Source organism: Salmo salar, chromosome 20, assembly GCF_965601325.2.
Source record: "Salmo salar chromosome 20, fSalSal1, whole genome shotgun sequence".
NCBI classification, from domain to species: domain Eukaryota; kingdom Metazoa; phylum Chordata; class Actinopteri; order Salmoniformes; family Salmonidae; genus Salmo; species Salmo salar.
The window spans coordinates 2982127-3117500 of NC_138310.1; the positions used below are offsets into that span (position 1 = coordinate 2982127).

The window sequence follows — 135374 nt, forward strand, 5'->3', positions numbered from 1 at the left end:
CACACACACTCTGTCTTCTGTTTCTACACACCAATTTTGTTTCTATTCGTTTAAGAATAACGTAAATTTTTCTGGACACACACAGAGTGGTAGTGGTACATGGTTGTATTGGACCACAATGCCTGTGTTCTACTCCCCCATACCCCAGAACCTACGGATGGGCCTGGCCTCTGTCGGTGGGTCCGTGTTCACTAACAACAGGACAGGGGACTTTAGCAGTGACTACAACAAGGACCAGGATGATAAAACAGGTAGGCCTGTTGCCTGCTATAATATAGGGAGTACTGTATGCTGTATAATGCCTGTGTCAAATATTTTTGGGGGTTTTGTTTTAGGAAAGTATTTGATATATTTTTGGAGAGTTTGTATATTCAGGAAAGCATTCGTATAATTAAAATTGCTAAGCTTCAAATATAAATTGTTTTATGTTTTTATATTCCAGTCAATGAGTTGGTGTCTCACCTACCCCTTCAGATGATCCTGTACTTCAACATATTCTATTTCCCATGCTGGTGGGTCTCTGCTGTTCTCATGCTGGATCTAAAGGTGGCTTTTTCCCTACTGACTTCACAGAGGTTTCCCCAAGGTTTCCCAACGCTCAATGTATTATGTATGGAGTACCTAGATCAATAATACAATATGTCTTTCTTGTCATAGTTGTATTACCTGCCTGGGTACTACCAGGCTCTACTTGTGACTGGAGTGGTTCTGCTTACCATCTGTGAAATCACCAGGCTCTATCTGGGCTATATCGGAAACCTCAAAGAGAAGGTAACTGAATCTAGCTTCCTCTCTGGAAACGCATCTCCTCTCCCCCTCTCTCCTTCACTGTCTTCCCCCTCTCCCACAAACTCAATGAATATCTGATCTGATACAGTGCCTGTTTAAGTACCCCGTGTGAGTAGATGTGTAAACATTCCCACTGCGCGCACTCTTGGCTAGGTCGCCCCACTGAGTCTCTGACTGTGTGTGTGTCTGTGTGTGTCGTCATACATCCGTGTGTATGTCTCTTTCTCTCTATGTCTCTCCCACTCTGTCGCGTCAGTCTCTTTCTCTGTGTTCCTCCCTCTCTGATCAGGTGCCAGAGCTGGCTGGGTTCTGGCTCATCTCCTTCCTGTTCCAGCTGCCCATTTTACTCTTCTTCCTGACTGACGAGGACATCATCATCCTCCCTCTGGAGAGGGCCGTCCACTCCATCTACCTCCTCTTCATCCTCTCAGAACTCCTGGCTTCCTTCTTCGCCCTCAGGTAGTATGATGTACTGTATAGTACTGTATGCCATTTATCAGACGCTTTTACCCACAACCTTGGCGTTTCTAGTGCCATGCTCTATCACCTGAGCCATATAGGAGCCATCACAGAGGAGTGTCTATGTAAAGCTGATGTAGACCTATACTGTCAGTGGTAAAATATTGTCAAAATCAATCAATCTCATGCAGAGCGTGGACAGCAGAAAAAAAGTATATGTTTACCTTTCAATGGTCATGGCATCTGTTCAGGGACAGTCATGATATGTAATATATTCCTATTCTCTCTCTCCCTTCTGCTTCTGCTGCTGCTTCTTCCTCCTCTTCTTCTTCTCCCTCAGGGCCATGACCAGGAAGTTAACCCTGCTGTTCCACCTCAGGCAGTTTGTGGAGGTGGAAAACCTTCATCACCTCCACCATCACCACCTCCACCTAGCGGGAAAGAGCCCAGCCTTCGGCATGCCATATTATGGGAGGACTGTTCTGCCCATGCCACCACATAGCAATAACGTTCACAGTCACTGACAGAGCACATAGAGACAAGCAGGAACGCTGTGACTGGGATGGATGGGACTGGGAGATAGGGTATGATCTGGAGTTAAAGGAGTAGGGGTCAATAGTTTAATGTTCTTGTGAATACAGCATTGAAATGATTTTCCAAAGAGGGAGGAAGCTTTTGAAGTGTTCCATGATGTGCAAAATATAATGCTGGATTTTGTGATCTTTATGAAATGATGAGTTGATGCACTGTTTTATAATTGTTGTGTTTTCATTTCTAGATATAAAACACGTGTAAAAAAATATTGGACACTGGTAGTAGTGATAGCCATAACATATTAGAACCACATGGTGGCACTGAATGGCCATAAGAGGGGTTAGTAATAAACTGAAAAGTGTCGCAAAGTCCCAATTTGTAAGGCAGAATAATCACAAACTGTCATGCTGCACAGATACTGGTTAGAGAGCCTTTCTGATTGTCTATACAAATGTAGCTTGTCAGGAGCTGTCAGAAGCTGTCAGAAGCTGTCAGGAGCTGGTCAGAAGCTGTCAGAAGCTTGTCAGAAGCTGGTCAGAAGCTGTCAGAAGCTGGTCAGAAGCTGTCAGGAGATGTCAGGAGCTGGTCAGAAGCTTCAGAAGCTGTCAGAAGCTGTCAGAAGCTTGTTAGAAGCTGTCAGGAGCTGTCAGAAGCTGTAAGGAGACAGGAACAATGGCAGCACAGTTTAATAGAGCACTTTAGAAAATATACTGGATAACACATCTCAAATTAATATGAATTAAATGACCATCCTATACACCAGACAACAAGTTATTTGTTTGAGAAGGAAGAAAGTGGTTCTCTTCCAAGATTTAAAAGTTTTCTTTCAATAACACATTTCAACTAAAAACTTCTAATAACCAGCATACAAGCAACCTTGTACCCGACCACCAATCCTAAAGGTTATCTACAAAGAACAAAATGATTATATATCACTAAATAGAAATCACAGCCTCAATGTGTTTCGAGTCAAGCTTATCTCTCTCTAGCCGATCAAGACGATATGATCACTATCTGATCGAGATTTGTTGCGTCTACACATGGTAATAAAATGTGTCTTATCTTCGTTCATATTGTGACCAGATTCAATGGCCCCTCCCTGTATGCAAATGATTCCAACCTGCCTTGGACCCCTATTATGGCATGAGCTGTATCAATTGAGAGAAAATCGCACACTTTTAAAGTCAATACTTTTATAGTCCCGTCATTACAGCCTACTTTTGTTATGCAACGATGTAAGGCTGGGCGTAATAGACTACTGTCCCTATGACCTCGACCTGTCCACAGCCATACAAATAAGTTTTAAGGAGAATCTCTCCCATCCCTAAAAAAAGTCATCACACAAATTAGCTGAGTATCTGGATGTGTTTACAAAATACAATTATTGTACAGTATAAATAAAAATGACTCTTAGCTCCTAATGTACCCTAAAATCAGAAACAGGTTCCGTTACAGAGTAGGCTACAAAGTGCATCTCTGAATGGCGCAACGCATTATCCAAATATGTCTGGACAGGGTTGTTCTTTACGCATGGATGTTTATATACGTTCTCTTTAGGGCTAAACAGTACCAAAGGGAAAAAAGTGACATGCTGGCAGAACGACCCTGGTTTAATTTCCGCCAAATAATTGACCAGTAATAATTCGCTGACGGAACATCAATATGATAACCTATTGCGAGACGCGTAGTCAAATTATAAATATGCACGGGGAAAAAAACGATAAAAAGTGCAATCGATAAAAAGGGCAAAGGAGCACACATCTAAAGCAAATGGCTTTATAAAGGAAGAAAGTGTACATCTAGAAGTAGCCTAAAGAGTCCTTCGTTTTGAAGCCTACATTATATTGGACAGTGGCCTCGCTCATGCTTCCAGAAAGCTATGCGCCGTTATGCATCAGTTTGGACATCTTCTGCACTTTATTGAACGCTGGAAAATGCTAAAAGACTATTCACCACCCGTCCACTGTTCATTCTGACTATTTAATTAAAAAAAAACATCATTTCACCTCTATTTAACCAGGTAGGCCAGTTGAGAACAAGTTCTCATTTACAACTGCGACCTGGCCAAGATAAAGCAACGCAGTGCGACAAAAACAACAACACAGAGTTACACATAAACAAACATAGTCAATAACACAATAGAAAAACTAGATCTAAAGATAGGCTACAGGTGGAACATTAGGCATTCATATTATACCTGACCATACACTTGTCATGCACTGCGCTCTTCTGCAGTGACTCCATCATAGTCCGTCCCATGGCTCACTAATACAGTTTTAGATCAGTTGAAGTTCTGCTATTGCAGCCATTGGCCTTACTGTAGCCTACGATGTTTTTAAATATTTGATTTTGCGTTGGCATTGGACGTGGGAACATGAGAACCATTTTTCTCTCATTCTGGATGATGTCTCTTTACGCATATCTTTATTTCTATATAATATAATATGCCTATTTTATTCAGAGCTGGACGTGGTATTGGACTGTGGCATCTGACAACAGTCCAGTAGGCGCATAGTTTCTAATGAAGACCATGGTCGTAATTCAACTGTCCAGTGCGTTTTTTTTGTTGTTGAGAGGGCGGGACAACCGTGACTTTAGCCACATTTATAAGCTTTCTTTGTCCGTATTCGTTTACACTTCAAGGATAAGATGCATCTTCGACTAGCTAAGGAGGTGGTCAGGAAGATCTAATCATGATCAGATCACAATGCGTCTTTTGATTTTCTAAACCTCTTGACAAATCAAATCAAATTTATTTATAAAGCCCTTCTTACATCAGCTGATATCTCAAAGTGCTGTACAGAAACCCAGCCTAAAACCCCAAACAGCAAGCAATGCAGGTGTAGAAGCACGGTGGCTAGGAAAAACTCCCTAGAAAGGCCAGAATCTAGGAAGAAACCTAGAGAGGAACCAGGCTAGAGTATCTCTACCGCTCTGCTGTCTCTAGAGAGTTGAAAACAGCAGATCTGGGACAGGTAGCACGTCTGGTGGACAGGTCAGGGTTCCATAGCCGCAGGCAGAACAGTTGAAACTGGAGCAGCAGCACGACCAGGTGGACTGGGGACAGCAAGGAGTCATCAGGCCAGGTAGACCTGAGGCATAGTCCTAGGGCTCAGGTCCTCCAAGAGAGAGAAAGAAAATGGTGAGAGAAAGAGAGAGAGAGAGCGAGTGGGAGAGAGAAAAAAGAGCGAGAGAAAGAGAGAGAGAGAGAAAGCAAGAGAGAGAGACTCAATCAGAATATGGACAAAATCAGGACAACGGACACATGTTAGAACCAGATATGAACAGAACTTTTGACTGATATAGCCTATTGAACAATCCAACCCCTGCTTATGAAATGTAGTCCTGTGTAATAGCATTTTCCTCATGTTCTCCCTATTCCAGAGAAACTGCTCACCAGATGACCCTGCCCTCCTGAATCATGTTTACTAAGTTTGAACACCATTTGACATTGAAAAGGAATATGGAATAGAAACCGTGGTGAGAAAAAAAGTTTACAAAATTCCCTAAGGAGTTCCAGGATTTATCTTAGTCACAGGCCACTCCGGCTTCTCAGGATTCTCATCAAATTGTGTGGTGAATAAAAGCCTGCTCACTACCTCATCAAATATATTGTTTCTCCTTGTGCTTTCACTTCCCTTTTGAAATGGACCTGCGAGTGTCTGAGTGTCTCTCTCTCTGTCTGGAACCCAGCATAGTTCTTATTGTATTTTTTCTAGATTTTATTCATCTCCCTGCAGAGAGTACGGTCAAATCTCTCTCTCTCTCTCTCTCTCTTGCTTTCTCTCTCTCTCTCACTCTTTTTTCTCTCTCCCACTCGCTCTCTCGCTTTCTCTTGCCATTTCTTTCTCTCTCTCGCGCTCTTTCTTTCTCTCTCTCTCTCTCTCTCGCTCTTTCTCTCTCTTGCTCTCGCTCTCTCTCTTCTGAGGCAGCAGGCCCGTCTTCTCCTTAATTATAATTGGGTGCAGCTTGAAGGTAATCACAAATGTGATCCCGGTGACATGTGGTGGCGGTGCTGTGAGAGCTGTGTGAAACCTGATGAGAAACAACAGCCTCCTGGATCTGAGTGTGTGTGTGTTTTTTGAGAGGGTGGGACAACCGTGACTTTGGCCAAATTTAAAAGCTTTCTTTGTCCGTATCAGTTTACACTTCAAGGATATCCATATAAGATGCATCTTCGACTAGCTCCGGAGGTGGTCAGGAATATCTAATCACGATCAGATCACAATGCGTCTTTTGATTTTCTAAACGTGTTGACAAACGTTGGCAGAATCAGAATGTGGACAAAATCAGGACAACTGATGCATGTTAGAAGGGGCTTTTGACAGATATAGCCCATTGAACAATCCAACCCCTTCTTATGAAATGTAGTCCTGTGTAATAGCATTTTCCTCATGGTCTCCCTGTGAATGAATGCACCCCTGATCACCCGCACACATTGTTCATTTTCATAGCACCACTTTGCTCGTATAATTCCTTTTTGCATCTATTTGCTCTCCTCATCTCACCTTGTGCTTTTGCTTGTGGACTTCAGTTCACAACACAACAGCTGTCTGTGACCAGGATTAAAATCCAATCCAAATCTTTATACCATAAGCACTAACTGCTACACAGCCTACATTGTTGTCACCATATTAACATTATAGTCAACAAACTAGAACTAACGCGCTAGTAAACCCACAATCCAATCCATGGCTGGCCCCTGTGGCAATAAATGTATAAACACGAAAGCTTACCTTGACTTGGAAGACTTGCAGTGTTGGCTAACCTTAGCCAGCTTAGCTAACATAAATAGCATTCCTCCCTGTTTGTCAGGATGTTGAGTAGACTAAATTAGCTGTAATAGCTAGCTAAGTAAGTGGAAAGTATATGAAATATAGCTAGCTCTCTTTCTCTCTCTCTCTGCTACTTTCACTTCAGTTTTGAAGAAATTAATTTGTATTTTACTCTCTTTGACTCACTACTCACCACATTTTATACACTGCAGTGCTAGCTAGCTGTAGCTTATGCTTTCAGTACTAGATTCATTCTCTGATCCTTTGAATGGATGCACAAGATGTTAGTTCATACAGACAGCACTGATAGGTTGGAGGACGTCCTCCGGAAGTTGTCATGATTACTGTGTAAGTCTATGGAATGGGGTGAGAACCACAAGCCTCCTAGGTTTTGTATTGACGTCAATGTACCCAGAGGAGGAAGGAAGCTAGCTCTCCTCCAGCTACACCATTGTGTTACCCTACAGAGTGCTGTTGAGGCTACTGTAGAACTTTGTTGCAAAACAGTGTGATTTAATCAGTTATTTGGTGACGTGAATATATTTTGTAGAGTTTATTACAAAAGGATAACTTTTTTAATGTTCCGCTATTTAGATTTTTATGAAATTCATTGAGTAGGATGGTTCTCCCCTTCCACCTTTGAGGAGCCTCCACTGATGTATTCCACTATTGTTACAACTTGTAGGGTGCATATGTCACAGGCACAATCTCAGTATAGACAATACCAAACATGGACACCTTTCTCAGTCAACTCTTTGTTTCTATCCCATCTCTAATGCTCTACCACTGAGCTCAGAGATAATAGATCGTTTTTGACACCATCCTATTATGTATTGGGATGCAGGTGAAGATTGGCAGCGGGAGATTGCCTGTGTTAGGGGAATGCCAGGGCCCAGACTAATTCACTTCCTTTAGTCAGTGGTTTAAATGGCCACTCAAGGTTCTGCATTATGAATATGACAGCAGAATGGGGCAGCTGTGCTAGCTGATATTGCCATGCATGAGCTAACTGAGCGTCAGACATTTTTTATCTATTTCGTGTATAGTATTTCGATTTTTGCAAAGATTTTTTGTGTTTTTTTTTATGCTTGTATTTAAGTTAGTGTATTACGTCCATTTAAGTTAACCATTTACTTCAGTGCCACTGCTACTTTCTGGACAACTGTCCCAACTAATGCAGCTCACCAATCAATGAGCATATGATTACTGCTCTTATCTTGGATTGATCTCCATCTCAGCTGATAGTCCTACCAACTACAGTACACTAGCAGGTTCCAAAGACTGCCCAGGATGGGGCGCGAAGACATATTCCAGCATAAAAACAAGTAAATAATTGACCTCATCTGAGTTTCACCAGGATGGAAACACCTCTCTGCAATTAAATGTAAACATCAGACACCTTGAGAGTGAGTGACATTTCTGACTGTTGTGTTGTTTTCTTTTTAAAAGAGGGAGCAGAAGGAGCTTGATGTTTTGATGAGTGTGTGGTTTGAGGGCGAAACCAGTAGAGGATTCCTCACGATGAGACAACACATCTGGTCTAATAGATCTCCTATGGATTCATCCACAGCTTGATTCACACACTCAGACACACACGCACATACGATCGCAGACACACACATACACACACAGGCACATGCGCACACACGGACACACACACACACACACACACACACACACACACACACACACACACACACACAATAATTTCAGAAAGAAACATGCAAACGTGATTGTTCTGAAATCCTTTCAACCCTTCCCTTCTATGTACTGCAGGCCCCCAAAGCATCAAAGATGAAAAACAAACGGTATTACTCGTAGTAAAATAACTTAAAAATGGAAATTCTGTGTACATCAGAACATTTCTTAGGGTTATGGCTAGGGTTAGGGTTAGAGTTAGGGGTAGGGTTGGGATTGCGTCAGGGTGTGAACATGAAATTGGGGTTAGGGTTAGCATTGAACTGGGATGTGGACATGAAGCTTGGGTTAGGACTAGGGCTAGGGTTAGCATTGAACTGGGGTGTGGACATGAAGCTTGGGTTAGGACTAGGGCTAGTGTTAGGGTTAGCATTGAAACGGGATGTGGACATGAAGCTTGGGTTAGGACTAGGGCTAGGGTTAGAGTTAGCATTGAAACGGGATGTGGAAATGAAGCTTGGGTTAGGACTAGGGCTAGGGTTAGGGTTAGCATTGAACCGGGATGTGGACATGAAGTGTTGGTTTAGGACTAGGGCTAGGGTTAGGGTTAGCAATAAACTGGGATGTGGACTAGAAGCTTGGGTTAGGGCTAGGGCTAGGGTTACTGTGCAGTGCAAGTAAAATAAAGTGTTACCGGATTTAAACACACACATTTCACTCAGTGGCACTGCTAATATCAGAGAATATAAGATGTCATCCAACCTGATTTGGATGGCTGATGAGCTGGCTACACATTTGTGTGGCATATTACATGACCAACCTCTGTAGCTACAGCCAAAGACCACTTGCCATGCATATATCCTACTTAGCGTGAAATGATTCAGCACACCTATCCATATGATTGAAGGGGAGGTGCTGGTGTTGCTGCCGTACTTTAAATGCAGTTGGAAAATGCTATATCATAAGCCAAAAATATGTATTTTCTTGCTATGCTAGAATAAATAGCAGTAATTTATCAAGTTGTACAAGGCGAACTGGTAGTTGCATAGTTGTGAAGGGCCAAAATGTGTATGCAAAGGTCAATGACAGTGTCTTATGACATATGCTCACTTACAGTATACAGTACCTTCGGAAAGTATTCAGACCCCTTGACTTTATCCACATTTTGTTATGTTTCAGCCTTATATTAAATGGATTAAATAAAACAATTTGCTCAGCAATCTACACATAATACCCCATAATGACTAAACAAAAGCAGGTTTTTCCAAAAAATTCTGCAGCATTGAAGATTCCCAAGACCACAGTGGCTTCCATCATTCTTAAAAGGTAGAAGTTTGGAACCACCAAGACTCTTCCTAGAGGTGGCTGCCCGGCCAAACTGAACAATCAGGGGAGAAGGGCCTTGGTCAGGGAGATGACCAATAACCCGATGGTCACTCTGACAGAGCTCCAGAGTTCCTCTGGGGAGATGGGAGAACATTGCAGAAGGACAACCATCTCTGCAGCACTCCAGCAATCAGGTCTTTATTGTAGAGTGGCCAGATGGAAGCCACTCCTCAGTAAAAGGCACATGACAGCCCGCTTGGTGTTTGCCAAAATGCACCTAAAGAACTCTCAGACCATGAGAAACAAGATTCTCTGGTCTGATGAAAATTGAACTCTTTGCTCTTCGCCCCCTACCACGTCGGTAAGAAACCTGATACCACCCCTACGGTGAAGCATGGTGGTGGCAGCATCATGCTGTGGGGATGTTCTCAGCGGCAGGGACTGGGAGACTAGTCAAGATCGAGGGAAAGATGAACGGAGCAAAGTACAGAGAGATCCTTGATGAAAACCTGCTCCAGTGCGCTCAGGACCACATACTGGGGCAAAGATTCACCTTCCAACTGGACAATGACCCTAAGCACACAGCTAAGACAGCGCAGGAGCAGCTTCGGGACATGTTACTGAATGTCCTTGAATGGACCAGCCAGGGCCCGGCCTTGAACTGATCGAACATCTCCGGAGAGACCTGAAAATAGCTGTGCAGCGATGCTCCCAATCCAACCTGACAGAGCTTGAGAGGATCTGCAGAGAAGAATGGGACAAAATCCCCAAATATAGGTGTGCCAAGATTTGTGCGTCATAGCCAAGAATACTCACGGCTGTAATCGCTGCCAAAGGTGCTTCAACAAAGTACTGAGCAAAAATTGATGAAGGAAGAAAACAATTTAATCCATTTTAGAATAAGGCTGTGATTTAACAAAATGTGGAAAAAGTCAAGGGGACTGAATTCTTTCCGAATGCAGTGTAACTGTAGCCTCCTCACATATTACAGTGATGCAGTATGGACGTGACATTTTCTTTATTTGACGAAGCGTAACAGACGGGATACACGTGTAGTTCAACATCAGTGTTTATAAAGTATAGAACGAAGAAAAATCTAAGTAAATATGTAAAACACTCGTTTTCTAAACCTTGTCCAATGTGGGTTGTTTCAACCCATCCCGCTGTTTTATACAGATACAGAGGTATAGCTCTGGCTCTAGAAATAATATTACAATGTCTTCTTCTAATGTTATTGGGAAGCAGAGGAGGCTGATCGGCAGAGATTTAGGAGGACGGGCTCATCGTAATGGCTGGAACTAAATAAATGGAATTGTATCAAACACATCAAACCATTCCATTTATTCCATTCCAGCCATTACATTGAGCCGGTCCTCATATCATCCCCTGCTGCCTTTTTCAAATGATTTTTTTTCTTCTCACACAAAGATCACCTCCCAAATATAACTAGCTAATATCTATTAAAATCACTATCTGTCAACTGCATACAGTGCCATGAATAATTATTTGCCCCCTTAATTATTTTCTACATTTTTGCATTTTTTTATACTGAATGAAATCAGATCTTCAATCAAAACTTAATATTAGATAAAGGGAACCTGAATTTACAAATACCCCCCAACAAATTGATACTTATTTGATTTATTTAATTAACAAAGTTATGCAATACCCAATTCCCCTGTGTGAAAAAGTAACTGCCCCCTTACACAATAACTCGTTGTGCCACCTTTAGCTGCAGTGACAGCAGCCAAATGCTAACTGTAGTTTTTGATCAGTCTCTCAAGTCGCTATGTAGGAATTTTAGCCCACTCTTCCATACAAAACTGCTGTAACTCAGCAACATTTGTGGGTGTTCAAGCATGAACTGCTCGTTTCAAGTCCTGCCACAACATCTCAATTGGGATAATGGGACTCACGTCGTCCAAAAGTTATACTTTTGAATCATCTGTCCATACAACATTCTTCCAAGAGTCTTGATGATCATCCAGGTGCTTCCAGGTGTTTTTAGACAAATGTCAGTCAACTTCTTTTGTTGGTGGCCGCCCACAGGAAGTTATGTGGTCTGGATGCATAGCGGACCCTTTTAGAAGAGTATGTGATGGCATAGTCTGGTGAGAGCACATGGCTAAAATAGAGTTAGTATGATAAACTAGAATGTATGAAGAGATGGTTCCTTGCCTGCTGGACTATGTCGCTTTTTGTTTGGTTTGTCATGTTGTAAATAGCATAGTTTGTAAAGCTTAAAGTATAATACAATTATACAAAGTGTCGGAATGATTTACGGAACTGAAATAAGAATGTGAACTGAGAACATGCTTCAACTTTGATTGCAACTTGTAGAGACATTTTTTTTATGTTAACTGTCCTTATGTCTGCCTCTGCTTCACTCTGCCTGCTCAATCCAGACTTAGAACCTGTCACTTTCCACTTTGACACTTGCATTAAAATCAAAGGAACCTGTTACTGTATACTCCCAAAGAACTTCTGAATTGACTGAATGGTTTTTCTACCAAAAGAATACTGATTCTTAAGAGGAAAAATTATTTGGAAAATTATTTTCAAAACATTTTCCATTTTGTGTCCTGAACATGAGCCGGGTCTATTGAGCTCAGCTTGTACACCTGTGAGTGAGAAACAGGTGCAGCAGGTCATTACACCAATGGAAATGATTGTTTGGCAGGACAAATGGAGATTTACAGTCTATGATTGATGATCTTCTGTAAGTGACAGCAGCTAGGGAGAGGAGATTTCCTAACCACTTGACTGGGCAGTTAAAAAAAAATCATGCAATGGAACTATATCCAAAAAATAGGGTTATTGCCAGGTGTGTTAATTGGGCATGGCAGGGCATAGCAGGGTATGGCCGGGTATGGCAGTCGCCATGACCATGCTCAACACCAACAATTGTAAATAGGCTACTAAAATCATTCAAATCCCAATTTAAAATGCAATTTAGCAGTAAAAGGGGCCGACTTTAGGAGTGAAGGCTGTTTGTATGGCTGTCTGGCTTTATGGATAGCAGAGATCTGTATATAATGACGAGATGTGTATGCCTGCACCCAAACAATGGGAGTCGTTGTCCCAAAGGCGGGAAGGCAGGCGACAAGTTTAGGCGACATTGGTGTTATTTTGGATAGATTTTGGCGTTTCTGCTCTCTACAGAGAGGTTTCACTTAGACGCAGCTGCAGGGAACAGCGGGACTTTTTCTCAACACATTGCAGAGGTAAAAATGGCTGTAGTACATGGCATTGGCTGGGTAACTGCTGTTTGACATGACATGAAACTAGAGTTTAATCCCGGTGCTGAGCTAGTGGGTAGCAGGCAGCTGATTATTTATTGTATGATGTGTTTGTAGAATGTTGAAATCCCTATTGACTGAGGTGAATGAAGCTACAGCAACAAGGTGATAATGGCTGGAGTAAATTTAGCTAATTATTGGTAGGCATGATATTTTAATTATTTCGCCCAGTAGGCTAGTGCGATTTTGGTTTCATGTATTGACAATAAACACAACTAATAAACACAACTGAACAACTTGTAATTTAGAGCATTTCCCCAAAATGCATGTGTTGTTTTTAGCTTCAAAGGCAATAACAAGCGTAGGCTGTATAACAAATAATGATTACTTAGTCGGGCAAAACATTTTTTTGCTGTAGGCCTACTTCATCCTCCTCTGTCCGCATTCCTGATTGCTACCTGTAGCCTACCTGCCTCGGCTATAATGCATTTCCACTTCTCACTCTATAAATCTTGCTTATCCATCTTTCTGAATTAAAATGAGATGTTCTAACAGATCAATCTTGCTGGCAAAACTGAACAGTTTGCAACTGCTGCATGTGTAGGCAACACAATAACATCAGCCAGACAAAAGCTGCCCTGGGGAAAAATGTGCATCCCCAATTTTCTCTTTTTGATTCCCTTAAGTACCCTAGTAGTATTCTTAATGTATATTTGTCAGATAAGCATCATTTGCAATTAATACCACCATTTCTAAAGATCTGCGTGTCAGTTATGATTTTAATATATGCCTACGCATTGTAGGCTACCTAACTGTGCCCTCAAAAATATATTTACTGTGCACAAGCACAAATGGAAGAATTCTTTAGGCTGTTGCCGTCCATTCAGCAGGGCTGAATCACAGGCGTGTAGATTTTCCTTTTGTATTTCGTGATTTCTGTCATTCTTTGGTCAAGTTTGTTTATCTTCATGCGTCCTTGTAGATTGTAGGCCTAAGTAAGTCCTTTGATGTAAGTATTTTCTTTAAATACATGTGTAGGATGCATGTTTGCATTTGTGGTCAGCTGTTTTCTGCACAGTTTTATTTACTTTCACACTGATTTCACCATCTGAAGTCGGCCTTGTTATGACTTGATAGCATGTCGGCCTTGTTGTTACTTGATAGCATGTCGGCCTTGTTGTTACTTGATAGCATGTCGGCCTTGTTGTTACTTGATAGAATGTCGGCCTTGTTGTGAGCTAATAACGTGTATTATGCATCCATTTCATGTATTCCCTATTCCACAAGTAAATTAGTCAGTTCATGAAGAGGTTGAGTGGTGGTTCACATTGTAGGCGTACACTCCATTCCACAGACCTTTAAACTAATGCAGTAAAATATCCCCCCCCCCCCCCCTCCAGAACTGATGCCACTGGTTATGGCTACTGGCCAGTGTTAGAGTTGTGGCTACTGGCCAGTGTTAGAGTTGTGGCTACTGGCCAGTGTTAGAGTTGTGGCTACTGGCCAGTGTTAGAGTTGTGGCTACTGGCCAGTGTTAGAGTTGTGGCTACTGGCCAGTGTTAGAGTTGTGGCTACTGGCCAGTGTTAGAGTTGTGACGGGTATTACAGACATTACATTTCTTCACATTCTTTTGTTAGCTTCACAGAAAAGAAACATTTCAATGCTCAATTATAAACCCATGAATATCAAATTCTCCAATTAGTATTTCTAACCCAAAGGCTACATCGTCCTGGGGAAAGAGAGAGTAGCATTGATTCAATCACAGCAGGAAGTTAGGTGACTTTTGATTGAATTCCCATCTTGGCTGTGGTCCATGACTGTGCCATGCATGAGAATGTACTCACTTCTCCATCAACGACAGACAGACAGAACGTCAGACATCGGCAACATGACACAGAGTCTGTCAGCGTTCATGAAAATTCATGACGCTGCAAATAAATGTAAGATGGATGAGACAAAACATATGTCGATAGCCCACAGCAGCTTGTAGCCCAGCTGTCATGTGTTTACGATGACAACGTGATAGGAATTCAAAAGGGATGTGATAGGCAAAGAAAAATATATCTGTATAGTGCATCCTTGTATGTTGCCATACTAGTAACAATACTATAATTTATAGCATCCAAAAGTATTATTATGTCCTGCTAATATTGTTAATTCCTTTGAAATAATACAAAGTTGATTTCCATTTTTTGGTCATAGAAGACTTGAACCATTTGGCAAACATAAAATACTATAGCAAACCATAAAAATTCTGGCTACACAACCATAAACAATTTCCAGCCCACGACACCGGCTAGGGGGCAGTATTTACACGGCCGGATAAAAAACGTACCCGATTTAATCTGGTTATTACTACTGCCCAGAAACTAGAATATGCATATAATTATTGGCTTTGGATAGAAAACACCCTAAAGTTTCTAAAACTGTTTGAATGGTGTCTGTGAGTATAACAGAACTCATATGGCAGGCAAAAACCTGAGAAGATTCTGTACAGGAAGTGCCCTCTCTGACCATTCCTTGGGCTTCTTGACTCTCTTTATTGAAAATTTAGGATCTTTGCTGTAACGTGACACTTCCTACGGCTCCCATAGGCTCTCAGAACCCGGGAAAAAGCTGAATGATGTCGAGGCAGCCCCTGGCTGAAAAACATTAGCGCCTTTGGTAAGTGGTCTATCAGAGGACAATGAGACTGAGGCACGTGCACGAGGCGACCCCATGTTTTTATTTTCTCTCTCTTTGAACTAAAAAAACGGTTTCCCGGTCGGAATATTATCGCTTTTTTACGAGAAAAATTGCATAAAAATAGATTTTAAACAGCGGTTGACATGCTTTGAAGTACGGTAATGGAATATTTCGAATTTTTTTGTCACGAAACGCGTCGGGCGCGTCACCCTTCTTTACCCTTTCGGATAGTGTCTTGAACGCACGAACAAAACAGAGGATATTTGAACATAACTATGGATTATTTTGAACCAAACCAACATTTGTTATTGAAGTAGAAGTCCTGGGAGTGCATTCTGACGAAGAACAGCAAAGGTAATAACATTTTTCTTATAGTAAATCTGACTTTGGTGAGGGCTAAACTTGGTGGGTGTCTAAATAGCTAGCCCTGTGATGCCGGGCTATCTACTCAGAATATTGCAAAATGTGCTTTCACCGAAAGCTATTTTAAAATCGGACATAGCGAGTGCATAAAGGAGTTCTGTATCTATAATTCTTAAAATAATTGTTATGTTTTTTGTGAACGTTTATCGTGAGTTATTTAGTAAATTCACCGGAAGTTTACGGGGTATGCTAGTTCTGAACATCACATGCTAACATTGTTTGGTTTCCTTATAGTCGGTTGATTACACCACAGTCACTGACCTGTGAAATTAATGGGTGAGGGGACAGGGGAGAGTTAAAGGTTGAGTTAAAGACTTAATATTTCAGATTTGGTGGTAGCCTATCTATGTGGAACGAGGTAGCCTGGTGCACCAGAACAAGTGATACAATAGTGAGAAATATCACTAATGTAAATAGTGTGGCTTGTTAACCTGGCAAGGAGCTGGGTGAAGGTAAGATGGATCACTGTGTGACTGTATCGCTGTGTGGCGGCCCATTGAAGATGGCTGTGTGTCAGATGGTATGCTGGGGAACTGGACTGAGGTAAGGTGTAGAGAACTTCACTATGATCATTTACAGAACATTTTGGAAAAAATCCAATCACATGGTGTGGACAGGACAAAGGCCTTGTGTAGCTCAACGATGAATAAAGTTCAAACGGAGGGGTCAGGCAAAATAAAACAGTCCCATCTTTATCAGAGAGATGAAACATTTCCATTTATCTGCTTGGTGTGAACAGGATCGTCAGGGCTTTTAACCACTGTGGACTCTGTGAGGTTATAAGGACTGGACTGGACTACTAGTGTTCTCATCCATACACACCATCCATGTGTACGCACACACACACACTCACGCACGCACGCATGCACGCATGCACGGACGCACGCACACACACACAAACACCTCACACACACACACACACACACACACACACACACACACACACACACACACACACACACACACACACACACACACACACACACACACACACACACACACACACACACACACACACACACAAACACACAGACTCACACACACAATAAAGGGCTATCCGACCACTGTAGTGTTCAGTGAGACAGAAGGCTAGCTTGTGTAATTGGTAATAAACTACTGCTTTATGCCATCTTGGATTGGGGAATACGCATGATGATCTGTATAGAAACTTGAGAGGTCAGAATTGATTGTGGTTTACAACAGGTAAATTGTTGCGCATGTATGAGAGTTAAAATGGTTTAATTTATTTATTTGAATTTTGATTTATTTCACCTTTATTTAACCAGGTAGGCAAATTGAGAACAAGTCCTCATTTACAACTGCGACCTGGCCAAGATAAGGCAAAGCAGTGCGACAAAAACAACAACACAGAGTTACACATAAACAAACGTACAGTCAATAACACAATAGAAAAGAAAAATAGAAAAATCTATGTACAGTGTGAGCAAATGTAGCAGAGTAGGGAGGTAGGCAATAAGTAGGCCATAGAGGCGAAATAATTACAATTTAGCATTAATACTGGAATGATAGATGTGCAGAGTATGATGTGCAAGTAGAGATACTGGGGTGCAAAAGAGCAAGAGGATAAGTAATATGGGGATGAGGTAGTTGGGTGTGATATTTACAGATTGGCTGTGTACAGGTACAGTGATCGGTAAGCTGCTCTGACAGATGATGCTTAAAGTTAGAGAGGGAGGAGAGAACTGGAAGGAAAGGTGGCCAAAGCAAGTGTTGGGTTTGGGGATGACCAGTGCAATATACCTGCTGCAGCGCGTGCTATGGGTGGGTGTTGCTATGGTGACCAGTGAGCTGAGATAAGGCGGGGATTTACCTAGCAAAGACTTATAAATAACCTGGAGCCAGTGGGTTTGGCGACGGATGTGTAGTGAGGGCCAACCAACGAGATCATACAGGTTGCAGTGGTGGGTAGTATATGGGGCTTTGGTGACAAAACGGATGGCACTGTGATAGACTACATCCAGTTTGCTGAGTAGAGTGTTGGGGGCTATTTTGTAAATGACATCGCCAAAGTCAAGGATCGGCAGGATAGTCAGTTTTTTAATTGTATTTTTAGCAGCATGAGTTAAGGAGGCTTTGTTGCAAAATAGAAAGCTGATTCTAGATTTAATTTTGGATTGGAGATGCGAGTCTGGTGAGTCTAGATTTAATTTTGGATTGGAGATGCGAGTCTGGAAAGGAGGTTTACAGTCTAACCAGACACCTAGGTATTTGTAGTTGTCCACATATTCTATGTCAGAACCGTCCAGAATAGTGATGCTAGTCGGGCGGGAGGGTGTGGGCAGCAAACGGTTGAAGAGCATGCACTTTGTTTTACTAGCATTTAAAAGCCGTTGCAGGCCACGGAAGGAGTGTTGTATGGTGTTGAAGCTTGTTTGGAGGTTTGTTAGCACAGTGTCCAAAGAAGGGCCAGATGTACATAGAATGGTGTCTCCTGCATAGAGATAGATCTGAGAATCACCAGCAGCAAGAGCGGCCTCATTGATTATATACAGAGAAAAGAGTCGGCCCGAGAATTGAACCCTGTGGCACCCCCATAGAGACTGCCAGAGGTCCAAACAACAGGCCCCCCGATTTGACACACTGAACTCTATCTGAGAAGTAGTTGGTGAACCAGGCGAGGCAATCATTTGAGAAGCCAAGGCTATTGAGTCTGCCGAAAATAATGCAGAGATTGACAGAGTCAAAAGCCTTGGCCATGTCAATGAAGACGGCTGCACAGTACTGTCTTTTTTGATGGTGGTTATGATATCATTTAGAATCTTGAGCATGGCTGAGGTGCACCCATGACCAGCTCGGAAACCAAATTGCATAGTGGAGAAGGTACGGTGGGATTCGAAATGTTCCGTAATCTGTTTGTTAACTTGGCTTTTGAAGATTTTAGAAAGGCAGGGCAGGATGGATATAGGTCTATAACAGTTTGGGTCTAGAGTGTCTCCCCTTTTGAAGAGGGGGATGACCGCAACAGCTTTCCAATCTTTGGGGATCTCAGCCGATATGAAGCAAGGTTGAATAGGGGTTGCACTAGGGGTTGCACCAATTTTGGTGGATCATTTTAGAAAGAGAGGGTCCAGATTGTCTAGCCCAGCTTATTTGTAGGGATCCAGCTTTTGCAGCTCTTTCAGAACATCAGCTGTCTGGATTTGGATGAAGAACAGGCGGGGGGGGGGGGGGGGGGGGGGTCAAGTTGATGCAGGGGTTGCTGAGATGTTGGCCGGGGTAGGGGTAGCCAGGTGGAAAGCATGGCCAGCCGTAGAAAAATGCTTATTGAAATGATCGATTATCGTAGATTTATCGGTGGTGACAGTGTTTCCTATCCTCAGCAAATTTCTGTTTGAAAAAGCTAGCCTTAGCTTTCCTAACTGACTAATTATATTGGTTCCTGACTTCCCTGAAAAGTTGCATGTCGCAGGGGCTATTCGATGCTAATGCAGAACGCCACAGGATTTTTGTTCTGGTCAACAGCAGTCATGTCTGGGGTGAACCAAGGGCTATATTTGCTCTTAGTTCTGCATTTTTTGAATGGGGCATGCTTATTTAAGATGGAGAAGAAGTCACTTTTGAAGAGCAAAAGTTTGATGGTTGTTCCATCTAACTTCAAATTACTAGAATAGTACACAACGCCAAACAGAAAATCCAGTAGAACATCCAGGTTAAGGGTTAGTGGCCCAGAGTAGAACATCCAGGTTAAGGGTTAGTGGCCCAGAGTAGAACATCCAGGTTAAGGGTCAGTGGCCCAGAGTAGAACATCCAGATTAAGGGTCAGTGGCCCAGAGTAGAACATTCAGGTTAAGGGTCAGTGGCCCAGAGTTAAACATCCAGGATAAGGGTCAGTAGCCCAGAACAGAACGTCCAGGAACTTTACTTATGATTTATGTTTTCATTTGTTGAGCTACTAGTACTGCTTGTTGATTTTTAGGAGGCAGCTATAGTAGCTGGAAGATATGTGTAACAGTATAGCTTCCGTCCCTCTCCTCGCCCCAACCTGGGCTTGAACCAGGGACCCTCTGCGCACATGAACAACTGACACCCACGAAGCATCGTTACCCATCGCGCCACAAAAGCAGCGGCCCTTGCAGCGCAAGGGGAACAACTACTTAAGGTCGCAGAGCGAGTGACGTCACCGATTGAAACGCTACTAGCGCGCACCACCGCTAACTAGCTAGCCATTTCACATCGGTTACATATGAATATCTTTGTTTTTATTTCATTGAATGTATTTTATTATATCTGGGTGCTTACATCACCTGCTAGCACCCTGGTACTACCGGCAGCTTCTGTTCTCCTCAGTCCATGGAAACACATAGAGAAAGAACAAGTTGTCAGATTGTGCGTTGAAGACTGTGTTTCTGTCCTGTACAGATCTATATGAAAGCCCTAAAAGACAGCCGGGTGTAGCTCTTCATTTCTTTGTGTATTTAGCTTACACAAATAGCATAAATGTGCTCAACACCAATTGGTAGGTGATAATGATTTGTGGTGTGATCTAAAGCTCAAGGGACTGAAGGCAATTTGCAGGACTAGACAGGGCAAAGATTTTTGCACACCCATACCAAATTACCCATACCAAATGATCCATACCAAACGACCCATACCAAACGACCCATACCAAATGACTCATACCAAACGACCCATACCAAACGACCCATACCAAATGACCCATACCAAATGACCAAATGCTCTAGATACATTAGAAGAGATAGATGTTCAACTTATGTCATCTAATCTAATGTTATCTAATGTTTGGTTATACTGTACAATCAAATAGAAAGTGTTATAAAATGGGAGGGTAAGGTGTGTAATGGAAACTCACTACTTTTGCTACGGCTATCTTATAGACCTATTCTTTTATATAATGATGGTTATACAACAAGACTCTGGAGAGCTACCCTCCTGTTTGTTTTCGGTCCAACCCTGTTTCTGGAGAGCTACCGACCTGTAGGTTTTCGCTCCAACACTAATCTAGTTAGCTGGTTGATAAACTGAATCAGATTAGTGACAACTGGGGTTGGAGAAAAAAAATGCTTCCTGATCTTTCTTATGTCTCAGAGAGGATAGACACTTCAGAACAAACTTCCTTTAGTTTTTTGGGAAGGGACTATCTGTTGTTCCATGTAGTAAATCTGCCGTTCAATGCATTTGTATGGGATAATAGCAGTAAGTCTTTCTTATACACTATATATATAAAATTATGTGGACACCCTTCAACACCACTTTTTTATTCTCCTCAATTAGGTTGGAAAAGTATGCTCGTCGGAAGACTTCCAGTTTGGTGGAGAGCCATTTCAATTCCAATATTCTGGAAGCTTGCTTCAGGGCTTTGGTATCTTCTGTATACCAGGAAGCCAATGTTTTATGACAAATGTTTCAGGTTTTTAGAGGTGCAACTGTATTTAGGGTATTACGCAAGGTGAAGTTTAGATCCTCGGTTAGGTGGTGAACTGATTTTTGTACTCCGACATTCTTGGGTAGGTGGAGGGAGTCTGGAAGGGCATCTAGGAGGCTTTGGGTTGTCCAAAAATGTATAGTGTGGCTTTTTCCAATCTGTGATTGGGGTCTGAGCAGATTATTTGTTGCGTTTTATTTCTTTACTTACCTATTGTTCACCTAACACCTTTTTTGCACTATTGGTTAGAGCCTGTTAGTAAGCATTTCACTGTAAGGTCTACACCTGTTGTATTCGGCGCACATGACAAATAAACTTTGATTTGATTGCAAACATTATAAAATAGTGATCCGATAGTCCAGGATTATGAGGGAAATCATTCAGATCCACAATATGAATATATCTACAAAACTAGATCCAGAGTTTGACTGTGGCAATGCGTAGGTCCGGAGACATGTTAGACAAAACCCACTGAGTCGATGATGGCTCCAAAAGCCTTTTGGAGTGGGTCGGGTGACTTTTCCATGTGAATATTGAAGTCACCAAAAATGAGAATATTATCTGTCATGACTACGAGGTCTGATAGGAATTCAGGGAACTCAGTGAGGAACGCTGTATACGGCCCAGGAGGCCATGTAAACAGTAGGTATAAAAAGTGATTGAGTAGGCTGCATAGATTTCATTACTAGAAGCTCAAAAGACGAAAACAAAGGGGGGGAATATGGTCACTAGTGTAACCAGGATAAGAGGCCTCATTTAACATAGTAAATTCATCAGGCTTGAGCCATGGTTCAGTCAGGCCGATCACATCAAGGTTATGATCAGTGATTAGTTCATTGACTATTACTGCCTTGGAAGTGAGGGCTCTAACATTAAGTAGTCCTATTTTGAGATGTGAGATATTACCACAATCTCTTTCAATAATGGTAAGAATAGAGGAGGTCTTTATTGCAGTGAGATTGCTAAGGCGAACATGTTTAGTTTTGCCAACCTAGATTGAGGCACAGACACGGTCTCAATGAGGAAAGCTGAGCTGACTACACTGACTATGCTAGTGGCAGACTCCACTAAGCTGGCAGGCTGGCTAACAGCCTGCCGCCTGGCCTGCACCCTATCTCATTGTGGAGCTAGAGGAGTTAGAGCCCTGTCTATGTTGATAGATAAGATGAGAGCACCCTTCCAGCTTGGATGGAGTCCGTCACTCCTCAGCAGGCCAGGCTTGGTCCTATTTGTAGGGGAGTCCCAGAAAGACGGCCAGTTATCTACAAATTCTATCTTTTGGGAGGGGCAGAAAACAGTATTCATCCAGCGATTGAGTTGTGAGACACTGCTGTATAGCTTATCACTCCCCCTAACTGGGGGCGACACAATTACTTATGCCAACACATCTTTCTAGCTAAGTTACACGCTGAAGTTATGTTGCGCTTGGTGACCTCTGTCTCTGTCATCCTAACATTGTTGGTGCCAACGTGGATGACAATATCCCTATACTCTATACACTCGCCAGTTTTAGCCTCAGCCAGCACCATCTTCAGATTAGCCTTTACGCTGGTAGCCCTGCCCCCTGGTAAACAATGTATGATCGCTGGATGATAATTTTTTTGTCTAATATTGCAGGTAATGAATTCGCCAATGATTAGGGTTTTCAATTTATCAGAGCTAATGGTGCGAGGCTTCGACAGCTCAGATTCCGGAACGGGTGGAGGGGAGACCTGAGACAGGTCGGGCTCTGACTCCAAGTTGTGATTTTGTCACCTGTGTGTGTGTGCGTGTGTGTGTGTGTGTGTGCGTGTGTGTGTGTGTGTGTGTGTGTGTGTGTGTGTGTGTGTGTGTGTGTGTGTGTGTGTGTGTGTGTGTGTGTGTGTGTGTGTGTGTGTGTGTGTGTGTGTGTGTGTGTGTGTGTGTGTGTGTGTGTGTGTGTGTGTGTGTGTGTGAGTGAGTGTGTGTGTGTGTGCGTGCGTGCGTGTGTGTGTGTGCATGAGTGTGTTTGCGAATGGTGTGTTTGGATGAGAACGCTAGTAGTCCAGTCCAGTCCTTATAACCTCACAGAGTCCACAGTGGTTAAAAGCCCTGACGATCCTGTTCACACCAAGCAGATAAATGGAAATATTTCATCTCTCTGATAATGATGGGAATGTTTTATTTTGTGTGCGTGCGCGTCTCAACTCTAGCAAAGTTGTAATTTTTACATTGTCATCCATTTTTGTCTCCACAATGGCAATTTAATTAATTTGTTTTTCACTGTTGTCACAGCCCTTTGAGTATTTTCATTGTCACCTGACTACATCTGTTATGGGCTGGGACTCCAAATAATATTTTAAAAAAAACATTTACTCAGCCAGTTTCTCACCTCCCAGTGGGGATAGGTATAGGTGTGTGTGTGTGTGTGTGTGTGTGTGTGTGTGTGTGTGTGTGTGTGTGTGTGTGTGTGTGTGTGTGTGTGTGTGTGTGTGTGTGTGTGTGTGTGTGTGTGTGTGTGTGTGTGTGTGTGTGTGTGTGTGTGTGTGTCCAACTCTAGAGAATTTGCATTGATTACGTTGTCGTCAAGTTTTGTAGAAGAGAACAATTCTCCACCATGGCATTTTAAGTAATTTGTGTTTTGATATGCATCGCTGATGTGGTGCACAGCTTCAGATGCATGTACTTTTCCAAGTATTCTCCTCTTTTTTCAGGGACTTTAATATAATTTGAGCAAGGCAGTGCTGCTGCACAAAACCTTTGAAATGCTACAGACCACCATCGAGTAGTGGCGCCTTGAGACCAAAAATCATCCCTGGCGTATACAGTGCATTCGGAAAGTATTCAGACCCTTCATTTTTTCCACATTTTATTACGTTACAGCCTTGCTCAACTGAAGTTAATTTTATTTGAATCATGAAGAGGTCACAGTCAAACTTAAATGATTCATGGAGAAGTCACAGTCAAACTTAAATAAATCATGGAGAGGTCACAGTCAAACTTAAATGAATCATGCAGAGGTCACAGACAAACTTAAATGAATCATGGAGAGATCACAGTCAAACTTAAATGCATAAGGTAGCATTCTGAAGTGAGCTCCACCGGGGCAGTCCTGTTAGTTCTCTTATATACTGCTTACACAGACAAGTTATATTTGCATGATTTAGCTTATTCCTCATTCATAATGAATTCTTCAGTAATGTTTGGTTTATGCATGTGACAGACCAATTCCTCACGAGGCATCTTCTCTCCTTTTGTTCTCAAAACAAGGTTCTGGGCGTACTGTCAAATTGCAGATACTGATAGTGAGGATTCCGCCTAGGCACGTTCAATCAGTCACTTGCATGAACAAATAAATTGGCTATTAGAAAAGCACAAAATAAAATGTTCCATCACAAGATGTTTCTACAACTTGATTGGAGTCCACCTGTGGTAAATTCAATTGATAGGACATAATCTGGAAAGTCACACACCTGTCTATATAAGGTCTCACAGTTGACAGTACATGTCAGAGCAAAAACCCAGCCATGAGGTCGTAGGAACTATCCGTAGATCTCCAAAGAGGATTGTGTCAAGGCACAGATCTGGGGAAGGATACCAAAACATTTCTGCAGCATTGAAGGTCCCCAAGAACACAGTGGCCTCCATCATTCTAAAATTGTAGAAGTTTGGAACCTCTAAGACACTTCCTAGAGCTGGCTGGCCGGCCAAACTGAGCAATCGGGGTAGAAGGACCATGGTCAAGGAGATGACCAAGAACCCGATGGACACTCTGACAGAGCTCCAGAGTTCCTCTATGGAGATGGGAGAACCTTCCAGAAGGACAATCATCTCTGCAGCATTCCACCAATCAGGCCTTTATGGTAGAGTGGCCAGATGGAAGCCACTCCTCAGTAAAAGGCACATGACAGACCGCTTAGAGTTTGGCAAAAGGCACCTAAAGGACTCTCAGACCATGAGAAACAAGATTCTCAGGTCTGATGAAATCAAGATTGAACTCTTTGGCCTGAATGCCAAACGTCACATCTGGAGGAAACCAGGCATTGCTTATCACCTGGCCAATACCATCCCTACGGTGAAGTATGGTGGTGGCCGCTCTTGTGTGTAGATTGATGAGCGGAAAAAAACAATTGAATCAATTTTAAAATAAGGCTGCAACGTAACAAAATGTGGAAAAGGTGAAGAGGTCTGAATACTTCACGAATGCACTGTATAACACACCGGCCCATTTTTTTTCTTGAGGCCCTAATACTGGCCCATTATTTTCCTTGAGGCCCCTCTACTGGCCCATTATTTTCCTTGAGGCCCCTCTACTGGCCCATTATTTTCCTTGAGGCTCCAATACTGGCCCATTATTTTCGTAGAGGCCCCCATTATTAGCAAGATTATTATCATTTTGCGCAAAAACACAAGTTAGACATGCCCACTGTGCAAATAATGGACCAGCCCATCTGGCATTTGTTAAAAATGTCAGATGGCCCGTCCGCCCCTGCCACTGAGGCTGGGGTACAAGTAAAGAAATCACATATCCCTAAAGTAACTGTATGAGTCAAACTTGAGTTTTTTTGTTGTTGATTAAATAAAGACTTTTCGGCATCCCCAAAAAGTTTTTAGTCTCTCATATCTCTGGATGTAAATTGTTCCCATGGATTCACGGTAGACCTCTTTGATATGTTGAACTTCAGTAAGCCCTCTGCTGATTGGTGCAATACGGGTTCTGAATCCAGAGGCTGAAAAAAAATCTACCGTGAGTAACTTAGCCTTCAAACGATCCAGGAGTGACAGTATATTTGGCTTCTGAACAACACAGATATCACATCACCTATCCAGCTTTGTTGCTAGCTTTACAAGGCAATATGAAATATCCATTTTCATTTCTCTAAATATTTTGTGCATCAAAGCTGTGACCTTGCAATTTGAAGAATGTGATAGTTGCACAAACATCAAAAATGTATGTTCAAAATCTGGTCACCTTAGGCTACACAACCACAAACCATGTTTAACCTGTTAGGGCTAGGGGGCAGTATTTACACGGCCGGATAAAAAACGTACCCGATTTAATCTGGTTACTACTCCTACCCAGTAACTAGAATATGCATATACTTATTAGATATGGATAGAAAACACCCTAACGTTTCTAAAACTGTTTGAATGGTGTCTGTGAGTATAACAGAACTCATATGACAGGCAAAAACCTGAGAGATTCCTTTACAGGAAGTGGCCTGTCTGACCATCTCTTTCCAAAACAAAGGATCTCTGCGGTAACGTGACACTTCCCACGGCTCCCATAGGCTCTCAGAGCCCGGGAAAAAGCTGAATGTCGTCATTCCAGCCCCAGGCTGAAACACATTATCGCCTTTGTCAAGTGGCCGATCAGGGGACAGTGGGCTTAGGCGTGTGCACTGGTCGCCCCCGTCTTTCTTTTTTTTCCTCTATTTACCGAAACGCAGATTCCCGGTCGGAATATTATCGCTTTTTTACGAGATAAATTGCATAAAAATTGATTTTAAACAGCGGTTGACATGCTTCGAAGTACGGTAATGGAATATTTAGAATTTTTTTGTCACGAAATACGCCATGCTCGTAACCCTGATTTACCATTTCGGATAGTTTCTTGAACGCATGAATAAAAACGCCGCTGTTTGGATATAACGATGGATTATTTGGGACCAAACCAACATTTGTTATTGAAGTAGCAGTCCTGGGAGTGCATTCTGACGAAGACAACAAAGGTAATAACATTTTTGTAATAGTAAATCTGATTTTGGTGAAGGCTAAACTTGCCGGGTGTCTAAATAGCTAGCCCGTGATGGCTGGGCTATGTACTTAGAATATTGCAAAATGTGCTATTTTAAAATCGGACATATCGAGTGCATAGAGGAGTTCTGTATCTATAATTCTTAAAATAATTGTTATGCTTTTTGTGAACGTTTATCGTGAGTAATTTAGTAAATTGTTAGTAAATTCCCCGGAAGTTTGCGGGGGGTATGCTAGTTCTGAACGTCACATGCTAATGTAAAAAGCTGGTTTTTGATATAAATATGAACTTGATTGAACAAAACGTGCATGTATTGTATAACATAATGTCCTAGGGTTGTCATCTGATGAAGATCATCAAAGGTTAGTGCTACATTTAGCTGTAGTTTGGGTTTATGTGACATTATATGCTAGCTTGAAAAATGGGTGTCTGATTATTTCTGGCTGGGTACTCTGCTGACATAATCTAATGTTTTGCTTTCGTTGTAAAGCCTTTTTGAAATTGGACAGTGTGGTTAGATAAAGGAGTCTTGTCTTTAAAATGGTGTAAAATAGTCATATGTTTGAGAAATTGAAGTAATAGCATTTCTAAGGTATTTGAATATCGCGCCACGGGATTAGACTGGCTGTTGCGTAGGTGGGACGATTTGGTGCCACCTACCCTAGAGAGGTTAACTATATAACCAACTTTCAGCCCATGGCACCTTTAAGAACGCAGGAGGCTGGTGGCACCATCATTGGGGAGAACTGGCTTGTGGTAATGACTGGAGCGGAATCAGTAGAATGGTATCAAATACAAAAACACATGGTTTCCAGGTGTTTGATGCCATTCCATTTGCTCCGTTCCGGCCATTATTATGAGCCGTTCCCCTCAGCCGCCTCCACTGTCTGACACACACTGATACAGGCAAACCTTTTTCTCCAAACACCTTTTTCACCCCAATGATGAAATAAAATATAATCCCCATCAACACAAACAATCCAGTACTGATTCCCGTGTCAAATTGAGTGACATTTCCCCCTGGCTGGAAAGGTAACAATGTTTGGTTTCCTTGCAGTCGGTTGATTACTCCACAGTCCCTGACCTTTGAAATGGACGGCTGAGGGGACAGGGGAGAGTTAGAGATTTAATACTTCAGATTTGGTGGTAGCCTATATATGTGGAACGAGGTAGCCTGGTGCACCAGAACATGTGGTACAACAGTGAGAAATATCACTAATGTAAATAGTGTGGCTTGTTAACCTGGCAAGGAGCTGGGTGAAGGTAAGATGGATCGCTGTATGGCTGTATGGCTCTATCGCTGTGTGGCAGCCCTTTGAAGATGGCTGTGTGTAAATTGGTATGCAGGGATTTCCCCCCTAAAATTCAGGCATTGGGGAACATCACCCCCCCCCCCTCCCTGCGCGTACACTCACGCGCCACGTCTATTTCTATGGGCACAAGCAATGTTCATGACGCCAACTGTTCACACCCCTCTTGTTGGTGGAAAGAATTTTGCAGGTTTATAGCTTATTTCCTGCAATTCTAAACATTTTGTCACAGGGTGCAAAGACATTTTGCAGTTTTAAAGCAAATTGTCTTGCTATTATATACATTTTGCCATCGCCAATGTGTTTTAACAGAATATTTGAATGACCAAAAAATTACAACAATATCTATGGGTTAAAAAAACTAAATAAAAAATGTCAGCTGAAATGGGCTAGTTGATCTGGACATATGTAACAAGTTATGAATAGCTCTCAAAGGTATGCAATGACTGACATGACAAGAGGAACTGAGGATGCAGCTATCCAATTTAGAAATTGCATCTTGTGCATTCTACATTTACAACTCAAGTTTAAAGCCGGACTGAGTTCCAACCCTTCGGCGCCCCACAGTTTGGGAACCACTGGACTAAGGTAAGGTGTAGAGAACTTCACTATGACCATTTGCAGAAACATTATGAAAAAATCCAATCACATGGTGTGGACAGGACAAAGGCCTTGCGTAGCTCAACGATGAATCAGTACGGAATATTTTTTTTTTAATCAAATGTATTCACTACTGTAAGTCTCTCTGGATAAGAGCGTCTGCTAAATGACTAAAATGTAAATGTTAATGAATCAAGTCCAAACGGAGGGGTCAGGCAAAATAAAACAGTCCCATCATTATCAGAGAGATGAAACATTTCCATTTATCTGCTTGGTGTGAACAGGATCGTCAGGGCTTTTAACCACTGGAGGTTATATGGACTGGACTACTAGCGTTCTCATCCATACTCACCATGCTCAAACACACTCACGCACACACACACTATACACATTGGCACACACGCACACACACACACACACACACACACACACACACACACACACACACACACACACACACACACACACACACACACACCACACACACACACACAATACAGGGCTATCCGTGAGACAGAAGGCTAGCTGTCACCCTATGTTCTGTAATTGGTAATAAACTAATGCTTTTTGCTGGCTTGGATTGGGGAATAAGCATGATGATCTGTATGCAGACTTGAGAGGTCGGAATTGGTTGACATATTTAATTTATATTCTCAAATAGCATAAATGTGCTCAACACCAATCGGTAGGTGACAATGATTTGGGGTGTGATCTAAAGCTCAAGGGACTGAAAGCAATTTGCAGGACTAGACTGGGCAAAGCTTTTTGCACACCCATACAAAATGACCCATACCAAATGACCATACCAAATGACTCATACCGAACGACCCATACCAAACGACCCATACCAAATGACTCATACCAAACGACCCATACCAAATGACCCATACCAAACGACCCATACCAAATGCTCTAGAAGAGATAGATGGTCAACTTCAATCTAATCAATAATGGATGCTCTTCAGCTTTCTGGTGCTGATGGTTTTATGTCATCTAATCTAATGTTATCTAATGTTTGGTTATAATGTATATTTAAATAGAAAGTGTTATAAATGGTAGGGTTTAATGGAAACATACCACTTTTGTTGCCACTCTGTTTAAGACTTTCCAACTGAGAAAAAGAAATAGGAATATATTGCCAGCTTTTTCCTGATATTGAGTGATTACCATCCACTCTGGCGAAGTTGTACTGATTTCATTTTCTTTGTAAAAGAAAACATTTCTCCACCATGGCATTTTAAGTCATTTGTTTTTTATGTTTCGCTGATGAGGTACAGAGCAACCTTTAAGTGCATGTTCACTGTCAAAAAACGTGTTGTTTCAACTAAATATTATTACGTAACTGGTTCCACAGCCTTTTTTGTTTCACAAAAAATTTTGGCTCAAAGTGTTACCTGAATTCAACATTTTTAGTTGGCTCAAACAAAGCTCGAACATGAGAAAATATAGGCAAACATTCAGTTAACTTCAAATGATGTGTTTGATCAATTTGTCAGCAAATAAAACAGAGGGTTGAGGCGGTTTATGTACTTGCCAATGTTGTTTTGTTTGGGTGCCTGCACATCACCTTTTCAGTGATATGCAATTGGTAGTTGGTAGGCATTTTTCCAAGATGGCAGAGCAGTCAGACGTCCTTTGTCCTCCTCTTGTCGTGTCCCGTGTATATATATATTTACATCTTTTCTTCGCATATCCTTTTATATTTTTTTTTCGAAAAACTCAACCTCAAAACACTCTTCTGCAACCCGCCTCACCAATTAAAAAAAAAAGTATTATTTACCTCCAATCTGAAATCCACAACAGAAGCTAGCCAGAGGTTAGCCAGAGGTTAGCCAGTTCACTGGCTAACGTTGGAGTTCAGCTAGCCACGGTTGGCGGTCATCAGCTATCCCTTAGCTCGAAAAGCTATCGCCAGTTTTGTACAGCGCGACTCAGACCAGAGCATTCTGGACCTATTTTCTCTCCATATCCCCGGATTTCTACCGCAGGCTCCGGACATTTAGAGCTGGATCTTGCAGCTAGCTAGCTGCTACCCGAGTGACTATTGGCTAACGTCGGTCCCGGAGGTAACATCAATTATTCCGGAGCTAGCCAGCTGAAGAGTTCCATCAGCCACTCCTGGGCTACAATCACCTATCCGGATCCGTTTTACTGCCGATGCGGAGTCCCATCGGGCCTTCACGACTAAACTACCGACGTTATCTGCCCGAGGGAGCTATCCAACTGGCCCCTCCGTCGCGACGTAACCTGAACGCCCATCTGCGGCCCGCTAATCGTTCGCTGTCTTATCGGCTGCTATCTGAATAGGTCTATTGGACAATTTTCTTGGGCCACTATAACTATAACTATTTTGCCAATTGGACTGGTCCCCCCTACCACACGGAACCCCACTAATCTGCAGACGGAAACGCACAAGGTGGCTAAAAACAGACCTCCCTCCATCTTCTGCCAGCTTGCTAGCTGTCTGAATCTCACTGGACCCTTATGATCACTCGGCTATGCATGCCTCTCCTTAATGTCAATATGCCTTGTCCATTGCTGTTCTGTTTAGTGTTTATTGGCTTATTTCACTGTAGAGCCTCTAGCCCTGCTCATTATACCTTATCCAACCTTTCAGTTCCACCACCCACACATGCTATAACATCTTCTGATTTCAATTATGTTTCTAGAGACAATATCTCTCTCATCATCACTCAATGCCTAGGTTTACCTCCACTGTATTCACATCCTACCATACCGTTGTCTGCACATTATACCTTGAAGCTATTTTATCGCCCCCAGAAACCTGCTCCTTTTACTCTCTATTCTGGACATTATAGACGACCAATTCTCATAGCTTTTAGCCGCACCCTTATCCTAATCCTCCTCTGATCCTCTGGTGATGTAGAAGTGAATCCAGGCCCTGCAATGCCTAGCTCCACTCCTATTTCCCAGGCACTCTCTTTTGATGACTTCTGTAACCGTAATAGCCTTGGTTTCATGCATATTAACATTAGAAGCCTCCTCCCTAAGTTTTTTTTATTCACTGCTTTAGCACACTCTGCCAACCCGGATGTCCTAGCCGTGTCTGAATCCTGGCTTAGGAAATCCACCAAAAACTCTGAAATCTTCATCCCTAACTACAACATTTTCAGACAAGATAGAATGGCCAAAGGGGGCGGTGTTGCAATCTACTGCAGAGAAAGCCTGCAGAGTTCTGTCCTACTATACAGGTCTGTACCCAAACAATTTGAACTTCTACTTTTAAAAATACATCTCTCTAAAAACAAGTCTCTCACCGTTGCCACCTGCTATAGACCACCCTCTGCCCCCAGCTGTGCTCTGGACACCATCTGTGAACTGATTGCCCCCATCTATCTTCAGAGCTGCTAGATGACCTAAACTGGGACATGCTTAACACCCCAGCCATCCTACAATCTAAACTTGATGCCCACAATCTCACACAAATGATCAATGAACCTACCACGTACTACCCGAAAGCCGTAAACACGGGTACTCTCATAGATATCATCCTAACCAACTTTCCCTCTAAATACACCTCTGCTGTTTTCAACCAAGATCTCAGCAATCACCGCCTCATTGCCTGCATCTGTAATGGGTCAGCGGTCAAACGACCTCCACTCATCACTGTCTAACACTCCCTGAAACATTTCAGTGTTTCGGATGGCCTTTTTCAAGCAAAAATTAGCTTCCTGCAACACAAACTCAAAAAGGTTCTGGGACACTGTAAAGTCCATGGAGAATAAGAACACCTCCTCCCAGCTGCCCACTGCACTGAGGATAGGAAACTCTGTCACCTCCGATAAATCCACTATAATTGAAAATTTCAATAAGCATTTTTCTACGGCTGGCCATGTTTTCCACCTGGCTACCCCTACCGCGGTGAACAGCACTGCACCCCCCACAGCTACTCGCCCAAGCCTTCCCCATTTCTCCTTCTCCCAAATCCAGTCAGCTGATGTTCTGAAAGAGCTGCAAAATCTGGACCCTTACAAATCAGCCCGGGCTAGACAATCTGGAGCCTTTCTTTCTAAAATTATCTGCCAAAATTGTTGCAACCCCTATTACTAGCCTGTTCAACCTCTCTCTCGTGTCGTCTGAGATTCCAAAAGATTGGAAAGCAGCTGCTGTCATCCCCCTCTTCAAAGGAGGGGACACTCTTGACCCAAACTGCTACAGACCTATATCTATCCTACCCTGCCTTTCTAAGGTCTTCGAAAGCCAAGTCAACAAACATATTACCGACCATTTCGAATCCCACCGCACCTTCTCCGCTATGCAATCTGGTTTCAGAGCTGGTCATGGGTGCACCTCAGCCACGCTCAAGGTCCTAAACGATATCGTAACCGCCATCGATAAGAAACAATACTGTGCTGCCGTCTTCATTGACTTGGCCAAGGCTTTCGACTCTGTCAATCACCACATCCTCATCGGCAGACTCAATAGCCTTGGTTTCTCAAAGGATTGCCTCTCCTGGTTCACCAACTACTTCTCTGAGTTCAATGTGTCAAATCAGATGGCCTGTTGTTTGGACCTCTGGTAGTCTCTATGGGGGTGCTACAGGGTTCAATTCTTGGGCCAACTCTTTTCTCTGTATACATCAATGATGTCACTCTTGCTGCTGGTGAGCCTCTGATCCACCTCAACACAGACAACACCATTCTGTATACTTTTGGCCCTTCTTTGGACACTGTGTTAACAACCCTCCAGACGAGCTTCAATGCCATACAACTCTCCTTCCGTGGCCTCCAACTGCTCTTAAATACAAGTTAAACTAAATGCATGCTCTTCAACCGATCGCTGCCTGCACCTGCCCGCACGTCCAGCATCACTACTCTGGACGGTTCTGACTTAGAATATGTGGACAACTACAAATACCTAGGTGTCTGGTTAGACTGTAAGCTCTCCTTCCAGACTCACATCAAACATCTCCAATCCAAAGTTAAATCTAGAATTGGCTTCCAATTTCGCAACAAAGCATCCTTAACTTATGCTGCCAAACATACCCTCGTAAAACTGACCATCCTACCGATCCTCAACTTCGGCGATGTCATTTACAAAATAGCCTCCAATACCCTACTCAATAAACTGGATGCAGTCTATCACAGTGCCATCCGTTTTGTCACCAAAGCCCCATATACTACCCACCACTGCGACCTGTACGCTCTTGTTGGCTGGCCCTCACTTCATACTCATCGCCGAACCCACTGGCTCCAGATCATCTACAAGTCCCCCCATATCTCCGCTCACTGGTCATCATAGCAGCACCCACCTGTAGCATGCGCTCCAGCAGGTATATCTCTCTGGTCACCCCTAAAGCCAATTCCTCCTTTGGCCGTCTCTCCTTCCAGTTCTCTGCTGCCAATGACTGGAACGAACTACAAAAATCTCTGAAACTGGAAACACTTATCTCCCTCACTAGCTTTAAGCACCAGCTGTCAGAGCAGCTCACAGATCACTGCACCTGTACATAGCCCATCTATAATTTAGCCCAAACAACTACCCCTTCCCCTAGTGTATTTATTTATTTATTTTGCTCCTTTGCACCCCATTATTTCTATTTCTACTTTGTACTTTCTTCCACTACAAATCTACCATTCCAGTGTTTTACTTGCTATATTGTATTTACTTTGCCACCATGACATTTTTTGCCTTTACCTCCCTTATCTTGTTTGGGATATGGGGCAGTATTTTCACGGCCGGATGAAAAAAACATACCCAATTTAAACTGGTTACTACTCTTGCCCAGAAACGAGACTATGCATATTATTAGTAGATTTGGATAGAAAACACTCTAAAGTTTCTAAAACTGTTTGAATGGTGTCTGTGAGTATAACAGAACTCATATGGCAGGCAAAAACCTGAGAAGATTCCAAGCAGGAAGTGGCCTGTCTGCGTATTTGTAGTCCTTCTTTTGCATCTCTATCGAAACTACAGTATCTTAGCTGTTACGTGACACTTTCTAAGGCTTCCATTGGCTCTCTAAAGCCTTCAGAAACCGGATTGAGGCGTCTCCTGTCTCTGGGCAGATAATAGCAGCTCAGTTTGTCAGTGGACTGCCTGGTGACAAAGAGATTGGAGATGCGCATTCATGAGATCACGTCATTTTTTCTTTTCCTCTTTGAATGAATACAGCATTGTCCGGTTGGAATATTATTGATATTTTACGAGAAAAATAGCATGAAAATAGATTTTAAACAGCGTTTGACATGCTTCTAAGTACGGTAATGGAACATTTTGAATTTTTTTGCCTGGAAATGTGCTCGCATGTTACCCTTTGGATAGTGACCTGAACGCACAAACAAAACGGGGGTATTTGGACATAACTATGGATTATTTGGAACAAAAACAACATTTGTTGTGGAAGTAGCAGTCCTGGGAGTGCATTCTGATGAAGAACAGCAAAGGTAATACAATTTTTCTAATACTAATTCTGAGTTTAGTGAGCCCCGAACTTGGCGGGTGTCAAAATAGCTAGCCCTGATGGCTGAGCTATGTACTCAGAATATTGCAAAATGTGCTTTTACCGAAAAGCTATTTCAAAATCTGACATAGCGATTGCATAAAGGAGTTCTGTATCTATAATTCTTTAAATAATTGTTATGTATTTTGTCAACGTTTATCATGAGTAATTTAGTAAATTCACCCGGAAGTTTTCAGTGGGAATACGATTTCTGAACATCACATGCTAATGTAAAAAGCTGTTTTTTTTATATAAATATGAACATGATTGAACAAAACATGCATGTATTGTATAACATAATGTCCTAGGAGTGTCATCTGATGAAGATCATCAAAGGTTAGTGCTGCATTTAGCTGTGTTTTGGGTTTTTGTGACATATATGCTTGCTTTGAAAATGGCTGTGTGTTTATTTTTGGCTGTGTACTCTCCTAACATAATCTAATGTTTTGCTTTCGCTGTAAAGCCTTTTTGAAATCGGACAATGTGGTTGGATTAACGAGAGTCTTATCTTTCAAATGGTGTAAAATAGTCGTATGTTTGAGAAATTGAAATTATAGCATTTTTAAGGTTTTTGTATTTCGCGCCACGCTCTACCATTGGATATTGGTGAGGCGTTCCGCTAGCGGAACGTCTGTCCTCATTAACTCACCTCATTTGCTCACATTGTATATAGACATATATTTCTACTGTATTATTGACTGTATGTTTGTTTTACTCCATGTGTAACTCTGGGTTGTTGTATGTGTCGAACTGCTTTGCTTTATCTTGGCCAGGTCGCAATTGTAAATGAGAACTTGTTCTCAACTTGCCTACCTGATTAAATAAAGGTGAAATAAAATTAAAAAAATTAAAAAAAAGTTACGGTCTTGTCCAATCACTGCAACTCCCATACAGACTTGGGAGAGGTGAAGGTCGAGAGTCATGCATCCTCCGAAACACAACCCTGCCAAGCTTGCTTAACCCGAAAGTCAGCCGCACCAACGTGTCAGAGGAAACACCATACATGAAATCCAAATAAAATTCCTTTGAAATTACAGGTTGTAATGCAACAAAATAGGAAAAACACCAAGACTGATGAACACTTTTACAAGGCACTGTACACCAAACTCCTTAATATACAGTAAGTGGTGACTGTGTCAGTGCACAGCCCTAGAGGCACTAGAGTGCAATAGGACAAGGACACCCCAGCCAGCCAAACCCAGATGACACTGGGCCAATTGTGCACCACCTCAATGTGATGCAATGTCTTAGACCGCTGCACCACTCGGGAGGCAGCCTTTTTCTTTTCTGTGTCTCTGAGATTAGGTCCTGGTCCGAGGTGAGCAGTATGTCCTACGTCTCTGACTCGTTAAAGTACAAATCTTCATCCAAATCGAGGTTAGTTATCGCTGTTCTGATGTCCAGAAGCTATTTTTGGTTCTAGGAAACGATGGTGGAAACATTATGTAAAAAATGATCAGCACAAAAAAACACACACAATAGCAGATATGGTCAGGAGCCCGTTGTAGCTTTTTCCAAAGTTACTGCTACGCCATTAATATCTGTGTTAATAACTGATTTCACATGTATTGCTACACTTTGCACTTCAAAGTAAATCTCAGCTCTGTTAAAAGTACACTCAAGAAAAACTATTACACTTATCACTTCTGGAGATATCAGGAGTCCTCTAAATGTAGACTGAAGCTTCAATAAGACATGGTGGTGTAGTAGGAAGATCCACATTCCATGAACCTAGAGGTTGGGAGTTCAAATCCCAGGTGAGCACATATATTAAAAGCACTGTATGTGACTTGTTCAACAGACTTAATTGAGCAAGCACATTTTTTTAAGTTGCCAGATTCTTGCTTATGTTTTCTCATGTTGGAGCTAAGTTTCGGCAAACTCAACATTTTAAGTTCAGGTACTGTAACACTTCGACCGAAAAGTTGAGTAAACAAAACAAAACAAAAAAGGCTGTGGAACCAGTTACTTAATAATGATTAGTTGAAAAAAATTGATTTTGTGGGTGTTTTTTTTTTTTTTACCGTGTACTTTTTCAAAGCTCTATAGATCTCCAGTTTAGTAAGTGTGTATTTTAAGACCAAATTTGATCTTTGAGCTAGGCAGTGGTGCTGCACAAAGCCTTTGAGATGCAGTAGACCACCCCTGAGTCTGGGTTTCAAGTCTAATAAAAAATCAGATAGGCCTAAAGGAACTGTGTGAGTCAAACTTTTTAAGATTAAATAAAGTATTTTCGGCTCCCAAAAAAAGCTTTTAGTCTCTCCTCATCTCTAGCGATATGTTGTTCCCATGGATTCATGGGAGACATCTGTGATATGTTGAACTTCAGTAAGCCCTCTGCCTACTGGGACAATACAGGTTCTGAATCCGGTGCCTGAAAACAAAGCTGCCGTGAGTAATTGAGCTTCAAACAATCCAGGAGATATGCTATATATGGCTTGGGGGATTGTCTTCTAAACAACACAGGCATCATATCACGTATCCAACCTGGTCGAGTAGCTTTACAAGGCTAAAATAATTGGCCATTCCCATTTCTCCAATGTTTGTGCATCGCAGCTGTGACCTTGCATTTTGACAAATGTGACAATTGGATAAATGTCTAATTTCGACTTGAGTTCGTGAGATCATGTTGCACTTATCCTAGGGGCTAGATTCAATCAGACACGTTAGAATTTCATGCAGCCGCGTTACAAGTTCAAACACTCAAATTAGATAGACAGGCATAAATCCCCTCATCCAAATTGACATGGAAACATCAATGGTTTGACATTTGAGTCATTATTTCTAACTTTCTTGTGCCATTTTGAACTTAATAATGGATTGGTTTGTGACACACAATAGCAGCCTCTCATCGGCCTGTCAACTCCTACTCCTCCAACATCACCAAAACATCTGCTATGTAGATGTTGGCAAATGTTGTTTAATGCTCAATCTAATTGAATCTAGGTCAAGGTTTCTACCAAGTCATCAAGCTTAGCTAGCTGACAGTTAGTCCTATCATGAAGAAATCGCAGGGATGCATGTTGTTTTTTGAGTCGCAGTCTGCAGCTTGACTGGGTTAAAACATACATTAATTTTCAGGCCATCATAGATCACTGTCTCCAATATATGTTGTGATGGTGGTGCCCCAGCCATTCACTGTTGTTTCTTAGACGTTTGACTCTAATATATATAAGATCTAATAAGAAAAAGATGAATGTCATGTCATGTATGTACTTTTGATTACTAGGACATTCCTTGGGGCAATCGGTGCAACTATTGATTAATGTTGTTACAAAGGAAATGGGATGTTTTTTCTGCTCCTGTACGGAAGACGGAAACACCAAGTCACTCTGATTCATACTGTGACATCATCATTTGACTTTTTTCATTTTACACAAGTACAGAGGGAAATAACACATCCAGGAAATATCTGTGTGATTAGGAGTCAATAGGTTTATATATATGTGTGATTCGAGGTCAGTAGGTTTAAATATCTGTGTGATTAGAGGTCAGTAGCCCATTTGGTTCAGGTTATTAATCAACCTTCCAAGGTGTTTTTAAACTATAATTCTTTGAATGACAATATTATAATTTACCAATGTTTTCGAATAGTAATTTTGTAAATTGTAACGTTGATTCACCGGAAGCATTTGAGGGGAAAAAAATTCGGAATTTCACCGCTACTGTAAAATGCTGTTTTTGGATATAAATATGAACTTGATGGAACAAAAAATGCATGTATTGTATAACATAATGTCCTAGCAGTGTCATCTGAGGAAGATTGTCAAAGGTTAGTGCATAATTTTAGCTGGTTATCTGCTTTTGGTGACGCCTGTCTTTGAATTGACAAAACATTACACACAGCTATTTTCAATGTACTCTCCTAACATAACCTAACTTTATGCTTTCGCCGTAAAGCCTCTTTGAAATCGGACAATCTGGTTGGATTTAGGAGATGTTTGTCTTTCAAATGGTGAAAAATAGTTGATTGTTTGAGAAATTGAAATTATTAGATTCTTGCAGTTTATAATTTCCTGCCATGGTCTCTTGACAATAAATCCCAATACCGGGATCAGATCCCCAACAGGTTAACCTGTTAGGGCTAGGGGGCAGTATTGACACGGCTGGATAAAAAAACATACCCGATTTAATCTGGTTACCACTCCTACCCAGTAACTAGAATATGCATATACTTATTACATATGGATAGAAAACACCCTACATTTTCTAAAACTGTTTGAATGGTGTCTGTGAGTATAACAGAACTCATTTGGCAGGCAAAACCCTGAGACATTTTCTGACAGGAAGTGGATACCTGATGTGTTGTATTGCCTTTAAACCTATCCCATTGAAAAACACAGGGGCTGAGGAATATTTTGGCACTTCCTATTGCTTCCACTAGATGTCACCAGCCTTTACAAAGTGTTTTGAGTCTTCTGGAGGGAGATCTGACCGAACAAGAGCCATGGAACGATGATGTCCCATTAGACACCTGGCGCGCGAGTTCATGTTGGGTACCCTCGTTCCAATACGTTATAAAAGAGTATGCATTCGTCCACCTTGAATATTATTCATGTTCTGGTTAAAAAAGGCCCTAATGATTTATGCTATACAACGTTTGACATGTTTGAATGAACGTAAATATATTTTTTCCCCTCGTTCATGACGAGAAGTCCGGCTGGCTTAGATCATGTGCTAACAAGACGGAGATTTTTGGACATAAATGATGAGCTTTTTTGAACAAAACTACATTCGTTATGGACCTGTGATACCTGGAAGTGACATCTGATGAAGAGAATCAAAGGTAATGGATTATTTACATAGTATTTTCGATTTTAGATCTCCCCAACATGACGTCTAGTCTGTATCGCAACGCGTATTTTTCTGGGCGCAGTGCTCAGATTATTGCAAAGTGTGATTTCCCAGTAAGGTTATTTTTAAATCTGGCAAGTTGATTGCGTTCAAGAGATGTAAATCTATAATTCTTTAAATGACAATATAATATTTTACCAATGTTTTCTAATTTTAATTATTTAATTTGTGACGCTGACTTGACTGCCGGTTATTGGAGGGAAACGATTTCCTCAACATCAATGCCATAGTAAAACGCTGTTTTTGGATATAAATATGAACTTGATAGAACTAAAAATGCATGCATTGTCTAACATAATGTCCTAGGAGTGTCATCTGATGGAGATTGTAAAAGGTTAGTGCATCATTTTAGCTGGTTTTATGGTTTTGGTGACCCTGTCTTTGAATTGACAAAACATTACACACAACTCTTGTAAATGTACTGTCCTAACATACTCTAAATTTATCCTTTCGCCGTAAAACCTTTTTGAAATCGTAAAACGTGGTTAGATTAAGGAGATGTTTATCTTTCAAAGGGTGTAAAATAGTTGTATGTTTGAAAAATGTGAATTTTGACATTTATTTGGATTCAAATTTGCCGCTCTTGAAATGCACCTGCTGTTGATGGAGTGCACCACGGGTGGCACGCTAGCGTCCCACCTAGCCCATAGAGGTTAATGGAAGATGATCTAATGTTAAATGTGTGGTGTACCACAGGGCAGCTATCTAGGCCCTCTACTCTTTTCTGTTTTGATCAATGACCTGCCGCTGGCATTAAACAAAGCATCTGTGTCTATGTATGCTGATGATTCAACCATATATGCATCAGCAACCACAGCTAATGAGGTAACTGAAACCCTTAACAAAGAGTTGCAGTTTTGGAATGGGTGGCCAGTAATAAACTGGTCCTGAACATCTCTAAAACTAACAGCATTGTATTTGGTAAAAATCATTCCCTAAATTGTATACCTCACTAAATCTGGTAATGAATGATGTGGCTGTTGAACAAATTGAGGAGACTAAATTACTTGGTGTTACCTTAGATTGTAAACTGTCATGGTCAAAACATATAAATTCAATGGTTGTAAAGATGGGAAAAGGTCTGTAATAAAGAGATGCTCTGCTTTTTTAACACCACACTCCAAAAAGCAAGTCCTGCAGGCTCTAGTTTGATCATATCTTGATTATTGTCAAGTCATAAGGTCAAGTGCTGTAAGTGCATGCTCTTCATTGTAATCAGAGGTCTAATATTAATACTATGCAAGCCAGTCCCTAGAATTTCTAACCAAACAGCTGGAGGCAGGGCTTTCTCCTATAGAGTTCCATTTTTATGGAATGGTCTACCTATCCATGTGAGAGACGCAGACTCGGTCTCAACCTTTAAATCTTTATTGAAGACTCATCTCTTCTGTAGGTCCCATGATTGAGTGTAGTCTGGCCCAGGAGTGTGAAGGTGGACGGAAGGCACTGGAGCAACGAACCGCTCTTGCTGTCTCTGCCTGGCCAGTTCCCCTCTCTCCACTGGGATTCTCTGCCTCTCACCCTATTACAGGGGCTGAGTAACTGGCTTACTGGTGCACTTCCATGCCGTCCCTAGGAGGGATGCGTCACTTGAGAGGATTGAGTCACTTGACATGATCTTCCTGTCCGGGTTGGCGCCCCCCCTTGGGTTGTGCCGTGGCGGAGATCTTTGTGGGCTATACTCGGCCTTGTCTCAGGATGGTAAGTTGGTGGTTGAAGGTATCCCTCTAGTGGTGTGGGGGCTGTGCTTTGGCAAAGTGAGTATGGTTATGTCCTGCCTGTTTGGCCCTGTCCGGGGGTATTGTCGAACGGGGCCACAGTGTCTCCCGACCCCTCCTGCCTCAGCCTCCAGTATTTATGCTGCAGTAGTTTATGTGTTGGGGGGCTAGGGTTGGTCTGTTATATCTAGAGTATCTTCTCTTCTTTCTTTCTTTCTTTCTTTCTTTCTTTCTTTCTTTCTTTCTTTCTTTCTTTCTTTCTTTCTTTCTTTCTTTCTTTCTTTCTTTCTTTCTTTCTCTCTCTCTCTCTCTCTCTCTCTCTTTCTCTCTCTCTCTCTCTCTCTCTCTCTCTCTCTCTCTCTCTCTCTCTCTCTCTCTCTCTCTCTCTCGGAGGACCTGAGCTCTAGGACCATGCCTCAGGACTACCTGGCCTGATGACTCCTTGCTGTCCCCAGTCCACCTGGCCGTGCTGCTACTCCAGTTTCAAATGTTCTGCCTGCAGCTATGGAACCCTGACCTGTTCACCGGACTTGCTACCTGTCCCAGACTTGCTATTTTCAACTCTCTAGAGACAGCAGGAGCGGTAGAGATACTCTGAACGATCGTCTATGAAAAGCCAACTGACATTTGCTCCTGAGGTGCTGACCTGTTGCACCCTCGACAACCACAATGATTATTATTATTTGACCCTGCTGGTCATCTATGAATATTTGAACATCTTGGCCATGTTCTGTTATAATCTCCACCTGGCACAGCCAGAAGAGGACTGGCCACCCCTCATAGCTTGGTTCCTCTTTAGGTTTCTTCCTAGGTTCTGGCCTTTCTAGGGAGTTTTTCCTAGCCACTGTGCTTCTACACCTGCATTGCTTTCTGTACAGCACTTTGAGATATCAGCTGATGTAAGAAGGGCTTTATAAATACATTTGATTAGATTTGATTTGTTTGGGGTTTTAGGATGGGTTTCTGTACAGCACTTTGTGACAGCAGCTGATGTAAGAAGGGCTTTATAAACAAATGTGATTGATTGATGAATTGACTAAGAGTTGAGTAAAGACTAACTGCGTCACTTCTTGTTTTTGTAAGAAACATTAATTTGTTGGAAATTCCAAATTGTTTGCATAGTAAACTTACACGCAGCATTGACACACACACTTACCCCACCAGACATGCCACTCGTTTTTTTTCACAGTCCCCAGGTTTAGAACAAATGAAAGGAAACGTACGGTATTATACAAAGCCATGAGTGCATGGAACTTCCTTCAATCTTATATAGCGCAAGTAAACAGCATACCTGGTTTCAACAAATAAATAAAGCAACACTTCATGACACAACGCCTCTCCCCCATGTGACATACTTGTTGTGTGTACTGACATGTATGTGGAACTGTTAGATGCACACACACACACTACATGTTAATGTTTTAAATGTATGGAAATTGAAAAGTATTTTGTCTGTAATGTCTTTTTCGTTATGTGTCAGACCCCAGTAACACTAGCAGTCGCCATTGGCGTTGCCATGGGGATCCTAATAAATCAACACAAAAAAAAACACCTGAGGCCGAGCCTGCATAGCCATGCTTTAACTATGCAGCAAACTATCTTCAGACATGTCACTCCCCTCTCCCAAATGACTGGATGTATGAGTTACAGTAAAATAAATGTCTGATGTCTTTTAACATTTCCACACATTGTATCAAGAGCCTAGCAAATACCACATACTGTAAATGAACATCTCCCAAGTGTCTGTTGTTGGAGGGTAGTTTTCCAGCAGCCTGACTTCCATCAGAACGTTCAAAGGGGTGGATGAAGGTGATACGAAGCCCGAAGGATTGGTGATGATACTGGGCTAGAATCCCAAACATCTCAGCAGAGGATCCATGGCTACAGGAAGTTAGCATCATACCCAGTTGGGATCCACACATACTGTACATCATAGGATAGCATGGACTGACTATCATATCAACTGTGTTAGGGTGCCCGCTAGTTATACTGCAATGTAAGCATCTTCAAAGGGAGACGCTAACTACGGTTTTAAACCATGTGACAGATTGCAGAGCTTGGACTCAGAGACTCTGAGAAACCAAGATGTGACTTGAGATGGAATAGCAATCTCTAAATCCACTGAACCCAAGAAAGCCCATCTGTTTATATTGAGTTACAATCTGAAATCATATCAAACAGTATTGTGATACAGTCCATAGAGACAGTCCACAAAGTTGTCAACATAACGTTGAAACTGGGATTGTAGATTTGATGAATCGAAAGGATTTCACACATCGATGCATTGCGCCAATATACTTTTATTTATGTGAAATACCATTCCACAGACAGACAGGTACATATGGTGTGATCAATGAACATACGTCACAGCGGGTGGATAATATAAGATCGTTTTTGAGACATAAAGTATCAAAGTACAATTAATAGAACTTTAACATTCAGTAAACTATCAACATTTTCAATACAATATGTTTTGTTTCATCTGTAAAAAGAAAATAAATATTTGATTGGTCTTTATATTTTTGTATAGCTTTGCTTTGATAATAAACATGTCTCGGAGTGTTTCATGTCTCAGAGTATAAGGCAAAGTATTAGATCATGGAACAACATTCTCAACACCCTCTGTTTCAAACGGCAAAATGATCTCATTAGAATATGCCAAAAGTAATGATATTTAACCATTGTAGCCAAATGTCAGCCATGCTGACATATTAGTATCACCCAAGCTGACATATTAGGGTCACCCAAGCTGACATATTAGTATCACCCAAGCTGACATATTAGTGTCACCCACGCTGACATATTAGTGTCACCCAAGCTGACATATTAGTGTCACCCAAGCTGACATATAAGTATCACCCAAGCTGACATATTAGTATCACCCAAGCTGACATATTAATGTCACCCAAGCTGACATATTAGTATCACCCAAGCTGACATATTAGTATCACCGAAGCTGACATATTAGTGTCACCCAAGCTGACATATTAGTATCACCCAAACTAACATATTAGTGTCAACCAAGCTGACATATTAGTATCACCCAAACTAACATATTAGTGTCACCCAAGCTGGCATATTAGTGTCACCCAAGCTGGCATATTAATGTCACCCAAGGTGGCATATTAGTGTCACCCAAGCTGACATATTAGTGTCACCCAGCTGAGATGTTAGTTTCACCCAAGCTGACATTTTAGTGTCACCCAAGCTGATACAATATGTACCAACAACAGATGAAGTGGGTTCATATATCAGTTATCTATCATCTACTCCCATCTATTCTGAAGATGTAAGGAAAATGTATATACAATACTGTAACCATTGAAGACGTATGTATAGTATGTTTTGAAATTGAGCACAATCATAATGGCGGTGTATTATCGTTGTGCGCATCTAAACCATATTATAAAGTGCAAAATGAAAACAAAGCTATTTGTTTACAGTACAGTGAATTGACAATGTGCAATTGTATTATGTCCTCTGTGACCTTGCTGCAACCTTACTGCGACCTTTCTGCTTTTAACAAAACGCTCAGTGAAATGAGATAATTGTTGTGTCTTGACTGTTTTTAGACAGGACAGTAATCATAATTCCATCACCCGGTTGCTGAATTGTAACACCAAAATATTGGTGTGCTCAATCGTGTGAAACCAAATAGTCTAATGCAGTAGGTTTTATTTAACTAGGCAAGTCAGATAAGAACAAATTCTTATTTACAATTACGGCCTAGGAACAGTGGATTAACTGCCTTGTTCGATCTATCAACCTTTCGATTACTGGCCCAACGCTCTAACCACTAGGCTACCTTCCGTTACATTACAAAATAAATGTCCTCAGCCTCCAAAACAGATGTCAGTATTTTAGTGAAGGGCATTTATCTTTTAGTTCTTTGTTTTTGCATCTCTCCATCTTGTCCAATTAGTTTCTTTACAACAAATCTAATAGAAGACATCATGACTATTTTTAGAATTCCAACAACAATACATATTGATGACCTATTCAAGTTTCCCTTTCATTGGCAACTACATAAAAAATGCTGTGCTTTTCCATTGACTTGTTTTACTGTTCTCTCTCCTTCCATTCTAAGAGCCATTTACTCCACACAATGGTTGACTTTCAAAGCTTTGGTCAAAATGTGTATTATACAGATGTATAGCGGTTATCAGTATTCCAAGATGTCACTGGCAATCATGCACAACACTCTAAAGAGCACTGGAACAGCAATGGTGGAAATATTGCCCAGAGTTGGATTAGTGCTTTATTGCAGGGCTTCACAGGCCATTTGATGATCAGTATAGCAGTCTGTGTCCCAGAATGAGACATAGGATAGAAACCTGGTTTCAGAAGTGTCTTTAAGATGAAAGTGCTTCCTGCTTCTTTTATCTAGTGTGAATGTCATTACATTTTAATAAATAAAAAAACAAGATAGAATATATTGCTATGGTATGTTCAAAGTTGCCATAGCAAGAGTATTGCATCCCAAGGACAACAAGGAGCTACCAAGGCATGGAGATGGATTGAAGGTTATTGCTCCTGCTTCAATTCTACAGAGCAGAGCTTCCTCATGGATGAGCCTAAAGGTTTATATTGAACATGTCTAGCCGGCGATATCACATGTGAGATGTATAATCATGATGTATTGCCTAATATAGCAGTGTATACATTCCAGCACATTCATCATATTCCCCGTGTACAGAGCAGACATCTCTGTTATAATGTTATTATGCATATATGTCACATATCAAGCAAATACTGTATGATTTCTCAGTGATATGCTAATACAACACCCATCACGTCTGAGTTGTTGGTTTTTCAATGGCGGGAAGATATGTTAGGATCCTTATGGCAGTGACAAATGTTATGATCCTTATGGCAGTGAGATATGTTATGATCCTTATGACAGTGAGATATGTTGTGATCCTTATGGCTGTGAGATATGTTGTGATCATTATGGGGTGCTCAGTGAAGCTAATAGTCCACAGTATGTCAATAAGAACAGTTGTCCAAAAACTACTTTTACACTATGATCATGTAGTCCACTAAACAGCCCTTTTGATCATGCAGAACTGTGAAATATACATTTATTATGAAATATTAACTTGTTTGTTGTTGTTTGTTTGTTGTTGTTTGATACACAGTACAGATGTAAAACCCATTTTTCATTCCCGCCACTGATCCCTTGACCCGCGACCCTATTAACAAAGTTGGTCACAGTTGGTTCACCATAAGTTAATAATGACACACCTCTGTTTGTTACACAGTCATATGGATATACACTGATAATAACGTCTACAAATGTTTCAAGAGACGACTGGTTAAATCCATGCACTTCATGCACAGATGATGGTCAACCTCCAGGCCACCGTAGTTAAGGGTCTCAATGGGTTCCATTCAGAAAGGAGATAAAGGAGCATGTTGGGAAATATGCCCATGAAATCATTTGGATGAGAGCCATGCCTTTCTGTCAGTTCATTTAGATGGTGGATTAACTGTCTGTTGTTGTTGTTGTTGAGCTGTTTTTTCTCAGTCATTTGTCCAGGTGTCTTACAGAAGTCTCTTTCAGAGGGTCAGGAGGCCATGGCCGTCCCTGCCTACTTCATGCCGCTCCGAAGCACCTGATTTGCTGCGATAAGCATGACGCTGATGATGAAAGCGATGGCAAAAGCACATATCAGGCTCTTGCGTACACATGTCTGCTTGACTTGCTGCGTTGGACTAGCTGCTTGACAGGGAAAGGAGACAAGAGGAGTAGGAGGAAAGTTAGAGATTATCAAGATGTAGAGACACACACCTGTGAGTCTTTTGAATAAAATCTCTTTTGATGCTCTGCACATATCTGATACCAGAGGCAAGTTACATTGTAATCTCATCTCCAAATGTACAAGTATATGAACACAATTATTACGGATGAATACTGCTTGCAGATGTGTTTTTACACCAGTGTGTACGATACATAATTACCTAGATTACAGCTCTGATTTCAGTTAGCTCCAAACAAGATAACAAATGCATTAGCACCTGAGAAGCATGACAAAGTAGAGTATATTAAGGAGTTTTGTCACGACTTCCACCGAAGGTGGCTCCTCTCCCTGTTTGGGTGGTGCTCGGTGGTCGTCGTCACCGGTCTACTAGCTGCCACTGATCCTTTTTTCTTTTTTGTTTAGTCTTGTCTGTTTTGGTTGTGCTCCTGTTCCTTGTTTGTGTTGATTAGCGTGGGTATTTATTTTCTCTCTACCCGCTTTGTGTCGTGCGGGTTTATTTTCGTTTCCCTGTTTTATGTTGGGTGACGTTATTTTTGTTCATAATTTTTTAATTCAGGTTATGTCCTTTGGATTTTGTTCTGTATGTTTTTTGATGGACTTTATTAAACTCTTGTTATTGGAATTATCTTCTCTCTTGCGCCTGACTCCTACACCCATCTCTCGTAGAGAGACGTTACAGAAACCTGCACCACAATTATGGAGTCAGCAGGAGCAGACACGCCTTCCCCATCTATGGAGGAGCGTGTAATTCAACATACGGGCCGTTCTCCACCAGTTAGGAACGGCTATGGATCAGGTACTGTCGAGACTGGAGAGATGGGAGAGGAGTGGTATCTCTACACCATCATCCGCCACTCTTCAGCCTGCTCCACCACCCTCTCCAACGGTATCCAGTTCCAACGGTATCCAGTTCCAGCGGGATTCGACTCGCGCTCCCGAGGGAGTACGATGGAGCGGCTGCCGGGTGCAAGGGATTCCTGCTTCAATTAGAACTTTACCTGGTGACCATTCGCCCAACTCCTTCGGGAGAGGAGAGTGTTAACACCCTCGTCTCCTGCCTTTCAGGGAGAGCCCTGGAGTGGGCCAACGCAGTTTAGGAAGGCCCAGACTCAGTGAGGCAGGATTACCCAGAGTTCACCCGCCACTTCTGGGCTGTGTTCGACCATCCACCTGAAGGTAGAGCGGTGGGTGAACGTCTGTTTCATCTGAGGCAGGAGACGAGGAGCGCACAGGACTTCGCGCTGGAGTTCCGGACCCTGGCTGCAGGCGCAGGGTGGAATGAGAGGGCCCTGATAGACCATTATAGGTGTAGCCTACGAGAGGACGTCCACAGGGAGCTAGCCTGTCGGGACACCTCCCTTACGTTTGACCAGCTCATAGACATGTCCATTCGACTGGACAACTTGCTGGCTGCCCGTGGGCGTCCTGATCGGGTCCTGCTTGTTCCACCTCCCAGCCCACCTGCTCCGATTCCCATGGATTTGGGAAGTACTTCTGCTAGGCCGACCGGAGGAGGAGCTTTCTCCTGCACCAGTTGTGGTCGCAGAGGACACACTGCTGACCGGTGCTGGAGGAGCTCGTCAGGGAGTCGAGAGGGCAGGCAGAGCGCTGTTCAAACACCCCAGGTGAGTCCGCACCAGACTCACCCAGAGCTCCCTGTTGGTAATATGTATGTGTATGTTTCCTTTCCTGAATTTTCCCCTCCCAGCATAAGGCTCTAGTAGATTCAGGCGCAGCAGGGAGTTTTATAGATCGTGGGTTCGCTAATAGGTTAGGGATTCCCTTGGTTCAGTTGGACCAACCCTTCTCCGTGCACGCCTTAGATAGTCGACCACTAGGGTCAGGGCTGGTCAGGGAGGCCATGGTTCCACTGGACATGGTGACGCTAGGGGGCCATGAGGAGTGGATTAGTCTCTTCCTCGTTGATTCTCCTGCGTTTCCAGTGGTGCTGGGATTTCCCTGGTTGGCTGATCACAATCCTACAATTTCCTGGAGACAGGGGGCTCCAGAGGGGTGGTCAGAGAAGTGCTCAGGTAGGTGTTTAGGTGTTTCCATCGATGCGAAGACGGTGGAGAGTCCAGACCAAGTCTCCACCGTGCACATTCCCTCCGAATATGTCGATTTGGCTATCGCTTTCAGTAAAAAGAAGGCGACCAATTACCACCACATCGACGAGGGGATTGGGCGATAGACCTCCAGGTTAACGCTGCACTTCCTAAGAGTCACGTGTATCCCTTGTCACAGGAGAAGACAGTGGCTATGGAGACATATATCACTGAATCTCTGAGACAGGGATACATTCGGCCATCCATGTCACCCGTCTCCTCGAGTTTTTTTTGTGAAGAAGAAGGATGGAGGTCTGCGTCCGTGTATTGACTATCGAGGTCTAAATTCTATTACAGTGGGCTTCAGTTACCCACTACCTCTCATCGCCACGGCGGTGCAGTCATTTCACGGAGCACGCTTCTTCACAAAACTGGATCTCAGGAGCGCGTATAACTTGGTGCGTATCCGAGATGGAGATGAGTGGAAAACCGCGTTTAGTACCACATCTGGCCATTATGAGTACCTCGTCATGCGGTATGGGTTGAAGAATGCTCCAGCATTTTTCCAATCCTTTGTAGACGAGATTCTCAGGGACTTGCACGGACAGGGTGTGGTGGTCTACATCGATGACATTCTGATCTATTCCGCCTCACGCGCCGAGCATGTGTCCCTGGTGCGCAAGGTACTTGGACTATTGTTGGAGCATGACCTATACGTCAAGGCCAAGAAATGTGTGTTTTCCAAACAATCCATCTCCTTTCTGGGGTATCGCATTTCCACATCTGGGGTGAAGACGGACTGTGACCGCATTGCGGCCGTGCGTAATTGGCCGACTCCGACCACGGTAAAAGAAGTGCAGCGGTTTTTAGGGCTTGCCAATTACTACCGGAGGTTTATCCGGGGTTTTGGACAGGTGGCTGCTCCCATTACCTCACTGCTGAAGGGGGGCCCGGTGCATTTGAGGTGGTCGGCAGAGGCGGACAAAGCTTTTGGTCGTCTGAAGGATCTGTTCACCGATGCTCCCGTCTTGGCACATCCGGACCCCTCTTTGCCATTCATAGTGGAGGTGGATACGTTTGAGGCTGGGGTTGGAGCTGTGCTATCCCAGCGCTCGGGCAACCCCCCCCCCCAAGCTTTGCCCCTGCGCTTTCTTTTCTAGGAAGCTCAGTCAGGCGGAGCGAAACTATGATGTGGGGGACCGGGAGTTGCTGACTGTGGTCAGAGCCCTGAAGGTGTGGAGACATTGGCTTGAGGGAGCTAAACACTCTTTTCTCATCTTGACTGACCACCGTAATCTGGAGTACATTCGGGTGGCGAGGAGACTGAATCCCCGTCAGGATAGGTGGGCGATGTTTTTCACTAGATTCAACTTCACCATCTCATATAGACCAGGTTCCCAAAACACTAAGGCTGACGCACTGTCCCGTGTCTATGATACTGAGGAGCGGTCGATCGATCCCATTCCCATACTTACACCAGGCCTCTTGCCTGGTGGCACCGGTGGAGTGGGAGGTGGACGCGGACATCGAGCGGGCATCACGATCAGATCCCCCTCCACCAGGTTGTCCAGCTGGTCGGAAGTACGTTCCGCTTGTTGTTCGCGATAGATTGATCAGATGGGCTCATACGCTACCCTCCTCTGGTCATCCAGGTATTAATCAGACGGTGCGTGGTCTTAGAGAGAGGTACTGGTGGCCCACTTTAGCTAAGGACGTGAGGATGTACCTCTCCTCCTGTTCGGTGTGTGCTCAGAGTAAGGCTCCTAGACACCTGCCTAGAAGGGAGTTACAGCCCCTTCCTGTTCCACAGCGGCCTTGGTCCCACCTGTCGGTGGATTTCCTCACCGATCTTCCTCCATCGCAGGGGAACACTACGATCTTGGTCATTGTGGATATGTTTTCTAAGTCCTGCCGTCTCATCCCTTAGCCTGGTCTGCCTACGGCCCTACAGACCGCAGAGGCCCTGTTTACACACGTATCCCGGCACTATGGGGTGCCTGAGGGACATAGTTTCTGATCGGGGTCCCCAGTTTACGTCCCGGGTGTGGAGGGCGTTTATGGAGCGTCTGGGGGTCTCGATCAGCCTGACCTCTGGTTTTCACCCCGAGAGTAATGGGCAGGTGGAAAGAGTTAATCAGGATGTGGGCAGGTTTTTGCGGTCATATTGCCAGGACCGGCCAGGAGAGTGGGCGAGGTTCGTCCCATGGGCCGAGATGGCCCAGAATTCACTCCGCCACTCTTCTACTAACATGTCACCGTTTCAGTGCGTGTTGGGCTATCAGCCGGTCCTGGTACCATGGCATCAGGGCCAGACTGAGGCTCCTGCGGTGGAGGATTGGGTGCAGCGCTCAAAGGAGACCTGGAGAGCCATCCAGGAGTCTCTTAAATGGGCTGGTGGACGGCAGAAGGTGAGCGCTGACCTCCACCGCAGTAAGGCTCCAGTATTCGCGCCGGGGGACAGGGTCTGGCTCTTGACCCAAAACCTGTCCCTCCGCCTGCCCTGCCGGAAGCTGGGGCCACGGTTTGTGGGGCCATTTAAGTCCTGAGGAGAATAAACAAGGTATGTTATAGGTTAAGACTCCCCCCTCACTATCGTATTAACCCCTCGTTTCATGTGTCTCTCCTCAGGCCGGTGGTAGCTGGTCCACTGCAGGACGCTGAGGTGCGGGAGGTCCCTCCGCCCTTCCTGGACATCGAGGGGGCACAGGCGTACACTGTACGGTCCATCCTGGACTCTAGGTGCCGGGTGGGGGGCCTGCAGTACCTCGTGGATTGGGAGGGGTACGGGGAGGAGAGGTTCTGGGTAAGGAGGGGGGACATCTTGGACCCATCATTGCAGAGGGAGTTCCACAACCGCCATCCAGATCACCCTGCGCCTTGTCCTCCGGGTCGTCCTGGAGGCCGGGTTTGGCGCACTGCGGGAGCCGCGCGTCGGGGGGGGGGGGGTACTGTCACGACTTCCACCGAAGGTGGCTCCTCTCCCTGTTCGGGTGGTGCTCGGCGGTCATCGTTCCTTTTTTCTTTTTCGTTTAGTCTTGTCTGTTTTGGTTGTGCACCTGTTCCTTGTTTGGGTTGATTAGTGTGGGTATTTATTTTCTCTCTACCCGCTTTGTGTCGTGCGGGTTTATTTTTGTTTCCCTGTTTTATGTTGGGTGACGTTATTTTTGTTCATAATTTTTTACATTCAGGTTATGTCCTTTGGATTTCGTTCTTTTGGTAATTTTTGGACTCTGTATTTTTGGTCCGTTGCCTGTATGTTTTTTGATGGACTTTATTAAACTCTTGTTATTAGAATGATCTTCTCTCCTGCGCCTGACTCCTGCACCCATCTCTAGTAGAGAGACGTTACAAGTTTGGTGTACAGTGCCTTGCTAAATTTTCATTAACCTTGGCGTTTTTCCTATTTTGTTGCATTACAACCTGTAATTTAAAATGATTTTTATTTGGATTTCATATAATGGACATACACAAAATAGTCCAAATTGGTGAAAAAAATTACATAAAAATAAAAAACTATGAAAAAGTGGTGCGTGCATATGTATTCACCCCCTTTGCTATGAAGCCCCTAAATAAGATCTGGTGCAACCAATTAACTTCAGAAGTCATATAATTAGTTAAATAAAGTCCACCTGTTGCCATCTAAGTCTCACATGATCTGTCACATGATCTGTCACATGATCTGTCACATATATACACCTGTTCTGAAAGGCCCCAGAGTCTGCAACACCACCAAGCAACGGGCACCACCAAGCAAGTGGCACCATGAAGACCAAGGAGCTCTCCAAACAGGTCAGGAACAAAGTTGTGGAGAAGTACAGATCAGGGTTGGGTTATAAAAAAATATCTGAAACTTTGAACATCCCACGGAGCACCATTAAATCCATTATAAAAAAAATGGAAAGAATATGGCACCACAACAGACCTGCCAAGAGAGGGCCACCCACCAAAACTCACAGACCAGGCAAGGAGGGCATTAATCAGAGAGACAACAAAGAGACCAAAGATAACCCTGAAGGAGCTGCAAATCTGCAAAGCCACTTTAAGCCGTACACTCCACAGAGCTGGGCTTTACGGAAGAGTGGCAAGAAAAAAAAGCCATTGCTTGTAGAAAGAAATAAGCAAACACGTTTGATGTTTGCCAAAAGGCATGTGGGAGACTACCCAAACATATGGAAGAGGGTACTCTGGTCAGATGAAACAAAAATTGAGGTTTTTAGCTATCAAGGAAAACGCTATGTCTGGCACAAACCCAACACCTCTCATTACCCCGAGAACACCATCTCCATAGTGAAGCATGGTTGTGGCAGCATCATGCTGTGGGGATGTTTTCATCGGCAGGGACTGGGAAACTGGTCAGAATTGAATGAATAATGGATGGCACTAAGTACAGGGAAATTCTTCAGGGAAACCTGTTTCAGTCTTCCAGAGATTTCAGACTGGGACAGAGGTTCACCTTCCAGCAGGACAATGAACCTAAGCATACTGCTAAAGCATCACTTGAGTGGTTTAAGAGTAAACATTTAAATGTCTTGGAATGGCCTAGTCAAAGCCCAGACCTCAATCCAATTGAGAATATGTGGTATGACTTAAAGATTGCTGTACACCAGCGGAACCCATGCAACTTGAAGGAGCTGGAGCAGTTTTGCCTTGAAGAATGGGCAAAAATACCAGTGGCTAGATGTGCCAAGCTTATAGAAACATACCCCAAGAGACTTGCAGCTGTAATTGCTGCAAAAGGTGGCTCTACAAAGTATTGACTTTGGGGGGGTGAATAGTTATGCACGCTCAAGTTTTCAGTTTTTTTGTCATATTTCTTTTTTGTTCACAAGAAGAAATATTTTGCATCTTCAAAGTGGTAGGCATGTTGTGTAAATCAAATGATACAAATCCATTTTTAATTCCAGGTTGTAAGGCAACAAAATAGGAAAAATGCCAAGGGGGGGAATACTTTCGCAATGCAGCCAACTCCACCACTTCCACTCTGCATATCTCTCACCTTTTACACCCTCTCAGTTAATCCACTGAACAAAAATATAAATGCAACATGCAACAATTTCAATAATTTTACTGGGTAACAGTTTATGTAAGGAAATTAGTCAATTGAAATAAATTAATTAGGCCCTAATCTATGGATATCACAAGACTGGTAAGTGGTGCAGCCATAGGTGGACCTTGGATGGCATAGGCCCACCCACTTGGGAGCCAGACCCACCCACTGGGGAACCAGGCCCAGCAAACCAGAATTAGTTTTTCCAGACAAAATTCTTTAAATTGATGTTGGAGGTGGCTTATCGTAGAGAAATGGACATTCAATTCTCTTGCAACAGCTCTGGTGGAAATACCTGCAGTCAGCAAGCTAACTGCATGCTCCCTCAAACCTTGAGACATCTGTGGCATTGTGTTTTGTGACAAACCGGCACATTTTAGAGTGGCCTTATATTGTCCGCAGCACACGGTGCACCTACAGTATGTAATGATCATGCTGTTTATTCAGCTTCTTGATATGCCATACCTGTCAGGTAGATGGATTATCTTGGCAAAGGAGAAATGCTCACTAACAGAGACATAAACACATTTGTGTAAAACATGTATGGAACATTTCTGGGATATTTTATCATGCTTCATGGGACCAGCGCTTTACATGTCGTGTTTATGTTTTTGTTCAGCACAGATGTCTTTCTCAATAAAAGCTATTATACTGGAAGTGTATCAAAGTGTACAATAGGTCTCCTACTGTCCATATTAACCTGAGACACGTTAAAGTGTCTACTACAAAGTGTGTACTACAAGGTGTAGAACTACAAAGTGTGTACTATAACATGTATACAAATCAGTGTGTACTATAAGGTTCCTTACTGTCTATATCCACCTGGCAGGCCCCTGGGTTCGCTATGTGGCTCTCCTCGGTCATGATGATGTTCTCGATATCCTTCATGGTGAGGTGGTCGGAGAATGTATCGTACAGCAGCCTCTTCAGCTCCTCTACCGTCAGCTTCTGCATGTCAGTCTGGACACACACACACACACACACACACACACACACACACACACACACACACACACACACACACACACACACCACACACGCACACACGCACACACACACACGCACACACACACACGCACACACAGGAACTGATGTTACTACAATGAGATACTGTTCTATGGTCGATTTTAGTTTATACAATGTTTTGTATTTGGGGATGGTAAGTTAAGTGATCCTGGAAATTTTAGCCAGAGATAACAACCCAACACTGCCCATTGATGCATGTGGCATACTGTATGACTGTCTGGACTTAGGGATTCAATTCTTTTGAGCATTCAACTAGTCTCAGGCGAGACTACCTCTGTCACGTTCTGACCATAGTAAGATGTTATTTTCTATGGTAGAGTAGGTCAGGGCGTGACAAGGGGTGTTTTGTGTTTTTCTATGTTTTCTATTTCTATGTTCTTAGGTTCTAGTTTTTGTATTTCTATGTTGGTTTGTTTGGGATGATCTCCAATTAGAGCCATCTGGTCCTCGTTGTCTCTAATTGGAGATCATACTTAAGTAGGGGTTTTTCTTCCTGGGTTTTGTGGGTGATTATTTTTGAGTAGTGTTTTTTTCTCCTCTGTGTCACGGTTTGTTGTTTTGTCGATTCAGTTTATTTATGTATTGCAAATTTTCACAGATTAAATAAAATGTGGAACTACACACATGCTGCACTTTGGTCCTCTACTCCTTTCGACAGCCGTGACAACCTAATCACGTCACCATGAGCAACCATGACCGACTCATGCCCTCTACATTTTCCCATGTGTATCTTCATATTTTAATGTACATTTTAACTATGGGTATCAAATGTACTTCAATTTACTGCAGGGTTTTCTGTGATTAATTACGATTAATCGCAAATTTGGAATTTGCTCAAATTGAGCTGTAATTTAAGATTATTTATGCAGAAAGCATTACAAAAATATGTACATCTTGATTTTGTTCAAAGTAATGGTTAGCAAAACTTTCCTTAACCTCAATGTCAACTTGTTTTGACATTGCATAGTTGTTTTTAGCTGTATATATTATGTATGTTGGATGTTTTCAGTGTATTTTGAAAGCAAAAATGACAATTAAGTTCAAATTAAATCAGTTAATTTTAACATGTTAAACAGGATAAATAAGGGCACCTAATACACGTGAAAATATGGTGTCAAGTGAAATTTTAGCTCAGCATGTTAAACAGCTATTTCACATGTGAAAATGCAAATTTTATATGTATGTTTTTTAGGGCGGGAGGGGCACACACAATAAGATATGAGTTTGTTCTAGAATCTAGATTGTATACAAAGACACTGCATAGATATTGCTAACTGAAACGCCCTGGCCATAGAGAGGGTTTTTTTGTTCTTTATTTTGGTTAGGCCAGGGTGTTACATTGGGTGGGCGTTCTATGTTCCTTTCTCTATGTTTTTGTATTTCTTTGTTTTGGGCCGTGTGTGGCTCCCAATCAGGCACAGCTGAAGCTCGTTGTTGCTGATTGGGAGTCACACATAAGGAGCATGTTTTTCCTTTGGGTTTTGTGGGTAATTGTTTCTTTTGAGTGTTTTGCACCTGGCAGGACTGTTTGGCTGTCAGTTTTCTTGTTTTTTGTATAGTGTTCACGTTGTTCAATTAAAATCATGATGAACACTAACTCCGCTGCGCCTTGGTCTACTCTCTCTCCCGACAGCCGTTACAGAATTACCTACCAACAACGGACCAAGCAGCGGAGGAAGGAGCAGCACAAGGAGAGGCACCAGGAGAAAAGCTATCTGGAGTCGTGCACTTGGCAGGAAATCCTGGACGGTAAAGGACCATGGGCTCAAGCTGGGAATTATCGCCGCCGCAGTGGGAGATTGAGGCGGCGAGAGCTGAGAGGCGCTGGTATGAGGAGAGGGAGCGCAACAGGCATGAGAGGCAGCCCCCAATTTTTGGGGGGGAGGGGCACACAGGGAGATTGGCGGAGTCAGGCGGTAGACCTGAGCCAACTCCCCGTGCTTACCGGAAGCAGCGTGGTACTGGTAAGGCACCGTGTTATGCTGTGGAGCGCACAGTGTCTCCAGTGCGCGTGCATAGCCCGGTGAGCTACATTCCAGCCCCCCGCAAGTGCCATGCGAGAGAGGGCATCGAGCCAGGGCGGATGGTGCCAGCTCAGCGCGTTTGGTCTCCAGTGCGCCTCCTCGGTCCAGGTTATTCTGCGCCGGCGCTGCGCACTGTGTCTCCGGACCGCTGGGAGGGCCCAGTTCGCCCAATGCCTGCTCTCCGCCCATGCCGGGCCAAAGTGGGCATTCAGCCTGGAGTATGGGTAAAGAGCGTCAAGTCTAGAACTCCAGTGCTCCCCCACAGCCCGGTTTATCCTGTGCCTCCTCCTCGGACCAGGCCTCCAGTGGATCTCTCCAGCCTGGTCCGTCCTGTGCCACCTCCCAGGACTAGGCCTCCAGTGGGTCTCCCCATCCTGGTCAGTCCAGTGCCTGCTCCACGGACCAGGTCTCCAGTGGATCTCTCCAGCCTGGTCCGTCCTGTGCCACCTCCCAGGACTAGGCCTCCAGTGGATCTCCCCATCCTGGTCAGTCCTGTGCCTGCTCCACGGACCAGGTCTCCAGTGGGTCTCCCCATCCTGGTCCGTCCTGTGCCACCTCCCAGGACTAGGCCTCCAGTGGGTCTCGCCAGTCCGGAGCCGCCAGAGCTGCCCGCCAGTCCGGAGCCGCCAGAGCTGCCCGCCAGTCCGGAGCCGCCAGAGTTGCCCGCCAGTCCGGAGCCGCCAGAGTTGCCCGCCAGTCCGGAGCCGCCAGAGCCGCCCGCCAGTCAGGAGCCGCCAGAGCCGCCCGCCAGTCAGGAGCTGCCAGAGCCGCCCGCCAGTCAGGAGCCGCCAGAGCCGTCCGCCTGTCCGGAGCCGCCAGAGCCGCCCGCCTGTCCGGAGCCGCCAGAGCCGCCCGCCTGTCCGGAGCCGCCAGAGCCACCCGCCTGTCCAGAGCAGTTAGAGCCGCCCGCCAGCCCGGTGAGTCCTGTGCCTACGCCTAGGGCCAGGCCTATTTCATGTCTCCCCAGCCTGGTGAGTCCTGTGCCCAGGGCCAGGCCTCCTTCATGTCTCCCCAGCCTGGTGAATCCTGGGCCAGAGCCGCCAGAGCCGCCCGCCAGCCAGGTGAGTCCTGTGCCTGCGCCCAGGGCCAGGCCTCCTTCATGTCTCCCCAGCCTGGTGAGTCCTGTGCCTGCGCCCAGGGCCAGGCCTCCATATCTCCCCAGCCTGGTGAATCCTGGGTCAGTGCCGCCGGAGCCGCCAGGGACGCCCGCCAGCCAGGCGCAACCAGGGTTGCCCGTCAGCCGGGCACAGCCATTGCCGCCTGCCAGCCGGGCGCAGCCATCGCCGCCCCGCCAGCCGGGCGCAACCAGGGTCGCCCGCCAGCCAGGCGCAACCATCACTGCCCACCAGCCGGGCGCAACCAGGGTCGCCCGCCAGCCGGGCGCAGCCATCGCCGCCCACCAGCCGGGCGCAGTCAGGGTCGCCCACCAGACCTTCGGCGCGGCCAGGTGCGCCACCTAAGAGGGCGAAGCCAAGGGTGGAGCAGATGCCACGTCCCGCACCTGAGCCGCCGCCGTAAGAAGGCCCACCCGGACCCTCCCCTTCAGAGTCAGGTTTTGCGGCCGGAGTCCGCACCTTTGGGGGGGGTACTGTAACGCCCTGGCCATAGAGAGGGTTTTTTTGTTCTTTATTTTGGTTAGGCCAGGGTGTTACATTGGGTGGGCATTCTATGTTCCTTTCTCTATGTTTTGGTATTTCTTTGTTTTGGGCCGTGTGTGGCTCCCAATCAGGCACAGCTGAAGCTCGTTGTTGCTGATTGGGAGTCACACATAAGGAGCATGTTTTTTCTTTGGGTTTTGTGGGTAATTGTTTCTGTTGAGTGTTTTGCACCTGATAGGACTGTTTGGCTGTCAGTTTTCTTGTTTTTTGTATAGTGTTCACATTGTTCAATTAAAATCATGATGAACACTAACTCCGCTGCGCCTTGGTCTACTCTCTCTCCCGACAGCCGTTACACTAACACAAGTCTGACTCTGAATCAGTCTCTAAATACTTGTTTACTCCTATTACTGTCAGTATGGGAGGGTAATTATCTGAGAAACTGTCACACAGTAAAAACCTGATTTAATCTAAATTGATTTTACTTCATTCGATCGTAAGACTAGTGTATAAATGGGTGGGGATGGTTGTTGAAAGTCAGGACACAGTTCTGACAGAAGAACGTTACTAAGAATACTAAGTACTAAGGTTGCATTCCAAACACAAAGTCACACCTTCTCCTCTCAGCCCTCAAATTAAGTGGACACTTCTGATGACGTATCATGATGTCTGACGAAATGTGTCACTCATTCGTCCCACGGTTGTGTTTTCAGTTATCGTGCGATACAGTCAATTATGATTGGCTAGAAGACAACACCTCCGCAGACATCGAATGCTAGCCATCCGACTATATCAGGTAAATCGAAAATTACAATGTATAAGTGTGATGTCGGGGAAAGTTGTATGCGCAAGCTAACATTCCCAAAAGCTAACCAAACAAAAACATCATTACTCATGAGAGGTCACTGCCTTATCAACCCTCCACTGAATCTAGGAATTACATTTGTTTTCCTTTCAAGTCACAAAGTCTCCATGCGATGGATAAATGGTGCGATAGATGACAGTTACAGTATAGCATAACATCCTAATCACCCAGAAGCCTTTGTAGCTTGTGAGTGGTAATAAGCAGGAAGGAAGCGATTTATGATTACTTACCTTCCAGAACACAGAGTCAAAGTCGGTTCCGTGGAACTTGTCTGGCATTCCGGCTGCTGTCAGCTTGGGTCCGAGGAGAGTGACAAACTCTTCGAAATCCACCTGACCATCACCTGTTGATGACAGGAATTTGATGACACCGTGTGTGTGTGTGTGTGTGTGTGTGTGTGTGTGTGTGTGTGTGTGTGTGTGTGTGTGTGTGTGTGTGTGTGTGTGTGAGCGCCCGTCTGTGTCGTGTGTGCATGTCTGTGTGCATGCCTGTGTGTGTGTCCGTGTACGTGGGTACATCTGTGTGTGTGTCTGTCTGTGTGTGCGTGCTTATGCGTGTGTCTGTGTGTGCGTGCGTGCGTCTATCTCACCGTCCATGTCCAGTCTCTGTATGATGACCTCCAGCTCCACCTCATTGGGCATGTACCCCAGGGACCTCATGGCCATGCCCAGCTCTTGCTTCGAGATGAAGCCATTCCCATCACGATCAAATACCTTGAACGCCTCGCGGATCTCTGTGAGGAAGACAACACAGAGAAGTGTTACAGAATCAGCCTACCTGTGTCGTGTGCCTAAGCACTAACTAACTTTAATTTCGAAAATAAGGTTTCAAATATGCTACACAAGTGACTGGTCAATCTCTACCAACGAATGTAGCGGATGCACTAAAGACGATGAAAAAAACAGAACAGTTAAATTAATTATCGTTTTTTTCTCCAAAAGCGATCATAGGTCTCCAAGGGATAAATCGATGTGCGGTGAACAAATAGCGCATTCACTTTCACAGTGTATAGATTGGATCTTAAGAGAGCCACTGTGGCCATTTTGACAGACCAAAATGCATTCGTTAAAAAACGAACTAGGTCACTGCATGTAAAAGGTCACTTCAGGAGAAAAATGTATGACAGAAACCTAAGAAGAGGAAATGTTTGCTTTTCCAATAGTTATTTTAATTTAAACTAATCTAAAGCATACCAGAGATCTGTATAATGACGAGATATTCATGTCTCCGCCCTTACAATGGGAGTTGTTGTCCCAAAGGCAGGAAGGCAGGCGAAAAGCTTAGGTCTGCATACTAAGCCCATAGAAACGGACTGGGCTTATTCTGGACAGATTTTGGCGGGAGTGAGCCCTCTCATTTTGCCTCTTCCTATCTGAGCATACTGACCAGGTCCGTCCTTAAAAGACTTCTCCCACAGCTCAAAAGCCCCTTTCCTTACGAGTGACCGAATCCCATCATTCATATGCGTTGTAGAGTCAAATTACTAACTGTAAAAGATCTAGCATACAGGAAACTGGTTCAGGTGATGATGAACAATCTTCCCTACATACACTTGATGATGGGTATATCTGGGATGAATCTGCTCCGGTATCTACTCTGATTGCTTTTGCAGTAGCCAATAATCACAAAACACATTGTTAAAATAATCATGTATGATATTAGATGTGTTAAGTCAGTGTAAGTCTTATGGAAATGAAATGTAGCTCTGTGAGATTACATTCTAGATTTGCTGGTGGAAAATAGGTGACTGCAAACATGCCTATGTAAATAAAAAAGATATGGACCCCCATTTGAATTTGAATGACATTGAATAAATCTATATTTGAATACATAAGGGACAATTTTATATATTCATTAAAGTGATTAGAGAAAGCAGGAATGAGTAGATGTACCTATCACTAAGTATAATGAATTATCATTGTTGTCTTCCCTGTGGCTCAGTTGGTAGAGCATGGTGTTTGCAATGCCAGCATGGTGTGTGCAATGCCAGGGTTGTGGGTTCAATTCCCATGGGGGGCCAGTACAAAATAAATGCATGAAATGAAATGTATGCATTCACTACTGTAAATAGCTCTGGATGAGAGTGTCTGCTACATGTCAAAAATATAATAAAATGTACTTCATTCACTCTGTAGCTTATTGTTAGTGACATGTGGTGTAGTAAATAACGTTTACTGTTGCATTGATGTAGTGGGGTGTCAGAATAGGGATATGTGGGCATGTCCCTGGCCAAAATAAACCCTTGACTGATTTTGACAAATATTTTGGGCAAGAAAGAAAACCAAAATGTGAGACGGATGAATGAAGACAGAATGTGTTGTGTATACATGAGGTGATGCCAATGCTTTAGGAAATAGTTTAGTATTATTTTCAAGGCGCAGAACGGAATGGATACCCATCTGCTACAGGGACAGGGGCACTTGGCTATCATGGATTACAATGTGACACACAATTTACAAGGTGGAGCAGAATGACATTTCCCCACCTCCAGCTGCTTCCGATCCTATTAACAACACCTCCAAATCCACCTGAGGTCCCTCACTCCATCTTTTTCTGGTGTTTGCTGTATAAACAGCTCTTCAGCTGAGCAGAGCCCTTGTAATGTCGTTTGTGTAGGTGGCAGGAAAGTCAGGCGCAGGAGAATCGAATTTGGTATAAATGGAGTAGTTTAATAGCGTTTAACAAAACTCCAAAGTCAAAGTACATAATAAATAAAAGTGGGTACAAGAACCCGTCGCGCACCACTGGGTTCAGGTGGGAAAGGGGCGCTCAGGATAGACCCCGGTTGTGCTGGTGGAGGCGCTGGAAGAACTCCCTGTCTCTCCCAGCGGTCCATGGCGACGCCCAGAAGGTCAAGCATTTCCGTATGCTCCTGGATGGCGCTCCTCCACCTCCATGGCCGTGGTACCTTCTTCTGCTGACTCCATATACTGGTCAGAGATTCTGTAATGTTGTGTGTGTAGGTGGCAGGGAAGTCAGGCGCAGGAGAATTGAACTTGGTATAAATGGAGTAGTTTAATTGTGTTTAACAAAACTCCAAAACCAATGTACATAATAAATAAAAGTGGGTACAAGAACCCGTCGCGCACCAATCCATAATACACGAGCATACAAACAAAACAATCTCTGACAAGGACATGAGGGGAAACAGAGGGTTAAATACACAACATGTAATGAATGGGATTGGAACCAGGTGCGTAGGAAGACAAGACAAAACCAATGGAAAATGAAAAATGGATCAATGATGGCTAGCAGACCGGTGACGTCGACCGCCGAGCACTGCCCAAAAAAGGAGAGGCATCGACTTTGGCAGAAATCGTGACAGCCCTATTCCATTGAAACGCTCAAACGCTGCCTCTCAGGAGGGGCGAGACTCTTAGAGAAGGTGCCAGCACCATTTTAGAAAGTCTATATCTCTTACAATGGGCTATGAACTATAAGAGAGTTACATCATAACAACTAATGACAATATACACTCAGCGGCCAGTTTATTAGGTACACCTTTGCCTCCAGAACAGCCTGAAATCTTTGGGACATGGAAAAGTTGATCAATTGGTATCAAATCAAATCAAAGTTTGTTTGTCACGTGTGCCGAATACAACAGGTGTAGACCTTACAGTGAAATGCTTACTTACAGGCTCTAACCAATAACAGTAGCGAGAATATATACAGGCACCAGTTAGTCGGGCTGATTGAGGTAGTATGTACATGTAGGTATGGTTAAAGTGACTATGCATATACGATAAAGAGAGAGTAGCAGTAGCGTAAAAGAGGGGCTGGCGGGTGTTGGGTGGCGGAACACAATGCAGATAGTCCGGGTAGTCAATGTGCGGGGGCACCGGTTGGTCGGGCTAATTGAGGTAGTATGTACATGAATGTATAGTTAAAGTGACTATGCATATATGATAAACAGAGAGTAGCAGTAGAGTAAAAGAGGGGTCGAGGTGGCACACAATGAAAATAGTCCGGGTAGCCATTTGATTACCTGTTCAGGAGTCTTATGGCTTGGGGGTAAAAACTGTTGAGAAGCCTTTTGGTCTTAGACTTGGCACTCCAGTACCACTTGCCATGCAGTAGTAGAGAGAACAGTCTATGACTGGGGTGGCTGTGGTCTTTGACAAATTTTAGGGCCTTCCTCTGACACCGCCTGGTGTAGAGGTCCTGGATGGCAAGCAGCTTAGCCCCAGTGATGTACTGGGCCGTACGCACTACCCTCTATAGTGCCTTGCGGTCAAAGGCTGAGCAGTTGCCGTACCAGGCAGTAATGCAACCAGTCAGGATGCTCTCGATGTTGCAGCTGTAGAATCTTTTGAGGATCTCAGGACCCATGCCAAATCTTTTTAGATTCCTGAGGGGGGATAGGCTTTGTCGTGCTCTCTTCACTACTGTCTTGGTGTGTTTGGACCATTCTAGTTTGTTGGTGATGTGGACACCAAGGAACTTGAATCTCTCAACCTGCTCCACTACAGCCCCGTCGTTGAGAATGGGGGCGTGCTCGGTCCACCTTTTCCTGTAGTCCACAATCATCTCCTTAGTCTTGGTTACATTGAGGGATAGGTTGCTATTCTGGCACCACCCGGCCAGGTCTCTGACCTCCCTATAGGCTGTCTCGTCGTTGTCTGTGATCAGGCCTACCACTGTGGTGTCATCAGAAAACTTAATGATGGTGTTGGAGTCGTGCCTGGCCACACAGTCGTGGGTGAACAGGGAGTACAGGAGGGGACTGAGCACGCACCCCTGAGGGGCTCCAGTTTTGAGGATCAGCGTGGCAGATGTGTTGCTACCTACCCTCACCACCTGGAGGTGGCCCGTCAGGAAGTCCAGGATCCAGTTGCAGACGGAGGTGTTAAGTCCCAGGATCCTTAGCTTAGTGATGAGCTTTGAGGGCACTATGGTGTTGAACGCTGAGCTGTAGTCAATGAATAACATTGTCACATAGGTGTTCCTTTTGTCCAGGTGGGAAAGGGCAGTGTGGAGTGCAATAGAGATTGCATCCTCTATGGATCTGATTGGGCGGTATGTGAATTGGAGTGGGTCTAGGGTTTCTGGGATAATTGTGTTAATGTGAGCCATTACCAGCCTTTCAAAGCACTTCATGGCTACGGATGTGTGCTACGGGTCTGTAGTCATTTAGGCAGGTTGCCTTTGTGTTCTTGGGCACAGGGACTATGGTGGTCTGCTTGAAACATGCTGGTTTTACAGACTCAATCAGGGACATGTTGAAAATATCAGTGAAGACACCTGCCAGTTGGTCAGCACATGCCCGGAGCACATGTCCTGGTAATCCGTCTGGCCCTGCAGCCTTGTGAATGTTGACCTGTTTATTAAAGGTCTTGCTCACGTCGGCTATGGGGAGCGTGATCACACAGTCATCTGGAACAACTGATGCTCTCATGCATGTCTCAGTGTTGCTTGCCTCGAAGCGAGCATAGAAGTGATTTAGCTCGTCTGGTAGGCTCGTGTCACTGGGCAGCTCGCGGCTGTGCTTCCCTTTGTAGTCAAGGGGCCTACACATTCCCCACATTATTACACAACTGCCACCAGCCTGTACCATTGACACCAGGCAGGATGGGGCCATGGACTCATCCTGCTTACGCCAAATCCTGACTCTGCCATCAGCATGACACAAAAGGAACTGGAATTCGTCAGAACAGGCAATGTTTTTCCTCTCCGTAATTGCCCAGTGTTGGTGATCACGTGCCCACTGGAGCTGCTTTTTCTTGTTTTAGCTGATAGGAGTGGAACCCGGTGTGGTCGTCTGCTGCAATAGCCAATACGTGACAAGGTCCGACAAGTTGTGCATTCAGAGATGTCGTTCTGCACAACAGTGTCGTACTGTACCAATATTTGCCTGTTTGTGGACCGCCTGTTAGCTTGAACGATTCTTTCCATTCTCCTTCAACCTGTCATCAACTAACTGTTCTCTCCCACAAGGATGCCCCTAACTGGATGTTTTTTGTTTGTCACACCATTCGGGTGGTGGGTAGCCTAGTGGTTAGCCTGTTATGGCTAGGGGGCAGTATTTTCACGGACGGATAAAAAACGTACCCGATTTAATCTGATTAGTACTCCTGCCCAGAAACTAGAATATGCATATACTTATTAGCTTTGGATAGAAAACACTCCAAAGTTTCTAAAACTGTTTGAATGGTGTCTGTGAGTATAACAGAACTCATTGGGCAGGCCAAAACCTGAGAAGATTCTGTACAGGAAGTACCCCGTCTGACCATTTCTTGGCCTTGTTGATTATCTCTATCAATTACAGGGGATCTCTGCTGTTACGTGACACTTTCTACGGCTCACATGGGCTCTCAGAAGGCGGCAAAATGCTGAATCGTGGCTTTGCAGGCTCTGGTTGAAACAAAGTAGCGCGTTTGGGTAGTGGCTGGTTACAGTACTGTGAGACTCAGGCTCGTGCCCGCATCGCCCGAAAGCTTTGTTTTCTTTCCTCTGTTTAGCTAAACGGAGATTCCCGGTCGGAATATTATCGCTTTTTTACGAGAAAAATGGCATAAAAATGGATTTTAAACAGCGGTTGACATGCTTCGAAGTACGGTAATGGAATATTTAGAAATCTTTTGTCACGAATTGCGCCATGCTCGTGACCCTGATTTACCATTTCGGATAGTGTCTTGGAACGCATGAACAAAACGCCGCAATTTGGATATAACGATGGATTATTTTGGACCAAACCAACATTTGTTATTGAAGTATCAGTCCTGGGAGTGCATTCTGACGAAGACAACAAAGGTAATGAAACTTTTGTAATAGTAAATCGGAGTTTGATCAGGGCTAAACTTGGTCGGTGTCTAAATGGCTAGCCGTGATGGCTGGGCTATCTACTGAGAATATTGCAAAATGTGCTTTCACCGAAAAACTATTTTAAAATCGGACATATCGAGTGCATAGAGGAGTTCTGTATCTATAATTCTTAAAATAATTGTTATGTTTTTTGTGAACGTTTATCGTGAGTAATTTAGTAAATTCACCAGATGTTTGCGGGGGTATGCTAGTTCTGAACGTCACATGCTAATGTAAAAAGCTGGTTTTTGATATAAATATGAACTTGATTGAACAAAACATGCATGCATTGTATAACATAATGTCCTAGGGTTGTCATCTGATGCAGATCATCAAAGGTTAGTGCTGCATTTGCTGTGGTTTTGTTTTTTGTGACATTATATGCTAGCTTGAAAAATAGGTGTCTGATTATTTCTGGCTGGGTACTCTGCTGACATAATCTAATGTTTTGCTTTCGCTGTAAAGCCTTTTTGAAATCGGACAGTGTGGTTAGATTAACGAGAGTCTTGTCTTTAAAATGCTGTAAAATAGTCATATGTTTGAAAAATGGAAGTTTTAGGATTTTAGAGGAATTTGTATTTTGCGCCACGCCCATCATTGGATATTGGAGCAGGTGTTCCGCTAGCGGAACGTCTAGATGTAAGAGGTTAAAGCATTTGGCCAGTTATTGAAAGGTTGCTGGATCAAATCCCCAAGGTGACAAGGTAAAAATGTTTCATTCTTCCCCCATGGCAGGAAACCTACTGTACTCTGGATGTTGATTAAGGCAACTCCCCCCCAAACACCTCTCTGATTCAGAGGGTTGGGTTAAATGTAGAAGACACATTTTAGTTGAAGGCATTCAGTTGTACAAATGACTAGGTATCCACCTTTCCTTCTCAATTAACTCTAGACACTGTCGTGTGTGAAAAGCCCTGGAGGCCAACTGTTTCTGCAAAACTGAAACCAGCGCACCTGGTGTTGACAAACATACCACCCTCAAAATCGCTTAGGTCACAAATTTTGTCCATTCTAATGTTCAATCAAACAGTAACTGAATGCCTTGATGCCTGTCGGCCTGCTTTATATAGCAAGCCACGGCCACGTGACTGTCTGTAGGAGCAAACCATTTTCATAAACTGGGTGTTGTACCCAATAAACTGGACAATGACTGTATATTTGCCACCATTGCCAAGACTTGTCAGCACAAGACATCTATTAACATTAATCAAATAAATCAAAACAAACTCCTAACTCCTAGTACTCCAGCCAACTTCGGCTACAATTATAGGCATATCTATAACCAGAATCAGTGCAAAGGGGTCTTGGAAGCAATCTCTTCCATGAGGGCGAACTTTTCCAACAAACTCGGGATGTAACAGGGATTAGTGAGGTTAAACTTCACCTTAACTCCATGCGCTTTGACAAAGCAGAGGAATGCATTAGCATGGTGGAAGTAGTCACTGTCAAAACTGTAGTCACTGTCAAAACAACGCCTGAAAAGTTGGAAAAACAGGTGGCCGACATTACTTCGAAACTAAGCTCACTCGAGAACCACCACAGGAGGTAAAATTTGAAACTGGTTGATCTACCCGAAAAAGTGAGAAATGGGTGCCCAGGCATTGGGGCCAGACATCTTTTCGGACCCCCTGCGCGTTGAAAGACCCTACTGGCTTCCAGCTCCTAAAGGCCCAAGTCCTTATCATGAAGTTTCTCAACTTTCAAGACTAACCTGTTGGGTCTAGGGGGCAGCATTTGCACGTCTGGATAAAAAAAATGTACCCGATTTAATCTGGTTACTAATCCTACCCAGTAACTAGAATATGCATATACTTATTATATATGGATAGAAAACACTCTAAAGTTTCCAAAACTGTTTGAATGGTGTCTGTGAGTATAACAGAACTCATTTGGCAGGCAAAACCCTGAGACATTTTCTGACAGGAAGTGGATACCTGATGTGTTGTATTGATTTTAAACCTATCCCATTGAAAAACACAGGGGTTTAGGAATATTTTGGCACTTCCTATTGCTTCCACTAGATGTCACCAGCCTTTACAAAGTGTTTTGAGTCTTCTGGAGGGAGATCTGACCGAACAAGAGCCATGGAACGGTGATGTCCCATTAGACACCTGGCGCGCTACTTCATGTTGGGTACCCTCGTTCCAATACGTTATAAAAGGCTATGCATTCGTCCACCTTGAATATTATTCATGTTCTGGTTAAAAAAGGCCCTAATGATTTATGCTATACAACGTTTGACATGTTTGAACGAACGGAAATATATTTTTTCCCCTCGTTCATGACGAGAAGTCCGGCTGGCTTACATCATGTGCTAACGAGACGGAGATTTTTGGACATAAATGATGAGCTTTTTTGAACAAAACTACATTCGTTATGGACCTGTGATACCTGGAAGTGACATCTGATGAAGAGAATCAAAGGTAATGGATTATTTACATAGTATTTTCGATTTTAGATCTCCCCAACATGACGTCTAGTCTGTATCGCAACGCGTATTTTTCTGGGCACAGTGCTCAGATTATTGCAAAGTGTGATTTCCCAGTAAGGTTATTTTTAAATCTGGCAAGTTGATTGCGTTCAAAAGATGTAAATCTATAATTCTTTAAATGACAATATAATATTTTACCAATGTTTTCTAATTTTAATTATTTAATTTGTGACGCTGACTTGACTGCCGGTTATTGGAGGGAAACGATTTCCTCAACATCAATGCCATAGTAAAACGCTGTTTTTGTATATAAATATGAACTTGATAGAACTAAAAATGCATGCATTGTCTAACATAATGTCCTAGGAGTGTCATCTGATGGAGATTGTAAAAGGTTAGTGTATCATTTTAGCTGGTTTTATGGTTTTGGTGACCCTGTCTTTGACTTGACAAAACATTACACACAACTCTTGTAAATGTACTGTCCTAACATACTCTAAATTTATGCTTTCGCCGTAAAACCTTTTTGAAATCGTAAAACGTGGTTAGATTAAGGAGATGTTTATCTTTCAAATGGTGTAACATAGTTGTATTTTTGAAAAATTTGAATTTTGACATTTATTTGGATTCAAATTTGCCGCTCTTGAAATGCACCTGCTGTTGATGGAGTGCACCACAGGTGGCACGCTAGCGTCCCACCTAGCCCCAAGAGGCTAAGTCCTGACTGTTGTGGAAAGCCAGAGCCAAGGGCAAAGTGATGTACGGGACCAGGAGATCATGTTCTTCTCTGACATGTCAGCGGACCAGCACCAAAAAATAAAAGGCTACGACTGGGTTAAACGCCAGCTCAGGTCCATCCCTCAACATTGTCTATGGAATACCTTTTCCAGCTAAACTACGTCTGACGTACAATGGACGGTCACACGAGTTTGAATCTCCCTCTCAAGCCTAGGCATTCATCTGTGATGTATAACGTGATTCTTCTTTGTAGTCGTGTTGCCACTGTGAAGTTTATCACCACCCTGGACTACGGAGAATTAAACCACCATGGATTATGTGACTGGTTACAAGCTAGCAAACTAACGTTAGCCAATTTGTTGGCAGGTAGCTAAAATAACATTTAAGCGAATAATAACTCCTTTGAATAACATTGTCTTGACAAGTGAGCACATTTTCTATGCCAGGTAAAACCGTGCCTCATTAGCTCATTGTTATGGATGTTTCCAAATAAATGTCACTAGAAAACAGCTTAAACAAATGCAAATACAGCTACTTTACTGTTATTCTGGCTGCACTTTTTGACGTAAGTTAACTGTAAGTTACCTGTAGTTGGCTAGGTAGCAACCAACAGATAAGAACGTTGCCAGTGTCACGATTCCCACCGACGGTGGCGCCCCCTCCTGCTCGGGTGGCGCTCGGCGGTCGTCGTCACCGGCCTATTAGCTGCCACCGATTCCCTTTTGCTTTTCCCTTTTTTTATTTTGTGACACCTGTGGTCAATTAGCCATTAGAGGGGCTATTTAGTTTAGCTGGCCCGCTCCTGTTCGTGCGGGATTAATGATTGTTTCTTGTGTGACGGCTTGTGTTCATGTCGACGTTGTTGTACGCCGCATGTATTTTCTCCCCTGTGTGTGGGAACATTTGTTTTTTGTGAGTGTATATTAAAAACACCACTACCCTGTGTTCGCTGCTTCCTGCGCCTCATTCCTCCTCCACAATTACCAAGCCTTAACAGAATCCCGCACCACGATAGAAGGCATGGAATCAGCGGGAGCAGCGGCCACTCCTCTGCCCTCGATGGAGGAACGCGTACTCCACCACACGACAGTCCTCCATCGCATCGGATCGGCAATGGACCAGATGATGGAGAGGATGGACAGATGGGAGAGAAGTGGTATCCTCTCTCCACCTCCACCTCCCCCGATACAGCCATCTTCGCCTCACATAACGTCTGGCTCTGGCGCGCTTTGTCTGGCGCTCCCGAGGGAGTACGATGGGGCGGCGGCTGGGTGCCAGGGGTTTTTGCTCCCACGGGGGAGGAGAGCGTGAGTGCCCTCGTTTCCTGCCTGACGGGCAGAGCTCTGGAGTGGGCTAATGCGGTCTGGAACGGTCCAGACTCGGCGAGGGACCACTACCCGGAGTTCACCCGCTGCTTTCGGGCCGTGTTCGACCACCCTCCGGAAGGAAGAGCGGCGGGTGAACGGCTGTTCCACCTCAGGCAGGAGACGAGGAGTGCCCAGGACTTCGCGCTGGACTTCAGGACCTTGGCTGCTGGGGCGGGGTGGAACGACAGGGCCCTCATAGACCACTACCGCTGCAGTCTCCGGGCGGACGTCCGCAGGGAGCTGGCCTGTCGGGACACAGCTCTGTCCCTGGACGAACTGATAGATATGTCCATACGACTGGACAACTTGCTGGCTGCCCGCGGGCGTTCGGAGAGGGTCCTGCCCGTTCCACCTCCGTGCACCCCCGCCCCTACCCCTATGGAGGTAGGGGGGGCCGTGCCAAGGGGCACCGGAGGAGGTGGCTCCTCCTGCACCAGCTGTGGTCGGAGAGGACACACGGCCGACCGGTGCCGGAGGAGCCAGTCTAGGAGTCGAGATGGTAGGCAGAACACTTCTCGGTTACCTCAGGTGAGTCAGCACCAGATTCACCCAGAACCCCCTGTTGGTCATGTGTTTTTACCTGTTTTGTTTACTAAATGTTTTCCCTCTTCCCAGCATAGGGCGCTAGTCGATTCAGGCGCAGCTGGGAATTTTATGGACCGTGGACTTGCCATTAAGCTGGGCATTCCGCGGGTGCCGATAGATTCCCCTTTCCCCGTGCACTCCCTAGATAGCCGACCATTAGGGTCAGGGCTAGTCAGGGAGTCTACGGTGCCACTGGACATGGTAACGCTGGGGAATCATAAGGAACGCATTTGTTTTTTCCTTATTGACTCGCCTGCGTTTCCGGTGGTGCTGGGGGTCCCCTGGCTGGCTGGTCACAATCCCCGTATTTCGTGGAAACAGGGGGTTCTCCAGGGGTGGTCAGAGGAGTGTTCAGGTAGGTGTCTAGGAGTTTCCATAGGTGCTACGTCGGTGGAGAGTCCAGACCAGGTGTCCACCGTGCGCATTCCCCCCGAATACGCCGATTTGGCGATCGCTTTTTGTAAAAAGAGGGCGACTAAATTACCACCTCATCGACAGGGGGATTGTGCGATAGATCTCCAGGTTAACGCTGCGCTTCCCAGGAGTCACGTGTACCCCTTGTCACAGGAGGAGACGGCGGCTATGGAAACATATGTCACGGAATGCCTGGGACAGGGGTACATTCGGCCCTCCATCTCACCCGCTTCCTCGAGTTTCTTTTTTGTGAAGAAAAAGGAGGGAGGTCTGCGTCCGTGCATTGATTACCGAGGTCTAAACGCTATTACGGTGGGGTTTAGTTACCCACTACCTCTCATCGCTACGGCGGTGGAATCATTTCACGGAGCGCAGTTCTTCACAAAACTGGATCTCAGGAGCGCGTATAACCTGGTGCGTATCAAGAAGGGAGACGAGTGGAAAACCGCCTTTAGTACCACATCGGGCCATTATGAGTACCTCGTCATGCCGTATGGGTTGAAAAATGCTCCAGCCGTCTTTCAATCCTTTGTTGACGAGATTCTCAGGGACCTGCACGGGCAGGGCGTGATTGTATATATCGATGACATTCTGATATATTCCGCCACCCGCTCCGCGCATGTGTCCCTGGTGCGCAAGGTGCTTGGTAGACTGCTGAAGCATGACCTATACGTTAAGGCTGAGAAGTGTGAGTTTTCCAAACGAGCCGTCTCCTTTCTGGGTTATCGCATTTCCACCACGGGGGTGGTGATGGAGTGTGACCGCGTTAAGGCCGTGCGTAATTGGCCGACTCCAACCACGGTGAAGGAGGTGCAGCGGTTTTTAGGCTTTGCCAATTACTACCGGAGGTTTATCCGGGGTTTTGGCCAGGTAGCGGCTCCCATTACCTCACTGCTGAAGGGGGGGCCGGTGCGTTTGCGATGGTCGACGGAGGCGGACGGAGCCTTCAAGAAATTGAAGACGCTGTTCACCGACGCACCCGTGTTGGCGCACCCGGACCCGTCTTTAGCATTCGTAGTGGAGGTGGACGCATCCGAGGCTGGGGTGGGTGCCGTGCTATCACAGCGCTCGGGTGCGCCATTGAAACTCCGCCCCTGCGCTTTCTTTTTCGAAGAAGCTCAGTTCGGCGGAGCGTAACTACGATGTGGGGGACAGGGAGTTGCTAGCAGTGGTTAAAGCTTTGAGGGTGTGGCGGCACTGGCTTGAGGGGGCTAAACACCCCTTTCTCATCTGGACCGACCACCGAAACCTGGAGTACATCCGGGCAGCGAGGAGACTGAATCCACGTCAGGCGAGGTGGGCCATGTTCTTCGCCCGGTTTAGGTTTACCATCTCCTATAGACCGGGTTCCCTAAATACTAAGGCCGACGCGCTGTCCCGTCTCTATGACACGGAGGACCGGCCCATCGATCCAACTCCCATCATTCCAGCGTCTAGGCTGGTGGCACCTGTGGTATGGGAGGTGGACGCGGACATCGAGCGGGCATTGGTGTTGGAACCTGCGCCTGCGCAGGTGCCCGTGGGGCGCATGTATGTGCCGCTCGGTGTTCGTGATCGTTTGATTCGGTGGGCGCACACGCTACCTACTGCGGGTCATCCTGGTGAGGCGAGGACAGTGGGGAGTCTAAGGGGGAAGTACTGGTGGCCCACCTTAGCTAAGGACGTGAGGTCCTATGTCTCTTCCTGTTCGGTGTGTGCCCAGAGTAAGGCTCCTAGGCATCTACCAAGAGGGAAGTTACAGCCCCTCCCCGTTCCACAACGACCATGGTCGCACCTGTCCATTGACTTCCTGACAGATCTTCCCCCCTCTCAGGGGAACACGGCGATTCTGGTGGTTGTGGATCGGTTCTCTAAGTCCTGCCGTCTCCTCCCATTGCCCGGTCTCCCTACGGCCCTGCAGACTGCGGAGGCCCTATTTACCCACGTCTTCCGGCACTACGGGGTGCCGGAGGACATTGTCTCTGATCGAGGTTCCCAGTTCACATCCAGGGTCTGGAGAGCGTTTATGGAGCGGCTGGGGGTCTCGGTCAGTTTGACCTCCGGTTATCACCCCGAGAGCAATGGGCAGGCGGAGAGGGTGAACCAGGAGGTGGGCAGGTTCCTGAGGTCGTATTGCCAGGACCGGCCAGGGGAGTGGGCGAGGTATATTCCCTGGGCTGAGTTAGCCCAGAACTCACTTCGCCACTCCTCTACTAACATATCACCCTTTCAGTGTGTGTTAGGTTACCAGCCGGTCCTGGCACCATGGCACCGGAGTCAGACCGAGGCTCCTGCGGTGGAGGACTGGGTCCAGCACTCCAAGGAGACCTGGAGAGCCGTCCAGGACTCACTAAAGGAGGCCAGTGCGCGGCAGAAGAGGAGTGCTGACCGCCACCGCAGTGAGGCGCCCGTGTTCGCACCGGGAGACAGGGTCTGGCTCTCGACCCGGAACCTGCCCCTCCGCGTGCCCTGCCGGAAGCTGGGGCCGCAGTGTGTGGGGCCCTTCAAAGTCCTGAGGAGGATAAACGAGGTGTGTTATCGGTTGCAACTCCCTTCCTATTACCGTATTAACCCCTCGTTTCATGTGTCTCTCCTCAGGCCGGTGGTAGCTGGTCCCCTTCACGAAGATGAGGTGCCGGAGGTCCCTCCGCCCACTCTGGACATCGGGGGGTCCCCGGCGTACAGCGTACGGGCCATTCGGGACTCGCGACGCCGGGCGAGGGGCCTACAGTACCTCGTGGACTGGGAGGGGTACGGCCCGGAGGAGAGGTGCTGGGTGCCGGCGGCGGACGTCCTGGACCCATCTATGTTGAGGGAGTTCCACCACCTCCGTCCGGATCGCCCTGCCCCTCGCCCTCCGGGTCGACCTCGAGGCCGGTGTCGGCGCGCTGCGGGAGCCGCGCGTCAGGAGGGGGGTACTGTCACGATTCCCACCGACGGTGGCGCCCCCTCCTGCTCGGGTGGCGCTCGGCGGTCGTCGTCACCGGCCTATTAGCTGCCACCGATTCCCTTTTGCTTTTCCCTTTTTTTATTTTGTGACACCTGTGGTCAATTAGCCATTAGAGGGGCTATTTAGTTTAGCTGGCCCGCTCCTGTTCGTGCGGGATTAATGATTGTTTCTTGTGTGACGGCTTGTGTTCATGTCGACGTTGTTGTACGCCGCATGTATTTTCTCCCCTGTGTGTGGGAACATTTGTTTTTTGTGAGTGTATATTAAAAACACCACTACCCTGTGTTCGCTGCTTCCTGCGCCTCATTCCTCCTCCACAATTACCAAGCCTTAACAGCCAGCCAGTATGGCAATGGAACATTTAGATCGAACGACTGGTTCGCATCCATAGATAAAGAACAAAAATACTGAACGATTGGGTCAAGTCTCTGGCAACCGAACCGATAGACCAGCCGGCTTGGGTAGCAACGGGACTATATATTGTGGAAGGATGAAATAGCATGAATAAATGTATCAAAATAAAGTTTTTATTAAAATATGTCAATCATTACTTGAACATGTTGGTAACCCGTTGTAGAAAAGTGATAATGCTTTCAAAGCCAGTGTTTGGGCCTAACAACACACGTGCCAATACATCTTCCAAACACCGGATTCTCAGACATTAGCACTTAAGCATGTCGCATAGCATGTTGCTAGGTATGCCTTTTATTTGGTTCGTGAGGAATAGTAGTCGAGAGAAGGCAGGAGACAATTAGATTAGACTGCTCCCTTTACTGGATCAGTTGTCAACCAGGCTACACTTTACAATTAGGAGGATGTGGGAAGGGAAGCTTTGAGTGTCTCGGTTAGGGAGACAGGGGAATGGGGTTCAGTGTTTTACTGTTAGGAAAGATTTAGGTTTTTTGTTTCAACAGATCTTTACATATTTTCCTCACTACAAAATACTCATGCAGTGCTTGTGGTTACTAAACATATTTTAGATATGTGTTTATCTAGCTTATTCCATGGTCATATCTTTAGTTATATGATTTCAAATGCAAAACTGAAATTTACTTTGTGGAATGTCCGTGGAGTTGATAAACTATCCAAGCTTAAACAGGTTATTACTAATCTATTGTGTTCCTACAAGAAACTTACTTGTTGAAGGATGAGCTAATTAAAGTATGCAGGAGATGGCAAGCACAAGTGATGGCATCCTGTTTCTCCTCTCATTCTCATGGTATTATGGTTTTAATTAAAAAATCTGTTCCATTTCAAATGGAAAATATTATAACTGATACAGCTGGGTAGATACATTTTGATACAGGAAACTCTTTTGAATGAGCGTATTAATCTGGTTAATGTATATGGTCCTAATGATGATAATCTCAAATTATTTTTGAATTTCTTTCTATTCATAGTATAGCCTCTCTTCCTGGTAAAGTCCTAATGGCAGGGGATTTTAACTGCACTCTTGATCCTCATCTAGATCACTCCACTTGCAGAGTAGAAAGAAATGACAGCATTTCATTAAGAATACAGAACAAGGTTTTACATAATCGGGTTATGTAAATTAGCTCCTTGAGTTCAACAAATGATGAACCCATGGTAACGAGTGTAACAAAATACATCAACAGATGGACATCATTGCAGCCTACATCTATTATTGGTAGAGTAAATATAATTAATAAGAATAATCTGACCCAATATCTTTATCTATTTCAATCAATTCCTCTGGCTCCACCACCTTTATTTTTCCCAAAGATCAGAAAGATACTAACATGTTATCTGGAGCAACAGAAAACCAAGGCTTAGACTTTCTCTTATTTATTTGCCCTAAGACAGAGGGGGGTTAAAACTTCCAAACCTACAGTGGCATTACTGGTCTGCACAACTGAGGGCTGCAATGTTTTGGTTTTCCAAAGAACCATACTTACCCTGGCTGCAGACTGAAATCTTATCCACGAAAGGCTTAACGTTGGATGGATATTTGTACTCTGCTCCCTTTAAGAAACTAAGAAGAACACTACTAATCCTTTTGTTAAAAACAACCTATCTATATGGCACGAAGTACAGCAATATCTGTGTGAATCCCCTGTATTATCCAGTTGTACACCAATTTTGGGGCAAAGACAATTTCACACCTGATAAACATGACTTGGGGTTTAAAGAATGGGAAAGAAAAGGTATTGTTAAAGTAATGGACTTATCCAATGAAAAAGGCCTCATGTCATTTAAAGAACTAAAGGGCATATTGAACTTACCAGAAAAGCATTTTTTCAAATACTTACAATTGAGTAGCTTTATTTTTTCCAGTCTAAAACAATCTGCCCTACAACCTCATTTTACCACTTTAGAAATGTTCTCTGTTGATATGTGTTATGGGAGAGGTCACATGACGTTACTATATGGGAAAATGGTAGCTACTCATAAAGACAACTCTGATAGTAAGATACTTCAGTGGATACAAGATATGCAAGAAGATATTTCCAAATAGGACTGGGGTATGATATGCTCCAGAGCTCAGATACAGACACTAAACACTCGCCGGAAATTGTGGCAAAACAATTGGATAATGAGATCATACATGTATATCACCCTTGTTAAGCTTCCCAAATTTGACCCTAAAATCCAAGACCTGTGTTTTAGATGTAACATGCATCTACAGTAGGAACCTTGTATCATTGCTTGTGGGAGTGTGCTGAGATATAAAAGTTTGGGAGCTCAGTTCTGCGCTACAACTCTGAGATGACCTTTACCGCAATACCAATAATCCCTACATTTTGCATCTTAAACTTTTTGTCAGACAATTTGTCTTTACATAGGAGAGAAAAGAAAACAGTTGTGTCACGGCTGTCTAGGACCAGTGGAGATGTGGAATCAGGAGCAGGAGACAGAGGGCCGGAGCAACTGTGTTTTAATAATAATAGCAAAACGCAAAGCCGTAGGGCACAGGGCAAGTGGCGAAGTCCGCCAGGGGAAAACACCTTCCCAAAATAAGCGCACTGAAAAAAAATATAATGGACAATAACAGCTTACACTCGCAACTGTCCTGAGTGGACAATAAACAATCCCGCACGAGAACCCCAACTGAAAATACACACTAAATAACCCCCCACTAATGACAAACACAAAACAGGTGCGGGATAGACAGACAAAACCAAAAGACACAGAAACAACGATCGGTGGCAGCTAATAGGCCGGCCAACGACGACCGCCGAGCGCCGCCCGACCGAGGAGGGGCGCCACTTGCGTTAGATACTGTGACAGTACCCCTCCCCTGACGCCGGCCTCGGGGACGGCCCGGAGGGCGAGGCGCCGGCTGATCTGGACGGCGACGGTGGAATTCTTGTAGCATAGGTGGATCTAGAATGTCCGCCGCCGGAACCCAGCACCTCTCCTCCGGACCGTACCCCTCCCAGTCCACGAGGTACTGCAGGCCCCCTACCCGACGTCGGGAGTCCAGGATGGCTCGGACTGTGTACGCCGGGGCCCCCCCGATGTCCAGGGGGGGCGGGGGGACCTCCAGCACCTCATCGTCCTGCAGTGGACCAGCTACCACCGGCCTGAGGAGAGACACATGAAATGAGGGGTTAATGCGGTAATATGAAGGGAGTTGTAACCTGTAACACACCTCGTTTATCCTCCTCAGGACTTTGAACGGCCCCACAAACCACGGACCCAGCTTCCGGCAGGGCAGGCGGAGAGGCAGGTTCTGGGTCAAGAGCCAGACTCTGTCCCCCGGATTATACACGGGGGCGTCACTGCGGTGGCGGTCAGCGCTCTCCTTGTGTCGTTCACCAGCCCGCCTTAGGCACTCCTGGACACCATTCCAGGTCTCTTGAGAGCGCTTCACCCATGCCTCCACCGCAGGAGCCTCCGTCTGGCTCTGTTGCCATGGAACCAGGACCGGCTGATACCCCAATACCACCTGGAAGGGTGACAGGTTGGTAGAGGAGTGGCGCTGAGAGTTCTGGGCCATCTCGGCCCAATGGCACGAACTGCGCCCACTCCCCTGGCTGGTCCCGGCAATATGACCGCAGGAACCTGCCCACATCCTGGTTAATGTGCTCTACCTGCCCATTACTCTCGGGGTGGAACCCCGAGGTCAAGCTGACCGAGACCCCCAGCCTCTCCATAAACGATCTCCACACCCTGGACGTGAACTGGGGACCCCGATCAGATACAATGTCCTCGGGCACCCCATAGTGCCGGAAGACATGGGTGAACAGGGCCTCCGCGGTCTGCAGGGAGCAGACGACATGACTTAGAGAACCTGTCCACAACGACCAGGATCGCCGTATTCCCCTGGGACGGCGGGAGATCCGTGAGGAAATCCACCGAGAAGTGAGACCAAGGCCGCTGTGGAACGGGGAGGGGCTGTAATTTCCCTCGAGGCAGGTGCCTAGGAGCCTTGCACTGAGCGCATACCGAACAGGAAGAGACATAACGCCGAACATCCTCAGCCAAGGTGGGCCACCAGTACCTTCCCTTCAGGCCCTGCACTGTCCGTTCCACCCCAGGATGACCCGAGGAGGGTAGAGTGTGGGACCATCAGATCAGGCGATCGCGAACACCAAGCGGAACGTATTTCAGGCCCACGGGACACTGCGGTGGAGTGGGTTCTGACCGACCCGCTCGCTCGATGTCCGCATCCAACTCCCATACCACCGGTGCCACCAGACAGGAGGCTGGAAGTATGGGAGTAGGATCGATGGTCCGCTCCTCGGTGTCGTAGAGACGCGACAGTGCGTCAGCCTTCCGGTTCCGGGAACCTGGAATGTACGAGAGGGTAAAGTGAAACCTCGTAAAAAACATGGCCCACCTTGCCTGATGGGGATTAAGTCTCCTTGCTGCCCGAATATACTCCAGGTTACGGTGGTCGGTCCAGATGAGAAAAGGGTGACGTGCCCCCTCAAGCCAATGTCTCCACACCGTCAAAGCCCTGACCACGGCTAACAGCTCCCGGTCCCCCACATCATAGTTGCGCTCCGCCGGGCTCAGCTTCTTAGAAAAGAAGGCACATGGGCGGAGCTTCGGGGGGAACGCCCGAGCGCTGCGATAGCACAGCTCCTACCCCAGCCTCGGACGCGTCCACCTCCACTATGAATGGCAAAGAGGGGTCCGGATGCGCCAGGACGGGTGCGTTGGTAAACAGAACCTTCAGACGATGGAAGGCTCTGTCCGCCTCTGCTGACCATCGTAGCCGCACCAGCCCCCCCTTCATCAGTGAGGTAATGGGAGCCGCCACCTGGCCAAAACCCCGGATAAACCTCCGATAATAATTAGCGAACCCCAAGAACCGCTGCACCTCCTTCACAGTGGTTGGGGTTGGCCAATTACGCACAGCCGTCACGCGGTCACACTCCACCTCCACACCCGAGGTGGAAATGCGATATCCTAGAAATGAGACGGCTCGTTTGGAGAACTCACATTTCTCAGCCTTGACGTATAGGTTATGCTCCAGCAGCCGCCCAAGCACTTTACGCACCAGGGACACATGCTCGGCGCGTGTGGCGGAGCAAATCAGGATGTCATCGATGTACACCACCACACCCTGCCCGAGCATGTCCCGAAGGACCTCGTCCACAAAGGATTGGAAGACAGCGGGAGCGTTCTTTAACCCATACGGCATGACGAGGTACTCATAATGGCCCGATGTGGTACTAAATGCGGTTTTCCACTCGTCTCCATCTCGGATACGCACCAGGTTTTATGCGCTCCTGAGATCTAATTTCTTGAAGAAGCGCGCCCCGTGAAATGACTCCACTGCCGTAGCAATGAGAGGTAGCAAGTAACTGAAACCCACTGTGATAGCATTTAGACCTCTATAGTCAATGCACGGGCGCAGACCTCCCTCCTTCTTCTTCACGAAAAAAAAGCTTGAGGAGACGGGGGACTTAGATGGCCGAATGTATCCCTGTCTCAAGGACTCAGTGACGTATGTATCCATAGCCACTGTCTCCTCCTGAGACAGAGGATACACGTGACTCCTAGGAAGAACCGCGTCGGCCTAGAGGTTTATCGCACAATCCCCTCGTCGATGGGGGGGTAATAGAGTCGCCTTCGTCTTACTGAAGGCGATAGCCAAATCGGCATACTCTGAGGGAATGTGCACGGTGGAGACTTGGTCTGGACTCTCCACCGTAGTCGCACCGATGGAAACTCCTATGCACCTACCTGAGCACTCCCTCGACCACTCCGTAAGAGCCCTCTGCCTCCACGAAATCTGAGGGTTGTGCGTGGCTAGCCAGGGGATTCCCAGTACCACCGGAAACGCTGGGGAGTCAATGAGGAACGGGCTGATACACTCCTCATGACCCCCCCACGTCTGCATAACCAGTGGCACTGTGACCTCCCCTACTTGGCCTGACCCTAGCGGTCGACTATCTAGGGCGTGCACGGGGAAGGGGTGGTCCAGCTGAACCAGGGGAATCCCTAACCTCTTCGCTAACCCACGGTCCATAAAACTCCCAGCTGCACCTGAATCGACTAGTGCCTTATACTGGAAGTGAGGGGAAAAATCTGGAAAACAAACAGAGGTGTACATGTGGTCGACAGGGGGCTCTGGGTGTGGCTGGTGCGGACTCACCTGGGGGGTCGAAGTAGTGCTCTGCCTGCCCTCCGAACTCCCGGGGGGACCACTCCAGCACCGGTCCACAGTGTGTCCTCTGCGTCCACATTGGGTGCAGGAGAGACCCCCCCTTCGGTCCTCCTCGACACAGCCCCCCCTATCTCCATGGGCTGTGGAGCGGGGGGACTGGGAGGCGGAACGAACAGGCCCCAACTGGAACGTCCCCGGGAAGCCAGCAGGTTGTCCAGTCTAATGGACAAATCCACCAGTTGGTCTAGGGTGGAGGCGTTGTCCCTACAGGCCAGCTCCTGGCAGACGTCCTCGCGAAGGCTACACCTATAGTGGTCTATCAAGGCCCGCTCGTTCCACCCCGATCCAGCGGCGAGAGTCCGGAATTCCAGGGCGAAATCCTGAGCCCTCCTCGTCTCCTGTCTCAAATGGAATAGCCGCTCACCCGCCGCCCTGCCCTCCGGGGGATGATCGAAAACCGCCCGGAAGCGGCTGGTGAACTCAGGGTAGTCGCCCCGAGCCGAGTCTGGGCCATCCCAGACCGCATTGGCCCATTCCAGGGCTCGACCCGTAAGACAGGAGACGAGGACGCTCACCCTCTCTTCGTCGGAGGGGGGGGGGGGAGGACGGTCGCCAGGTATAGTTCCAATTGGAGCAAGAACCCCTTGCACCCAGCGGCCGTCCCATCGAACTCCCGGCGAGGAGTAATCCGGATACCACCGGCTCCCGCTTCAGGGGGTGTGTGTAGGGGCGCAGGGTGAGGGACCGGAGCTGGTCCAGCTGGGGAAGCACCTCTCTCCCAGTTCTCCAACGGGCCAACACCTGGTCCATGGCCGAGCCTAGGCGGTGGAGGAGGCTGGCGTGTTGAGAGACCTGCTCAGCCATGGACGGCGCTTCTGCTCCTGCTGACTCCATTGTGGTGCGGGATTCTGTCACGGCTGTCTAGGACCAGTGGAGATGTGGAATCAGGAGCAGGAGACAGAGGGCCGGAGCAACTGTGTTTTAATAATAATAGCAAAACGCAATAGCCGTAGGGCACAGGGCGCGTGGTGAAGTCTGCCAGGGGAAAAACACCTTCCCAAAATAAGCGCACTGAAAAAAAAGCGCACGGGGCGCAGCCCGGCAATATAATGGACAATAACAGCTTACACTCGCAACTGTCCTGAGTGGACAATAAACAATCCCGCACGAGAACCCCAACTGAAAATACACACTAAATAACCCCCCACTAATGACAAACACAAAACAGGTGCGGGATAGACAGACAAAACCAAAAGACACAGAAACAACGATCGGTGGCAGCTAATAGGCCGGCGACGACGACCGCCGAGCGCCGCCCGACCGAGGAGGGGCGCCACCTTCGTTAGATACTGTGACAAGTTGACCTCTGTCTATTACGAGCTAGACGTTCAAATGCTCTCCATTGGATGTACGTCAGTTCCCCCTCGTCATTGGTTAAAATAATTAATGTCACGCTTTTTACAAATGTACTTATATAGTGAAAAAGAAAGAGTTTCACGGAATCTGTTTTTGAATTTCTGTATACCAGTGACATTGTAGAAGCTTTGGAATTGTATATTGGAATCTGTATATTCTCTCTCTTTTGGTTGTGAATATTGACTATAGTTGAAGCATAATCTGCATTATCTGCGACTGCATATTATTATTTATTTATTTGACTATTGGGAATGTGAGGATGTATTTTTTTCTGTTTATCTGTTGTTAATGTTGGTTCTTGTTGTTATGTTTTTGTCTTTGTTTTGGGGTTGGAGGGGTGAAAAACATACATTTTACATTTTATTTATGTAACTGTTGATTGTCCTATTTGAAACAAATAAATAAATAAGTATGTGTAAAAACATTTAAAAAAAAATGCAAATTAAAATATGAATAATCAAGGGGAACTTGGTAAATCATAATCCTGCCGATGTCATTTAGTTTTATGGCCACATGACACACAACTCACAGTCCTTCTGTCAAGCTCTCTAATGAATCTCATATGAATATGATCAGCGATTAAATGAGGAGGACCTTAATATCGGAAACAGAATTAAAAAGATTCCTGTTCAAAACGATCATGAGGAAGCACACCAGTTATGAGGACATTTCCACCAGTTTCAAATATAACTGTGACTCACATATTACCATGAAGAGGACCGTAAAGACAAAGACTACTCTAAAGTGGTTCACCTTTTACAAAGTTGTTTAGAGTATATCTGCACAATACAACCTGGGGCAATAGTCAGCACATGGTCAAAAACTGGACAAAATGGAGGTTACAGTACAGCCTTTAGGGCATGGAGACGGTTTAAGATGCATTATAAACTGGGTGGTTCAAGCACTGAATGCTGATTGGCTGACAGCACATGTATTTATACTGCTCTAATTACGTTGGTAACCAGTTTATAATTGCAATAAGGCACCTCGGGGGTTTGTGGTATATGGCCAATATACCACGACTAAGACCTCCGCGATGCGTCGTACATAAGAACAGCCCTTAGCTGTGATATAATGGCCCTATACCACACCCCCTTAGGCCTTATTGCTTAATTAGCACTCCCTAATTACACGGATCAAGTGAATAAGCATTGATGCTCTTGGCCTCGTTCAGATATTGTTTCCTTGGTGCCGCAACTTTTCTATATCTGTTTGACCCTCTTTAAACTGACCCGTGTTTGTTCCCTTTTCTTTCATTTGTTCCTGCTCGGTTCGGTGAGCTTCAGAGTGGCCTCCTCCTCTTTCTGGGAGTGTGTGCCGCCATTGAAGACAATATTTTTTTTATTTGTACCGAGTGGCATTTCCTTTGATGTAAGAAGGTGCTTCAAACATGCCGTTTATGTACAGTCCCATAGGGGCTTGATGGAGTGGAGATCTGGAGAAACTTCTTTGAAGTTTAACCTCACAAGAGAAAGGTGTTCCAGGCTTCTTTTCCCTACATAACTGTAAATCAATAGGACTAAAATAGAAAGCCATAAACAGTGTATCGTTACAGCTCACAAGTCACTATTTGATCACATACAAAGTACTTGGGAACCAAACAGTTGAAGTAAGTTACTTTGGGATAGCAACAACATTCACATGAGACAAAGGAAACTCCATATCTGAACATTTTCTGAGGACCTGGATTGATCTTACATTAAGGTGATTTTGGCTCGCAATTCAGATAATGCTAAGTCACACTCTCAGTAACATGGTGGAGGAGGTTTGTTGACTGCGCCCACATGGACGGAAAGACCACAGTCAACAAAATATGTAGCAGGATTGGACTAAACAAGAAACATCCTGCTGAATACTCCAAATGGAACACCTTGATCAAAGATTTATGGTCAATCCCATACACTTCAAAAACATTTTAGAGAACAAATAATGAAATGGTTGAACATTCTTAATTCCCAAATAAAACCCCACTGCACAGAAAATATGGATTGACGTCTTTGAGACATCCATTTCCTAAAGTAAAGTTGTTGCCTTGAGTTTAGTTATTCACTTTGTCATTACTAGCTGCAATGGCTTTGTGAGAGCTCAGTAAAGTGGTGAGGAGAGGAAATACCCACTCCTAGAATCCTGGGTTCCTCTACACACATTCACTCACACCCACACACACACGCACACGCACACTCCTTTAATCCTGGGCTCCTATCCATGCTTCAAAGCCAGAGAACTTCTCCAGTCAGTCAGAGCCTGTGTGTGTGTGTGTGTGTGTGTGTGTGTGTGTGTGTGTGTGTGTGTGTGTGTGTGTGTGTGTGTGTGTGTGTGTGTGTGCGTGCGTGCGTGCATGCGTGCATGAGTGTGTGCGAGTGTGTGTGTGTGATGTACTCCTCCAGTCAATCTCCCATCTGCCAGGACGACTCCCTCACATCAGTAATTGCTGCAGACCAACCATGCCTTTATGTAAGGCCCCTAAAAATCGATACTTCCAACCAAAACACCTCTTCACTGTGTTTGTGTGTGTGTGCGTGTGCTTGTGCGAGTGTGTGCCTGACTGTGTGTGTGCGTGCGTGCGTGTTTGTGTGGGTGAGGATGTACAGGTATGTGCCTGTGCTCATTCCTGCACGTGTGGATGCGTGTGGCTCTGCTGACTATTTTTAAACAGCTACAGTATGACATCCTTAATCCATCGTCTGCTGGAAAGGGACCTACTTCGGCGATAAATTCTAAAAGGAATCTTGATTATGGTGATATTATTTATCAAAGTGCTGCTGCTACTACTCTTAAACCTTTGGATGCCATCTACCATAGTGATGCATACATCTACATACATCTACCCGCTCCTCCGCTCTCTCCACTGGCTTCCAGTTGAAGCTCGCATCCGCTACAAGACCATGGTGATTGCCTACGGAGCTGTGAAGGGAACGGCACCTCCATACCTTCAGGCTCTGATCAGGCCCTACACCCAAACAAGGGCACTGCGTTCATCCACCTCTGGCCTGCTGGCCCCCCTACCTCTGAGGAAGCACAGTTCCCGCTCAGCCCAGTCAAAACTGTTCGCTGCTCTGGCACCCCAATGGTGGAACAAGCTCCCTCACGACGCCAGGACAGCGGAGTCAATCACCACCTTCCGGAGACACCTGAAACCCCACCTCTTTAAGGAATACCTAGGATAGGATAAAGTAATCCTTCTAACCCCCCCCCCCCTTAAAAGATTTAGATGCACTATTGTAAAGTGGTTATTCCACTGGATATCATAAGGTGAATGCACCATTTTGTAAGTCGCTCTGGATAAGAGCGTCTGCTAAATGACTTAAATGTAAATGTAAATGTAAATAGTGCCCTTCGTTTTGTTACAGGTGACAGTTTTGATCCTCATCACTGAATCCTGTATCAAAAAGTTGGCTGGACTTTGCTAAAGACCCGTAGATCTCTACATTAGTCCCTTTTTGATCACAAGGCCCTACTTCATAAACTTCCGTCTTATCTAACTTTGCTGTTGAAGTATAGACACCTAAGTTGCTTAACCCGTTCACAGGAGTTCTTTATTCTCCTCAGCGGCGCACTGGTCTAAGGCACTGCATCTCAGTGCTAGCAGCTTCACCAAGACCCTGGTTCAAGTCCAGGCTTCATCACAACCGGCCGTGATTGGGAGTCCCACAGGGCGGCGCACAATTGGCCCAGCATCGTCCGGGTTATTTGTGGAAGAATGTAGTTATTTTTCTGGGTGATTTGTGAGGTTTTATTTGTGCTTACCATAACTGTGTTTTTGTATTTAGTGTATATTTGTATTGTATTATAGAAGGCACATTTGAAAAAGAGACCTAGGTCTCAATATGTCTTCCCTGTAAAAATAAAGGATAAATTAAATATACCCTAACATGATACTAACACCACAATACTTGAAAATATAAAGGAATCAACAACATTGCATTCACTCTGCATTACTGGCCTGTATGACAGAGTAAAAACAGGGAAGCTAGTTTAAAAAAATATCCACTCCAAATCATGCATTCTGTTTACAACAAGGCTGTTAAGTAATACTGCAAGACAACGTGGCAAAGACATTAACTTTTTGGCCTAAAAGAAAAACTGCAGGTTTGAGTCAAATGCAATACAACACAACACAAAGTGAAACCCTCTATATTTTCAAGTATTGTGGTGGCAGCATCATGTTATGGGTATGCTTGTCACCGGCAGGGGCTGGGAAGTTTGTTGGGATCAAAAGAAATATGAAAAGAGCAAAGCCCATGTAAAAATTGAGAGGAAAACCCGCCTAAGTCTGATAGTTATTTTTCAGCAAGACATTTACATAAATGCTTGCAGTATGTCAAAGCCACACCAGAATGTCTTTCCAATAGGTGTTGAGAGTTCCTGGGTGGTCTAGTGTCAGTCCTACATAAATTTGCTTGAAAATCAGAGACAAGGTTTGAATATTGCTGTCCATCAGTGATACCTAACCAAATGTACTGTTCTTGACCAATTTTGACAAAAAACTATGGAGTGAGTTGAGCAAAATTAGTAGAATAATATTCCAAATGACTCACAGCTGTAATGGCTGTCAAGGTGCTTCCACTAAGTCTTTACTACTGGGTGTGAAGACATGCAATCAAGACATCATCAGTTTTTTTTGGGGGGGGGTTCTTCTATAACATTCTTTTACTTTGAATATGTGGAGTTGGTTGTGTAAATCAGTAGAGAAAAACATCTAAAATTCATCTTAATTTTAAGGCAGCAAAATGTGAAGACCGTGCAAGGGGTGTGTACACTTTCAAAAGGCACTGTATATTACCACTCAACAACTGCGTTACAAAGAGGGCTAAAGTGGCCAAGAAGTCAATAAAGCATAGAGTTCCTTCATCTGTAAGAATAATGAATGCAGCCACGCCAGTGTAAGATGGATCTCTGTGTTAGTGTTCATCCTCTTTCTGTGGAATATACTGAGTCATTGATCTAACTCCTCTTTTCTCCATTTCCCCTCCCTCTTCAAAGCTGTGTGTTCAAATAATCTCTCCAGAAATCAAACTGAGTCTCTCTATATCCTTCAGGCTAAAACCATGAGAACAACCAAAAAGGTCAAATGCAAAAATCAAATGTTCTGCTACGCATATAAACAAAGCTGTCCAAAAAGTGTATCCTAAATGTATTCAAACTATTTACAAAACATCCATTATTTTTATACCACACTGATCTTATAAAGGGTAAAAACAGGGTGGGATATTGATAACAGTTAATATATTTTCATAATATAAAATAAGTATACTGTATATGCTTCTATATATCCAGTGAAGATCCAATTACTTTTCATTAAACTGAGACACAATATCATCCCTTTAGGGTGGTTTCCTTCATTTGATTGAAAAACCTTCAACCTCCAAAACTCATCACAGTTCATTTCACAGGCAATAAAGTATACACAGTCCTTCTCTGCAATCGATCAAAGGGGAAATAAATGATTTAACCCTACCTGTACTGACGGTTTGTGCTGTTCTGCGAAGGGAGTAGTACACAGCGTTGTACGAGATCTTCAGTTTCTTGGCAATTTCTCGCACGGAATAACCTTCATTTTTCAGAACAAGAATAGACTGACAAGTTTCAGAAGAAAGTGTTTGTTTCTGGCCATTTTGAGCCTGTAATTGAACTCACAAATGCTGGTGCTCCAGATACTCAACTAGTCTAAAGAAGGACAGTTTTACTGCTTCTTTAATCAGACAACAGTTTTCAGTTGTGCTAACATAATTGCAAAAGGGTTTTCTAATGATTAATCAGCCTTTTAAAATGATCAACTTGGATTAGCTAACACAACGTGCCATTGGAACACAGGAGTGATGGTTTCTGATAATGGGACTCTGTACGCCTATGTAGATATTCCATAAAGAATCAGCCGTTTCCAGCTACAATAGTCATTAGCAACATTAACAATGTCCACACTGTATTTCTGATCAATTTGATGTTACTTTAATAGACAAAAAAATCACTTTTATTTAAAAAACAAGGACATTTTTAAGTGACCCCAAACTTTTGAATGGTAGTGTATATCTGACATGATACAGGTGTGAAATATTTTTAAGCCGATAACCATGTGTGTGAGGTGTATAGTTTTGATTCAAAGACTACAAGATTTGTTTAAGACTACCAAGAAGCACACTGTGTGACCCCGACTTAGCCCACTGCAGTAAAAGGTTAACATTTATTTAGTCAAGGTAGAGTCCCACTCTGATTCTTTGTTACCCCATATTGTATGGAGATAAACTATTAACATATTATAGGCCCACAGGTGAAATACAGTATGCAAGGAAAAGAATACAGTATGTTTTTCATTGGGAGAAGTAAAGCCTTGTGGTGGTCTAAAGAGATGCTGGCTAGATTATCAACAATCAGGAGTAACAAGTTCTTCTCTTTGCGTACAGTACAGTATGAGTATTTGGTCATCCTGCACCCAGAGAACCTGAAAATCAGCCAACACATCTTTGCCATGAAGATTGGTCACTGTCACGTGTTGTCCTCATCACCATGGCAACATGTGTTTCCAACGGACGGTTGGTGTTTGACCCCTTGAAAGTACACCCCCACAACGCCCACAAATTCTGCACAGGCAAACATAATGTGCATCATTTCTGACTTAGCCTACTGAGCATATCCCGGATTCTTTAAATATCTTCATTTGTATTCACTCAAGTATTTCCACAGAAATGGAAAGCAAGCCATCACCTTGAGGCTATGAGATGTTAATGTTTCCTCTGCATCTAGAAGGAGATCAACAGACGTATCAAAATAGCCTTGCAGGTTGTCAGTGTCATTATTAATACACTGCTGTTATTTAAAACCTCTTAAGCTGAGAGTCCCCGAAATCGGACGCTAGAATTACTTTTAAAAATATGTATATGTTTACGTAAACATTTTATACAGTGGCAAGAAAAAGTGTGTGAACCCTTTGGAATTACCTGGATTTCTGCATAAATTGGTCATGAAATGTGAACTTATCTTCATCTAAGTCACAACAATAGACAAACACAGACTGCTTAAACTAGTAACACACAAACAGCTATACATTTTCATGTCTTTATTGAACACACCTTGTAAACATTCACAATACAGGGTGCAAAAAGTATGTGAACCCTTGGATTTAATAACTGGTTGACCATCCTTTGGCAGCAATAACCTCAACCAAACGATTTCTGTATTTGCAGATCAGACCTGCACAACGGTCAGGAGGAGTTTTGGACCATTCCTCTTTACAAAACTGTTTCAGTTCAGCAATATTCTTGGAATGTCTGATGTGACCCACTCTCTGGAGGTCATGCCACAGCATCACAATTGGGTTGAGGTCAGGACTCTGACTGGGCCACTCCAGAAGGCACATTTTCTTCTGTTGAAGCCATTTTGTTGTTGATTTACTTCTGTGTTTTGGGTCGTTGTCCTGTTGCGTCACCCAACTTCTGTTGAGCTTCAATTCGCGGACAGATAACCTCACATTCTATTGCAAAATGTCTTGATAAACTCGGGAACTCATTTTTCTGACGATGATAGCGAGCTGTCCAGGCCCTGAGGCAGCAAAGCAGCCCAAACTATGATGCTCCCGCCACCATACTTTACAGTTGGGATGAGGTTTTGATGTTTCAAAGCTTTGATTTGGGAATTCTAAATTCCAACAGAACAAAGTGTATAAATCAATATCAAATATTTCAATGCCCTTGGACACGGGAAAAATGGGTCACCTTTTTTTTAACACAAATGCTACCTGATTCAAAGTATGGAATGACCCTGTGTAGTGGTTGTTTAAGAGACGATAATAATACATTACAATACATATAATACGTTCTCATTTACAACTACGACCTGGCCAAGATAAAGCAAAGCAGTGCGACACAGACAACAACACAAAGTTACACATGGAATAAACAAACATACAGTCAATAATACAATAGAGAAGAAGTCTATATACAGTGTGTGCAAATGAGGTAAGTTAAGGGAGGAAGACAATAAATAGGCCATAGTGGCGAAATAATTTCAATTTAGCAATTAAACACTGGAGTGATAGATGTGCAAAATATGAATGTGCAAGTAGAGATAATGGGGTGCAAAGGAGCAAAAAAAATAAAAATAAATAACAGTATGAAAATGAGGTAGTTGGATGGGCTATTTACAGATGGGCTATGTACAGGTGCAGTGATCTGTGAGCTGCTCTGACAGCTGGTGCTAAAAGTTAGTGAGGGAGATATGGGTCTCTAGCTTCAGTGATCATTGTATGCCAGTTAGCAAGCACTTATCAGACAACTGTTGGTTTTGAGGCAGCATTCTACTGTAGGCAAGCTGATATTAGACCCATGTCCAAAGCCATTGGGCCGCTGACTTGTGGGCCGCTCATGGGCCACTGTAAGCTTGCTACAGCGAAAGTGGATCACTGCTGGGGTGCAATCATAATCACTTCATTCCATAAATGTTAGCCTGGTATTCCCAGTTTCCTGTCTCCCTCTCACTCATCAGGCTTTCATCATACACTACATGGCCAAAAGGATGTGGACATCTGCTCGTAGAACATCTCTTTCCAAAATCATGGCCATAAATATGGAGTTGGTCTCCACTTTGCTGCTACAACAGCCTCCATTCTTCTGGGAAGGCCTTCCACTAGATGTTGGAACATTGCTGCGGGGACTTGCTTCCATTCAGTGAGGTTGGGCACTGATGTCGGGCGATTAGGCCTGGCTCGCAGTCAGCGTTCCAATTCATCCCAAAGGTGTTCGATGGGGTTGTGGTCAGGGCTCTGTGCAGGCAAGTCAAGTTCTTCCACACCGATCTCAACTAACCATTTCTGTATGGACGTTGCTTTGTGCATGGGAGCATTGTCATGCTGAAACAGGAAACTGCCTCCCCAAACTGTTGCCACAAATTTGGAAGCACAGAATCATTCTAGAATGTCATTGTTTGCTGTATTGTTAAGATTTCCCTTCACTGGTACTAAGGGGCCTAGCCCGAACCATTAAAAACAGCCCCAGACCATTATTTATCCTCCACCTAACTAGATAGTTGGTACTATGCACTCGGGAAGGTAGTGTTTTCCTGGCATCCGCCAAACCCTAGAAAGCAAGTGCTTTGAAAGGCAGGTCATGGCTCACATCAACAGCATCCTCCCATATACAGTAGACCCACTCCAATTCGCATACCGCCCCAACAGATCCTCAGATGACGCAATCTCAATCGCACTCCACACTACCCTTTCCCACCTGGACAAAAGGAACACCTGTGTGAGAGTGCTGTTCATTGACTACAACTCAGTATTCAACACCATAGTGCCCATGAAGCTCATCACTAAGCTAAGGACTGTGGGAATGAACACCTCCCTCTGCAACTGGATCCTTTACTTCCTGACAGGCCACCCCCAGGTGGTGAGGGAAGGCAACAACACGTCTGCCACGCTGATCCTCAACACTGGGGCCCCTCAGGGGTGTGTACTTAGTCCCCTCCTGTACTCCCTGTTCACCCACGACTGCGTGGGGTAACACGACTCCAACGCCATCATTAAGTTTGCTGACAACACAACAGTGGTAGGCCTGATCGCCGACAACGATGAGACAGCCTATAAGGAGGAGATCAAAGAATTGGCAATGTGGTGCCAGGACAACAACCTCTTCCTCAATGTGAGCAAGACAAAGGAGCTGATCATGGACTGCAGGAAAAAGGAGGGCCGAACAGGCCCCCATTAACATCAACGGGGCTGGAGTGGAGTGGGTCGAGAGTTTCAAGTTCCTTGGTGTCCATATCGCCAACAATCTATCATAGTCCAAACACACCAAGACAGTCGTGAAGTGGACACGACAAAACCTTTTCCCCTCAGGAGATTGAAAAGATTTGGCATGGGTCCCCAAATCCTCAAAAAGTTCTACAGCTGCACCATCGAGAGCATCCTGACCGGTTGTATCACCACCTGGTACGGCAACTGCTCGGCATCTGTAAGGCGCTACAGAGGGTAGTGCATACGGACCAGTACATCACTGGGGCCAAGCTTCCTGTAATCCAGTACCTACAGTATATAACAGGCGGTGTCAAAAGCCCATAAAATTGCCCATAGAGCCCATAATATTGTCAGGGACTCCAGTCACCCAAGTCATAGACTGTTTTCTCTGCTACCGCATGGTAGACTGTACCGGAGCGCCAAGTCTAGGACCAAAAGGCTCCTTAACAGCTTCTACCCCCAAGCAATAAGACCTCCGAACAGTTAATCAAATGGCCACCGGACTATTACATTGACTCCCCCCCCCCCCATTCGTTTTGTACTGCTACTCGCTGTTTATTATCTATGCATAGTCACTTCACCCCTACCTACATGTGCAAATGACCTCTAACCTGTACCCATGCACACTGACTCGGTACCCCCTGTATGTAGCCTTGTTATTGTTGTTATTGTGTTACTTTTTATTATTTTTTACTTTAGTTTGGTAAATATTTTCTTAACTCTTCTTGAACTGCACTGTTGGATAAGGGCGTGTAAGTAAGCATTTCACGGTAAGGTCTACACTTGTTGTATTCAGCGCATGTGGCAAATAAAGTTTGATTTGATTTGAAACAAGTCTAAACATTTCACAGACAGGTGTTGATTTTTGGAAATTTTCTTTAGTGTATTGGCAAAAGACGAGCACAGAGGAGATTCCAGTTCTGCCCTATCTGGTGTCAGAAGCTCTTTAGGACTCCTCCATCTCATCTCTGTGTGTAATGATGTAGCACAGTGACTTGTAGTCGATGTTGCCAGCCAAGTCAATTGGAATGTCACGTCCTGACCAGTATAGGGGTTATTTGTTATTGTAGTTTGGTCAGGACGTGGCAAGGGGGTTTGTTTTATGTGGTTCAGGGTGTGTTTTGTGTATGTGTTTAGGTAGTGGGGTATTTGATTTATTAGTCCGGGGTTTGTTAATCATTGTTCTATGTTTTGTATATTTCTATGTTCTATCTAGTCTTTTGTATTTCTATGTTTAGTTTATTGGGGTTGAACCTTCAATTGGAGGCAGCTGGTTATTGTTGCCTCTGATTAAGGGTCCTATAATTAGGAGTTTGTTTTTCATGGGGTTTTGTGGGAGATTGTTCTTGTTTAGCTGTTTGCCTGACAAGACTGTCAAGTTTGTTTTGTTTTGTATACGTTTTATGTGTTTTCCTTCTTCACTATAATAAAAGAAGATGAGTGTACATTTTCACGCTGCGTCTTGGTCTCTACCCTACGACACCCGTGACATGGAGCCACAGAGAACGCCTGATCCACCTGAGGATGTCATCAGGAGAGTGCAGTGGGGTTAGGTAACTCATTGGGAACGGATCAAAAAAATTCTACTGTACATGTAGGACTGCGCTACTGATCTCTCTAGTAGTTTGTCAACTGTGATTTTTTTAAAAATGTATTCTTCTTGTTAAGAAGGTAAGGAGTTAGACATTACCAACCTCATCTACTGTGAATTTGATTTGACTTGATTTGAATCCTAGATTTGTCCGTCGGACTGCCAGATGGTGAAGTGTGAATCATCATTCCAGAGAACGCATTTCCACTGCTCCAGAGTCCAATGGTGGCGAGCTTTACACCACTCCAGCCGACGCTTGGCATTGCGCATGGCTGCTCGGCCATGGAAACCCATGATGAAGCTCCTGACAAACAGTTCTTCTGCTGACATTGCTTCCAGAGGCAGTTTGGAACTCGGTAGTGAGGACAGACGATTTTTACACTCTACGCACTTTAGCACTTGGCGGTCCCGTTGTGTGAGCTTGTGTGAGACTAGTCAAGGATCATATCACCTCCACCTTACCTGTCACTCTAGACACACTGCAATTTGCATACCACCCCAATATTTCCACAGAAGATGCAATCGCCATCACACTGCACACTGCCCTATCCCATCTAGACAAGAGGAATACCTATGTAAGAATGCTGTTCACTGACTACAGCTCAGCATTCAACACTATAGTACCCTCCAAGCTCATCATTAAGCTTGAGGCCCTGGTCCTCAACCCCACCCTGTGCGATTGGGTCCTGGACTTCCTGACAGGCTGCCCCCAGGTGGTGAAGGTAGGAAACAACATCTCCACTTCGCTGATCCTCAACACTGGGGCCCCACAAGGGTGCGTGCTCAGACTCCTCCTGTACTCTCTGTTCAACCATGACTGCGTGGCCATGAACGCCTCCAACTCCATCATCAAGTTTGCAGATGACAAAACAGTAGTAGGCCTGATCACCAACAACGACGAGACAGCCTATAGGGAGGAGGTGAGGGCACTTGGAGTGTGGTGTCAGGAAAACAACCTCTCACTTAATGTCAACAAAACAAAGGAGATGATCGTGGAATTCAGGAAACAGCAGAAAGAGCACCCCCCTATCCACATCGATGGGACAGCTGTGGAGAATGTGAAAAGTTTTACGTTCCTCGGCGTACACATAATGGACAAACTGAAATGGTCCACCCACACAGACAGTGTGGTGAAGAAGGCGCAACAGCGCCTCTTCAACCTCAGGAGGCTGAAGAAATTTGGTTTGTCACCTAAAACCCTCACAAACTTTTACAGATGCACAATTGAGAGCATCCTATATCACCGCCTGATACGGCAACTTGCACTGCCCACAACCGCAGGGCTCTCCAGAGGGTGGTGCCGTCTGCACAACGCATTACTGGGGGCAAACTACCTGCCCTCCAGGACACCTACAGCACCCGATGTTACAGGAAGGCCAAAAAGATCATCAAGGACAACAACCAACCGAGCCACTCCCTGTTCACCCCGCTACCATCCAGAAGGCTGAGTCAGTACAGGTGCATCAAAGCTGGGACTGAGAGACTGAAAAATAGCTTCTATCTCAAGGCCATCAGACTGTTAAACAGCCATCACTAACACATAGATGCTGCTGCCTACATACAGACTTGAAATCATTGGCCACTCTAACAAATCACTAGTCATTTTATTAATGCCACTGTAATAAGGATGTTTACATATCTTGCATTATTCATCCCATATGTATATATTGTATTTTATACCATCTATTGAATCTTGCCTATACCGCTTGGTCATTGCTCATCCATATATTTATATGTGCATATTCTTATTCCATCCCTTTACTTAGATCTGTGTGTATTAAGTAGTTGTTGTGGAATTGTTAGATTACTTGTTATATATTGCTGCACTGTCAGATCTAGAAGCACAAACATTTCGCTGCACTCGCAATAACATCTGCTAACCATGTGTATGTGACCAATAAAATTTGACTTGATTTGTGGTCTACCACCTCGCAGTTGAGCCGTTATGACTCCTAGACATTTCCACTTCACAATAATAGTACTAACAGTTGACCGGGGCAGCTCTAGCAGGCCAGAAATTTGATGAATTTACTTATTGGAAAGGTGGCATCCTATGATGGTGCCACGTTGAAAGTCACTGAGCTCTTTAGTAAGGCCATTCTACTGCCAATATTTGTCTATGGAGATTGCATGGCTGTGTGCTCAATTTTATACACCTGTCAGCAACTAAGGGGTGTCCACATACTTTTGTATATATAGTGTATCTGAAGATGATAGAAATCTGCTTTTGAAGAGGATCCATCCTCGTTCCTCCCCAATAGTGTAGGAGGAAATGACGAGAACACATCCCCTTAATCCTGGTCTTGTTGTACATATGCATCCCACACACACTTCAGCCTTCAGAGCAACACAAATGATGGCTTTTGACAACCCTCTCAGGCGCTGGGAGAGCGATGCTATTTGCCTTATCCCCCTGAGTGTCCAATCTGAAAATTGAAAATCAAGTTCTTGGCTATGAGTGTCAATAGTAATTGCCCTGGCCATCCCCTATCACATACCAATGTGCAATTTGGCCAGCTGAAGTCAAAGCTCCCTGCCTCCCCAATCGGCATGCTGATGCTGATGATTTTAACATCTCCGAAGACCAATGACAATTCCCGATCCTTGTCTAAAGAGACTCCACCTAGCAGAGACCTTATAGAGAGCATAGTACATAGAGTGTACATACAGAGTTTCAGTGGTATTAGACGTGAGAAAGAACTGAAAGCTCTGTGCATCTTGGCTCCCCTTAAAAGCTTGAGTAATGAGAATTCAAATAATTCAAAATACGCACATATTGTGAATGATAATTGTGATTCCCACAGCTGTTGAAAAGGATGCATTAAAATCATAAAAACACACAATGGAGATAATATAAGAGTGGAGACGATAGGACACTATGAAAAATCTGGGAAACAGGGCCTGGTATTTATAGCTGACTTTGAAAAGACTTTTGATAAAGTACGACTGAAATTGAAATATAAATGCCTGGAATATTTCAATTTTGAAGAATTTCTTATTCAACGGGTTAAAATGATATATTGTAACCCTAGGTGTAAAGTTGTAAATAATGGCTATTTATCAGAAAGTATCAAGAGGAGTAAAACAAGGCTGTCCACTATTGGCATGTCTACTATATATTGTGGCTATCGATATGTTAGCTATTAAAATTAGATCCAACAGTAATATAAAGGGGCTAAAAATCCAGGGTTTAAAAACAAAGGTGTCATTGTATGCTGATGATTCGTGTTTTCTTTTAAACCCACAATATGGATCCCTCCAAAGCCTCATAGAGGATCTACTTAATGTTTCATAATTACAACCAAATAACGATAAGTGTACTATATTACATATTGGATCACAAAAAAAGAAAACTTTAACATTACCGTGTAGTTAATCAATAAAATGGTCTGACGGGGATGTGGATATACTCTGTATTCATATCCGGAAAGAAGGAAATGATCTCACTACAATATATTTTAATAGAAAGTTAGGAAAAATAGAAAAGATCTTACTGCCATGGAAAGGAACATTTGTGTAAAAATCACCCTGATTAACTTTTTAGTCATATCTCAGTTTACCTATTTTCTTATGGCCTTGCCAACAATTTGTTTTGTTTTTTTTACATTAAATGGGCCTATTTATATAATGAATATGAATTCAGAGGGCAGAAATTATGAAATATTAAACCATTAGACCTCTAAAAGCTTCAGTCATAAAAATGTTATACTTAAATCCGAACTGGTTCACTAGCAGATTAGTAAAAATGTCTCACCCCATGTTCAAGAATGGCATTTTCCCCTTTATTCAGATTACAACCTCTCACTTTCGGTTATTTAAAAAAGAAATAATCTCCAAAATATCACTATGTTTTAAACAAGTCATAGAAAGTTAGTTGCAATTTCAGTTTAATTGACCAGCAAAGACAGAACAAATAATACAACAAATATTATGGTTAATAAACGCAGAACTCAAATGGGGCAGCAGGTAGCCTAGTGGTTGGAGCATTGGGCCAGTAACCGAAAGGTTGCTAGATCAAATCCCTGAGCTGACAAAGTAAAAATCTGTTGTTCTGACCCTAAACAAGGCAGTTAACCAACTGTTCCTAGGCCGTCATTGTAAATAACAATTTGTTCTTAACGGACTTGCCTAGTAAAAATATACTGATAAAAAAAACAATATATATCTTATTTTAAGTATAATCTTTGTAAATTACATCATATATAGCTGAGGTGGAGTTATGTCACGCATGCATCTAACAAAAATATATGAAAATCTCTGCTCTACCCAAAATTACAACCAACTAATTGCAGCATTACCGCAGAAATAGAAGAGGCAAGTGGAAGGGGCAGACAAGTAATGAACTTGTCTGTTCGCCCTGCATTAAAGACCAGTTTCATTTAAGGACAAAAAAATGGACAGCTGTGTAATATAGATTGCAATATAGTTGGGAAGAGATTTTCGATGTACCGATTCCATGGCACATGGTTTATGAACTGATAAACAAAACGATTCAAAACTGTATGTTTTTACTTTCAATTATACTGTATATATTTTTTAAATCAACCAATAGAATGTTATATATAGTGCATTCGGAAAGTATTCAGACCCCTTGACTTTTTCCAAATTTAGTTAGGTTACAACCTTATTCTAAAATTGATTAAATAAAAAATGTCCCTCATCAATCTACACACAATACCGCATAATGACAAAGATGGAATCCCAGAGCTGACAAGGTAAAAATCTGTCTTTCTGCCCCTGAGCAAGGCAGTTAACCCACTGTTCCCCGGGCACCGAAAACGTGGATGTCGAATAAGGCAGCCCCCCGCACCTCTCTAATTCAGAGGGGTTGGGTTAAATACGGAAGACACATTTCAGTTGAAGGCATTCAGTTTACAACTGACTAGGTATCCCACTTCACTTGTCCCAAAAACAGGTTTTTAGAAATTTTTGCAAATGTTGAAAAACCCCCCGGAAATATCACATATACATACGTTTTCAGACCCTTTACTCAATACTTTAATAAAGTACCTTTGGCATCGATTACAGTTTCGAGTCTTCTTAGGCAGAACGCCACAAGCTTGGCACACCTGTATTTGGGAAGTTTCTCCCAATCTTGTTTCTCATGATCTGACAGTCTTTAAGTGCCTTTTGGCAAACTCCAAACGGGCTGCCATGTGCCTTTTACTGAGGAGTGTCTTCCGTCTGGCCACTCTACTATAAATACCTGTTTGGTGGAGTGCTGCAGAGATGGTTGTCCTTCTGGAAAGTTTCCCCATCTCCACAGAGGAACTCTGGAGCTCTGTCAGAGTGACTATCAGGTTCTTGGTCACCTCCCTGACCCAGGCCCTTCTCTCCCGATTGCTCAGTTTAGCCAGGCGGCCAGCTCCAGGAAGAGTCTTGGTGGTTCCAAACTTCTCCCATTTAAGAATGATGGAGGCCACTGTGTTCTTGAGAACATTCAATGGTGCAGATATATTCGTACCTTTTCGCAAATCTGTGCCCCGTCGCAATCCTGTCTCGGAGCTCTACGGACAATTCTTTCAACCTCATGGCTTGGTTTTTTCTCTGACATGCACTGTCAAATGTGGGACAGGTGTGTGCCTTTCCAAATCATGTCCAATTAATTGAATTTATATAAAGTTGTAGAAACAAGTTAAAGTTGTAGAAACATCTCAAGGATGATCAATGGAAACAGGGTGCACCTGAGCTCAATTTCGAGTCTCATAGCAAAGGGTCTGAATACTTATGTAAATATGGTATTTCTGTTTTTTATTACTAATATATTTGCAACAATTTCAAAAATTCTGTTTTTGCTTTGTCATTATGTGGTATTGTGTGTAGATTGCAGATTTTTTTATTTATTTAATCCATTTTAGAATAGGCTGTAATGTAACAAAATGTGAAAAAAGTCAAGGGGTCTGAATTCTTTCCGAAGGCACTGTATGTAAACTAGAGAATGGCGCTGGAGGGTTGCCGCTTTACGGGCTCCTAACAATTGTGCTATTTTGTGTGTTTTTTCGCATTGTTTGTAACTTATTTTGTACATAATGTTTCTGCTACAGTCTGGTTTGACCGAAAAGAGCTTCTGAATATCAGAAGAGCGATTACTCCCCTCGGACTGGATGAAGATTGTTTCTTTCGTCTGAAGCGAAGGATATACTATTGCTCCGGACCAGGCCCAAATCCCTGTCATTTGCATGAAGAGAAGACGGAGATAGAGGGGGGCGCAGATCCGGGTGCCTTGTAACATGGAACCCAAACCGGCTGTGCACGTGCGCCATCGTGCATAAATGTATTTTGTCCCCCTACACCAAACGCGATCATGACACGTACATTAAAATATCAAAACAAACTCTGAACCAATGACATTAATTTGGGGACAGGTCGAAAAGCATTAAACATTTATGGCAATTTAGCTAGTTAGCTTGCACTTGCTAGCTAATTTGTCCTATTTAGCTAGCTTGCTGTTGCTAGCTAATTTGTCCTGGGATATAAACATTGAGTTGTTATCTTACCTGAAATGCACAAGGTCCTCTACTCCGACAATTAATCCACACATAAAATGGTCAACCGAATGGTTTCTAGTCATCTCTCCTCCTTCCAGGCTTTTTCATCTTTGAACTTATATGATGATTGGCATCTAAACTTTCATAGTATTACTACACCGACCGGCAACACAGTTCGTCTTTCAATCACCCACGTGGGTATAACCAATGAGGAGATGGCATGTGGGTACCTGCTTCTATAAACCAATGAGGAAGATGGGAGAGGCAGGACTTGCAGCGCGATCTGTGTCAGAAATAGGAATGACTTCTATTTTAGGCCTTGGCAACGCAGACACTCATTGACGCGCACAAGCAGTGTGGGTGAAATAATTGAATTACAAAGATTCCTAACTTTATTTTGCGCACGCGATGCGAGCGGTGTGGTCAGCCTGTAAGAGATCCGTTCTATTGGCCAACGTGAAAACACTGGATAATAAACTGGTTGAGTTTGGTTCAAGACCATCCTACCAACAGAACATTAAAACTGTAATATTTTATGTTTCACCAAGTTGTGGCTGAATCACGACATGGATAATATACATTTGGCTGGGTTTTCCGTGCATCAGCTAAACCAAACAGCTACTTCCGGTAAGACGTGGGGTGGGGGTGTGTGTCTATTTGTCGATATCAGCCGGTGCGCAATGTCTAATATTAAGGAAGTCTCGAGGTATTGCTCGCCTGAGGTAAAGTACCTCATGATAAGCTGTAGACCACACCACCTACCAAGAGAGATTTAATGTATATTTTTTGTAGCTGTCTACTTACCACCACAAACTGATGCTGGCACTAAGACTGCACTCAACAAGCTGTAAAAGGCCATGAGTAAACAAGAAAATGCTCATCCAGATGCGGCCGGAGACTTTATTGCAGGCAAATTTAAATCTACAAGACGGGCTAAATACCTTTTATGCTCGCTTCGAGGCAAGCAACACTGAAGCATACATGAGAGCATGAGCTGTGCCAGATGACTGTGTGATCACGCTCTCCGTAGCCAATGTGACCAAGACCTTTAAACAGGTCAGATGACAGAAGGCCATGGGGTGAAATGGATTACCAGGTTGTGTACTCAGAGCATGCGCGGACCAACAGGCAAGTGTCTTCACTGACATTTTCAACCTCTCCCTGACTGAGTCTGTAATACCTACATGTTCCAAGCAGACCACCATAGTCCCTGTGCCCAAGAAAACAAAGGTAACCTGCCTAAATGACCACCACCCCGTAGCACTCACCTCGGTAGCCATGAAGTGCTTTGAAAGGCTGGTCATGACTCACATCAACACCATCTTCCCGGAAACCCTAGACCCACTCCAATTCGCATACCGCCCTAACAGATCCACAGATGATGCCATCTCAATCGCACTCCGTACTGCCCTTTCCCACCTGGACAAAAGGAACACCTATGTGAGAATGCTGTTTATTGACTACAGCTCAGCGTTCAACATCATAGTGCCCACAAAGCTGATCACTAAGATAAGGACCATGGGACTAAACACCTCCGTCTGCAACTGGATCCTGCACTTCGTGACGGGCCGCCCCAGTGGTAAGGGTAGGAAACAACACATCTGCCATGCTGATCCTCAACACAGAGGCCCCTCAGGGGTGCATGCTTATTCCCCACCTTTACTCCCTGTTCACCCACGACTGTGTGGCCAAGCACTACTCCAAACATCATGATTGAGTTTGCTGATGACATAACGGTGGTAGGCCTGATCACCGACAACAATGAGACAGTCTATAGGGAGGAGGTCAGAGATCTGGCAGTGTGGTGCCGGGACAAAAACCTCTCCCTCAACGCGAGCAAGACAAAGGAGCTGATCGTGGACTAAAGGAAAAGGAGGGTCGAACAAGCCCCCATTCACATCGACGGGGCTGTATTGGAGCGGGTCGAGACCTTCAAATTCCTTGGTGTCCACAACACCAACAAACTATCATGTTCCAAACACACCAAGACAGTTGTGAAAGGGCACGACAATGCCTTTTCCCCCTCAGGAGAATGAAAAGATTTGGCATGGGTTCCCAGATCCTCAAAATGTTTTACAGTTGCATGGCAAATGCTCGGTATCTAACCGTAAGGCGCTACAGAGGGTAGTGCGTACGGCCCAATACATCACTGCGGCCAAGCTTCCTGCAAACCAGGACCTCTATCCAAGGCGGAGTCAGAGGAAGGCCCAAAAAGTTGTCAAAGACTCCAGTCACCCAAGTCATAGGCTGTTCTTTCTGCTACTGCAAGGCAGGCGGTACCAAGTCCAGGTCCAAAAGGCTCCTTAAAACCACTTACATCTAGACGTTCCGCTAGCGGAACACCTGCTCCAATATCCAATGATAGGCGTGGCGCGAATTACAAATTCCTCAAAAATACAAAAACTTCAATTTTTCAAACATATGACTATTTTACAGCATTTTAAAGACAAGACTCTCCTTTATCTAACCACACTGTCCGATTTCAAAAAGGCTTTACAGCGAAAGCAAAACATTAGATTATGTCAGCAGAGTACCCAGCCAGAAATAATCAGACACTCATTTTTCAAGCTAGCATATAATGTCACAAAAAACAAAACCACAGCTAAATGCAGCACTAACCTTTGATGATCTTCATCAGATGACACACCTAGGACATTATGTTATACAATACATGCATGTTTTGTTCAATCAAGTTCATATTTATATCAAAAACCAGCTTTTTACATTAGCATGTGACGTTCAGAACTAGCATACCCCCCGCAAACCTCCGGTGAATTTACTAAATTACTCACGATAAACATTCACAAAAAACATAACAATTATTTAAAGAATTATAGATACAGAACTCCTTTGTGCAATCGAGGTGTCCGATTTTAAAATAGCTTTTGGGTGAAAGCACATTTTGCAATATTCTGAGTAGATAGCCCAGCCATCACGGCTAGCTATTTAGACACCCACCAAGTTTAGCCCTGACCAAACTCCGATTTACTATTAGAAAAGTTTGATTACCTTTGGTGTTCTTCGTCAGAATGCACTCCCAGGACTGCTACTTCAATAACAAATGTTGGTTTGGTTCAAAATAATCCATTGTTATGTAAATAAGGGTCACGAGCACGGCGCATTTCGTGACAAAAGATTTCTAAATATTCCATTACCGTACTTCGAAGCATGTCAACCGCTGTTTAAATTTTTATGCCATTTTTCTCGTAAAAAAACGATAATATTCCGACCGGGAAAGCGTGTATACGTACAAAGAGAGAGAAAATAAAAGCATGGGATCCCCTCGTGCACGAGCCTGAGTCTCACAGTACTGTGACCAGCCACTATCCAAACGCGCTACTTTTTTTCAGCCAGAGCCTGCAAAGCCACGATTCAGCTTTTTGCCGCCTTCTGAGAGCCCATGGGAGCCGTAGGAAGTGTCACGTAACAGCAGAGATCCCCTGTATTGGATAGAGATAATCAAGAAGGGCAAGAAATTGTCAGACAGGGCACTTCCTGCATGGAATCTTCTCAGGTTTTGGCATGCCAAATGAGTTCTGTTATACTCACAGACACCATTCAAACAGTTTTAGAAACTTTGGAGTGTTTTCTATCCAAAGCTAATAATTATATGCATATTCTAGTTTCTGGGCAGGAGTAATAATCAGATTAAATCGGGTACGTTTTTTATCCGGCCGTGAAAATACTGCCCCCTAGCCATAACAGGTTAACAGCTTCTACCCCCAAGCCATAAGACTGCTGAACAATTAAACAAATGGCCACCGGACTATTGGCAATGACCCCCCCCCCCCCCCCCCCCCGTACACCTTGTATTTGGCGCCTGTGACAAATAACATTTTATTTTATTTGAATTAAGATCTTTCGCTATGAGACTCGAAATTGAGCTCAGGTGCATCCTGTTTCCATTGATCATTCTTGAGATATTTCTATAACTTGATTGGAGTACACCTGTAGTAAATTCAATTGATTGGACATGATTTGGAAAGGCACACACCTGTCTATATAATGTTCCACAGTTGACAATGCATGTCAGAGCAAAAACCAATCCAAGAGGTTGAAGGAGTGGTCTGTAGAACTCCGAGACCGGATTGTTTCAAGGCACAGAACTGGGGAAGGGTACTCAAACATTTCTGCAGCAGGTCTCCTAAAACACAGTGGCCACCATCAGCCTCAATCAGACTAGTCAGGATGTAATTTACTTACGCAAAGGTGATATTAAAACGTTTTTCTATTAAAAAAACAATTTAGTCCGTTTTAGAATAAGTCTGAAATGATACAAAATGTGTAAAAAGTCAAGGGGTCTAAATACTTTCTGAATGCACTGTATACATTTGAAGTCGGAAGTTTACATACACTTAGGTTGGAGTCATTAAAAATAGTTTTTCAACCAGTTTTTCAACTTCAGACTTCAACTGTATACACTAAAAGTATATATGGGGGATTGGAAATAATGCAGACAATTACATTGATGGAAGCTACAATCTATCTGCAATATCTACCCCATGAAAAAAATAAAAAAAACACATTGTGATCATCACTGGCTGAAGGAGATGTATAAAGCTGTTCTTATAAAGCTGTTTTTATAATTCCGTTTGTCTAAAACACTACCCTGGCACAGATTTGGGTGTAAAGCCTGAGCGGCTTAGCTCATTGTGAGAGAGTCTGATTGCAGTGAGCCAACACCTTCCGTTTTCTTCTCATATCATTGGATAAATTCTAAATGAAACTGTATCTGTTCAAAGAGCCTGAGGCTATTGCTTACAGATGATAAATAGAACAAAATAAAACAACTAGAAATTGAGATCCATTTGTACTATATACAGTACATCAAATACTCCTCACTCAGAAAACTGGGAAATCAATTTGTACCACCCAGAATATGAGATACTGCCTTGTCTTCTTTCGTAGGTCACATCATGCAGACAGTGTGCAAACACAATTCTATGTGATGTGATGTGATGTGCTATGTCTTTTCTCTGAAAGTCATATTTGCTCTTAAGGAATGTGACACAGTCTGATGTCGGTTATGTGGGACTGACGGGTAGACAGAAGGAAGGAATGGTATAATTAAGCAATAAGTCCCAAGTGGGTGTGGCATATGGTCAATTTACCACGGCTAAGGGCAGTTCTTACGCACGATGCAACGCAGAGTGCCTGGATGTTCTATTTGTATTTCCCCTTTATTTAACCAGGTAGGCTAGTTGAGAACAAGTTCTCATTTACAACTGCGACCTGGCCAAGATAAAGCAAAGCAGTGCGACACAAACAACAACACAGAGTTACGCATGGAATAAACAAACATACAGTCAATAACACAATAGAGAAAAAAAGTCTATGTACAGTGTGTGCAAATGAGGTAAGATAAGGGAGGTAAGGCAATAAATAGGTCATAGTGGAGAAATAATTTCAATTTAGCAATTAAACACTGGAGTGATAGATGTGCAGAAGATGAATGTACAAGTAGAGATACTGGGGTGCAAAGGAGCAAGAAAAAAATAACAGTATGGGGATGAGGTAGTTGGATGGGCTATTTACAGATGGGCTATGTACAGGTGCAGTGATCTGTGAGCTGCTCTGACAGCTGGAGCTTAAAGTTAGTGAGGGCGATATAAGTCTCCAGCTTCAGTGATTTTTGCAATTCGTTCCAGTCATTGGCAGCAGAGAACTGGAAGGAAAGGCGGCCAAAGAAGAAGTTAGCTTTGGGGATGACCAGTGAAATATACCTGCTGGAGCACATGCTACGGGTGGGTGTTGCTGTGGTGACCAGTGAGCTGAGATAAGGCGGGGCTTTACCTAGCAAAGACCTATAGATGACCTGGAGCCAGTGGGTTTGGCGATGAATATGAAGCGAGGGCCAGCCAATGAGAGCATACAGGTTGCAGTGGTGGGTAGTATATGGGCTTTGGTGACAAAACGGATGGCACTGTGATAGACTGCATCCAATTTGCTGAGTAGAGTGAAGTCAAGGATCGGCAGGATAGTCAGATTTACAAGGGTATGTTTGATACAATCCTTAGCTGTGGTATATCGGCAACATACCACAAACACCCAAGGTGCCTTATTGCTATTATAAACTGGCTACCAACGTAATTACATCAGTAAAAATACATGTTTTGTTATACCCATGGTATATGATCTGATACCACACGACTTTCAGCCAATCAGCATTCGTGGCTCGAACCACCCAGTTTATAATGTCTGAGATACCATGGCTTTCAGCCAATCAGCATTCAGGGCTCGAACCACCCAGTTTATATTCATGCAAAAGACACTGCAAAGAACAATGTTGGCTTCTCCTATACCTTATTCAGTCTGTCTGTTGACAAAATAAGCAACTACACTTTTAGAATAAAGAGCTCCAAAAGGCTTCTTCAGCTATCCCCATTGGTGAACCCTTTTTGGTTCCAGTTAAAACCCTTTTTCTTTCCTGGTAGAACCCTTTTTTGGTTCCTGGTAGAACCCTTTTTGGTTCCTGGTAGAACCCTTTTTCTTTCCTGGTAGAACCCTTTTTGGTTCCTGGTAGAACCCTTTTTGGTTCAATGTAGAACCCTCTGTGGAAAGGGTTCTACATGGAAGCCAAAACAGTTGTTCCTCGAACCAAAGAGAGTTTTTCAAAGGGTTCTCCTTTGGGTTCTCCTTTGGGAGAGTTGAATAACCTGTTTTTCATCTTATATGTTCTCTATGTTTGCTGGTTGAGAGAGGGACAGAGAGACAGAGAAAGAGACAGAGACAGAGAGACAGACAGACAGACAGCAAGACAATTAGACAGACAGAGAGAGACAGAGACAGAGAAAAAGATAGAGCCAGGGAGAAAAATAGGCAGACAGAGAGACAGAGAGAAAGTGAGACAGAGGGACAGACAGAGAGACAGAGATGTATTCCGAAACTGCTCACAGTCTGAACAACCCTGTTGGCATCCACTCTACTGTAGGTGTCAAAAGATATTCCGAGTGTTAATTTAACACATGCTCAGTCTATAGGAGTTCAAACTCATCATCCAAACTAAATGATAGAATTTCGCTATTCCCGTTTTTCAGCAAGCTTTTGTAATTGAAACCAGTCGCAGCACTGAATGGGTTTCCTCTACTGTGCCAAGCCAAAGTGTGTGTGTTGTGTGTGTGTGTGTGTGTGTGTGTGTGTGTGTGTGTGTGTGTGTGTGTGTGTGTGTGTGTGTGTGTGTGTGTGTGTGTGTGTGTGTGTGTGTGTGTGTGTGTGTGTGTGTGTGTGCGTGACTGTGTGTGTGTGTGTGTGTGTGCCTGTGTGCGTGTGTGCGCGTGCGCGCGCAATGTGTGCGCTTGCGTGTGTGTGCGTGCGTACGTGCGTGCGTGCTTCCCCCTGTGAGCCTGTGCGTGCGTATGTGACTCGAGATTCAATTAACTGTTCATCTCGTTTCTGTCCCAGCGAATTTCTGCATCAATAACCACGGTGAAGACGATCTCTCACAAGACCTGACCAGCGACACACAATCAGATGCTGTCATTCACACTTACGCATGCATTCTGTCATGGTCAGATTGGCCAACATGTAATTCATTTGGATTGTCTTACAGTACATTGATATACATCTCCTCAATCCTAAACAGCACAATATAGCAATAGTTAATCCATCAGAATCAACCGTGCAACCAAGTGCTGCTGTCTCTGTCACAGTATATACTGTTACTGGAGAGTGGGTTGACTGCCTTAGGCCTGCTTCCCTCTCTGTATCTGCACTCAAAACTATTGTGTTCCCTTGAAATACAATCTAGAAATATACTCTATCGGATCCATAAACCTCAAATCAGGTGACAGGGGGAGTGTTGGGGAGTGTTGCAGTGTATAAAGCCAGCCAGACACAGTAAGACTGAATCCAACCCTACAATAGTAGATGTCTGTCACAATGTAAGCATTCAGTGATTGAGGTGATTCATCCACTGGCTTTCTATTCCAATACAGGGGGGAGTGTTGTAATATTTATAGCTAGTAAGACAGCCAGCCACCACAACACTGAATATAACCCTACAATGGGAAATGTCTGTCACAATATTTACATCAGCGAGATTCAGTTCAGGTGACAGGGGGATAGTAGCAGTGTGTAATTCAATAGTAAACCAGACAGATCACACAACAATAAATACAGCACTAAAATAAGCTTTCTGTCAAAAAGACAGATTTCTGACATAATACATGTGAGCATGTCTGTGTGTTGTAATGTGTATTACAGCCAGCCACCACAATACTGAGTATAACCCCACAGTACTTAAAATAACCCCACAATACTGAATATAACCCCAGAATACTGAATATAACCACACAATGCTGAATATGACCCCACAATACTGAATATGACCCCTGTCGTGTCTTTGGCATCATTAAAAGTGAAGACTGTTATTTCTCAAATCAATTCTCTGTAATTATTATTACGTGATTAAACTCATCAGGTAAAGGTAATTAACTAGGAAGTCGGGGCACCAAGGAAAATCTTCAGATTACAAAGTTATAATTTTCCTAATATAACTCTTCAGATATTTTAATATCTGATCAATTAGTATTCTTATTAATGAATTATTATTTACCTCACATTAGTCTCATTCCAAACGTCGTAAATTGTTGGTTATCTGCACGAACCCAGCCTTTACTATGAATCATCCATACACCAATTGGCTAAATCATTGATTTACTAACTAACTAAATAATCACAGACATTCATAAACAAACAACAGTAGATATTGGTTACTAACACAGGATAGGGAAGATTCCCTAGGGGGCAAAGCCGGTATGACGGCTTGGTGGACAAAGGGAAGTGGGTGTGGACTGAGCGAGAGCGGGACAGACCAGAGGGATCACTACACACAGTACTACTATAATTATATTAATTGAAATGCTAATCCTTTGCACATGAACGCTCACTCATTCGGGAATAATTGCAATCAATATATATTCACGTCCAGGTGTCGTCGTGATCTCTGTTGAAATCTTCAGTCCGTCTGCTGGAGAGTCAGTTCATCCACATCTCTTTCTCTCTCTCTCTCTCTCTCTCTCTCTCTCTCTCTCTCCTCTCTCTCTCTCTCTCTCTCTCTCTCTCTCTCTCTCTCTCTCTCTCTCTCTCTCTGCCTCCCTGAAGATCAAAGTCTTTTGTGATTAGAATGGATACTTCAGAGTACCATTCAGAAATGTTCTCATAGATAGATGTTTTGGCGGTTGTCAGTAATAGCATCCCAGGTTTACATAATTTCTAGTTGCAGACTATCTAAAATTTGCTCTTATTCTGTCGGCATCGATAGTCTCAGAGTTGAACCACTTCCAGCTGTGTAGCCAATGCTTCACGTGGTATGGTTAGGAATTCAATAACGATTCGCAATCACAGCTCACGCTGTGGGTTTGCTCAGTCTTGGTACTTAAACCTGTGCCATCTCAGCTGACGCCGAGGTATTAGTGGTCTGAAGAGGAATTCCACAGGAGGGGGTTTTATTTGTAACAATAGGAAAGGCTGTTCCATGATACCAGATCATGTCTGTATTGACGGGGGCGGGCCAATGACTTAGTTCAACTTTAAAGGGAATACAATTCTCTCACATTAAAGGTTTAACATCACATTACATCATTTCACAAATGGTTTCATCTTTACTCAATCATTTTATGTCCACGGCCCAATACCACCTTTTCACAAGTGGACATTTTGTTTCAAATTCTCGTTTTGGGAAATTAGGAGTTTGCCATGTGAAATCCTTTGTTCTCTCTGTCACTCTTTCTGCATGTCCAGGAGGAGAGAGTATCCGCAACAAATTTACGACCACAGATAACAGAACTTGGGTGTAGGAGAGAGTGGGAAGCCATGATCTATACCCAGAAAGGGCCACTCCATGACACCCCACAATACTGCATATAACCCCAGAATACTGAAAATGAGCCCACAATACTGCATATAAACCCACCATACTGAGTATAACACCACAATACTGAATATATATCCCAACAATACTGAATAGAACCCCACAATACTGAAAATGACCCCACAATCCTGAATACAACCCCACAATAGTGAAAATAACCCCACAATTCTGAATATAACCCCACACTACTGAATATGACCACACAAAAATGAGTATAACCCAGAATAGTGAATATAACCCCCCAATACTGAATATGAACCCAAAATACTGAATATGACCCCACAATACTGAATATACCCCACAATACTGAGCATAACACAACAATACTGAAAATAACCCCAAAACACTGAATATAACCCCACAATACTGAATATTACCGCAAAAAACTGAACATGATCCCACTATAACGGATATAACCACACAATACTGAATATAACCCCACAATACTGAATATAACCCCACAATACTGAATATAACCCCACAATACTGAATATTACAACACAATACTGAAAATAACCCCAAAACACTGAATATGACCCCACAATACTGAATATAAACCCACAATACTACAAATAACCCCAGAATACTGAAAATGAGCCCACAAAACTAAATATAACCTCACAATACTGAAAATGACCACACAATACTGAATATGACCGCACAATACTGAATATGACCCCACAATACTGAATATAAATCCACAATACTACTTATAACCCCAAAATGTTGAATATAACCTCACAATACTGAAAATGAGCCAACAATACTGAATATAACCCCACAATACTGAATATGAGCCCACAATACTGAAAATAATACTACAATACTGAAAGTAACAACACAATACTAAATATAACCAAACACTGAAAATTACCCCACAATACTAAATAAAAGATCACAATAAAATAAGATCACAATACTGAATACTACAATACTAGAATACTGAAAAAACACTACAATACTGAATATAACACCACAGTACTGAATATAATGGTAAATACTGAATATAACACCACAGTACTGAATATAACACCACAATGCTGAATTTAACATCACAATACTGAAAATAACCCCACAATACTGAAAAGTACTCCACAATGCTCAATAGTATCCTACAACACTGAATATAACCCCACAATACTGAATATACCCCCACAATACTGAATATTACAAGTACTGACAATAAACCCACATAACTGAACATAACCCTACAGTACTGAGTATAACACCACAATACTGAATATAACTAAACAATACTGAAAATAACACCACAATCCTGAATATAACCCAACAATACTAAATGTAACCCCAAAATACTGAATATAGCACAACAATACTCAATATGACCCCACAATACTGAATATAACACCACAGTCCTGAAAATAACACCACAAAACTGAATGTAACACCACAGTACTCAAAATTACATGCAAAATAATGAATAAAAGACCACAATACTAAATATTACTCCACAATACTCAATATTATCCTACAATACTGAATATAAAATCACAATTCTAAATATAACCTCAAAACACTGAATATAACCCCACAATACAGAATATTACCGCACAAAACTGAACATGATCCCACTATACCGGATATAACCACACAATACTGAATATAACCCCACAATACTGAATATAACCCCACAATACTGAATATAACCCCACAATACATAAATATGACCCCATGATAATGAAAATAACCACACAATACTAAATATAACCCCACAATACTGAACATAACCCAATAATACTGCGAATGTCCACACAATACTGAATATAACACAACAATTCTGAATATAACATCACAATACTGAATATAACACAACAGTACTGACAATAAACCCACAATACTGAATATAACACCACAAACTGAATATGAACAGACAAAACTGAATATAGCACCACAATACTGAATATAACCCCACAAAACTGAAAATAACACTGAAAATACTGAAAATAAGGCAAAAGTACTGAATATAATACCACAAAACTGAAAATAACCCCGTAATACTGAACATTAACCCCACAATACTAAATACAAACCCACATTACTGAATATAACCCCAAAATACTTAATATAACCCCACCATACTGAATTTACACCACAATACTGAATATAACACCACAATACTGAATTTACCATCACAATCCTGAATATAACACCAGAATACTGAATATAACCCCATAATACCAAATACCACAATAATACCATAATACCACAATACTGAATATACAGTAACCACACAATACTGAACGTAACCCCACAATACTGAATATAACCCCACAATCCTGAATATAACCCCACAATCCTGAATATAACCCCACAATAATGAATATAACCATACAATACAGAATAGAACCCCACAAAATGGAATATAACACCACAATACTGAATAAAACACTACAATACTGAATATACAGTGACCACACAATACTTAACGTAACCCCATAATACTGAATATAACCCCACAATCCTGAATATAACACCACAATACTGAATATAACCCCACAATACTGAATATAACCCCACAATCCTGAATATAACACCACAATACTGAACGTAACCCCACAATACAGAATAGAACCTACAATCCTGAATATAACACCACAATAATTAATATGACGCTAAAATACTGAATATAACACCACAATGCTGAATTTAACCTCACAATACTGAATATAAGACAACAGTACTGAATATAACCCCACAATACTGAATATAACCCCACAAATACAGAATAGAACCCCAAAATACTGATTGTAACCTCACAATGTTTGAATATGACCCCACAATACTGAATATAACACCACAATCCTGAATTTAACACCTCAATGCAGACTATAACCCAACAAAACTGAAACTTAACCCCACAATACTAAATATAACACTACAATACTGAGTATGGTGTTTCCCCACAATACTGACTATAACCCCACAATCCTGAATATAATACCACAATCCTGAATATAACCCCACAATCCTGAATATAAACCCACAATACTGAATATAAACCCACAATCCTGAATATAACCCCACAATACTGAATATATCCCCACAATATTGAATATAAACCCACAATACAGAATAGAACCCCAAAAAACTGAATATAACAGCACAATACTGAATAAAACATTACAATACCGAATATACTGTAACCACACAATACTGAATGTAACCCAACAATACTGAATATAACCCCACAATCCTGAATACAACCCCACAATACTGAATATAACACCACAATATTGAATATAATCCCACAATGCTGAATATACCACCACAATCCTGAATTTACCATCACAATCCTGAATATAACACCACAATACTGAATATAACCCCATAATACCAAATATAAACCCACAATACTGAAAGTAACACCAAAATACTGAATATAAACCCAGAAACTGAATATGACCCCACAAAACTGAATATAACACCACAATACTGAATATAACCCCACAATAATGAATATAACCCCACAACACAGAATAGAACCCCACAAAATGGAATATAACACCACAATACTGAATAAAACACTACAATACTGAATATACAGTAACCCCACAATACAGAATAGAACCCCACAATCCTGAATATAACACCACAATACTTAATATGACGCTAAAATACTGAATATAATACCACAATGCTGAATTTAACCCCCAATACTGAATATAATATCGAAAATACTGAATATAAGACAACAGTACTGAATATAACCTCACAATACTGAATATAACCCCACAAATACAGAATAGAACCCCAAAATACTGATTGTAACCTCACAATGTCTGAATATGACCCCACAATACTGATTGTAACCTCACAATGTCTGAATATGACCCCACAATACTGAATATAACACCACAATCCTGAATTGAACACCTCGTTGCAGACTATAACCCAACAAAACTGAACCTTAACCCCACAATACTGAATATAACACTACAATACTGAGTATAGTGTTTCCCCACAATACTGAATATAACACCACAATACTGATTATAACCCCACAATCCTGAATATACTACCACAATCCTGAATATTACCCCACAATACTGAATATTACCCCACAATACTGAATATTACACCACAATACTGAATATAACCTCAGAATTTTGAATATAACCCCACAATATTGAATTGAACACCACAATATTGAATGTTAATCCACAATACTGCATATTACTCCACAATACTCAATATTATCCTATAATACTGAATATAACCCCACAATACTGAATATAACCCCACAATACTGAATCTAACACCAGAATACTGAATATAAGACCACAGTACAGAATATTACCCCACAATACTGAATATAACCCCACAATGGGATATTTTTGTCACAGTGTCAGCGTTTTCTCATTTAGATGATTTCTCCACAGGGTTTTCTATGTAATGGAGCTTTTGTGTCTGCCACAGGCTTACATCTCATTTTCTGTTCATATGGTTGCAGATAATCTTGCAATAGGGAAACATGCATGTGTGAGGATCAATACATACAAACATTAACAACAGTGATCTCTAAACCTTATCTGGGAGAGTTAGAGGGAGCAACACCTTCGTACTAGAATGTTACTGATGGTCAGTCACTGACTGGCAAGTCCACCATGAGACAATACAACATTGTACAATACAACAGTGTGCTCTCCCTAAAATTACCTTACATTAGAAATCAATCCCAAATAAATTCTCAGTGTTGAGATAAAACGAAATTGAATCTCAATTTTCTGGGCAAATGGTGGATAGGCTTGTAGCACTGTCTTTAAAATATCATCTCTGGACATCCCACTCCTCTCACAATTCCCCTTTCACCTGCAAACACAACATGTTTTTACTACACGCAATTAGCCTACTAATTGACGATCAAATAAATTGATTAATTGATAACTTCATAATTAGATCAACTATAAAGTTGAGGTAGCAAAGTAACAAATTATCTGTGAGTGACAATCTACAGTGAGTGGACGCTATTCCAAATGGAGTCGCACCTAGTCAACATGGTGAGGCAAGGGACTGATTAAAATGCGGACTCCCTGAGCGCTGTCCGTGGTGCTGAATCTACATGCACTGATGGCGACAGTCTGAAAGAACTCACCGCTCTCTTGCCATTACTTTGACTCAAGACCTCGCTTCACCAAGTATGAATTGATAATGAAACGATTATGTGAGATGAAAGGCTACAGCATAGCTGCGAGCTGGCAACGGAACCAGACCTGGGAACAGAACCAGAGCTGGGATCAGAACAGGTAAACTCTCCTCCTCACCTTCCACCTCGTCCTCGGGCAGGTTGACCGGGGCTCGGTAGGCGAGCATGTCTGGGATGGTGCAGATGCCCCGGTACATTAAATTGGAGGTGATTGGATGCATGATAGGCATGGCTGCGGTGACGGTCTGGGGCTGCCACCTGTGCCCTGATCTTCATATAAGGGAGAGTTCAAGAGAGTCACTCACAACTTTTCCCCAGTTTCAAACAGGTTGCGGAGGATCAAGTCCATTAATAGAAAGGAACAGATGTGGTCCCAGGTTCGAGAGGCAGGAGAGAGGAGAGTATCCGTGGTAGCCTATCCCCCGTTCCTTGGTGAATGAACACGGAGAGGACTAGTGGATTATTGTTTTTATATACATATAAACTTGACGTTGTCACTGTATCTCCTTTTTATTTATCTGGATACTTGACAGTTATTTGTTACACAAATTACGAGATATATCTAGCCTGGGTTGAGGAAATGAATTGACAATCATCGAGTTCAATTAATTGCCTAAATTGTCACACTTATACAGGCTATTTGCTGAACAAGACTAAACACATCACGGTGGCTCCATCTGCTGAGACACACCGCCAGTGAGATGTCAGTGCAGATGAAAAGGAACAGCGGTTTCTCTCACTGGGTTAGAAAACAAACAGATCAAATCCAAAGACAATGAGATCATTCAAAGATGCTTAATCCGTTGTTTTAGTCCAGTCGTTAGTGCAGTGGCAGAATATTCGTTCATCCACTTGTTGGATCTTTTGGATGTGAATTATATTCTTGGTAGGCACAGTGTCCTTTTACCTTTCCATTGAGCTTTTAGTGATACGATCCAGGTGAGAAACACAAAATAAATACGGACAGCGTAGAAATCAAAATTCCAAATGTACCTTCACTCAAAACACAACAAAAATGTAAAGTCACCGAATCCTTAGAACATTCACTGAAAATAGCCTATGCAGTCAGCGCGTGGGCACACTCGCTCGCCTTTATTTGGTCATTGGAATGGGGGCGGCTTTCCATCTCCAAATCACTATTCGCTCCACAGGTGAGGGGACGACGCTCTGTGTGGATCTTGTGAACTGCAACCCTGGCTCCTGTGTATAGTCAGCTCTCTCTCTCCCACAGGAACACATTCCGTACCCTGACTCCAGTGTGTGTGGCTCTCTCGCACTGAGTGAATTCTGTATTCCACACAGCGCACGGACTCAATCCCGGTCTTGCTTGCCCGTAGCGACACACGTGCTCCCCGGGTACCAAGCAAACAATGAGAGCTGTGATTAATGACCACGAGCCACATCGTAGGATACGGATGATTTCTATCCTGGCATCTCTCCTAATGGAAATTAATATATTTTAATCTTAAGCCTTAAATGACATACTCTCGATGTTATACACTGAACAGCCAGGTGTGACATTTTGTCTGTTGACCAGAAACCATCGAAGGTGAAGCTAGTAAATGAGTAGAATTGAAATCATGCTAGTGGCTGTCATAATGCAGTAACAGTAAGTAACACACGTTTCTCATTAAGTTGATAAGGATGAAAAATGTTTCTGTTTTTTCCGATAGCGGTTCTTTACTGACTTGTTATTGTGTAGTTAATAAACTGCTTAGTGTTTTAAAAGATAAGTCACACACCCTTCCTTCCCAAGTGTGGCTGCCGAGGCAGAGATATTTGCGCAAGAATGGACAAGGGCATATACAGTAGGTTAATTTGCTTTTGTAAACCATCACAATTTAGCAACATTAGCCCTTATCAACACTGCTGTGTGTGTGTTGCGCTTCAGGGGAAGTGGTACTCGCTAAGAAAGAAACGTGATGCCCGTAACTCTAGCAAGGCAGAGGTCCTGGTTTCTAGTCTTGGTGTAGCCTGAATTAAGAGGAAGTGGTCCTCGCTTAACAAGCAGCTTGACGTCCTTTACACATGAGTCAGTCTCTCTCTCTCTCTCTCTCTCTCTCTCTCTCTCTCTCTCTCTCTCTCTCTCTCTCTCTCTCTCTCTCTCTCTCTCTCTCTCTCTCATGCACCAAAAATTCTTCCTGACTGGGTTTGATAACATTGTTAGATCACACTGTGGTTGAAGCTATGTTGACGACTGTGGAGGACAGGGTTGGGTCAATTCCATCTAAACTGAGGAATCCAATTTCTAGTCCTGAATTGAATTCCAACATGGCTGCAATCCTGGTGTTGTTTAATTCATAGAATTGAAAAGTAATGACATTACATCAAACAAATCATGAGTATACTGTAAGAGTAAACACACACACACACACACACACACACACACACACACACACACACACACACACACACACACACACAACCGTTCAAAAGTTTGGGGTGACTTAGAAATGTCATTGTTTTTGAAAGAAAGGCACATTTCTTCTTCATTAAAATAACATCAAATTGATCAAATACAGTGTAGACATTGTTAAAAATGTTGTAGATGACTATTGTTGCTGGAAACGGCAGATTTTTTTGTGGAGTATCTACTTAGGCGTACAGAGGCCCATTATCAGCAACCATCACTCCTGTGTTCCAATGGCACGTTGTGTTAGCTAATCCAAGTTTATAATTTTAAAAGGCTATTTGATCATTAGAAAACCATTTTGCAATTATGTTAGCACAGCTGAAAACTGTTGACGTTGAGACTGGTGTTTTGCGGGTACTTTTTAATGAAGCTGACAGTTGAGGACTTGTGAAGAGGATAGATTTGGAATTCAGTGTATGTTGTCTGGTAGATGTTCCCCATAAACATTTCTTTGCTGACCCTGCATCAGTTCTTAGGAACAACTTCTTCCCACTCTGTGTCCATGAGTTAGGAGATAGTGTAGCATAGAGACAAGGCATGCCTGGACTGGGCTGGGAAGAAATAGAAGCTAAGAGATCACATAGCATGGAACTAATTAGTTAGGGGAGCTGGAGTAGGGTAGCTGAGTTAGGGGAGCTGGGGTAGGGTAGCTGAGTTAGGGGAGCTGGGGTAGAGTAGCTGAGTTAGGGGAGCTGGGGTAGAGTAGCTGAGTTAGGGGAGCTGGGGTAGGGTAGCTGAGTTAGGGGAGCTGGGGTAGGGTATTTGAGTTAGGGGAGCTGGGGTAGGGTAGCTGAGTTAGGGGAGCTGGGGTAGGGTATTTGAGTTAGGGGAGCTGGGGTAGGGTATTTGAGTTAGGGGAGCTGGGGTAGGGTATTTGAGTTAGGGGAGCTGGGGTAGGGTAGCTGAGTTAGGGGAGCTGGGGTAGAGTAGCTGAGTTAGGGGAGCTGGGGTAGGGTATTTGAGTTAGGGGAGCTGGGGTAGAGTAGCTGAGTTAGGGGAGCTGGGGTAGGGTATTTGAGTTAAGGGAGCTGGGGTAGGGTATTTGAGTTAGGGGAGCTGGGGTAGAGTATCTGAGTTAGGGGAGCTGGGGTAGAGTATCTGAGTTAGGGGAGCTGGGGTAGGGTATTTGAGTTAAGGGAGCTGGGGTAGGGTAGTTGAGTTAGGGGAGCTGGGGTAGAGTAGCTGAGTTAGGGGAGCTGGGGTAGGGTATTTGAGTTAGGGGAGCTGGAGTAGGGTAGCTGAGTTAGGGGAGCTGGAGTAGGGTATTTGAGTTAGGGGAGCTGGGGTAGAGTAGCTGAGTTAGGGGAGCTGGAGTAGGGTATTTGAGTTAGGGGAGCTGGAGTAGGGTAGCTGAGTTAGGGGAGCTGGAGTAGGGTATTTGAGTTAGGGGAGCTGGAGTAGGGTATTTGAGTTAGGGGAGCTGGGGTAGAGTATTTGAGTTAGGGGAGCTGGGGTAGGGTAGCTGAGTTAGGGGAGCTGGGGTAGGGTATTTGAGTTAGGGGAGCTGGGGTAGGGTATTTGAGTTAGGGGAGCTGGGGTAGGGTAGCTGAGTTAGGGGAGCTGGAGTAGGGTAGCTGAGTTAGGGGAGCTGGAGTAGGGTATTTGAGTTAGGGGAGCTGGGGTAGGGTATTTGAGTTAGGGGAGCTGGGGTAGGGTATTTGAGTTAGGGGAGCTGGGGTAGAGTAGCTGAGTTAGGGGAGCTGGGGTAGGGTTTTTGAGTTAGGGGAGCTGGAGTAGGGTATTTGAGTTAGGGGAGCTGGAGTAGGGTAGCTGAGTTAGGGGAGCTGGAGTAGGGTATTTGAGTTAGGGGAGCTGGAGTAGGGTAGCTGAGTTAGGGGAGCTGGGGTAGGGTATTTGAGTTAGGGGAGCTGGGGTAGAGTAGCTGAGTTAGGGGAGCTGGGGTAGGGTTTTTGAGTTAGGGGAGCTGGAGTAGGGTATTTGAGTTAGGGTAGCTGGGGTAGAGTAGCTGAGTTAGGGGAGCTGGGGTAGGGTAGCTGAGTTAGGGGAGCTGGGGTAGAGTAGCTGAGTTAGGGGAGCTGGGGTGGGGTATTTGAGTAAGGGGAGCTGGAGTAGGGTAGCTGAGTTAGGGGAGCTGGGGTAGAGTAGCTGAGTTAGGGGAGCTGGGGTAGAGTAGCTGAGTTAGGGGAGCTGGGGTAGAGTAGCTGAGTTAGGGGAGCTGGGGTAGAGTAGCTGAGTTAGGGGAGCTGGGGTAGGGTAGCTGAGTTAGGGGAGCTGGGGTAGAGTAGCTGAGTTAGGGGAGCTGGGGTAGGGTATTTGAGTTAGGGGAGCTGGGGTAGAGTAGCTGTGTTAGGGGAGCTGGGGTAGGGTATTTGAGTTAGGGGAGCTGGGGTAGGGTATTTGAGTTAGGGGAGCTGGGGTAGGGTATTTGAGTTAGGGGAGCTGGGGTAGGGTAGCTGAGTTAGGGGAGCTGGGGTAGGGTATTTGAGTTAGGGGAGCTGGGGTAGGGTATTTGAGTTAGGGGAGCTGGGATAGGGTAGTTGACGTGGGGGTGCATAACGGGGGGCCATAACGGGTGATGCCAATCAGGTCTCTAATGACAGCATGGCATTGCAGATTTAAACTTCCTCACACAGCTCCTCAGCTCCCTGGCAGTTATTCCCCAAAGACAGGAGGCTCGCAGGAGGCTGATAGCCTTTTCCTTAGACAATTTTTCTCTATCGCACCATCTCTTTAGAGAAGAGGAAGAATTGACAAGTCTGTAACAAGGACCAAGTGGAGGAGAGAGGCAGAGCTTTTTTGGAAGAAGCCTGATTGCATTGTTCTAGATGAAAGAGAGGGGAGAGATAAATAAGTAGGAAAGACAGAGAAAGGGAGGAGGGGAGAGATAGAGAGGAGATTGAACATTTGAGAAAAAATTATTTAAGCCAAATACATTTTATAACACAGAATACAATAACTATCTCAATGCCTTCAAAGTACACTAACCAGATTTAGTTTTTCATTCGAAAATTGAAATCAGCAGTTGGAACTTTTAAAGAAAAAACGAATACAGCAGAAACACATTCCACCAGGCAGACTGACGTAAAACTACAATCCCAAAGTAAAATTATAGGAACATTGTGTATGCCATTTCAGAACACTCTATTGAAAGACATCCAGATTGTACTACCATGTCCATCCATCCCCCCAGAACCCAGTTAGGGATGAGCAAGTCTGTTCGTCTGTCTGGGGGGCTAGTACCCTTCACTTTCTTTCATATTTGCCCCTGAACCAATCATCCTCTCCATTCAGACCGCATTTCTCGCTTGCTGCAGAGAGAGCCGCAGAGCAGCCAGGAAACTACAGTACTTGGGAGTGAATAATGGCCCACATTGCAGCTTATTCAGCTGCAGCCGGATTAGGGCTATGTCCCAAATGACACCCTTTTTCCTATATAGTGCACTGCCTTTTACCAGGGCACCTAGCGCTCTGCTCAAATGTAGTGCACTATATATGAAATAGGGTGCTATTTGGAACATTTAAACTGCAGACTGGAGCCACAGGGACCTGCAGGCTGAAGGATAAGAAAGCAGGAGAAAGAGAGGAAAGGGCTATATTTCTGAATTTGGGACTGAGGAACACAGACTTTATGGTCATTTGGATAAAGCACAACACACTAATGCATCTTTACTACCGGCTAGCCACTTTCTTTCTATGGGATCCATTTAGATGTTTTTATTGATGCACTGAATGTTTGTGTAAGCAGTAAGCACTGATGTTGTGCAACATTCACTACAATACAGGATCAGACAGAGATTTGTTCCAATTGGATTTCCCCTGCATGTCCTATTTCAAACGTTCCCATTTGGTAAGCTTTGGCACCGCTAGCCTTGTTTCAAATCCGCTTTTGCTGACTCTCATACTGCTCGTCTGTGCATACTCACTGAAACACACAGCAGACCCACTTGGTCCACCACATCATTTAGACGTGGAAAATGTGATAATATTTGGTAGATATGTAGATTCATGATATTCAACCTATTTTCACCCACTCAAAAAGACAGTCAAAAGTTTGCTGAATTCCCAATGTGTTATCGTTATGCTTTCAACCATCTAAAAGGACAACAAATTCCAATGGAAAATCCAATGTCTGATTTTTGACTTAGTTGTCACCTAAAATGTGTTATCACTGCGCTTTCCCACAATTTAAAAGCACACCAAAGTTTCAATTGGCAATACAATGTTCGATGTGTTGTTTATTTATACAACAACTTCATGTGTTCTCACTCTGCTTCGTCTAATAACACAACCAAATGACCTGTACTGCAGTTAATTGAGATTACAATAAAGTACATGGTGCAAGTGATCAATCCTGTTTCAGATTCTGTGCAGATTATCATAGCAATTTTGAAGATTCCTACAGACCTGCGACTCTGAACATACGCGCTTTCTATGATTACATAAGAAAACCCTGGATATGAGACGGAAGGGATAGCTGTAGATAGATCAACTCTCCAGTAGGAGGTGCTGCCAGGCCTATAGTTTTATTTTGTAAGTGGACATAACGTTGAAAATCTGACATTGTTACAAAGGTACAAATTCCACGTATTTTACACAAGGTTTGTCTATGTTGAAAATATGTTACCATGATGACATAATCAAGTGGTAAAATGTATACCCTAAAAACAACAGTTTACGTTAATAATTGCAAAAACAAATCCTATGTATTTTTCACATAGATTCCACATCACAATGCAGTGACAAATTACATTTAAATGACGCTGATTTAACCAGTTTGTGCCCGGTGGGGAGCTGCCAAGAGGAGAAGAGTGAGACTAAACCCTTCTCTCTAAATGCTGCAGTGTCATAAATACACTAACCAGAAAGGGTTCTTTTTTGGATGAAAAAGTTTCCAACTCTTTGAGAGACCTTTTTTCTTTGGCTTTCTCTTGGGCATTGTGTTCCTCTCCAATCATTCCTCCCCTCTTCCCTCTGTTCTCCCTCCCCTCTCTTCTCCCTCCCCTCTCCCCTCTCTTATCTCTCCCCTCTCCCTCCCCTCTCCCCTCTCTCTCTCTCTCCTCCCTCTCTCACTCTCCCTCCTCCCTCTCTCTTTCTTTCTCTCTCTCCCTCTCTCCCTCTCTCCCCTCTCCTTCCCCTCCCCTCCCCTCTCCATCCCCTCTCTTCTTTCTCCCTGCTTCATCTCCTCTCTAATCTCTCCCCTCTCTCCTCTTCATCTCCTCTCTGATCTCTCCCCTCTCCTTCCCCTCTCCTCTCTCTTCTCTCTCCCCTCTCTGTCCCCTCTCTCCTCTATGCTCTCTTCTCTTTTCTCTCTTGTCTCACCTCTCCCCCTTTTCCTCGCTGAGACGGACAGACCCTGCTGAGATTTTTAGAGGACAACACCCCAGCTCCTGTTTTTGAAGTGTTGCTCGGTTATTTGACGAACTTCCGCTGTGAGGAGGTAGGGGGTAGGGGGTAGGGGAGAAAGGTAGGTGGAGGAAGGGAGGAATAGACTTGGATATGTGGAAGTGGAAAATAAGAACACAACTCCTGGTGACAAACGGATGAGACAGCTCAGGCTCCCCCGGTGCCACACTGTTGATCCGATGCCTCTAAATAAACCAAGGCTTTGCAGGAGTTCTGAAATGCTTTGAAGATATCTGAGGAAATCTTGGGAGTGGTAGAGAGCTCCTTGTGGCATTGTGCACATTTGCATAGACAGAGTGGTGTATGTGTTTGCAGCTTTTTGTCAGCATGAGTGTGTAAGTTAATGTATACTGGTATGATATAATTCAAGTTGTTTTTCTCAAAGACCCTCATATTCTCTGCAGTCAATCAGTCAATCAAATGTATTTATAAAGCCCTTTTTACATCAGCAGATGTCAGAATGTGACAGAAACCCAGTCTAAAACCCCAAACAGCAAGAAATGCAGATGTAGAAGCACAGTGGCTAGGAAAAACTCCCTAGAAAGGCAGGATCCTAGGACGAAACCTAGAGAGGAACCAGGCTGTGAGGGGAGGCCAGTCCTCTTCTGGCTGTGCCAGGTGGGGATTATAAAAGTACATGGCTATTTAAAGCCAGATTGTTCTTCAAGATGTTCAAACGTTCATAGATGACCAGCAGGGTCAAATAATACTCAGAGTGGTTGTAGAGGGTGCAACAGGTCAGTACCTCAGGAGTAAATGTCAGTTGGCTTTTCATAGCTGAACATTCAGAGGTTGAGACAGCAGGTGCAGTAGAGAGAGAGAGAGTCGAAAACAGCAGGTACAGGACAGGGTAGAACGTCTGGTGAACAGGTCAGGGTTCCCTAGCCGCAGGGAGAACAGTTGAAACTGGAGCAGCAGCACAACCAGGTGGACTGGGGACAGCCAGGAGTCATCACGCCAGGTCGTCCAGAGGCATGATCCTAGGGCTTAGGTCCTCCGGGAGGAGAGGGAGAGAGAGAGAATTAGAGGGAGTATACTTCAATTCACACAGGACACCAGATAAGACCAGAGAATTACACCAGATATAACAGATTGACCCTAGCCCCCTGGCACATAGACTATTACAGCATAGATACTGGAGGCTGAGACTGGGGGACGGGGTCAGGGGACACTGTGGCCCTGTCTGACGATACCCCCAGACAGGGCCAACCATGCAGGATATAACCCCACCCACTTTGCCAAAGCACAGGCCCCACACCAATAGAGGGATATCAACAGACCACCAACTACAACCCTGAGACAAGGTTGAGTTTAGCCCACGAAGATCTCCTCCAACGCACAAGCCCGAGGGGGCACAAAACCAAACAGGAAGATCATGTCTGTGACTCAACCCACTCAAGTGACGCACCCCTTCTAGGCACAGCATGGAAGAGCACTAGTAAGCCAGTGACTCAGCCCCCATAATAGGGTCAGAGGCAGAGAATTCCAGTGGAAAGAGGGGAGTGTGGCGATCATGTCATCAGCTGACAGTATTTCAATGTAAACAATATAATAATAAACTGGGAGGGCCCAGTTCGCCCAATGCCTGTGCTCCGCCCGTGCCGGGCCAAAGTGGGCATTCAGCCTGGAGTGTGGGTAAAGAGCCTACGTACCAGAACTCCAGTGCTCCCCCACAGCCCAGTTTATCCTGTGCCTCATCCTCGGACCAGGCCTCCAGTGGGTCTCCCCATCCTGGTCAAGCCTGTGCCTCCTCCAAGGACCAGGCCTCCAGTGGGTCTCCCCATCCTGGTCAGTCCTGTACCTCCACCACGGACCAGGCCTCCAGTGGGTCTCCCCAGCCTGGTGAGTCCAGTGCCTGCGCCCAGAGCCAGGCCTCCTTCATGTCTCCCCAGCCTGGTGAGTCCTGGGCCAGAGCCGCCGGAGCCACCCGCCAGTCCGGAGCCGCCAGAGCCGCCCGCCAGTCCGGAGCCGCCAGAGCCGCCCGCCAGTCCGGAGCCGGTCAGAGCCGCCCGCCAGTCCGGAGCGTCAGAGCCGCCCGCCAGTCCGGAGCGTCAGAGCCGCCCGCCAGTCCGGAGCCGTCAGAGCCGCCCGCCAGTCCGGAGCCGTCAGAGCCGCCCGCCAGTCCGGAGCCGCCAGAGCCGCCCGCCTGTTCGGAGACGCCAGAGCCGCCCGCCTGTCCGGAGCCGCCAGAGCCGCCCGCCTGTCCGGAGCCGCCAGAGCCGCCCGCCTGTCCGGAGCCCCCAGAGCCGCCCGCCTGTCCGGAGCTGCCAGAGCCGCCCGCCAGCCCGGTGAGTCCTGTGCCTGCGCGCAGGGCCAGGCCTCCTTCATGTCTCCCCAGCCTGGTGAGTCCTATGCCTGCGCCCAGAGCCAGGCCTCCTTTATGTCTCCCCAGCCTGGTGAATCCCGGGTCAGTGCTGCCGGAGCCGCCTGCCAGCCCGGAGCCGCCGGAGCCGCCAGGGTCGCCCGCCAGCCGGGCGCAGCCATGGACGCCCGCCAGCCGGGCGCAGCCAGGGTCGCCCGCCAGCCGGGCGCAGCCAGGGTCGCCCGCCAGCCGGGCGCAACCAGAATCGCCCGCCAGCCGGGCGCACTCATGGTTTCCCACCAGTCCTCCAGCGCGGCCAGGGGCGCCACCTAAGTGGGCGACGCCGAGGGTGGAGCGGAGGCCACGTCCCGCACCTGAGCCGCCGCCGTAAGAAGGCCCACCCGGACCCTCCCCTTCAGAGTCAGGTTTGCGGCAGGAGTCCGCACCTTTGGGGGGGGTACTGTAACGCCCTGGCCATAGAGAGGGGTTTTTGTTCTTTATTTTGGTTAGGCCAGGGTGTTACATTGGGTGGGCGTTCTATGTTCTTTTTTCTAGGTTGGTTTGTTTTGTTGATTTTGGCCGTGTGGCTTCCAATCAGGCACAGCTGTAGTTTGTTGTTGCTGATTGGGAGTCACACATAAGTAGCCTGTTTTTCCTTTGGGTTTTTGTGGGTGATTGTTTCTGTTTAGAGTTTTTCCTGACAGGACTGTTTGGCTGTCGTTTTTTGTTTATTTTTGTAAAGTGTTCTCTTTTCATTAAATACCAAAGATGAATACACATCCTCCGCTGCACCTTGGTCTCATTACGACGACAGCCCTTACAGGCAGCATGAGTGAAGGATGCTTTGTTGCGAAATAGGAAGCCAATTCTAGATTTAACATTGGATTGGAGATGTTTGATGTGAGTCTGGAAGGAGAGTTTACAGTCTAACCAGACACCTAGGTATTTGTAGTTGTCCACATATTCTAAGTCAGAGCCGTCCAGAGTAGTGATGCTGGACAGGCGGGCAGGTGCAGGCAGCGATCGGTTGAAGAGCATGCATTTAGTTTTACTTGTATTTAAGAGCAGTTGGAAGCTTCATTTATTAGAACAAGAATTAGAACAAGAAGTACAGCATTACAAACCATTTCAGAGATGTGAGATTATTAACTTGTTCTCTCTAGTAGTGTATAGCTTTGAAATCTTAACATTACATACTTTCGAGGAAAAGAGGCAGATTTCTCGACTCATACCCTGACTTTTAGAAGGGATTGCATGACAAACAGCTTAGCATCCGCGTGACGCAGCATGGCAACGTGAAAGCGATTGGACGACATTCTTCTGGGCAGAGCGTTATACATTTCTCCATTCTTACTAATATCTCTGGTTTCTTATGGTCTAGATTTCTATGTTAGCTGCGCTAATGTTGCTATTTTGTAGATACGTCCTTGTTGTTTCTAGCCAGATGGCCAGAGCTAGCTAACTAACTAGCAAGATGACGAAGGAACAATTTAATTCCCACTCCATAATCCCATACTGCCAGTGCCAGCCGATAACCAAATGTTTAGCTAGCTAAAGTTAGTCTATTTGCTAGCTAACACAACATAGCTACCTAGATAGGAAAGGCCACTGCACTAACTCGGCAGTCAACACAAGTAGCTGTTTCAAGGAAACTAATCCATTGTGATTTAATTTTAATTTCAATACAAGCTACAGTGGTTAGCTAGCTTGCAGGAAGTATTTAGTGTTGGGTGCATTGTGTCTGTGCACTTAGCTCGCTACCATCCCATAGCCACATTACATATGAAGTGTGACTGTCTCATGATATTTAATTGTGGATGTATGGAGAAAATGCCCTATATTTTTCCTTTTTGTTGTCACTCCTGTTGGCTCCCCCATGTGTGTGTTTGTGCTCTCTGATCTGAAGAAAGTCAAGTTGTTGGCCACTGACAAGAATTGCGATTCTACAAGTAGAAACAGTAGGTTTGTCGCTACCTGGTCGGCATGCAGAAGGTACCACATTTGTTCTAGCTAAAGAAAGGAATGGTCTCCCACAGTGATAAGTACCTATCGGCAGTCTATCAGGAGTGAGATTTTTGGTGTGTTTCATGCTTTAAGTTCCACATAGGAATGATTCCACATAGGAATGAAGGTACAGGTGTACTAGCATCTAAATTTGATAACGCTATTGTTACAGGAAATGGAAACTTGTAGTGTACTCAAGGTTTAAAAAGGCCTTAAGTTTGTAATTTCCACTCAGACTTTTTTCCCTAACAAAACATTTTATAAACCCCTACAAAAATGTCCATTAATTATAATCCACACAATAATTCAAATTTCCTGTTGCTGCAGGATTATTTTCCTGCTGTGAGAAACCGGTCAAATTAATTTCTTAAATCTGTAATTAAATAAGGGATTTTATTACCCTATTGAAACAATAAATAAAAGGTTCTGGAATGGAATATAAGAGTAAAAGGCTGGCTTGGGAAATAATCATCTCATAAGATAAGGGAGGACGCTAAAAAAAATTGGGAGCACGGCTTTATTTCTATTAGAGCATATTGAATGACTGTCATTCATATTCCATTCACCCAGTGTCACGTTCGTCGTATGGAGTAGACCAAAACGCAGCTGGAATGTGTATGCTCATCTTCTTATTTATTAAAGAAACGAAACAAAACACTTGAACAAAACAACGACGAAAACCAGTCCCGTAAGGACAAATGACTATACGGAGAAACAACTACACACAAATTCCAATGAACAAACACCCCTATTAAATAGGACCTTCAATTAGAGGCAACGAAGAACAGCTGCCTCCAATTGAAGGTCAACCCAATAAACTAAGCATAGAAATAGAATAAATAGACACAGACATAGAAATAGACTAACATAGAACATTGCCCAAAAAACCCAGAAACACACTAAACAAACACCCCCTGCCACGCCCTGACCAAACTATAATAACAAACAACCCCTTTTACTGGTCAGGACGTGACACCCAGCTCAATGTAACATCGATAGGTTTAGGCTAATACATGCATTTCTAATTTTCCCCATACCCATCAGGAGGTTGCTAGAACTTAGCCTATGAATTAAAGTTAACAACGTAGGTGCAGACACGTCGAGAGAAAAATTTGAGTAATCAATGTGACAGGCAGTGACACATTCAATACCGCATTGCACACTCTTGCCTGCATCTAGCGGATCTAGTGTGTAATCATCAGTTGCAAATCAGAGTTTCTATTGGACAAATTCAGGTATGTTTTTCCCCGTTTCATTCTGTTTGTTTCCGTTTAAGAAACGTTTTACAACAAAATTGACGGAACGAATACAACCCTGATCACACACAAACATAGTTCACTTTCATAGCAGCCACATACAAACAGCATGAACACTTTGCTCATTGTATAACTCATTTTCGCATTTACGCACTCTCCTCCTCTCACCTTTTCCCTTCGCTTGTGTATTTCAGTGCACAACAAATCAGCTGTCTGTGACTAGGTGAAAAAACCTTTCCAAGCCAAACCTTCATATCATAACCGCTAACCACTACACACAGCCTACATCGTGGTCACCATATTAGCTAACATCATAATCAACATAGCTACTGGAACCAAAGTGTTAGTAAACAATCATGCAGTACAGTTTAGCTTTTAGACCGTTGGGCCCCGGTGGATATAAATTTATCAAACTAAAAGTTTACCTTGACTTTGAAGAGTTCTAATTTGGATAGCCACATTGTATCCCTCTCTGTTTGAGCCAGGTGTTTGAGTAGGCTAAACTAGCTAGCTGCAATTGCTAGCTAAGTGTAAGTGAAAGTGAAAAGAATACAAATATAGCTACATTTGAAATTGGAAGTCACACATTTCTTGTTAATAAACTCTAGTTTTGGCAAGTCGGTTAGGACATCTACATTGTGCATGACACAAGTAATTTTTCCAACAATTATTTAGAGACAGATTAATTCACTATCACAATTACAGTGGGTCAGAAGTTTACATACACTAAGTTGACAGTGCCTGGAAACAGCTTGGAAAATTCCAGAAAATGATGTCATGGCTTTTGAAGCTTCTGATAGGCTAATTGACATCATTTGAGTCAATTGGAGGTGTACCTGTGGATGTATTTCAAGTCCTACCTTCAAACTCAGTGCCTTTTTGCTTGACATCATGGGAAAATCAAAAGAAATTGTAGACCTCCACAAGTCTGGTTCATCCTTGGGAGCAATTTCCAAACGCCTGAAGGTACCACGTTCATCTGTACAAACAAAAGTACGCAAGTATAAACACCATGGGACCACGCAGCCGTCATACCGCTCGGGAAGGAGACACATTCTGTCTCCTAGAAATGAACGTACTTTGGTGCGAAAAGTGCAAATCAATCCCAGAACAACAGCAAAGGACCTTGTGAAGATGCTGGAGGAAACAGGTACAAAAGTATCTATAAAACTAGTTCTACATCGACATAACCTGAAAGGCCGCTCAGCACGGAAGAAGCCACTGCTCCAAAACCGTCATAAAAAAGCCAGACTCTGGTTTGCAACTGCACATGGGGACAAAGATCATACTTAATGGAGAAATGTCCTCTGGTCTGATGAAACAAAAATAGAACTGTTTGGCCATAATGACCATCGTTATGTTTGGAGGAAAAAGGGGAGGCTTGCAAGCCGAAGAACACCATCCCAACAATGAAGCACAGGGGCGGCAGCATCATGTTGTGGGTGTGCTTTGCTGCAGGATGGACTGGTGCACTTCACAAAATAGATGGCGTCATGAGGAAAGGAAAATGATGTGGATATATTGAAGCAACATCTCAAGACATCAGTCAAGAAGTTAAAGCTTGGTCGCAAATGTGTCTTCCAAATGGACAATGACCCCAAGCATACTTCCAAAGCTGTGGTAAATAGCTTAAGGACAACAAAGTCAAGGTGGCCATCACAAAGCCCTGACCTCAATCCTATAGAAAATTTATGGGCAGAACTGAAAAAGTGTGTGCGAGCAAGGAGGCCTACAAACCTGACTCAGTTACACCAGCTCTGTCAGGAGGAATGGGCCAAAATTCACCAAATGTGTTGTGGGAAGCTTGTGGAAGGCTACCCAAAACATTTGACCCAAGTTAAACAATTTAAAGGAAATGCTACCAAATACTACTTGAGTGTATGTAAACTTCTGACCCACAGGGAATGTGATGAAAGAAATAAAAGCTGAAATATATCATTCTCTCTACTATTATTCTGACATTTCACATTCTTAAAATAAAGTGGTGATCCTAACTGACCTAAGACAAATAATTTGTACTAGGATTAAATGTCAGGAATTGTGAAAAACTGAGTTTAAATGTATTTGGCTAAGGTGTATGTAAACTTCCGACTTCAACTGTATCTCTCTCTCTCTCTTTTTCTCTCTCTCTCACTTTCTCTTGCTTCTCCTTCAATTTTATATAAATGAATTTATTCAAAACTGTTCAACAATTGTCTTACTCTCTCTTTGAGTCAACTACTCACCACATTTTATGCACTGCAGTGTTAGCTAGCTGTAGCTTATGCTTTCTGTACTTGATTCTTTCTCTGATCCTTTGATTGGGTGAACATGTCAGTTCATGCTGCAAGAGCTCTGATATGTTGGAGGATGTCCTCCAGAAGTTGTTATAATTACTGTGTAAGTCGATGGAAGAGGATGAGAACCATGAGCCTCCTAGGTTTTGTATTGAAGTCAATGTACTCAGAAGAGGACGGAAGCTAGCTGTTCTCCGGCTACACCATGGTGCTACCCTACAAAGTGCTCTTGAGGCTACTGTAGACCTTCATTGCAAAACAGTGTGTTTTAATCAATTATTTGGTGACATGAGTATATTAAACATGTGACCCGTTTCAGTAAACTAGGTGTATGTCGTGGTCACTACTTCACAGGAGAGCCATTTGAATGTAAACGTATTTTTCTTATCAAAATGGGTTCTTTGGCAGAAATGCCTTCTCGAACATGTGAACTTTCATGTGCCTTAATAACAAACTTGTATGCCATCTGTAAATATGAATACAATTGTTAAATTACGACCCTAGTTGGTTAAGCCACAGAAAAAGGGAGCAACCATCCCGCTACCCATGATTGGCGGAGATAATGAGTGGGCTGGACATGCCGAAAGATGAGTTAAGATTGATCTGCCATATAGCACACTTCTGTTTATTTGAGCTGGTCAGTTTGTGTAGGTAATCCTGTCTAACGCAGCTTTTTCTTTTTAAATGTATCACGTAGTAAAACTTAACAAAAGACTCAGCTATGCAAGTATCCATTTCAATAGAATGTCACTGCAACAACTGTTTCGGAGCACTCTCGTCTGAGTGTGCCAGAGCGCAGAATAACTGATGAATTTAGGAACGCTTAACACCGGTTGAATATGGCCGGTGTCAGTAAACGTTGGCAAAAAAGCATAATTAAATTGTTGCCAGGGGCACAGTTACAGTCACCAACGCTCTGGATAACATGAAAACAGCCTACCCAGCTCTGCTTGGGTGAGTAAAATGGTCTGAGTTTGGGTGGGGGTTAAAGCTTAAGATGATTCTTATGGCATTGCACACGGTCAGTGTGAACCAGAGTGACTTGACACAACAACGGGCCAAGCAAGCTGTACAAACAAAACGGAAACGACACAAAATGTCTTATTTAATGAAAGGGGTTTTAGTCTACCATGAAGCATTCATCCATGTATACGGGTAAGAGTCAAGCTACAGTTTCAGATATTATACGTTTCTAAATTTATCAGAAAGTTGCTTTCATTGCAAGTTAAAGCTTACTGTTAGCCAGGTTTGTATTGCTAGTACTCTGTTTTATTTCACTGTGGAGCCTTCAGTCCTGCTCAAAATGCCTTAGATAGCTCTTTCATCCCACCCCACACACATGCAGAGACCTCACCTGGCTTAACTTGTCCCTCCAGAGAAGAAACCTCTCTCATCGTCACTCAAAGCCTAGGTTTATCTCCACTGCACTCACATCCTACCATACCCTTGTCTGTACATTATGCCTTGAATCTATTCTACCACACCCAGAAATCTGCTCCTTTTATTCTCTGTCCTCTACTGCAGAGATAGCTGGTAGAGTTCTGTCATGCTATCCAGGTCTATACCCAAACAGTTCGAGCTTCTACTTTTAAAAATCCACCTTTCCAGAAATAAGTCTCTCACTGTTGTCGCTTGTTATATAACCCCCTCAGCCCCCAGCTGTGCCCTGGACACAATATGTGAATTAATTGCCCCCCCATTTATCTTCAGAGTTTGTACTGTTAGGTGCCCTAAACTGCGACATGCTTAACACCCCGGCCGTCCTACAATCTAAGCTAGATGCCCTCAATCTCACACAAATTATCATGGAACCCACCAGGATTTTATCTAAAAAGGATAATTTCTTTAATGTTTCACTATTTAAATTTTTATGAACTTCCCTGAGGAGGATGGTCCTCGCCCTCCTCTTCTGAGGATCCTCCACTGATCTCATCACATACCCGTAAACAGACAGAAAGAATGAAAAAAAATGAAAACAAATAATGAGGGAATAAGCATCATTAGACCCTCTTCATCCCATAATCTGGAGCTATATTTAGTTTTAACCCACGGGACTGAATTCATTTAATTTCTCTACAAATTATTGCAATTTCCCTCAAGTTACGGTATATTAGTGGGGGGGGGGGTGTAATGTAAAGATCTTTTTGGAAAGATAGGTGTTGAAGCCTGAAAGTGTGTGGCAATATTTGATACCCTCCAATTAATTATTTGTCAGTGGCCTAATGGGCCTCCTCGGTGCTATAACTCTGTCCCCAAATGCAAATGAACCTGAGCGAACTGCAACAAGCCCTAGGTACGTGAGCAGTTTTTAATGCAAAGATAATACATTGCATACATCACCCAGCCACAGCGCTCATTAAAAGTCAATCACCTCCAATACGATGTGCCATACGAGGCTACGCTTTTCTATTCTTATTTAAATAAAGTCTAAGTCAGTGGTACATGGCCAATTGACAGGGGGTACTTAAGAAGACTCATGAGACCATAGGCCTACTGGTAAAATGGCACATGATGGGGTACTTCAGGGGTACTCCTGGCAGAGCACCACTCGCCTAAGCGTTCATCAATCAGACTTTACAGGATTTGTCTGGTCATTACTGTTCATGGGCACTGGGTATTGAGATGTCTCTCTTTCTCTCTCTCTTCCCCCTCTCTCTCTCTCTCTCTCTCTCTCTCTCTCTCTCTCTCTCTCTCTCTCTCTCTTCTCTCTCTCTCTCTCTCTTAATGATACAGAACGGACTTGTCATGCAAAAGCTTTTAAAAATCCATTACCACATCTGCCCCATGAATCTCCCCAGGCGCCTGCTGGCGATGTTAGACAGAATGACTGACCATTATATATGTACACCCACAGCCAGAGGCAAATATGGACTCTGAAAACTAAAACACAGATCGAGACTTTAGGCCTGATAAGAGTTTTCCTGGTGGAGCTTATTTACCCTGAAGCTCTGCAGAGTTTTGGGGCATCGTAAAAAACAAAAAAAACAGTCAAGACTCCTTCCTTTGTTTCTCTCAGACTTCAAAGCTGTTAAAACCAGGGCAAGATGTCTCTGTCATATTTCCTCTTCCACTAGTAAGCTGCAGTTTGTTTGCACACACCTTTAGAGGGGAACAATTTTGACACATAAGAACCTCTGAGTCTGCAGGCTGTGAAACTACTTCCTCCCAGAAACCCAGAAATGCGATAGTGAGGAGCTACCGATGGGGAAAAAGGATAAAGGAGAGCCTCCTTTGAGTTCCCAATGGGGAAGTGATCCTTCTGGAAAGTTCAGCAAACTCCAATTTCAGCTAAATATTTGAGCCAAAGTCAAATAAAGTTATTGGGACTAGATTGCAATTGACTCTTTGCCCTCATT

The 135374-nt window shown here is 44.0% G+C and overlaps 2 protein-coding genes across 2 annotated transcripts in view; one reads left to right on the forward strand and one right to left on the reverse strand.

Annotated features, from left to right (window-relative positions):
• The window catches only part of zgc:112294 (transmembrane protein 17A), a 2843-nt gene extending 844 nt beyond the window's left edge, over positions 1 to 1999 (forward strand). The window contains exons 1-5 of the mRNA XM_014160016.3: positions 1 to 251; positions 443 to 546; positions 658 to 771; positions 1079 to 1248; positions 1589 to 1999. The exon at positions 1 to 251 is cut by the window's left edge and continues 844 nt beyond it. Of these exons, the coding sequence (XP_014015491.1) occupies positions 119 to 251; positions 443 to 546; positions 658 to 771; positions 1079 to 1248; positions 1589 to 1772 (705 nt within the window). The 5' untranslated portion in view covers positions 1 to 118 and the 3' untranslated portion in view covers positions 1773 to 1999. The remainder of the gene's footprint in view (positions 252 to 442; positions 547 to 657; positions 772 to 1078; positions 1249 to 1588) is intronic.
• Positions 2000 to 44226: 42227 nt separating this feature from the next.
• Positions 44227 to 117668, reverse strand: LOC106579806 (calcium-binding protein 7). Its single transcript, XM_014159999.3, has 5 exons — positions 116522 to 117668; positions 60891 to 61034; positions 60532 to 60644; positions 55598 to 55748; positions 44227 to 47653 (listed from the first exon to the last, which is right to left on the reverse strand). The coding sequence occupies exons 1-5, from the start codon at positions 116631 to 116633 to the stop codon at positions 47526 to 47528; spliced, it is 648 nt and encodes a 215-aa protein (XP_014015474.1). The 5' UTR covers positions 116634 to 117668; the 3' UTR covers positions 44227 to 47525.
• Between the last annotated feature and the right edge of the window lie 17706 nt (positions 117669 to 135374).

What these genes read in the sequence shown, in the direction of transcription:
- LOC106579806 (XM_014159999.3), bottom strand. Translation starts at nt 116,633, where the DNA reads ATGCCTATCATGCATCCAATCACCTCCAATTTAATGTACCGGGGCATC. An exon ending in TTGACTCTGTGTTCTGGAAG is followed by an intron (nt 55,749 to 60,531) that starts GTAAGTAATCAT and finishes GTGTGTGTCCAG; the next exon opens with ACTGACATGCAGAAGCTGAC. An exon ending in CTGCCAGGTGGATATAGACA is followed by an intron (nt 47,654 to 55,597) that starts GTAAGGAACCTT and finishes CCTGTCAAGCAG; the next exon opens with CTAGTCCAACGCAGCAAGTC.